The sequence below is a fragment of the Aedes albopictus genome, chromosome 3 (assembly GCF_035046485.1).
Source record: "Aedes albopictus strain Foshan chromosome 3, AalbF5, whole genome shotgun sequence".
Classification (NCBI taxonomy): domain Eukaryota; kingdom Metazoa; phylum Arthropoda; class Insecta; order Diptera; family Culicidae; genus Aedes; species Aedes albopictus.
The window spans coordinates 200,936,072-201,052,189 of NC_085138.1; the positions used below are offsets into that span (position 1 = coordinate 200,936,072).

At 41.7% G+C, this 116,118-nt stretch overlaps 3 protein-coding genes across 4 annotated transcripts; 1 reads left to right on the top strand and 2 right to left on the bottom strand.

Moving 5' to 3' along the window:
- Window positions 1–56,499: 56,499 nt before the first annotated feature.
- On the top strand, window positions 56,500–77,520 carry LOC115261492 (ATP-binding cassette sub-family F member 2-like). Of its 2 annotated transcripts, none has more exons than XM_062858516.1 (4): window positions 56,500–56,648; window positions 57,011–57,159; window positions 74,442–76,021; window positions 76,707–77,520. In XM_062858516.1, exons 2-4 carry the CDS (start codon window positions 57,036–57,038, stop codon window positions 76,818–76,820), a joined length of 1,818 nt encoding a protein of 605 aa, XP_062714500.1. In that variant the 5' UTR covers window positions 56,500–56,648; window positions 57,011–57,035; the 3' UTR covers window positions 76,821–77,520. The 2 variants fall into 2 exon arrangements, with proteins under 2 accessions (XP_062714500.1, XP_062714499.1); XM_062858515.1 differs by having other exon boundaries at window positions 56,585–56,740.
- LOC134291150 (uncharacterized protein K02A2.6-like) lies at window positions 68,543–70,118 on the bottom strand. The gene has a single exon (XM_062858517.1). The coding sequence runs from the start codon at window positions 70,100–70,102 to the stop codon at window positions 68,783–68,785; it is 1,320 nt and encodes a 439-aa protein (XP_062714501.1). The 5' UTR covers window positions 70,103–70,118; the 3' UTR covers window positions 68,543–68,782.
- Window positions 77,521–83,972: 6,452 nt separating the features above from the next.
- LOC109406316 (protein ELYS homolog) lies at window positions 83,973–103,386 on the bottom strand. Its single transcript, XM_029863178.2, has 10 exons — window positions 103,116–103,386; window positions 102,932–103,052; window positions 102,567–102,865; window positions 96,459–97,268; window positions 94,890–95,417; window positions 91,068–91,536; window positions 90,860–90,971; window positions 87,035–89,070; window positions 84,263–86,460; window positions 83,973–84,198 (listed from the first exon to the last, which is right to left on the bottom strand). The coding sequence occupies exons 1-10, from the start codon at window positions 103,252–103,254 to the stop codon at window positions 84,149–84,151; spliced, it is 6,762 nt and encodes a 2,253-aa protein (XP_029719038.2). The 5' UTR covers window positions 103,255–103,386; the 3' UTR covers window positions 83,973–84,148.
- Between the last annotated feature and the right edge of the window lie 12,732 nt (window positions 103,387–116,118).

Sequence of the window (116,118 nt, forward strand, 5' to 3'; positions counted from 1 at the left end):
CGCTGGAAATCCGCTAGGATTCCGCTGGGAATCCGCTGGGATTCTGCTGGGATACCGCTGAGAATCCGCTGGGATTCCGCTGAGAATCCGCTGGGCATCCGCTGGGATTCCGCTGGGAATCCGCTGGGATTCTGCTGGGATACCGCTGAAAATCCGCTGGGATTCCGCTGAGAATCCGCTGGGCATCCGCTGGGATTCCGCTGGGAATCCGCTGAGAATCCGCTGGGAATCCACTGGGATTCCGCTGGGAATCCGCTGGGATTCCGCTAGGAATCCGCTGGGATTCCACTGGGAATCCGCTGGGAATCCGCTGGGAATCCGCTGGGATTCCGCTGGGATTCCGCTGGGAATCCGCTGGAAATCCGGTGGCATTCCGTTGGGAATCCGCTGGGAATCCGCTGGGATTCCGCTGGGAATCCGCTGGGAATCCGCTGGGAATCCGCTGGGAATCCGCTGGGATTCCGCTGGGAATCCGCTGGGATTCCGCTGGGAATCCGCTGGGATTCCGCTGGGAATCCGCTGGGATTCCGCTGGGAATCCGCTGGGAATCCGCTGGGAATCCGCTGGGAATCCGCTGGGAATCCGCTGGGAATCCGCTGGGATTCCGCTGGGAATCCGCTGGGAATCCGCTGGGATTCCGCTGGGAATCCGCTGGGATTCCGCTGGGAATCCGCTGGGATTCCGCTGGGAATCCGCTGGGATTCCGCTGGGAATCCGCTGGGATTCCGCTGGGAATCCGCTGGGATTCCGCTGGGAATCCGCTGGGATTCCGCTGGGAATCCGCTGGGATTCCGCTGGGAATCCGCTGGGAATCCGCTAGGATTCCGCTGGGAATCCGCTGGGATTCCGCTGGGAATCCGCTGGGATTCCGCTGGGATTCCGCTGGGAATCCTCTGGGATTCCGCTGGGATTCCGCTGGGATTGCGCTGGGAATCCGCTGGGAGTCCGCTGGGATTCCACTGGGAATCCGCTGGGATTCCGCTGTGAATCCGCTGGGATTCCGCTGGGAATCCGCTGGGATTCCGCTGGGAATCCGCTGGGATTCCGCTGGGAATCCGCTGGGAATCCGCTGGGATTCCGCTGGGAATCCGCTGGGATTCCGCTGGGAATCCGCTGGGATTCCGCTGGGAATCCGCTGGGATTCCGCTGGGAATCCGCTGGGAATCCGCTAGGATTTCGCTGGGAATCTGCTAGGATTCCAGTGGGAATCTGCTAGGATTCCAGTGGGAATCTGCTAGGATTCCAGTGGGAATCTGCTAGGATTCCAGTGGGAATCTGCTAGGATTCCAGTGGGAATCTGCTAGGATTCCAGTGGGAATCTGCTAGGATTCCAGTGGGAATCTGCTAGGATTCCAGTGGGAATCTGCTAGGATTCCAGTGGGAATCTGCTAGGATTCCAGTGGGAATCTGCTAGGATTCCAGTGGGAATCTGCTAGGATTCCAGTGGGAATCTGCTAGAATTCCAGTGGGAATCTGCTAGGATTCCAGAATTCCAGTGAGTAGGATTCCAATAGGAATCCGCTAGGGTTCCACTGGCAATCCACTAGTATTTCGCTGCGAATCTGCTAATGTGAATCTGAACGGTAAGATTTCGCTCTAAATCCGCTAGGAGTCCGCTGCAAATCCACTAGGCTTTCGCTGGGAATCCGCTGAGAACCTACTAGGATTCCGCTGGGAATCTGCTAGGATTCCGCTGGGAATCCGCTAGGATTCCGCTGAGAACCTGCTAGGATTCCAGTGGGAATCTGCTAAGATTCCAATGCGAATCCGCTAGGGTTCCACTGGGAATCCACTAGGAATCCGCTAGGATTCCGTTGGGAATTAATTTAACCCTTTCCTTTCCACGGCTTTGAACGATTATGCTATGCTTTGCTAAAAAGCGTTTCCGAAAAAAGAGCTTGAGCAAATGTCAATGTAAATTGGCTATTTTTTTTCCAAATCAATGAAACAAATTTTGGTTGTAAATCAATAGGTTTTTGATTGCTTATCAATAGTACCACTATTGAAACAAGTAGTTAGTAGTTGGATCAACCTTATGAGGTAACAACCATATTTTTAAATTTATTGCTTCATATTTATCTCGATGGTGTTCTAGAACAACCATGGCAAGTAGAGGGTTAAAACGTGGATTTCGTTGAGAATTTGCTGTAGTTTCTCCGGAATCCGGCAGTATTTCGCTGTGAATCTGATAAGATTACGATGCTTTATTGAAATAAAATAGCATGAAATGATCCTGGATGGAACGCTTCTGTACCAATATGAATCAGTTGAAGTGGTTTGATGTTACGGCAAGCTAAATCAGCTCTGAAACCGAATAGTTGGAAATCCCTGTCGATATAAAACATCGAAAGTTGAGTAGGACGAATGCGGGAACACGCATTGCCATCATTTCGCTGCTTTACTTTCAATCAGGCGCTGAGCTGATTCTAACGTGCTTGGAATAAAATGTTCTTTTTATTTGAATTAATCTATTTCGTTTTGTGAAAGTTTTCCTTCTCATTTTGAGTATAAAATGGACCATTTCAACCGGAATTCAGTTGAATAGTACGTTTATCTACAATTGTGCGATTGTTTGTGGGATTTTTCCTTTTGCATATGCCAGTCCCTGATGCGGCGATGTCGAAGCCGTGAGTTGAGTTTTCATTAGTTGCGACTTATCGCTTCGGGATAGTTTATGTGCACCGTCGATCCAATATTGGCGGGGTGCGTTGCATGCCCCATGAATATCAATCGTCCGGAGTCAGTTCAGGCGTTGCTGCAGTAGTGTAGCGTGGATTGCAACAGCGCAGGCAGGGAACTAATCGCGACGACAACAGACGGCGTGTGTAGGATTTAACTCTTGTTTTTATTGCCATCAGCAGCGCAGCAACGCTCACCAAAGCAGTGTCCTGGGCGTACGCTGCCGGGCGTAGGTTTCGGTTTCATTCACAAAGGTTCGGTCATCGCGAATGCATTGGCGTGGTGCTTTTTGCGTGGATGGACAAGTTTCAACATTCATTCACCGACCTAAAATACGCGTGGAAGGAACTGGTAATGTTTTAAACGACCAATGACAAACGCTGATTAGTAGTTCGGTGTTTCACAAAGATAGCATGCGCTGCATTGGAACGCGAAAAGTTGCATTATTCTGTGTTATACACTATTTAAGTGATCGCAATACTTAGTCCGTCTCAAGTAGACCAAAATCAGCACCAAAACTCATGTGTTAGGAGCCCAAAATAGCACAAGTTGTAATCTCAGGGAATTCTCAATGTTGGCCATAATCACTCACGTTTCGGTATGACATAATTTCTTTGTTGCTGTCGTGATTTAATTTTCAGCATTATGAATCATCATGCAAATGTTTCCGCGGAGCACATTGTTCAAAGTATTACCATAGCTACTTATGCATGGGCCTTCTAGGCATCACGTCCAGACAGCACAATCCTGCCGCCACCCGGTTTATGGCTGAACATTTGTCAGATTTCGTTTCTCGTCATTGCACTTCAGTTTTGGGTTTACACGTGCCATGCTCTTTGTGTATGCTTCCGGAATTCCACACACCGCGCAAGCTTACTATCTAGGCCTGTGTGACTTTTTTCCTGCTTTGGTTGGTAATTCAGATTGACATTGACATAAACCATATGCCACGTATTGCGTCACAGTTCACCTTTTTTTTCAAGAATGAATAAGAAGCATTTATTGGTCATTTGGAGTGAATATGGAGTGAAGAAAGATTGTTACGGCGATGCACCTGCTATAGTGAATAAAATGGATACTTCTTACATTGTTAGTCTGGGATCGAATCCCAGCCCCGACATTTTTTACGAAGAAACTTCGTCTTCATTAGTAAAAGCTTTAGTTAAGCCGACTAACACAAATATTCTACATAATGAGTGTAGCCTTGGACCATTACTATTCCTTTTGTATGTCAACGATCTACCAAAACTCAACTTATATGGTAAGCCTCAACTTTTTGCGGACGATACATCGTTATCATATAAGAGCGCAGATGCGAACACTATAATTCGTCAAATGCACGAAAACCTAATAAAGCTCCAAACTTTTTTCAATGAAAATTTATTGTCATTGAATTTGTCCAAAACCAAATATATAATACTCCACTCGCCTCGTCGCAGTGTTCCTCCACATTCGGACCTGATGGTACAATCAACTAAAATAGACAAGGTTGACAATTTCAAGCATTTAAGCCTAGATATCGACTCAAAGTTGACCTGGAGTAATCATGTTAACACACTGCAAAGAAACATAAGGTCCATGTGTGGCTTATTATGGAAGGTCGGCAAGTTCTTACCATCTAAAACATTGACAACAATGTATCATGCGTTTGTTCAATCAAAACTACAGTATTTAGTCTCTATCTGGGGAGCAGCAGCAAAGTCTCGTCTGAAACCGTTGCAAACTGTCCAAAGCCGGTGTCTGAGAGTAATCTACAAATTACCAAGGTTGCATCCAACAATTGAACTATATAAAAACAGTCCTTCGTCTGTACTACCAATACCAGCTTTGCGGGAACTTCAATGTCTGGTGCAGCTGCACAATAACATGTACAATCAAACCGCACATTATAATCGAAATTTGGATCGAACATCGTATGGATACTCGTTGCGAAATGCAGTAGTACTCGTTACCGCACGTACTAATACAGAAATGGCAAAGAGATCAGTCTCGAATTTCAGCAAGAACAATTTCAATTCTCTACCAGTTTCTCTGAAACTCGAACAAAATGCAAGGAAATTCAAGCTAGCGGTAAAAGCCCAGGTAAGAGTTAGAATGCGCCAATACATACTCTAAATAGGATTATCGGTCTGGTTCGTCGTCAACGACTGTTTCCAGAACTGAACATATCTTGTACCATCAGAAACTTCACCCTGCTACACTGCGCCACTCCACGCTTATTATCAGTGCACGAACTCCACGTCGGCCGCCAAATAGAGGGAAGCTAGAACGCACGTCTGTCGCTCAACTCGTCCGGTTCATCGACCGAATTCAAATTACGATTCCACAGGCTGGTCAGTCGGATTTATGCTACAGTTCTGCATTATCTTGTGAAGTCTGCAACTTCACCCTGCTACACTGTGCCGCTCCATGCTCTCTTGTTATTCGTGTACGGCAGGATGCCGAATAGAGGAAAGCTACAACGCACGTCTGCTGCTCAATGTTCCTCAGTTGATCGTCCGGTTCATCGGCCGAATACAAACTGCGATTCCACAGGCTGTTGATCGTCCGGTTCACCGACCGAATGCAAACTACGATTCCGCAGACTGGTCAGTCAGATGAAAGTTACTGTTCTGTCAGGTAACGAACTGGTATATGTCTGGCCGAAGCTTTCGATACTACGCGCCTAATCAAGTCAACAACTGGTTCCAGAACCGTACATATCTTGTGCCGTCTGCAACTTCACCCTGCTACACTGGGCCGCACCACCCTCCCTTGTTATCCGCGTACGGTGGCACGCCGAATAGTGGAAAGCTGCAACGCACGTCTGCCGCTCAACGTTCTTCAGTTGTTCGTCCGGTTCAACGGCCGAAAGCAAATTACGATTCCATAGGCTGCGTCCTTCAGTTGATCGTCCGGTTCATCGGCCGAAAGTAAGCTACTATTCCACTGGATAAGGAAAGCCACACGACTGAGCTTCCGTTTCAACGACTTTCTGGCTTATCAGCCATACAGCTCGTATGGCACGTCGATTGGAGCAAGCTGCTGTTTTGTTAGGTAACGAATAAGCACCTATATGTCAGGTCGAAGCTTTTGATACTGCGTGCCTAATGAAGTCGATGACTGTTTCCAGAATTGAATGCGTACCATCTGCTCCGCGCTGTATTCATGCTGCTTCCCCACATGTGAGATGCTCTTCTGGACTACGGCAGACAACTACTGATCATCTAGAGTCCATCATCCGGAGGAACCCTTAATTCCAATTGAATTGTTTGTTTATATTTATTTATATAGTTTGTTATTATTTAAATTTTGAATTTTGTAATTATTGTAAGTTAAGCATAAGTTAGAACACTTCCTTCAAAGAGAAACTTTCTCACTGGAAGTGTGCCATGAATTGAAAATGATATATGAAAAGAAGAGGAGGTTTTATGCCTTTTGGAGAAGAGATTCCGATAGAAAGAATTTCACTCCCTGGGGCTTTTCCCTGCTCCACAATAAAAACAATAAAAAAAATCTGTTTTGTACCTTTTAATTCCACCCTGTTTTGCTTAACCCTTGACAGATACGCGTATTTCGAATACTACTTGTAATCTTCCTCAGTGTTCCACTGAGAGTGGACGTTCCTTATACAGCGATATTAAAAATAGCAGTGAAAACTCATTTATAAAAATAATACTCCCACTACTTTTGAAGCCAAGGCTTTTCCAAGTTTTTTTCTTCTCTGAGCTTCTTCCAATGCTGTTTTAAGGATTTAACCTTAAATTCTTCCAGGAAATCTACCAAACATTCATCTAAAAATAGTGGCAAGAACTCTTCTATATTTTTTGCGAGGGTTCCTTAAAAATTTTGTTAGAAATTTATCCAAAAAGTCCTCCATAAATTACTACGAGAAATCTTCAAGGAATTCCTTCGAGAAGTTCTTCAATAATTTCTACGAGAATTCCTCAAAAAAATGCTCCTTCCTCCAAAATTTCTTCTGAAACAGCTTACAGATTTTTACATTTTGTTTGTGTTTAGTTAGAATTTGTGCAAGATTCTACTATCAATTTTGATGACATGTGAAAACATTTTATCATACTTTGTAAAGAAATTTGAAAAGCTATACTTATGATATCTACAACAAGAAACATCTAACGTAGTGATGCTAAAAGAGAATAGTTATATGTATGTATTCATCCCTGTTTCTGAGAAGTCCTATAAACGCCCATTTCAAATGCAAAAACCAGTTATAATAATATGTGTCAAGCCAACTGTTGTTCATGTTTTGCGGCTGCTGATAATACTTGACCTGCTAGCACAACACTTGCCTCTATTATGACGAGTTTTGTTATAAAATCTGGGTCAACCGGGTTTTCCTTTTCATAAAAGTGTAGTATACCTATAGGTACGTACTATAGTATACTTCTCGGTGTACGGGGGTGGCATGTGAGAAACCCGTCGTTCGTCTTTCCGCAATGAAGCTTGCCATTTACCGGTAGCCTTTGAAGCCTTTTTCGCTTGGCACCTCCTAATAGTCTCATATATATATAGGAAGGTACCTACTCTAAGGAAGTACGGTGGAACGGGAAGCCAGTACACAGCGCGGTTGCTTTCTGGTTTATATTCAACTCCCACGACGACACTCGGGACATGTCCTCTCTGTTGCAGCAATCGTGTAGGAATGGAGTACCGTCAGTGTTCCAATTCCGCTAAGTATATGTCCTAGTTTATACTGTTACTAGATAATTTCTTATTGCACTTGTAATTTAGATTGCTCCATAAATGGAGCATAATCTCAAAATGAATGTGACACAACGAAATTGGACCAACCGGCATCCGATTCCGCACGGTACAAAACTTGAGAAGGCGACAAGATGCAGCATGCGGAGCTTTGCACTGCGAGCCGGAAAAGGATTTACCGTAATAAAAACTTCCTATGTAGGTAGGAAGGAGTACCAACGGAGTACGTAATGGAACGATGAAGCTTTTGTATTTCTTTTTTTTTTCACGTCCCACCCTTGCTTTTGTGCTGAAGATAAGCACTTCTAGGGTAATTTGATTTATGGATAATGGTTTCTTGCGCTGCTGGTGGAGGTATATGGCTTATTACCAATGAAGATGGCTTATCGTGAAAGTAATATTTCAGTTGCTGCACCTATTCGTTGTGTGATTCTATTGTTTTCCCGAAGAATTTCCATATTTCATCATACTGTGTACTACCGTTAAGTTTCCGTTGAAAGGTATTTGTTCATCATCTACATGCAACTGTAAGTTTTAAAATGACACAATCGCCGATCTTCCGTGTTTAACCCATATCCGCCCAGCGTCCTATTTATAGGACAGATGCCCCGAACGCCCAGCGTCCTATAAATAGGACAGTCCTTTTGATGTGAATATCTCCAGAATTATGCAAAATTTTAGAATACTTTCTTCAGAGAAGATGTTCTCCACACCCATACCTTGCTCATAGTGGACAATATAGTATGTGACTGGTTCACTAGGTGGCGTAAACGATGCTGCAAAGAATGCATATTGTCACGATCTGTGCGCATCATTTCCAATGCGAAAAAAAAAGTTATTTTCCTGGAATCTTGACAATGGTTAATAATTTACAGTTCATTTCTTCGGCAGAGTTGTTAATCACACATTCCTCAGGATGTGGAGGTGGTAGCAAGGATATTTAAATTCAAGATGGCGGCTTTGGTTCCAAGATGGCGGTCAAAACTTCAGAATATATGCTTTTAACGACAATGCTGCTTCGGATACTATGCAATATGGGTATCTATCGATCGGGCTTCACAAGTAGAACTCAAAAATTAATATCCGACGCCATTTTGAAATCAAAGATGTTGGACCATATCCAATATGGCGGCCATGAAATGGCAGTTTGATCTATGATACCATGCAATATGGGTATCTATCGGTCGGGCTTGATGAGTAGAAGTCAAAAATCGATATTTTACGCCATTTTGAAATCCAAGATGGTGGACCATATCCAAGATGGCGGCCACGGAATGGTAGTTTGAGCTATGATACCATGCAATATGAGTATCGATCGATCGGGCATGATGAGTAGAAGTAAGAAATCGACATTTAACGCCATTTTTAAATCCAAGATGGCGGAACATATCCAAGATGGCGGCCACGGAATGGTAGTTTGATCTATAGTACCATGCAATATGAGTATCGATCGATCGGGTTTCATGAGTAGAAGTCAAAAATCGACATTTGACCCTATTTCGAAAACCAAGATGAGTATCTATCGATCGGGCTTCATGAGTAGAAGTCAAAATCGATATTTGACCCTATTTCGAAATCAAAGATGGCGGCCCATATCCAAGATGGCGGCCACAGAATGAGTGTTTGAGCTATAAAACCATGCAATATGGGTATCTATCGATCGGGCTTCATGAGTAGAACTCAAAAATGAATATCCGACGCCATTTTGATACCCAAGATGGCGGACCATACCCAAGTTAGTGGCCACGGAATGGTAGTTTGAGCTATAATACCATGTGTTCGCAACGGTACAAGACCCCTCGTTATCGGCTACCATTACCGATTCAACCGATCCAGAAATCGCCTGACATTCTCGGCGAGAAATGTCATGAACGATGATGAGGGAAAGTTGACACCGAACGTTCGATACGGGTTAAAAAGAAAGACGAACTCTTTGAGACAATTAAATATTCTAAATTTGTTATTCTAGAATTATTTATTCTAAAAGTTGTACATCTAGTATTTGTTCCTAAAATTATACGGACATAAACACAACTACACTTTGTTACGAGTAGACGGACAAATTAACGAAAAAGACAACAAATGTAAGTAACATTAAACTACGACATGCAACGTGAAACTTAATAAACTATTCTAGTAGCTTAAAGCCTACTCAAGCAAAAATACGAGTTTGCTATTAAGAGTCCGAATCGTGACCGTCTTCGTAACACCATGCAATATGCGTATCTAAAGGGTAGCTGGTAGGATAAAAGGTGGAGCAGACGTTCGGGTAGAGGGTCTGGGTGAATGATAGAGTAGAGGGAGTGGAGTAGAAGGTTAAGGTAGAGGATAGGGTAGAGGATAGGGAGAAGAGTAGAATAGAGAGTAGTTTTTAGGGTAGGAAAAATGTTAGGGTAGAGAGTAGGGTAGACGGTACGATTAAGCACAATATAGACTAGAGGGTACGGTAAAGGATATGGAAGTGATTATAGTAGAGGATAGTTTAGAGGGTAGGGCAGATGGTAGAGTTGAAGGTTATGATAGAGGGTTGGAATAGAGGGCAAAGAAGACAGTGAGGTAGAGGCTAGAGAATAGGGTGAAGAATTGCGATGAGATTAGATGAGCTGAGGTTCTTTTTTGAGATACCTTCAGGAATTCTTTCCAGGATTTCTTCAGGCATTCCTTTCGAGAATCTTCTCAGGTTTATTCCCGAGATTCCTTCAGATATTGCTTCCGAAATTGCTGTATGGATTGCTCCGGAGTTCTCTTCAGGGATTTTTGCAGGCGTTGTTTTGGAAAATCATGAAAGGATTTTGTTAGTTATTCTTTTCTGCATTCTTTCAGGGATTTGTGCTGGAATTCCTTCAAAGATTCCTTCCATGATTCCTGCTATTATTCCTTAAGGGACCCCTCCCGAAAAAAAAATGAAAACATATATGTTTCTTCCGAGATTGTTTTCAGGCAACCCTAGATCATAGAGGCATCTTCTATGGTTCTTGCAGGAATGTCTGCTCAGCTTCTGGCCGGCATTCCTGTCATGATCTCTCAAGGGAATACATCAGGTATTCTTTACGGGATTCCTTCAGGGATTTCTGCCATTCATTCGTGGATTTCACGTTATCTTTTCGATGTAACTTTGATAGTGCCCAAAATAACACCATGAAATTCACATATTGTTCACGAATAAACAATCATGGAGTAGTACAAACATAAGTGGAGAAGCCGCGTAGAGTATATCTGGTTTAAATTTTATATCAAAACATAGAATGATGATGAACCTGGGCGTGTTGGTAGAATACCTGTAAATACGAGACACCGAAGACGACCATATAGTTGAGGTCGAAATACGTATCTGTCAAAGGAGACACATTAAATGGAACATTACTTAACACGATTTTCTTTTTTAAATATAAAAAACTTCTGAAAAGTTTACGTATGGTGAGTACGGAAAGAGTGTTTGTGGGGTGCTGAAGGAAAAACTCAATTACTTTATTAGAAATAATTATCTGTGTAAAATCTAACTTCTAAAGTATTTTAACGTTTGCTTATGCCACACATAGTGAGCTCTCTTTATTAGATTTGTTAAAAAAAATGAGAAATGATGAACACTGCAGTCGAAACTACATGAAGTTACAAGAACCATGCATTGCATACTTTTAGGCGTTTATCGGGTTATATTTTTGCCCCAATTTATAAGTCATTTTTCTATTCTTTTTGAGTGGTTATCATCTCTCTCACTTGTATAGAGCTGCATTTTATGTATATGGATCAGAATATAACGATAGCGTGGAAGTTGTGCTGAAGTAGAACTCAAGAAAATTATCAGATATTGAGGATCTACAATGAAGAATTTTTTTGGAACTACACCATAGACTTCCATTTTTTTCATCAAATCATGCTTATTTTATTGGAACTTGACCTTTGATAACAAATTTATTTGAAGATTTAAATTGTGAGACACCTTGGGCGTTAACGGGTAGCCAGTTTCCCAGGAAAGCCGTCTTCGTCCATGGTTCTCCATAGCTCTGTGCGGTCGATACTGTCGTATGTTGCTTTGAAGTCGATAAACAGGTGATGCGTTGGGATTTGGTATTCACGGCATTTCTGGAGGATTTGCCGTGCGGTGAAGGTCTGGTCCGTTGTCGACCGGCCGTTGACAAAGCTGGCTTGATAATTTCCCACGAACTCATTCGTTTTAGGTGACAGACGACGGAAGATGATCTGGGATAGCACTTTTTAGGCAGCATTCAGAATAGTAGGTAATCGCTCTTAAGTTCTCACATTCCAAATGGTCGAATGTGAATGGGGCAGATTACACCTCCAATAGCTGCCCATAGAACCTTAGGTATAAATGTCAATTTCTTAATTGTGTATGTGTTAGATCAGGGGTTCCCAACCTTTATCAGGTGGCGCCCCCTTTAAGAATTGCCAAAACATCTGGGGCCCAATAAATTAAATGAACGAAACCGATTTTTTTGGGCACAGTGACGTTGCCAGAAATCTTCTGTGGAAGGGAGCTTCGACTATCAAGGTTCCTTTTTTTTGTTTGACACTCACATTTCGTAAACATTGATGTCATGAATATTAAATTTGAATCGTAGCTGAAAAATAGCGGCGCCGCCGAAATTCTGAAGGGGTTTTACACTGAAAATTTGTTCTTCAAATTGTAGCTTTTGGGGGTGGCGGTATACAAAATTTACAATTGGTAAAATTTGCACAAAATAGAATAAAAATTTAACAATTTGTTTTGTGGCAACATTGCGCCCAAACCCCCCCCCCCCTTCGCGGACCCCCGGTTGGGAACCCCTGTGTTAGATGTTCATGTAATTCCATCCGAAGGAGATGTGGATTGTCAAAAAGAAGCAAAACCATGTGCGACTGTGGAATCGCCTACTGACGACGGAGAAAGTCAAGTGACTCCGTAGCTTGATGGAATAGAAACGCCCTTCTAGCTAATTGGGAGTTGTGAGTTCGAGTCGCACCGGAGTATGTGGATTTTTTTCATAATTCAAATCTCAATTTGTTCATCGAGTACATGTTTCTATTGTGCACATGGATGCCAAAGTTGCACTCGTCTGCATGCAATAGTTGTTTTGAGCACTTGTGCGGCTTCAGAGTGAACTTGTAGTTGATTGGCTGCGGATCTCGTTGCGGAAATGTTGCGGGAGACGATTACCCACGGAAGTGCGTTTGGAAAATATGCTGCAAGTGATATTTTGGTTTGTTTTGCTGTGAGGTGCCGGTAATTGACGCAGGTGCCCAAGTAATTCGATACCCTAAAGCTTTAACCTTCCGTAACTCGCGCGGTTGGCCACTACCGTCAGCACCAATGTTGATTACAAAATGCGAGATTTTTTCAAGGTGTACAAAACACAACAGCGCGATCGCTGGTAGGTTAAGGTGACTTGATGCATCACACAGAATTAAAAAGTATCATCACACTCACCACGAGTGAGCACATGGGATGATACATTTTCATACAAATTTGCGCTTTGGTGACTGAGTTTTATCACTTTGAAATTCCGAGCGAGATTTCAATAATGCTGATGACGGGCTACGCATCCTCAAGGGTATGTTGTACAACACAAGTTAACCCGTTAACGCCCAAGGTGTCTCACAATTTAAATCTTCAAATAAATTTGTTATCAAAGGTCAAGTTCCAATAAAATAAGCATGATTTGATGAAAAAAATGGAAGTCTATGGTGTAGTTCCAAAAAAATTCTTCATTGTAGATCCTCAATATCTGATAATTTTCTTGAGTTCTACTTCAGCACAACTTCCACGCTATCGTTATATTCTGATCCATATACATAAAATGCAGCTCTATACAAGTGAGAGAGATGATAACCACTCAAAAAGAATAGAAAAATGACTTATAAATTGGGGCAAAAATATAACCCGATAAACGCCTAAAAGTATGCAATGCATGGTTCTTGTAACTTCATGTAGTTTCGACTGCAGTGTTCATCATTTCTCATTTTTTTTAACAAATCTAATAAAGAGAGCTCACTATGTGTGGCATAAGCAAACGTTAAAATACTTTAGAAGTTAGATTTTACACAGATAATTATTTCTAATAAAGTAATTGAGTTTTTCCTTCAGCACCCCACAAACACTCTTTCCGTACTCACCATACGTAAACTTTTCAGAAGTTTTTTATATTTAAAAAAGAAAATCGTGTTAAGTAATGTTCCATTTAATGTGTCTCCTTTGACAGATACGTATTTCGACCTCAACTATATGGTCGTCTTCGGTGTCTCGTATTTACAGGTATTCTACCAACACGCCCAGGTTCATCATCATTCTATGTTTTGATATAAAATTTAAACCAGATATACTCTACGCGGCTTCTCCACTTATGTTTGTACTACTCCATGATTGTTTATTCGTGAACAATATGTGAATTTCATGGTGTTATTTTGGGCACTATCAAAGTTACATCGAAAAGATAACGTGAAATCCACGAATGAATGGCAGAAATCCCTGAAGGAATCCCGTAAAGAATACCTGATGTATTCCCTTGAGAGATCATGACAGGAATGCCGGCCAGAAGCTGAGCAGACATTCCTGCAAGAACCATAGAAGATGCCTCTATGATCTAGGGTTGCCTGAAAACAATCTCGGAAGAAACATATATGTTTTCTTTTTTTTTCGGGAGGGGTCCCTTAAGGAATAATAGCAGGAATCATGGAAGGAATCTTTGAAGGAATTCCAGCACAAATCCCTGAAAGAATGCAGAAAAGAATAACTAACAAAATCCTTTCATGATTTTCCAAAACAACGCCTGCAAAAATCCCTGAAGAGAACTCCGGAGCAATCCATACAGCAATTTCGGAAGCAATATCTGAAGGAATCTCGGGAATAAACCTGAGAAGATTCTCGAAAGGAATGCCTGAAGAAATCCTGGAAAGAATTCCTGAAGGTATCTCAAAAAAGAACCTCAGCTCATCTAATCTCATCGCAATTCTTCACCCTATTCTCTAGCCTCTACCTCACTGTCTTCTTTGCCCTCTATTCCAACCCTCTATCATAACCTTCAACTCTACCATCTGCCCTACCCTCTAAACTATCCTCTACTATAATCACTTCCATATTCTTTACCGTACCCTCTAGTCTATATTGTGCTTAATCGTACCGTCTACCCTACTCTCTACCCTAACATTTTTCCTACCCTAAAAACTACTCTCTATTCTACTCTTCTCCCTATCCTCTACCCTATCCTCTACCTTAACCTTCTACTCCACTCCCTCTACTCTATCATTCACCCAGACCCTCTACCCGAACGTCTGCTCCACCTTTTATCCTACCAGCTACCCTTTAGATACGCATATTGCATGGTGTTACGAAGACGGTCACGATTCGGACTCTTAATAGCAAACTCGTATTTTTGCTTGAGTAGGCTTTAAGCTACAAGAATAGTTTATTAAGTTTCACGTTGCATGTCGTAGTTTAATGTTACTTACATTTGTTGTCTTTTTCGTTAATTTGTCCGTCTACTCGTAACAAAGTGTAGTTGTGTTTATGTCCGTATAATTTTAGGAATAAATACTAGATGTACAACTTTTAGAATAAATAATTCTAGAATAACAAATTTAGAATATTTAATTGTCTCAAAGAGTTCGTCTTTCTTTTTAACCCGTATCGAACGTTCGGTGTCAACTTTCCCTCATCATCGTTCATGACATTTCTCGCCGAGAATGTCAGGCGATTTCTGGATCGGTTGAATCGGTAATGGTAGCCGATAACGAGGGGTCTTGTACCGTTGCGAACACATGGTATTATAGCTCAAACTACCATTCCGTGGCCACTAACTTGGGTATGGTCCGCCATCTTGGGTATCAAAATGGCGTCGGATATTCATTTTTGAGTTCTACTCATGAAGCCCGATCGATAGATACCCATATTGCATGGTTTTATAGCTCAAACACTCATTCTGTGGCCGCCATCTTGGATATGGGCCGCCATCTTTGATTTCGAAATAGGGTCAAATATCGATTTTGACTTCTACTCATGAAGCCCGATCGATAGATACTCATCTTGGTTTTCGAAATAGGGTCAAATGTCGATTTTTGACTTCTACTCATGAAACCCGATCGATCGATACTCATATTGCATGGTACTATAGATCAAACTACCATTCCGTGGCCGCCATCTTGGATATGTTCCGCCATCTTGGATTTAAAAATGGCGTTAAATGTCGATTTCTTACTTCTACTCATCATGCCCGATCGATCGATACTCATATTGCATGGTATCATAGCTCAAACTACCATTCCGTGGCCGCCATCTTGGATATGGTCCACCATCTTGGATTTCAAAATGGCGTAAAATATCGATTTTTGACTTCTACTCATCAAGCCCGACCGATAGATACCCATATTGCATGGTATCATAGATCAAACTGCCATTTCATGGCCGCCATATTGGATATGGTCCAACATCTTTGATTTCAAAATGGCGTCGGATATTAATTTTTGAGTTCTACTTGTGAAGCCCGATCGATAGATACCCATATTGCATAGTATCCGAAGCAGCATTGTCGTTAAAAGCATATATTCTGAAGTTTTGACCGCCATCTTGGAACCAAAGCCGCCATCTTGAATTTAAATATCCTTGCTACCACCTCCACATCCTGAGGAATGTGTGATTAACAACTCTGCCGAAGAAATGAACTGTAAATTATTAACCATTGTCAAGATTCCAGGAAAATAACTTTTTTTTTCGCATTGGAAATGATGCGCACAGATCGTGACAATATGCATTCTTTGCAGCATCGTTTACGCCACCTAGTGAACCAGTCACATACTATATTGTCCACTATGAGCAAGGTATGGGTGTGGAGAACATCTTCTCTGAAGAAAGTATTCTAAAATTTTGCATAATTCTGGAGATATTCACATCAAAAGGACTGTCCTATTTATAGGACGCTGGGCGTTCGGGGCATCTGTCCTATAAATAGGACGCTGGGCGGATATGGGTTAAAGAACGATGGATGGTGTCCGAAACTATATAAGGGTTTCGGGTGAACTATCCAGTTCATTCGAATCTCGCCGGGGACTGCGACAAGGTGACGGACTCTCATACTTACTCTTTAGCATCGCTCTGGCTACGATAGACGTGAATACCTTCGAGGTGGCGTAGGAATTCTTCTACCCCGGATCCTTACTGACGGCTGACAACAATGTGAGCCGTGAAATTGGAAGGCGCATCATCAGTGGAAGTCGGTCTACTACGGGCTCCAGAAGAAGCTGCGGCCTAAAAAGATTCACCCACTCACCAAATGCACCATGTACAAAACGCTAATAAAACCGGTGGTCATCTACGGACACGAGACATAGACCTGCAAGCACTCGCAGTTTTCATGCGACGCGTACTAAGGACGAAGTTCGGCGGTGTGCAGGAGAACGCTGTGTGGCGCAGAAGGATGAATCACGAGCTCGCTGTACTTTACGGCGAAACGTTAATAATACCGCTGGTCCTCTTCGGTCTCGAAGTTTCCGACCGACGCGTACTAAGGACGATCTTTGGCAGTGTACAAGATAACACTGTATGTAGTGGCGAATGATGAAGCACGAACTCGATGTACCGTACGGCGGACACAGCATCCATAATGTGGCCAAAGCCGGAAGACTACGGTGGACCGGGCATGTATCAAGAATGTTGGACACCAACCCTGCAAAAATGGTGTTCGCGACAGATCCGGTTGGTACAAAAAGGCGAGAAGCGCAGGGGACAAAGATGGGTGGGTCAAATAGAAAGTGATCTAGCAAGCATCCGGTGTGATTAAAAGCGTGATAGAGGATTGAAAGCGACAGCCGCAAACCGATAAGTTTTGTGGCGTAATATAGTTGACTGTGTAGGGTATTGGTTCCCTTATTAAGCATGTGGCTCCCGTTTTCATCCCACGAAAAACAAAGGATTGAAGCGCTGTTTGTTTTGTTTCTTATTTTTGTATTTTTTGTTAGAAGTGAGCACCCATGAAAACAAAAAGAACGGAGTCAATCGGTGCCGTAATCGCTTGTTTTCGAATAGGATGAAAATGGGAGCATGAGATTACTGATGGCACACATACCCTATTATCACAGAGTTGTGTTTGATATACTTTCAAATGAATGTGTGTCGTTATGTATGTATGTATGTACAGGCCAATGTTTTCTAGCACATACTTTATATTTTCTAATGTTTTACTCTATATTTGATTGCCTTTGGAAAACACTAAGTTGATGAACACGCACATGTAAAATCACAATCCAACCTAAATCTAGTCCAGGATATCCATAAAAATACTTTTCCCATGCCTACAGTTTTCTACAAACACATCAAGATTGTTTTCCTCAGTAAGTACCTGAAAATAAAAGAAACAAAAAGAATTATGAAGTAAATCCTGGGTAAGTTCAAAACAGGGTTCGTTAGGAAATGTTACAAGAAGAATTCATTCAGCTGTTAATAAGTAAATTTCATTATAAGCTTTAGCTGGATATACATTTGTATACGTTTTCAAAAAATGTGCATAAAAAATCTGCAGATAAATTTAATATATAAAACTTTCGATATCTATGTCAATTTTAAGTAAAAACACCCCATGGTGCTTCTCAAAAATTTTTGAAATTTAAGAAGAAATCCTAGGTAAATTAGGGATTTTTTTTATAAAAAAAAGGCATAAATTTGCTCATGGTGATTGCTGAATTAATTGAACTGTATGTGTAGAGAGGAAAGAGAAAATTAGCAGAAACATTCAAAGTAGAAGGAAAGGGGTGAGCCAAGGATTGAACCCCTGACATTTGAAACGGTAGCCTCTAGACCACCAAACCCGTCATTATTATGCGTAAGCATCAACTGTGTCACGACAAAGTACATGGTAGCAGATGAAGACAGAAGAAGTCTTAGTCGCGTCTTGTTGGTGGTCTTTTTGACGGATTCTGGAATTCGTCTGCTGATCAGTTCACTTAGATTAACCATATCAATAATAAGGGCTCCGTGGCCGTGCGGTTAGCGGCGTCAGTCGTCTAGGCGTTTCGTAAGCCTCGGAGTGCGGGCTCGATTCCCGCTCCAGTCGGGGAAAACTTTTCGTCAAACGGAAACTTCTCCATTGGGCCACTGGGTGTTATGTGTGTTGTCCGTTGTCTCGTGTAGGTATGTGTAATGTTCAGTCTGTGCAGCCTCTGGCTGAAGACGGTGTAGTGTCTTTTTTTATAATTCCAGTTGATATGTATTTCCAAGAATTCATAGTTGCAAAATAGAAACAAAAAAGTCGCTAGCTTGTTTCCTCCCAGCCAATATTTATGGTTTCATAACGCAAATACTTAATTCCTGTTTCCGCCTAACACTGCATCCCGAGAAAACTAAAGTCATTTCACTTTCTATCGTGCATGTATCGGTCGCTGTTTCTATTATTGGTGAAAGAGATCAAATTGGCGATCAAACTTTTTCCCCCATACTCACTGCTGTGTGCCCGTGTTGTAGCGTACGTCTTACACATGTCTGTCGCGGGGCAGTCAAATCGCGATCGTCGTCTTCCTACTCTCGTCGCCAACGACTCTCTGACTAGGCGTTGTTGTTGTTGGTGTTGTGTTGTTAAAATTCGAAAGACGCGCGCGCTGGGATCGACGACGGAGACAGCGTGCCTGGCAAGAAGGTGCTCCTCAAGAGCTGCGCGCTCTGCATGTAAAAGGTATTAATCCGTGTCATGCTTATGCTGCCCACACGTTTTCTTGGCGTTTTCTTTCTGCGGTACGTACCACGTATGGGAGAGCAGGGCTAAATGCCCTGACCATGGCCCTGACGGAAGGTTCCATTCAGCTTAGAAATGTATAAGGGTTTGAGAGCCAGTGATGGACCCTCTAAACCATCGAAGTTTACTTCTGCGGCATTTTAGCAATGTTACCTCAATGGAATGTCCTAAAGAGGAATTTTATAACAATTTTCATGTACCCTGTATATGTTGGGACCGTCAAACATACAACATGAATATTTTTTTCCAGTTAAATACGCATATGAAAATATGCATCGTCGTTGCCTAATAGACCCCATCGAGGATCGCAGACGAAGAGTCTAACTCGTTTGTGACCTTAGATGGATTGGAGCAGGGTTATACCCTTTCAAATGTACTGCTCCATATTGCATTCGAAATATAGCGCTGAATATAGAGACTACAATGATAGGCTTGACGACAAATTCGATGATTACGAAGTACATAATTGCGGATAGAGACAGAGGCAGGCAAATTACTCTAATGTGAGAGGGACGAAATTACTCCAATGTGAGTTCATTCTATTCAACTTCGAGGTAAAATTAATTTTAGAGATAAGGTGGTGCTTTTTATACCGATCCCCCTCTACGAGACGAACATAAACTAAAACGCATTTGAATTTATATTCGTACGATCAGTTTTAGTATTCTCTTGTACAGCTCTTCGCTGCGGCAGCAGCGTTGTGAGCTTTACTTTTTTTGAGTGACACTGGGATAAAAAAGCCATCAAATCTTCAAATGTCGTCCGGAACAACTACTGCTTTCAAATGGGCAGCCAGTTTAGACCGCCGACGGTCTGCTGGGTATGTCTGCTTGGGTGACAATTTATGCCCGGTTTACATGTTTATACAGCATAATCGCCTCGACGAGATCATTTGGAAAGCCATTGGATAATTTCTTCCCGTGTTGAAGTGGCGGAGACCGAGTCGCGTGGACTTCTTTATTGTGACCGTAAAACGCTTTATTCCGCAGGTTATGCACGTTACACCGAGACGAAACGCATCTTGGTTTGCTGAGGAGATGATCCACTTGGCGCTTTAACTGTTCACTCAATCCGCCGGGCGGCTAGAGGGGCGAAGAGTATGGTCTCATCGCGGTGTTCGTCGATAGACTGTGTGAGTGGAATTGCAGAGAGACAAACGACTCGCCATAAATAAGCCTGCCAAAGTGCGTTTTTCTCCGTCTGGGTGATTTTTGTTTTGTTTACATAAACTATGAGAAACACAAACTTTCGTTGCGGACGCCCAAAATGGAAAGATTTTGCTAATCGACCCATTACTTCGAATTGGACGAAAATGTTTTTCAATGTAATTTAAATGATGCTCCATAACGACATGATGATCTTCATCTTCGAACTGCAATCTATAAGCACCTCACATAGCTTCGGCGGTAAACCACACACGACGACACGGTTCAGAAAAGACCTCGCTGACGATGACTGCGTTCCAAATATCTGTATGGACGAATATTTCGTTTGATTGGAAATGGGACACATTCATCTTGGAAGCAGAACTTGACGCTGTCTCAAACTATGTAGGCTCATTTTTAACTATAGATCAGGCTAAACATGTTTAAAGGTCCTATCTGCAGAAGAGAGGCTCTCTTTGGTTTCCCTCTCTTTCGTTAATATCTCAGCTGTTTATTTGCATAATGATTAAGGACGCGTTGGTCCTCTGCACATAGAATCCATGATTCGTGCCCATAGATGACTACCGGTCTAATCAGCGTTTTGTAGATAGTTAGCTTTGTATGTCGGCGAACTTTGTTTGATCCTAGATTTTTTCTGAGTCCAAAGTAAGTTCGATTTCTTGCCACAATGCGTCCCTGAGTTTTTCTACTGGTGTCGTTGTCGGCGGTCACCAGTACACGAATTCTTCAACCGCCTCGATTTCATCACCGTCGATAGAAATTCGGGGTGTCGTATACGGTAATTCCTCCCTAGAGCTCTTTGCCATCATGTAATTTGTCTTTGACACATCAATGACTAATCCGATTCGCCTGGCATAATTCTTTACTTGGATGTACGTTTCCGCCATCGTCTCGAATTTGCGATCATATCATCAGCAAACCAAGCAGCTGAACGGACTACGTGAAAATCGTTCTACACGTGTTTATCCTCGCTTCATCACCTTGCCGTAACCATTTGCGAGATTCGAAGGGACTCGAGAGTGTCCCTGATACTCGAACTACGCACATCACTGGATCCATCGTCGCCTTGATCAATCGTATCAGTTTATCCGGGAATCCGTATTCATGCATAATCTGCCATAGCTGGTCTGGATCGGTTGTATCATACGCCGATTTAAAATCGATGAACAAGTGATGTGCGGGCACGTTGTATTTGCGGCATTTCTGCAATACCTGGCGGATGGTGAACATCTGGTCCGTTGTAGCGCGTTCACCCATGAATGCAGCCTGATATTGCTTTATGCTCGTGCTGATATATCCAACAAATGGAAACGCAAACAAGTGGTCCAAAGCGAAATCACCGGAAGTTTGAAATATGTATCACATAAAAAATATTAAATTGTTTTCAATATTTTTTATTAGGAAATAATCCCTGTCAATGCTTGGGATAGAAATAACATAAAACAATAATTTTATTGAATTGATAAGCCTTTCAGCTTGATAAGAAGAAATGTTGTTTCTTTCTCAGTCTCCCGAGACGTCGCGTGCGTGGCGCTTATTCCAAATAACTGCTGTCATTGAACATTGAACAACCCCATAAAATATTTATAACGACATTATCAACGTTTGTAAATTATAACGAACTCAAAGAAGAATATGCTATTATGTCAATCTTGGTGCCACGCTTGGCTGACATTTGGCTATCAAGTTACTGGAAGCTTTTAACGTTGGTACGTTAGTTGACTCTCCAAAATTGGTCAAAATTCAACTTGTTTAGCTCAATGCACTAGTTTTTTGAATATGTCTGAAATAGATGAATTGCGGCAAAATTCTACGGATTGCATTGATTTTAAGAGACCTTTCTGTCCACCTACGTCACAAGTTGACGTGTATGTCTGAAATCCATACTCAAACTTTTTTCGTAATCAACGAGCATCAGATAAGAGATTCTTGGAATTCATTGACATTTCATAATTGTTTTAATCTCCTACAAAGATGGAGCTTCGTGGTGACGCGGGTAATACGTCGTACTATAATAGGGTATTTTTCTTACAGATCCGGACCGCCGTACTTGTTTTCCTGTGCCTTCAGCTTGATGAAATTGACATGGCACGACAACTGCTTCAGAAATATATTGTAACTGATATCACTTCTATCTGGATGCCCTGCCCACACCATATCTTTCTTACATCGGACGAACACGTAAAAAAGCAGAATGTCGCCCGCTACTATTTGTGGCTCTTTCATCTTTTCCAATTTCGTCCGCTCATACCCTTTATATCCGTCTACAAGTACGTTTCATTTCCTTCTCAAAAACCAATCAGCCCTGACGGGGTGATTCATATGCCGATAAACAAATGGCGTCGGACCGACCGACCCACTTCAATCCCAGTGCCGGTCGCTTCTTCAACAACATCCGGGAGTCAAGTGAAGTTGAAGTTTGTGAGATTTCTATCAACGGGGTGAAGAAAACTTTCCCGACGGTGTTCAACGATGTCCCTGAAGCTTTATTGAAATAGTGTGGCCCTAACTCCAAGAGCCAACGAAGGAGGCAAAAGCACATCCTCGACCCACTAAACCGTTCGCATTGCCGACAAACCCTACGGCTCTCCGGGACCACCTAGAAGATCCGAAGTGGTGCTTCGGAGAGGTGTTAGTGCACATCACACCACCCTTTAGAAGTTTAGAAGGACACCACGGTAAGATGCTGACACATTGCTGACTCCCTTTATCCTCGGAAGGCAGGCAGGGTCGGCACCACGCCTGCTTCCAACTGCACGCACAGCTAGTAACTATAACTGATACCGTGTGCACAGAGATTTGACCTTCCCACTAGTAAGGCCCTGTTAGCCAGCTTACAGAAGAACGTGTCCACATGGGACCTTGCCAGAGACCCGCTTCCATCCACGGGCTTGGATCCAACATAATAAACCAACACCAACACCACGGCAGCTACGATACCGGGATATTCTCCGCGCAGTCATTTGTTCGAAAGAAGAGTCGCGTTTAACCGCAGGACTCCGGTATGACTTGCGTAGCAGACTTACGGACCCTGATTTTTTTTTAATGCGACTCCTCCTCGAGTCCTTGCGCCACCTTTTCCGAGGTTCCAAGACAATATGGACAATAGCCGAATAAACAGCGTTCCAGACAAAACATCTATAAATAATCTCTGGACAAGATCACATGGAGCACCCGCATGACCGATACGGTGTAGATACTGTCTGAAGAAACTTTGGCCCGAGCAGACCTGTATCAGGTGGAATTGTCCTTCCCCATGACGGCTATTAACCCAACTATCTACCCTCGAAATAAACCTGCGAGTCCACCTTTCTTTGGTGGAGTTGTACCGTGCGCACTGCCATTAGACCATAGCGTGTGTGTGTGCTGATATTGCCTAGCCGTTTGACTCTACGTCGCGATTGATATTCCTGTTTATCGAGTGCAAAACCGCTAGAAAAAAATATTCAAAGCATTGCTAAAGACAATTCATGTGGTTTTTCTTCTAAACCAAGGGAGAATAGCTAACATGTACTACATACTGTCAACTACCCGGAAGTAAGGCCCTTTCAGCCAAGACACAGAAGGACGTGCCGCCATGGAGCCTCCACCTGCCCCGACCTTGCCGAGGACCCCTTTCCAACCGCGGGCTCGGATCCAACCCAGTAGACCGACTTCCTTCAGTAGGTCAGATCTGGTTGCCCGTATGCATCAGTTCTTGATGCCTGCAAAACAGTTGACCCTGCCCGCCTGAGGACAAAAGTAGTGGTGTGGACCACTCGGGAAACTGGCTAAGCGCCAGCATGCAATCGTGATGAACTCTCTAATGCGTCAGCGTCAAGTCATCGATGTTCGTTGCTGCAGGCTACGTAGCTAACATTGTGCGTGCGATGTGCACTAGCCCCTCTATGAAGCAATGCTTTCTTGGTGGTTCCGCAGAGACGAAGGTTTGGCTACCATAGGAATGTGTTTAGTGGGTCGAGGAGAGAGTATACTATATAGACTATACACGGTGTCAAAATTTCGATTATTATCGAACATTCATGTACCTCGGATTTTTCTTCGAAAATGATTAGTATTTGGGCTATATATTCATAATCGGAAAACTAGAAAATATTTCATCGGCGAAATTTTTCCCATACATTTTGTATGGGACGTTTTTTGGGTTAAAATAGTAATTATTAACTTTTAGTATGGAAAATAGCCAGAAACTGAGATGACTCAAATTTTCCCCGATAAAATATTTTCAAATTTTGCATTTATACATTATAGCCGAAATTCTAACATTCTATGAAGAAAAATCCGAGGTACATGAAAGTTCGATAATAATCGAAATTTTGACACCGTGCTATAGTCCTGGCTTTTACTTTTGTTGTAGAATACGGCTTTAACCCCACACTACCCTGACCTTCCTGTTCGGGTGTCTGTTGAGCAGATTTTACCCTTATGGTATAGAAGAAAAAATAAAAAAGACCAACGCTACCAGGATGTTCCCTCCGCGGCCACTTAATCACTGTAAGGGTCGATTTCGACCGCAGGGCACCACATAAATAGTGGAAAATTTAAACAGCGTCGCATGCAATTATTTAAAGTTTTTAGACAATGAAGGCACATGGTCATGAGCATATATTTAACATCTGTTATTTTCTAACACTTTATTGTACAAGTACAGCTGATCCATGCGTGTATGAATAGGGTCGGAAAGTAGGTAATCATAGAATTTCATTCGTTCTCAATATGGCTTTGCGTGGTTCAAACACCCTCGGCAGACTAAATTTATTGCTTCATTTGGACCTGACGCAATAACACTCCAGCCGATAATTTACCCTACACAGCCGACGACCGGACCCAGATCGACCTTCGTTCATTTCGTGTTGCTTCCAAGTCCGCTCGTAGTAGGCTTATGCCCGTTGTCGACTGCTGGTGAGTGAGTGCCGCTGAATGGCGGGCTACTGTGATCCAAAGACGCTATATAATTAATTTCTATTGACCATTCAGATTGTCTCGTCCGTCCAAGACCCACTGCCACTGTACTGAAGGTACCTAATGCCGCGCCACCGCCGGCCAGGAACGAGCAGATTGATTTAGCACACCCAACCAAGACGCAGCGCTGCGCGGAACAATTAAAATTGCATGAGTGGGGTTAATTAAAATACAAAGGCAGGCAGGCAGAAGTAAGACGGCGCATGGCGATGGCGTCCCATAAGTGGCTGCTGGCGCTTCATTCTATCACTGCCTACTCCACCGTACCTCCACGCCGACCCGGGGCTCGATATTTACGACTTGTTGATATTTTATGGACGTATGTACTGAATATGGTATCATACATCCGAGCGTCCGAGCCGGCGACCGGTCATCGAATACGGGCGCACTCAATCGATTCGCGAGCCAACTGCATCGAGTGGATATTCAATAGTACAGTTTCCGAGAAATACTTTCTAGAGGAGAATTTATTGAGTGTCTAAGTACACATTACTATTTTGCTTTGAAACAAGTAGCGCCATCAACATACTTTTCAACGCGCGATTATCTTCAAGTGTTTATACTCAAGCATATTTCATCAGATGATCCGATCAATCTGATTACGGTTGGGCCAACAATGGAAACTTAATGGTAATGGAAAGCGAAATAATGGCTTTTATTGGAAACAACGCGATTGAATGATAATTTATCGCATTTCACAAGTTTCATTCCCAGAAGTTGAATCAAGGCGATATCATATGAAAGGATTGTGGATTGGAGATTTCGAGCGACACGTGCTGAGGACAATCTTTGGCAGTTTGCAGGAGAACTATGAGTATCCTGAACGCTACCAAAATCAGAAGGATATGGTGGGCAGGGTATGTTTCAAGATGCCCACGCAATTTTGTACCGCCTTTTCGAGAGCGGACTAGTGCCGACGGGTTGTTGCTTTGGCTGCTCGTGTTTTCGCTCGCTCTATCGCGGCATTCGCATTCCTTTGTGTTCTTCCGCTCCTCTATTTTCCCCCAGGTATCATCTGTTATCCACTACTTTCTCTGAGTACGTAGCTGTATTCTAGCAATTATTCTAGCAATAAAGTCGTTCTTAACGCTTCATTGATCTCTACAGTAGATCCCCTCCCTCTAACGGAGCATCAGCAGTACAGTTCTCCAGCTTTTTTACAAAGGATTGTTCACCTCGCCGTCTTCTAGTTGACGTGCGTTTAAGGAGAAACATAAGAGAATACAAATATGGCTGCCACAATGGCCGACTTGGACCCCTACTCTCGTTTTCAAGAGCACCAATCTTAAAAATTCGTAAACAAATGCGCTTGATTTGGAAAAAACTGTTTTTTTTTTTTTTGCAAATGAGCAAAGGCAGATTAAATAAGTGCGGCTTCGTTCGTCAGATTTGTGGATTTGTATGCAGTTTGCATGCAAAATTGCAATGGGATTTCTTGATGTTTTACTTTAACCGATATGCCTGATTTCCTATTCCTGTCGATGGAGATCCAAGCAATGCCCAGCCGATAAGAAGATAAATATTCGGACGCAGTGTTGACGCTACGTTTGTTCCCCAAATCAAGAAGGCTCCGCCTCCATTTTCGACCGCTGTAGATGTGGTCGATTTGATGTTCATTTTGGCAGCACTTCATGAGCGCAGCGTGGACGTTTACGAACTGAGCAGGCGACGAACTTCACGGTGACGAAGAGCGTGTTCGCCTCGTAGTTAAGAGTATTAACAGAGTTTGACCCGATGGCAATTTGTGCTCTGAAAGTTTGCTATCTTGCACTATCGAATTGATGCTGGGTCATTAGGCCGAAGGTCATTAGGCCGAAGGTCATTAGGCCGAAGGCCATTAGGCCGAAGGTCATTAGGCCGAATGGTCATTAGGCCGAATGGCCATTAGGCCGAATGGTCATTAGGCCGAATGGTCATCAGGACGAATTGAAAGTTAGCCGTTGTTTTTACCTTTTCCAACAATTTTTGCCAAAAACTAGTTTAACAAAGAAACTAGAAAGAACAGCCTATGTTTCAAAGAAGGAAATATTTATGAATTGAATATCAGCAGTTTCAGCGCCAAAAACTATTTTAGCAATGATATTAGAAAGAACTGCCTATATTTAAAAGAAGGAAAAATTCATGGGTAAAATATCAGTAGATTCAGCATCAATAAAATATCTTCGTGCCTGTCACACGATACACACATGCAAAATGGTCATTTGCAGAGGAAGCTCTCAGTTAATAACTGTGGAAGTGTTCATAGAACACTAAGCTGAGAAGCAGGCTTTGTCTCAGTGGGGACGTAACGACAAGAAGAAGGCCCAATGACCATTCGGCCTAATGATCATTCGGCCTAATGATCATTCGGCCTAATGACCTTCGGCCGAATGGCCTTCGGCCTAATGGCCTTCGGCCGAATGGCCTGACACCATATAATAAAAGGGGGTTTGTCATATCGTGCGAATAAAGTTCCTACTGGAGCTAGTCTCTCTCTTCTTGGCGTAACGTCCCCATTGGGACAAAGCCGGCTGCTCAGCTTAGTGTTCAATGAGCACTTCTACAGTTATTAACTGAGAGCTTCCTCTACCAATGACCATTTTGCATGCGTATATCGTGTGGCAGGCACGAAGATACTCTATGCCCAAGGAAGTCAAGGAAATTTCCTTTACGAAAAGATCCTGGACCGACCGGGAATCGAACCCGTCACCCTCAGCATGGTCATGCTGAATACCCGTGCGTTTACCGCCTCGGCTATATGGGCCCTGGAGCTAGTACTGGAGTTAGTTACCGGATCTTCCATAAGGTTTCTCATACCTCAACCAGTACCACGTGGAGGTAGAGATACACTCCCGATCAAAAGTTTGGAGTCACCCCCTCAAAAACATGTCATTTTTTTAGGCCCTTATCTCCGCCAAATTGCGTCCGATTTCAAAACCCCAGGTTTCATTCAAAAGATAATAAGTCAAAGAAACTTTGAACATGATTTAAAAGAAACTTTTTTCAAAAAAAAATTGTATGTAAACTCAACACAAGATTACCAAATTTTCTAAAAAATGAATATAAACTTACGGCAGTGTCGCTGGAAATTGGGTCGACCAAATTTTAAGATGAGAGTGGTAATATGACCCATTTTCTATTAGCTTTCAACTGCTTTTTAAAGAACTTAGCTAAAAAATCTAGAAAAAAAGTTATTAAGGAAATTAACTCTTCATGTCATCGACCAAAAGTTTGGGGTCACCCCTCAATATGATGTTTCAGCCAAAAGTTTGGGGTCACTTTCGTAAAACATGGAAAAGTGATTTGGTGATATCTTCGTTATCTATAGTTCAATTTCAATTCTTTTTGTCTCATTTCAAAGATAATTACCTAAATTTACGTTTGATGTCTTTAACTTAACGTATTTAACGTTTTTGATGTATAAAAATGTTATGTAAAGTTAACACATTTCACCAGACTTCAAAAAATGAGGCAACTTTACGTTAAGTTTTAGTATGTAAATTTCAACAAATATGTTTGGTTCAATGTCTATGCAGTAAGTATCATCCATTTTGTTTCAAATAAGCCAAGAAGAATTAAAATTGAATGAAAGATGACAAAGATATCAACAAATCACTTTTCCATGTTTTACGTTAGTGACCCCAAATTTTTGGCCGATACATCATTTTGAGGGGTGACCCCAAACTTTTGGTCGATGACATGAAGAGTTAATCTACTTAATAACTTTTTTTCTAGATTTTTTAGCAAAGTTCTGTAAAAAGCAGTTGAAAGCTAATAGAAAACGGGTCATATTACCGATCTCATCTTTAAATTTGGTCGACCCGATTTCCAGCGACAGTGCCGTAAGTTTATATTCATTTTTTGGAAAATTTGGCAACTTTGGGTTGAGTTTACATACAAATTTTTTTTTGAAAAAGTTACTTTTAAATCATGTTCAAAGTTTCTTTGACTTATTATTTTTTGAATGAGACCTAGGGTTTTGAAATCGGACGCAAATTGACGAAGATATGGGCCAAAAAATGACATGTTTTTGAGGGGGTGACCCCAAACTTTTGATCGGGAGTGTATGTAGTAGTAGTTGCTTGGTATGCAACTAAATAGCTCAATGGTGTCAAGTTTTTCCTTCAGGTACATATTTGCTCAATTTCTCATGTATTTACTTGCTGTTACAGGTTTTGGCGACCAGAAGCAATTTTTAGATCACTATTTAAGAATCATCTGATCAAACATAACGAACAAAATAAATAATTTTCTCCACTAAGATCGTTAAACTACATCAATTCAGTTGACAGCTAAATAAAGAGTACCAAGATTCCACCGTTTGCATTTGCTTCCGAATAAATTACGAGAACGTATAGTTCCCATATTGCATGCAGTAGTATAGGAAACGAAATCGACAGGAAGAAAGAACTGAACCCGAGCGGATGCCCGAGCTACAAACATGGTAATGAAAAATATGCAGCAGTAGAAGAGAAAACTATGTGTCACCAAGTATGTTCGACCGGGAGGAAGACCCATCCCGGCCCGGCCCGGCCTGTTGTTGGGGAACATTCGGAAAGAAGCAAGTCGTGACAGAATTTCGATTCCATACTACACTTTGTACGGTTGGGCGACAGCAATCACTTCGGCGGCGGTTGGGTCCCAGACGAAAAGGTTAAGTATTTACTGGTTGGCTGGCGGAGTTTTCTTTACTCCCATTTATATATTTGCCACACATTCTGGCTTTGTGTGGTGAGTGGGGTACTTTGGCACCATCAGAGTCGTTGACAACCAACCGCACAGAGGGCGGCATTCGAAACGCTCTCCAACAACAGCAGCGCAGCGTGTCTTGTTTACTAAGCACACATCTGCTGAAAACGTGCAATTTCTTCGTTTCCATATGTGAAATGCAAATTTTTCCAATGTGTGCACTACTTCAACAACGATGTGGACATCCCAGCCAAGCAGCGTAACTTAATGGGACTATTTTCCTTTCCATTGTGTGTACATGTCGTCGCACGAGCGTATACCTACTGTATATTGATAAAGCCTCTTAGAAAATTGATCTTTTCCTGTTTTACTAGATCTGCGGGACAACGATGCACCGCATTGATGAGACGAGGCAAATAGCAAAGAAGCAGCCGGGCAACGATCGAAAAGGTCAATATCAGGCGGATGATGTGTTTCCTATCGTTTCATGATGATTAGGCTCAGTGCACCAGTTATGGCAATAGTACCTCAAATTCGCCATAGTTGATTTTCAACCTTTAACCATACAAATCAACAAGAAAAAAATCGTGAACAACAGATCACGATCACAAAAGATGATTGCAATCATTCAAACTTCACAATTTGCTCAAATTATGGTAGAAATAAATCATTTTCCTTAACTTTTCGGCCTCCTTGCACCCTATTTCGCCATAGTGTACCAGTTATGGCAACTCCCATAATGAATGCATGTAAATAGTGCGAAGTGGAACCCAAATTAACAAATGTGTCCATAACTGGTACAGGGTTCCTATCATTGGCACACGCCGTAATAAATACTAAAAGTAGTTTTGGGTCCGTCTCTATATTTTTCCTGTAAAGTATGAAAACTAATCAATCATTTGACTTATTGTTTACATTCGTCGGTCTTCTTTTTATTTTTGTAGAAATAGTTTTTCTTAGGTAGTGCGATAACTGGTACAGGCACCCTATTTGTGGTCTTTACGTTTATAAAACTAGTGTAGGAAAGGGATATGATACGTACAGCAGAGGGCACTCAGGCCTTCGTCTTACCGGCAAGTAAGTAATAGGGTAGCGAACCACTTGGGCAGCGGCCGGTATTTTGGGCACTCTTTGCTATAACTCAGTCAATTCCAAACCAATTGACTTGAAATTTACGTATCTCATCGCGTTACAAAAATTGTGTCAATTCGTTCAAATTTGACTGAGTTATAGCAGAAAAGGTCCCAAAATAGGACCCCTACCGAGATGGTTCCACTTCCCTATAAAAAAGTTTTCGATCATTTTTTACAAATTTCAACGGCCTTCCATACAGGTGTATGTTGAATTCAAGGTGGTAATGAATCAATCTTCACTGTTAATTGAAACTGCATGAGTCTTGCTCACGCTAGGATAGTGGCTGCCTACATACAAACATACTCAAAGCGTGAAGTCAAACACTTGGGAGTGATGTTGGACGATCGACAGAACTTCAACAGTCATGTCGACTATGTCTGCAAAAAAGCCACGGCGGAGATCTAAGCATTGTCCCGGATCATACCCAAACAAGTCTGCGATCAGCAGCAGCAAGAGGAGGTTACTATGGAGCGTATCATCGTCCATCGTCAGATACGCAGCCCCGGTGTGGTCGAACGCATTGAGGACTGGAAGAAATCGCGTCCAACTGAACCGTACGTTCAGGCTGATGGCGATGCGCGTGTCAAGTGCGTATCGAACCATTTCGTCAGACGCCGTGTGTGTGATAGCCGTAATAATCCCTATATGTCTTCTACCGGCCGAAGATAGCAAATGCTACAGGGACTGAGGCACAGGAGAAGCTCGGAAGAGAGCGCGCCAGCACATTATCCAAGTAACAGCAGCAGTGGGATAACGCTGCGAATGGCAAGTGGAACAATCGTCTATTTCCCAACTTGTCGACGTGGATCACCAGAGCACACGGGGAGGTAAACTTTCACATGCACACTCAGTTGAGCTCGGCTAATTTTCATTCTTTTGCCGAGATCCGCACAGCCGAGCGCTCGGCAATCGCAATTTAACTGAGATATCAGCAAAAACTCAAGTTTATTCATAGCAGCACCCATGGGTGCCGCTATTATCAAACATTAAACGTCAAGCGTTTTACCGAGATTTCAGCAAATGAACTTTAACCGAGATCCGCACAGCCGATCTCGCCATTCTGTTTTAAGTGTGTGACTCAGTTTTTGACTGGTCGTCGAACGTATGTGCAGCGACGAAGAAAAGGGGAACACTGTAACCAGGACTGTAGCTCAGATCATGTCAGCAACGATCGGTTCGGGAGATATTTCTTCGCCTGGGAACTCTCTGACGGAGTACACACTTAAAACAGAATGCCGAGATCGGCTGTGCGGATCTCGGTTAAAGTTCATTTGCTGAAATCTCGGTTAAACGCTTGACGTTTAATGTTTGATGATAGCGGCACCCATGGATGCTGCTATAAATAAACTTGACTTTTTGCTGATATCTCAGTTAAATTGCGATTGCCGAGCGCTCGGCTGTGCGGATCTCGGCAAAAGAATGAAAATTAGCCGAGCTCAACTGAGTGTGTAGGTTAGACCCACCGCCGGGGGCTAGTCGAGTAGAACGCGTCGTAGCACCGGTCTGGGTCGTCGGAGCGCCAGCGAAACCGACGCCAGGGTCCACCGGAATCATTGGATCGGCTTCGGCACCCCACTGGTTTAAGGATTAGGTGCGCGCACTTTTATTATTATTTATTTTAAATAAAAATTTAGAAATAGGGAAAAGCCCACTTGAGCGATTTAATGGTGCGCACACTAGAAGAGCGAAATGTCTTGTTGAAAGCAATCAGTTGTGGCAACAGGAGCCAAAGGGCTCAGCACTGCATGTTGGTCGCTAATTGGCGAAACTAGAATAACAAATTATATTGTCTATCCGGTTGGAATCAAGACAGACAATCAATCAAAAATTGGCCTTTTTCTGGGGCCACAAGTGTCGCAACTGTTTCGCATCTAGTGCGCTGTGTTGCTGACAACAACGGGAAGGATGCGCACAACTTTTGACATGATTCAAAAACGTCGCGAGTTGGGTCGCGTCGCGAGTTGGGTCGCGTCGCGACTTGATTGTGCGACGTACGGTTTGGTGACGGTCCGAAAATACTAACTAGAGCCGAAGGGCTCAGAATGCTGCATGTCGCTCGCTAGATAGCGAACATAGAATAACAAATTACTTACAGGAGCCAAAGGGCTCAGCATAAGCATGTAGGAAACTAACAAATTACGAAGGGAGCCAAAGGGCTCGTAGAATAACAAATTGTTGGAGCCGAAGGGCTTAGATTAACAAATTGGTACGGTGCACAAGGCACATAACGCCTCCCCTCCGGAGAAATACTGCATGGTGGTTCCGGAGGGGAGTTTAAGGTGTATGTGAGCTAGGAGAGTGTTTCAAGTGGGTAGGGCGCACATGTGAATCCCAACTGTCAAAATCGGAACATTATTTAAAATCATTTTTTTTATTCATGAAAAAATGTTCTGAGCTCGTCAGAGACAGTAGCAGCGAGGAAGAGAGGGGGTCCAGCGCTGTGTTACAGTGATCCAGTGCTTTGGCATAATGGATTTCATGTACATTTTACAGTAGAACTTTATAACTTTTCATAACATTCCTACTGAACACTGCCTTCTTCCAACTTATAGCAATGGTGGTCTACCAGTTGACCTAGCAGAAGCGGAACTGGTTAGCGCAGCTTAAATCACAACTTCTAGCTTTGAATGAAAATGAATCAACATCTGATTGACAAGTATAGATACTCACACTGCCCGAATTGGCTACGTTTCCGCTGTCGTTCCACTTTAATTTCCAGAACTAATTCTCTAAAAAAAATTCTGGAAAAATTTTTGAAGAAATTTTTGGGGGAATTCCTGGAGAAATTAACCGATAAATTACGGGACCTAACCCTCCATGAATTCCTGAAGGAATCCCGTAAGTGGATACATCACTAGAGGAGTTCCTGTAGAAGTTATTGGATAAAGTTCTATCCGTAAGAGTTTCTGGAGGAATTCCAGCAGGGGTTCTTGTAGGAATCCCTGGGGGTATCATAGGAAGAATGCATGAACAATTTTTAGGGAAATATGTAAAAGGGTTCTTATAGAAATTTCCAGAAAAAATCTTGGAGCTCCAGTAGAAGTTCCTGGACTATCAAAGAATATATGTATGGAAAAATCCCAGTAGGATTTCTTGAAAGAATCACTAGAAAATTCCTGGATAAATCCACACAACAATTATAGGAGGAATAATTGGAGAAGTCCTTGGAAAAACCCCTTGATACGTTTCTGTAGGAGTTCATGTAGATTTTTTTTTTTGAAAAAGTCCTGCAGGAATACCAGCAAGAATTTTTAGAGGAATCCTGCTAGTTCCTGAATGAATCTCTAGAAAACCTTCTGGAGGAATCACTGAAGAAATGCCTGGAAAATCTTAAAGAGAAAGAATTCATTTTAGAACTTCCGGTGGAATTTTTGGAGAAACAGCAGCAAAAATACTCACAAGAAATGAAGCAAAATATTGTGAAGCAATCGCAACAAGAATTTCTGGAGAATTCCCACCTCGAATTCCTTAAGGGTTTCTAAATGCATGAATCCCTAGAAGAATTCTGACAGCAATTTTTGGAGCAATTCAAGCAGGAAATCTACAACATAAATCTCAGAATAAATTTCTGGAGCAATCCTAACAAGTAAACCTGGAGGAATCCAGAGATGCCGGAAAGAAGAAGTGAATTGGTAGACTTGCAATCACAACAACAGGCAGTGTTAATTGTTTGTTCTGTTCTAGAGGAAATTAGGAAGAACAGCCTTCAAGCCCATATAGCCCATGTGGTTAGCGCACGTGCAATCTGCAAAACCATGCTGAGGCTGGCGGGTTCGATTCCCGGTTGGTCCAAAAACGTTAACTAACCGACATTTCCTTAACTACCTACCTTGTGTATAAAATATCTTCATATCTTCATAACTACCACACGATATACGTATGCAAAATAGACATTGGCTGTGGGGGATCTCAGTTAATATTTGTGTATGTCATCATAAAAGCTGAGAGCAGGCTATGTCCCAGTTGGAACGCTACGTCAAGAAGAGAGAAAGCGAGAATCTTTCAGCAGTTTAAAACGATATTGGTTTAAAACATTGGCTGGGGTTGGGTGCTAAAGTGGCATAAATGTGTTAGTTTACAGAAAAATTTTGGCCGTTTTCAAAAGTTACACGAGCTTTGTTCATTACGTAATTTTATATGACGCCTAAAAACATCAACTGAATTAGGCTGATACAAATTATATTTTGACTTTTTGTCTCCCCCCCCCCTTCAAAAAATTTTGGCTGGATTTTGCATTTTGAGGGGGCAGATAAAAAAATATTTATCAAAATTTCGGGGTTTGGTGAAAATTCTTTAATAAATCCGACGTGTTTTAAATATTTTTCAGATTAAATGCTTTATTATTTTTATCCCCCCCCTCGACCAGCCAAAGAGTGGTGGGACAAAAAGTGAAATAAATATTTGTAACGGCCTTAATGTTGATTATAAAATTGAAATGCTGAGTGAAATAGTTATTTATGCAACAAGTTGCAAAATGATGATTTTTTCAGCACGAGTCGTACATTTATCCAACGAGGCTTGCCGAGTTGGATAAATACGACAAGTGCTGAAAAAATCGAGTTTTGCAACGCGTTGCATACAACATTTTTTGCAATTATGAAAAATACCCTTAGGTACGATCATTTCTAACTGCTCAGACAGAGGTGTCAGCTAAAACCACGCGCGAGCACCCATGCGCATTGCGCACAAGTCAATTTTTTCAATCAGGTAGGCTATGTTTATAAGTGTCACAACTACTCGGAGTCGCGTCGTCAACGAGCGTTTTTTGTGCTGCTGCTTCTAACTCTACGTCTGTTTGGCTGATCAAATCAGAACTGGAATCGCTTCTATTCAGGTTCGATCTGCCGAACAGACACAGGAGCAGCCGTCGAACAGACAAATGTATACGGAAGAACATTAGTGCTTCAGGAAACTTGTGAAAAGTGTACCATTGCAAAGGTGCCGAAAAGTAGTACTTTTCGGCACTCTTAAAAGTGCTGAAAAATACTACTTTTCGGCACTCTTGAGCTAGTCAAGAAAAGTAGGCCATTTCTGCACAGTTTCGGCAATTGAAAAGTGCAATCTTATGGCACGTAATTGCAAAAAACACTTTTTCTACTTCAAAAAAGGCTGACAAAATTGGGTCCCCACTGTATCCCATTAGCCTGGTACACGGTTTATATGGGAAAATACAAAAAATTGAAAATCTCTAACTCCTGTATACTTTTTGAGTTCCACGTCGGTCCCATATCAACTGTGCAAAATTTCAGATCGATCGGAAAAACTATATTTTAGCGCCCGTCATTCTTAGTTTTTCATACGATTTACTATGGGGAAATTTTACTTCTGCAAAGAAAAATCGCTAGGAGTCACCCCTAGATTCCTAAAAATAAGTCAATGAATGATTTCTATAGAAAACTTCACAAGGAATCGGACCTCCGAAGACCGCAAACCGATGCGACGTTCGTGAAAAACGTTATTGAGCCTCCCCCGATCGATACAATGTCGAGATTTTATTATTTATTGTTATTCCTTACATGTTAAACAGCGTTGGCATGCCATTCAGTTTTCAGTCAATAACTTTTTCTACATGCCTTAGATCGCTTTGCGGTCTTCAAAGGGTTGGTTCTTCGTAAAATTTCCAACAGAAATCATTCATCGATTTATTTTTAGGGGTTAAGGGGCAGCCTGTGGCGATTTTACTTTGAAAAAGTGATTTTCCCCATAGTAAATCGTATGAAAACTTAAAATGGCTGGCGCAACAATATAGTTTCTCCGATCGAGCTGAAATTTTGCACAGTTGATATGGGACCAAAATGGAACTCAAAAAGTGTACAGGAGTAAAAAGTCTTTTTGTGTCGCACGCTAGTATCCCATCAATTGATTTTTGTTGTTGTTATTGTTATTGTTGTCAAAAATATCCAAACATGATTTGAATGATAAAAGCATGAATTGACTGAAAATAATGTTTCCGAATACATTAACATTTTCTTATATTTTTTTCGGAAATTTTCCCATGTCTAGCCGTTAATTCAGCGTCTCAACTATAAGTCGAAATAAGTTGATTCTTGATAAATTGGCGAGCACATTCCATAGTGCTTCTCTTCTTTTTTTTTTATTCCTGTTCGGGTTTGTCACTGCGACCAGTTTATAGATCTATTGTGACATTACCCGTATCCTTAGTGTAGTGCATGTCGCATTACTCAATTGCCATTGAGGGGCAATAAAGTATCGATTTTGATACAGTTTTTGTTTTGTTTTCTTAGAAAATAAAACAAGAGTACTGATATTGGCCATGCATCGGAAATCTAGCATCACCCTTGTTTTACTGCTAAATTCTCCCCAGTAGGAAGTTTAGGACCCGGGTTTTAACATTAGCAGCAATATCATTCCAATAATGGAACATGTGTTCAGTAATAAGGATTCTAGTATGTTCCTTGCGTACTAGCACTTTCCAGCCTTCGAAGAGTTAGTACATACATGGATCCCTAACCCAATTTGATTTCCTTTGCATTGAGTTTAGCCTCAGATGGTGAGGTTTTTAACTATATATGCAAAGTAAAGTTGGTAAACTCAGTTTTATTCAAAAACTGGAAGTCATTAAAACACCAGTAGTAAGGACTAAATACTATAATTCCTTGAATTAAGAGAATACATATTCCAAAATTAAAAAATAGGACGACACTAGATTTCGGTTTGGTAGATCTATCACCGTAAAACAACCCAAAAAGGCGATCTACCCACGCTACGGGCTCCGTTAAAGATCGAGCATCTTTTAAACCCCCTCAACCATTCATCCCTCAGCACGGGTCGCCTGACACCTTGGATTGGGGTTACCTGTTTGGTGGACTTTTACCCCCGGAACAGGTGGTCCGCAGTGCTATTCTAAACCGGCAGCTACACGGGCAGTGCTTCTTAGTTCTTATATTCAATTATAGGGGAACTTATGTATTTTCGGCAGTTTTCAACCTAGCGAATTTAGTCTTGCCGATTGAAAAATTGCACACTGCCGTCTACTTGGACCCCATAAAAAAGTTATCGATTCAATTTCTCGTCGCACCAAAAAGCAATTACTCTAATGTACTATCAAGCATCCCACGAAACGAGTCAGTTACAAATATAAGTAGATAAGGCTCGATAAAATACTGTTTCATTTCCCAAAATTTATAGTCAAGATCTTGGTCAAGATTAATTGTCAATCAATTTTCTAAGCATGGCAAGAGGGTGCAAAATTCTAGGCCAATTTTCGAAGAGTGCAAACGTTAGTGCAAACTGAAGCATCATTCTTTAGTTTGAACCAAAGGTCTAAACACAGACAAACAGACGTAACACTCTTCAGAAGAGCTTGGCACATGCATTTAATAAAAATCAACAGTGTCTACTCTACTCCTACAGCCACGGTTTCTAGAATTTAGGGGAGAAGCTCACATTTGTGTGTCATACTTTACAATTATACGCTCATGAGTAGAACAGAATCACTGCTTATGGTTAATTATTAAAACAAAATAAAACATTTACCTTGCAAACTTGCCGCTGCTTTCCACTGCAATGTGAACTCGTCTTTGACTGATAAAGCTCCCGCCCCACAACGAGAATGTTGTTATTCGGCCTTATCAAAAATAGTATAAACCATTCCAGCACAACACACTTCACGTTGCCACCTTTCCACGGTCACAGTTGCACATTCGTGGAAGATTATGATCTCATATCAATCGACTAATTAGCCCCCGTTGTTGGCTTCGCGCTATACACTTTATGGCTAACTATACTACACGTATACTTAATTCACTAACTTGGCCATACGCACACAGGATTTTGAATATTCAAATGAACAGCATGGGAACGCAGAAGAACACCATTAACCCCAATTGGGCGTATACACTTCACTTCTGCTTCTTCTGCAGCAAAGCGAACGCCTATTCCAACAACGATTTTCAACCACCGCACCGCTTGATGTGTCACCTCTTATCACGCGGGGAAATTATCAATTTTGCTTAGGATCACCTTCTGTTTTGCTTCTTCGCGGGGTAACAGAAAACAACACTCACAACATGTTACAGCGGATGCTCAATTGCTTACGATAACCGTTCCATGCATTAATAATCGATAATCGAGATTAAAGTTTACGTGAATACGATGAGAGCGAAGAAAAACTTATCTCAACAACTACCGAGCTATGCAGACGAGCGGACACACGCTACCGACGACGACCTAACTATACGACCTAACATCTACGGTGGAGAAGACAGACTGAACCCAGAAACATGCTCGATGCTCCCCAATGGTCCACCGCAGCGTGGCCCAGTCCCATCCAAACAACAACAACACTGCCTGCGATGTTAGCTCGCTCCACTCACTCGTTTCACTGGAAGAGTAAGAGCAAATATCATCCAGAGCATTCTTCTCTCTGCTGGTGCTCAATCGGAGAAAATGTTCCTAAACAACATTATTCTACAGAAAATGCAGCGAAGAATCCACTTGCTGGAGAGAATGACAATTGAAAAATGATTGCTTATACATATCTTGATAATGTTAAAATTTTATCATGTCATGTAGTGTCATCTCACCATGAAAAGCGTTCCATTAATACAAATGGGTTCAGAACCCATACAAGAATAATTTGTAAAAAAGGATGAAAAATGAATGTCAAAGTGTCCACCACCACGCATAGATGGATATCCTACCCGACTAACAAAAACTTCTTCCTGAGACCAGCGTGGGTGCAGAGATATAGTCGTTCCGTGTAGCAACGGGTTTTTTTCTGAAATAACATTCCTTTCTATCCTTTCTATCATAAGAATAAGTGATGACTATAAGCACGTGACCGTTCTCGTTCTTGTCTGGTTCTTGTTGCTCTGTTTTCTGTTTTCTGTTTTCTGTTTTCTGTTTTCTGTTTTCTGTTTTCTGTTTTCTGTTTTCTGTTTTCTGTTTTCTGTTTTCTGTTTTCTGTTTTCTGTTTTCTGTTTTCTGTTTTCTGTTTTCTGTTTTCTGTTTTCTGTTTTCTGTTTTCTGTTTTCTGTTTTCTGTTTTCTGTTTTCTGTTTTCTGTTTTCTGTTTTCTGTTTTCTGTTTTCTGTTTTCTGTTTTCTGTTTTCTGTTTTCTGTTTTCTGTTTTCTGTTTTCTGTTTTCTGTTTTCTGTTTTCTGTTTTCTGTTTTCTGTTTTCTGTTTTCTGTTTTCTGTTTTCTGTTTTCTGTTTTCTGTTTTCTGTTTTCTGTTTTCTGTTTTCTGTTTTCTGTTTTCTGTTTTCTGTTTTCTGTTTTCTGTTTTCTGTTTTCTGTTTTCTGTTTTCTGTTTTCTGTTTTCTGTTTTCTGTTTTCTGTTTTCTGTTTTCTGTTTTCTGTTTTCTGTTTTCTGTTTTCTGTTTTCTGTTTTCTGTTTTCTGTTTTCTGTTTTCTGTTTTCTGTTTTCTGTTTTCTGTTTTCTGTTTTCTGTTTTCTGTTTTCTGTTTTCTGTTTTCTGTTTTCTGTTTTCTGTTTTCTGTTTTCTGTTTTCTGTTTTCTGTTTTCTGTTTTCTGTTTTCTGTTTTCTGTTTTCTGTTTTCTGTTTTCTGTTTTCTGTTTTCTGTTTTCTGTTTTCTGTTTTCTGTTTTCTGTTTTCTGTTTTCTGTTTTCTGTTTTCTGTTTTCTGTTTTCTGTTTTCTGTTTTCTGTTTTCTGTTTTCTGTTTTCTGTTTTCTGTTTTCTGTTTTCTGTTTTCTGTTTTCTGTTTTCTGTTTTCTGTTTTCTGTTTTCTGTTTTCTGTTTTCTGTTTTCTGTTTTCTGTTTTCTGTTTTCTGTTTTCTGTTTTCTGTTTTCTGTTTTCTGTTTTCTGTTTTCTGTTTTCTGTTTTCTGTTTTCTGTTTTCTGTTTTCTGTTTTCTGTTTTCTGTTTTCTGTTTTCTGTTTTCTGTTTTCTGTTTTCTGTTTTCTGTTTTCTGTTTTCTGTTTTCTGTTTTCTGTTTTCTGTTTTCTGTTTTCTGTTTTCTGTTTTCTGTTTTCTGTTTTCTGTTTTCTGTTTTCTGTTTTCTGTTTTCTGTTTTCTGTTTTCTGTTTTCTGTTTTCTGTTTTCTGTTTTCTGTTTTCTGTTTTCTGTTTTCTGTTTTCTGTTTTCTGTTTTCTGTTTTCTGTTTTCTGTTTTCTGTTTTCTGTTTTCTGTTTTCTGTTTTCTGTTTTCTGTTTTCTGTTTTCTGTTTTCTGTTTTCTGTTTTCTGTTTTCTGTTTTCTGTTTTCTGTTTTCTGTTTTCTGTTTTCTGTTTTCTGTTTTCTTTTTTCTGTTTTCTGTTTTCTGTTTTCTGTTTTCTGTTTTCTGTTTTCTGTTTTCTGTTTTCTGTTTTCTGTTTTCTGTTTTCTGTTTTCTGTTTTCTGTTTTCTGTTTTCTGTTTTCTGTTTTCTATTTTTTTTAGTTTTCTGTTTTCTGTTTTCTGTTTTCTGTTTTCTGTTTTCTGTTTTCTGTTTTCTGTTTTCTGTTTTCTGTTTTCTGTTTTCTGTTTTCTGTTTTCTGTTTTCTGTTTTCTGTTTTCTGTTTTCTGTTTTCTGTTTTCTGTTTTCTGTTTTCTGTTTTCTGTTTTCTGTTTTCTGTTTTCTGTTTTCTGTTTTCTGTTTTCTGTTTTCTGTTTTCTGTTTTCTGTTTTCTGTTTTCTGTTTTCTGTTTTCTGTTTTCTGTTTTCTGTTTTCTGTTTTCTGTTTTCTGTTTTCTGTTTTCTGTTTTCTGTTTTCTGTTTTCTGTTTTCTGTTTTCTGTTTTCTGTTTTCTGTTTTCTGTTTTCTGTTTTCTGTTTTCTGTTTTCTGTTTTCTGTTTTCCGTTTTCTGTTTTCTGTTTTCTGTTTTCTGTTTTCTGTTTTCTGTTTTTTTTTTAGTTTTCTGTTTTCTGTTTTCTGTTTTCTGTTTTCTGTTTTCTGTTTTCTGTTTTCTGTTTTCTGTTTTCTGTTTTCTGTTTTCTGTTTTCTGTTTTCTGTTTTCTGTTTTCTGTTTTCTGTTTTCTGTTTTCTGTTTTCTGTTTTCTGTTTTCTGTTTTCTGTTTTCTGTTTTCTGTTTTCTGTTTTCTGTTTTCTGTTTTCTGTTTTCTGTTTTCTGTTTTCTGTTTTCTGTTTTCTGTTTTCTGTTTTCTGTTTTCTGTTTTCTGTTTTCTGTTTTCTGTTTTCTGTTTTCTGTTTTCTGTTTTCTGTTTTCTGTTTTCTGTTTTCTGTTTTCTGTTTTCTGTTTTCTGTTTTCTGTTTTCTGTTTGCTGTTTGCTGTTTGCTGTTTGCTGTTTGCTGTTTGCTGTTTGCTGTTTGCTGTTTGCTGTTTGCTGTTTGCTGTTTTCTGTTTGCTGTTTGCTGTTTGCTGTTTGCTGTTTGCTGTTTGCTGTTTGCTGTTTGTTTTCTGTTTTCTGATTTCTGTTTTCTGTTTTCTGTTTTCTGTTTTCTGTTTTCTGTTTTCTGTTTTTTTTCTGTTTTCAGTTTGCTGTTAGCTGTTTGCTGTTTTCTGTTTTCTGTTTTCAGTAACGATGATTCGCGTGTCCTTTTGTATTGTGTAACTTCATTTCGCCAGGAAGCTTTGCCAAAAGTTCCTGCACCAAAGTAGGATTTCTAAGGTGGGCTGTTTGATCCATCGCAATTAAATGGTCGACCAAATTTTGGATTGCCAATCCGTAACCTATTATCGTTTCTATAGTCGCTCCATTTCAGGTGTACGTATGTCGCGTACTATCTTAATCAGCGAATCGATAATACAACATTTTTAGAGTGTCCATATTACCTTTGGAACTAAGCTAGGCAGCAGTAAGCGACTTCGCACATATTCCAAAGCCTGTCCTTTCAAACACCTCTGTAATCGTATCAGGTTTTCCGAGTTACTATAGCCGCAAACCATGGTAGTGTTCATTGGCGGAGCCAGCTTTTTCTTTTTTCTTACTCACTCTCCTAAACATACAAGAGAAAAAGCAAGATGAAAGAGGAGGCAAGCTGCCCTCTCCGAGGCACTTCGAGTGTACGTTCTAGCTCAGTGGTCACCAAACTACGGCCCGCGGGCCGCATGCGGCCCTCGACCAGGTTTTGGGCGGCCCGCGAACTGATTTTGAAATGTATTAGAAAGTGGCGCACTCATAAATTCCATAATGAAAATGAAATGATGAAAGTAGAATGAATTTTGACTAATTTTGCCAATATCAAGGAGAGTTTTTCAAAAGAAGTAGGATTTTTTGAAAGTTTTACACACTGTAAAAGGCTACTTTTTCGAATTTTGTTTCGAAAATATTCGAAACTGTTGTTAAAAACGATGTGTTTCGCTTTAATAATGAGTTTAGGCTAATGTTCACAGATTCTCTACCATGGATTTTGGACTTGTGGTAGAACTCGTTATAAGTAATTTGTTTAATTTCACAAAAATAAAATTAAAAAAAGTTTCCGTTTTGTTTCTATCGGCTAAAACATTTTTTGTATAATTGTATATACTACTTCATATTCAGCACTTCTACCAGGAAACTATTCCAAATTCTATTCAATATTTTTTGCCTACAATTTCTTTTAGAGCAAGAGCTGCCCAAACTTTCGGAATTTCGCTTAAAACTGCAGGCATTAGACAAGATACCGTGATTTCGGGTGAAATTGATCAGCGTGAGGATCATTTTTATTTGTTAAAAATATTGCTTTTAACATTAAAACAATTTGTAATAAATGTTCATCATCTGGCTCAAGAGGTATTGAATGATGAGTTTACATGTTTTACAGCCAAATAGATACATATTTCTGTATAAAATTCCATTTTTTTTCCGAAATTGCATGTTGGGCGATCTTCAAAGCAGGCTTTCCAAATGTACAGCCTTCTCGCAACAGCCCGCGCAAGACTGAATCGACACTCTCTTATGTGTGCAGACCATCTCTCGCTACCGTGTGCAACACCATCAGTGAGAAATGTACCGCCAACAGCACGCACACGCATGAGCGAAAGATGTATTGAAACAGCCGCTGCTTCGGCTGCTTGCCTGACAGTTGCATACTCGAGTCGTATCGAGCCGAGTGGGAAACGTCGTGAGTATTGTTGGCCGCATGGCGATGACAATCTTCGGCTATCCAAGCTGGCTGTCGCGTAAAGGGTGTCATAGGGCACTGCATTGTTATGATTTTGTATGGGATTTTGAAGTTTCTTGGCCTTGTTGTTTACAAAATTTCTGTAAGAGTGAAAGAGAAGAAGAGAATTTCATGCAGTGCCCTATAGGCTGTCACGGGAGCACATGGCTTTACGCTAAAAGTTATTCACAAAATATGTGCTCAATAAATATTTTTTTACAAACATGATATGCCTTTCACAAGATGCCCCAGGGGCGGAAAGAAGTTTGTGCCAGCGTTTTTCAAAATTGTAATTTGGCTAAAATAGACCACTGATGCAAGATTTAAACCATGTGCGATTGTGGAATCGAGTTCAGTTCTAGGCCTACTGACGACGGAGATAGTCGAGTTACTCCGTAGCTTGAAGGAATAGAAGCGCCAGTCTGGCGAATTGGGAGTCGTGAGTTCGAGTCTCACCGGAGTACGTGGACTTCTTTTCATAATTTCAAATCTCAATTTGTTCATCGAGCACATGTTCTGTTGTGCACATGGATGTCAAAGCATTTTCAACAGTGTAAGTACATCCATGGTTTTTATCAGTCACCGATGATGAAAATTCTACTGCAAATTATTTTACTACAAAAATATTATTTGAAATAGAAATTAAAAATTTTACTTTCGGGGTGAAATTGATCAGTCAGTGAAATGTTGTCGTAAGTGCTGAAAGTATTTTTTCACCTGCATTAACCACTCCAGAATGCGAAAAGCTATGTCAAACTTTTACAAGTTTACTATTTTTTTAACCCTCGAGCGATCGCGCTGTTGTATTTTGTACAACACGTTGAAAAAATCTCGCTTTTTGTACTCAGTATTAGCGTGGTGCTGACGGTGGTGGCCAACCGCGCGAGTTACTGAAGGTTAATTATTCAAGTTTGAAGTTTGATAAATCTCAAGAAAACGCCTGAAAGTATGCAATTTCCAAACTAAATATGTTATAAATAACTTCCAGAAAAGTACAATTTTTTGCATACATTTCAATATTTATAGAACTTTTGAAGACGAAATCGGGTTTAGCGAATACTTTAGCAGCTAAAAACATTCATTCGAATATTCATTACATTCACGATACAGCTACGGTAACAAAAGTTTGAAAGTGTCTTTGAAGCAGGCTTCCCAAAAGTACCGCATCATGATAGCATTTTGATGGCTGTCACACTCTTATTCCCATGACAGACTTGGTAATGCATGGTTCATGACAGCCCACAGAATAAAACTCATGCGACGTACAACATCACTGTCGGGAACTGCTCACATCGTCTGCGCTCGCTGTGCGTTCGTTCGCCGATGACAACCTCGGCTCTCACCCAAACCGTCTCTCGTTGGCTGTACACGAAGTGACGAAAATCGCTGCGCTCGGCCCGAGCATTACTTTCTGTTGAACGTGTCGAGTATCGTGGTATATCCCACGCTCAAAATTTTCGACGCATTTAATGTATTATATATTTTTTCAAATAGAGAATATGTACTTGTAAGTCTTGTTCTAGTAGAGTATTTTGGATAGCATTATGTTTTATTGGCATGTGAAATGCACTGCCATGTTTTCAATATAAAAGAGAGTTTAATCTCACATCAGTGCTTGGTTTAAATCTTTTTTTCACAATCCAAACCTCCTTCGGATGGGATTAGATGAACATCTAACACATACACTGTTGTGCACAAGTATGTCAAAGCGGGAGAGGAAGTTATTTTTAATGAATTAAATGCTTTGACTGTTTTCCTACTCTCCGCATCGACCAATGTGGCGCTAGCTTCTATGCGCGAAAAATCGCTAAAAGTAAATCGCAAAATTATTGTATGACGAATAGCATCTAAAGGCGTATTTCTCAAAGTGGAACACAATATTCGAAAAAATATTTGGTAGCGGTTGTCCACAATGATGACCGGTTTGTTGCCTACCAAATATTTTTTCGGTAAAAGCTTTTCATTTCGAGAAATTCGAGTTTAGATGCTTTTCGCCATACAAAATAAAATCATTTTACTTCTGCTGACCGACAATGAACGCACTCCCTGCGGGTAATCTTGTCGAGAGCTTCGAGCACTGCCTTCCAATCACTTATTGGTATGGCATGGATGTACTTCCCAAGTAACAATCTCAATTCTATTTGGTTCTAATTGTTTTTATGATAGTTTTATCGGAACATTGCATATTCTAGTTGATCTTATCGGAGTTTCAGCTGAGCACAACTGTTCTTCGTCAATATGTGGTTTTAAAAACACCTCCAAGAATACTTGAGGCTTAGTTCATAAAACCATAAACACAACAAGAACTGTTGAACTTATTTTATGTTTTATAAGGTTCTTGTACAGGGGATGGCCAAAATGTTTGGGATAGGCAACTTTTTTACTCCCACAAAAAAAAATCAACATGCTATAACTTTTCGTAGCGTGCATCAAAAAATCTCAAATTTTGAATGTTTATCAACCTGTTATATGTGCATCACTGGTACAAATTTGTGCTCGATTGATTAAACTTTCGCAAAGTTAGAACCGTTCGGGTGAAACACTATTTTTTAGACAACTCATTTTTGAGCTGTCATATCTCGGAAACCAGTGAACCGAATTGAATGAAATTTTGAACGTACACTTACAATATACAGATGCTTCACAAACTATTGAAACATACATAGTAGAGTGGGTCAACGTTGTATGGAGAAACTTTAAATTTGACCGCATCAACCCGGAACAAAGCTTTTTTGACTCCTTTTTGCGTCCAAAACAACTGTGCAAAATTTGGGAGCGATTGGTTGCGTCCCCGTATTCCGCATTGTGATTGAAATTTGTATGGAAATTAGTATGGGAAAACGTACTTTTTTGCATTTTACTCATAAGTTGAATTTTTTCGTCTAAAACTATCTAACTAATGACGCTAAAGTATAGCCTAGGATATACCGAAAAACTTTGCCGAAGACCGCAAAGTGATCCGACGCTTGTGAAAAAAGTTATTCGCTTGGTAACTTAGGCCAAAAACTGAGATTTTATTATTGATGTTATTCCTTTACATGTTAAATGATAAGCACCACCAGGCAATCTGTGCGTTATAACTTTTTTCACAAGTGTCGGATCACTTTGCGGTCTTCGGCAAAGTTTTTCGGCATATCCTAGGCTATGCTTCAACGTCATTAGTTAGATAGTTTTAGACGAAAAAATTCAATTTATGGGAAAAATGCAAAAAAGCACGTTTTCCCATACTAAATTCCATACAAACTTCAATCGCAAAGCGGAATACGGGGACACAACCAATCGCTCCCAAATTCTGCACAGTTGTTTTGGACGCTAAAAGGAATCGAAAAAGCATTGTTCCAAAAAATCGACTCTGTTGACCCAGTCTAATACATAGTTTTTGAACGTTGAAAAAAGTTTTCATGGATTGACACTTTTTATATTTTTCTCGAAAAAAGGTAATTTTTTTACGTCAATGTCAATAAATTTTAGTGTTGATGACCAAAGATTTTCCACTTCTGTTCTCAAGTTATCTCTAATCAGATATATTAGAGCCTATTTAGATTGAAGAAAGAACACATTTAGCAATTTTTGTATGGTATTGCTGACTGCACCCCAAATTGGACTATCACACTATTTTTGGTACCGTAATCCGGGGTAACATTGATCAGAATTTTCGATCTTTCTTGAATAATTCTCTTGTTAAAGTGAAAGTTACATGTTTTATATTTTTAAAATAAGTACTGGCTCACTGATTATGTGTTCAGCTACTCGAAAAAGTATTGTAAAACCTTTAAATATGTTTAAATAAGCTTTTTAATCTAATTTCTGATTTTGTTGATTTGGGGTAACATTGATCACCTAAGTTAACAATGTTCGTTTGTGTTGAACATACCCTTACTTACTAAATTCGGGGTCGCTGTTTTCGAATAAGTTGTCCAAATTCTTACAAGTTATATACTTTTTGAGTTATTTTAGGATTAAAATCCTTCAAACCGCGAATAACGCCTAAAGGTAGGCAATGGTTTGAGGAATTGATAGCCTACTTTCAATAAATCGTATATTTTATTGAAAAAGAGCATTTTCATAAAAGTTTCGTTCATTAAATCTAACTCTAGGATGTCACATTGAAGTAATACAGTGATTTCGAATCTCATATTGTATCTAGTATTCATGCCATGCATGAATGTGCATGAATGCATCTCATTGCCCTACGAAACACAACTATTGAAAAATCGATTTATTTCAATGTTCATGAAATTCATTTTTTAAGAATTGCATGTCTTTTAATAGCTAAATGATAGCAGATTACGATATACTATTCGATAGAAGAAACAGATTCAATGTAAAATGCTTGTTTGAACATTTCATGAGGTCGGTCAAGCCGATCAATATTACCCCGCTGATCAATGATACCCCGTTTTACGGTACGCCTAAAAAGTGTGATAAAAGTGCACAATTGCCTCGGATCGCATCGACGTCTTCGATGCACTTATTCCTTGATTTACAAGGAATAAGTGCACCGAAGACACCAACTCGATCCGACGTGGTCCTGCGCTGCAATCACACTTTGAAGATGTGTGCACACTATTGTGTCACTATTTGGGGTGCAGTCAGCAATATTGTAAATTTGACTTATTTTCCTCTATATGGGTAAAAATTTCAACCAGGTATAACTTAATTCGTCGTGAGAAAATATTACATTTTATAACGTTTTATTAAGTATCAATATATTGTTCATAAACGTTAAAAAATTCATTCAATTCGGTTCACTGGTTTCCGAGATATGACAGCTCAAAAATGAATTTTCTAAAAAATAGTGTTTTACCCGAACGATTCTAACTTCGCGAAAAATTATTCAATCGATCCCAATTTTGTACCAATCATGCACATATTACAGGTTGATAAACAGTCAAAATTTGAGATTTTTTTATGCACTATGAAAAGTTACAGCATGTTGAATTTTTTTGTGGGAGAAAAAAAGTTGCCTATCCCAAACATTTTGGCCACCCCCTGTAGTTATCTTCAATCATCCGTTCTTGATCAAGAGCAACTGTTCTAGCATGAGAACTGTTTGGTACATGAAAAAAAAAACAAGAAAAAAAACTCAAGCATTAGATTTTGATTCTAATCGTTCCATTATTGCTGCCAATCAAGAACACCTACCCGGAAACCCAACCGCGACGCGGTGCAGTGCCAAGTTCCTCCGGTTGCAGCATTCGAAATGAGGTGGGTCGATTCTTGTGCAATCGGGGTTCCAATCATCAATTTTCAGAATCAACTTGGAAGTGCTGACCGGATCAATGAGGCACTGCACCGCATCAAGGTTATCGAAAAAGGTGTGCCTGGTGCCAATTTTGAGTTGATGGAATCGATGTTTTTGTTGGGTTGTTCCCGCTTGCTTCCATGTGAAAAAAAAAAACCTAATTTTAAGTTTTTTCAACTCAACCGAAATTTTGACTCGGTTGTATTCACTCAAATTTGAGTACTGTGCTAGAAACTCAGTTTTGGCTTGACGCACGGAACTGCAAAAGTTGGGTTGTTTCTCTCTTCACTCTCTGACAACAATAGAAAGAGCGCATGAAAAAGGAGATGAAAAAGAACCTAATTTTGAGTTTTTCAGTTTCTCCGTGTAGTATTCCTAAGTTATGCTTTAGCTCTGGCATGAGTTGAAAGAAATTTAAGACGATCTTATGGTGGTGTTGATTAAAACCATCGATGATGGACCGATCACCCGCCTAGATTTCAATGGAAGCCATGTTGAGAAAACTCATGAGCAATGTTCACATGACCAGGAATAATATTTTTAAATATTTTATTAGTGCGTTATAATGGAAGCGCGTTGCAATTTTTGGAAGTATCTCGCAACATATATACGATGAATTTTGCTTGGCACTTGACATCCTTGTTACACCACGGAAATATTTCCAATTTGTGTAATAAATTAATCCCGATTACAATAATGTATAATTTTCATTGTGTTTTTAACTTCAATTTAATTCACCAAACTTTTCTGTCGACATAAAAGCTGCATCAGCAACAATACTGACAAATTTATTATCGTTTTATCGTGCACTTGGAGAATTCTACAAGGAGAGAGCAATTCGCCTTCAGGATAACTTGGGAAGTACAACAAGTTTTAAGAGAAATTTAAAAACAACTCTCCAAGAACATCTTAGGATGGGCCTCTTTGGCCTTATGGCGGGTTTATGGTTGAGTTGATGTTGTTTTGCAGAGCAATTTGGTTTATGCATGGTTTTAATGCACAGGTGTTGAAGAATACTTCAAAAGCATCACAAAACTAATTTTGTTACTTGGGTTGTTTTAATGCATAATATATAGAATGTAACCATATCGATAATGAAGAGGTTCGGTCTTTCCGGAACTCAGAAAAGGACACGCGAGTAACGAACAAGAACAAATTGGTTTATTGAAAAGCTACAGATACACGTCTACACTTCAGCAGGGCTTGTTTAGGTATGATCAATACGTTGCTAACGATCGCTTACGCGCTTGATCAAAGGCATCTTCGATTACAGATGAGTATACAAAAAATATTCTCCAAAAACTATGAAAAGTGATCAATTTCACCCGAAATCACGGTACTAAAGTTTGTTTGAGTTTGTTTGACGTTTGTTAGTTTACACATTTTCCGCCAATCCAGTTCCAACCCAGGTTCAAAGAGAAAAACGGCATTAGTTTTCATTGAAAAAGTATGTTCAAAATGGGAATGAATGAAATGCTTTGCTGCATCGACCAATGTGGCGCTAGGTTCTATGCACGAAAAATCGCTAAACGTAAATCGCAAAAATATTGTATGGCGAATAGCATCAATAGAGGTAATAAACTATAGAGGAAGAATGTCGCTGGCGTTGCTGCTGAAACATCTCTTGCTGGCGGAGATAGGCCGGGCTATAAGTGTCAAAGCGAAAAAGTATGCAGTTTGACAGATAGATACCCGACATGTTTGCGAGCGAGAACAAAGGGAACAGCAGCGACATTCGTCCTCTATAGTTTATTAACTCTATTATAGCATCTAAAGGCGTATTTCTCGAAGTGGAATACATTATTCGAAAAAATATTTGGTAGCGGTTTTGCACAATGATGACCGGTTTGGTGCCTAGTACCAAATATTTTGTTTCCAGTTCAAAACCGAATGTGTGACATTTTTTCTTTTACTTCCGCTGCTTTTGCCTTGAACACTATGTCGGAAGTGGGGCGCTGTATAGAGTACCAGGTGTACACAGCGCCCCACTTCCGACATTGTGTTTAACGCAAGGCAAAAGCAGCGGAAGTAAAAGAAAAAATGTCGCTAATTCGGTTTTGAACTGGAAACATAATATTTTTTGGGTAAAAGCTTTTCATTTCGAGAAATTCGAGTTTAGATGCTTTTGCCATATACAAAATAATAGTAGTTTACGCAACAAGGTGCAGAATGACGATTTTTACAGCACGAGTCGTACATTTATCCAACGAGGCTTGCCGAGTTGGATAATTACGACGAGTGCTGGAAAAATCGAGTTCTGCACCGAGTTGCGTACAACGTTTTTTGCAATTTCATAAATTACCCTTGAGGATAGTTTTCAACAAAATTTTTTCATCAAACTGCACACTGATGTTCATAGCCAATGTTTAAAAAAATCTGATCATATTAGGTTATACTGTGCAGTTGTCACATTTTTTTCAAAACTGCGTCCAGAAAGCATCAAGAAGTTGACCAAAACTGAAAACAGTGCTGTAATGGTTCATTACGCAACACAAATCAGTGCTGTAATGAATCATTACAGCACTGTTAATTTGGTGTGGGAAAGTAGGCCTTTTCCTGTCAGATTTGCGTGAGGTAAAACAGCCTATTACGATGAGAAATTGCAAAAAATCATTTTTACAGCACTGTTTTCAGTTTTAGTCAACTTCTTGATACTTTCTTGACGCAGTTTTGAATAATTGTGACAACTGCACTGTATAACCTGCAATGATCAGACTTCCTTAAACATGGCTATCATAGGCGAAACTACTGGGGGTGCCGGGGGTGCCAGGCACCCCCTAGAATTTTAATGCATTGCTGTGAGATATGGGGCCATGAATGATGAATGGATGAACTAATGAATATTTGTTTGTAGTGCACCCCCTGGCAAAAATCCGTAGTTTCGCCAATGATGGCTATGAACATCAGTGTGCAGTTTGATGGAAAAGTTTTCTTAAAAACTATCATTAAGCGGTTATTTTTGAAATTGCAAAAAACGTTGTACGTAACTCGGTGCAGAACTCGATTTTTACAGCACTCGTCGTAATTATCCAACTCGGCAAGCCTCGTTGGATAAATGTACGACTCGTGCTGTAAAAATCTTCATTCTGCACCTTGTTGCGTAAACTACTATTACTCCTGCTGACACACATTGAACGCACTCCTTGGGGGCCGTCCATATACCACGTGGACAATTTGGAGGGAGAGGGGGTTCAAGAAAAGTCCACGCTTGTCCACGGAGAGGGGGGTGGGGGTTCGTCAAATGTCCACGTGGACAACATTGACATGAGAATTAAGAAACAAAGATTTACAAACGAAACAAATTATGTCACCTTATTGATGAGATTTTCTTCAATAACAGTTCTTTAAATTTTTTTTTATTATACATTGTTTTTTAGTTGGACTCCAAGGAAAAAAATCATGGTATTGACTCATCGACTAATTTGTTTTAAATTATGACAACTTCTTATTACTTACTTTTTACATCAAGGAATAATCTGGAGATTTAAAATGGAGTGTATACCATGCAAATGTTGGTGTTTCAGTCAGAAAATTTTCATTGAAGTTCTGTGTGGATTTGTCGAAGTTACATATCAAATGTTTACAAAACTTCGAAGTTTCAAAATACATGTGAAGATTTGCAGGTTTACCTCAAACACGTTTTTGGAGCTCCCTTTAAAGTGTAAGATGTTTCCATAGGATATTGAGGTCTAAATCTCAGTAATATAATTTAGTTTCGATTATATACCGCATTTAGTTCACTACTGGACTGCGAACTGCGACATTATAAGTGCGAAAACATAAATAAAAGTGCGCGATTGCATCAAATCAGGTTGATGTCTTCGGCGCACTATTTCTTCAATCTATGGAGAACAAGTGCTCTGAAGACACCGAGTTGATTTGATGCAATCGCGCACTTTTATTAGCGTTTTCGCACTCGTGAAAACTAGTGCGATAGTCCAGTGGTGAACTAAATGCGCTATACTTTATGTATTTTTGAAAAGTTTTTGTAAGATACTGGGAAATATGATCTTATCTCAACAACAATTTAAGAAATTTTTTTTTTCTTAACAAAACAAAACATTTTAAAATCACCGTCTTCAACCAGAGATTGCACATACTGAGCAATCTCTAACATTAGGCGATGGACATCACACGAAACACCCAATGATCCAGTAGGGAATTTTCCGTTTGACGAAAATTTTTCGCCGACTGGAGCGGGAATCGAACCCACACTCCAACAAACTTAAAGCACAATTAAAAACAATGTTGAAAACTTGTAGCTACCTATTTTGTGCCTCTTTAAGAAATACTTTAAAATGAAGTCACTCAAAAAGTTTTCTTACTGTATTTTTTTTTAACTTGTTTGTATTTTATGTAAAGCTATAGAATATTTGTTATTCATAAAGTTATTAGGGAAGTGGAACCATCTCGGTAGGAGTCCTATTTTGGGCACTTTTCTGCTATAACTCAGCCAATTTTGAACCAAATGACACAATTTTTGGAACGTGGTGAGATACGGATATTATCTAGCCGTGTACAAAATTTCAAGTCAATTGGTTTGGAATTGACTGTGTTTTAGCGAAGAGTGCCCAAAATGCCGACCACTGTCCAAGTGGCTCGCTACCCTAATTGTATTTAAGGCAATGTTTACGAAGAAAAAAGAAAACATTATTAAAAAAAAACTTTTTAAATTAACTTTTCCGTTTATTTTAGAAATATTAAAAAAAACATTTTTTTTCGGATGTCCACGTGGACATTGGGGGAGGGGGGTAGGGGTTTATGAAAAGTCCACGCTTGTCCACGGGGAGGGGGGAGGGGGTCAAAAACCATGAATTTTCTGTCCACGTGTTATATGGACGGCCCCTTGCGGGTAATCTATTAGTAGCGTGACGTTACAACGTTGTAACGTCACGCCACTATTTTCTATTTTAGGCAAGCTTTTCCAGTGAGAAATAAATGTTCAACAGATCATGTTTACTGGAAATTTTATATACAAGGAATCCGAATATGCAAAAATATTTGAGGTATGCATTAATGAATTCGACAATGATTTTTCATAAGGGCCTAACTGACTTGATCGATTTCTCTTCATCGACTCTCTCTTTCGCTAATAACTTGATGAAAACAAACAAAATCATTATTCTTTTTGTTTCTATAGCAACATATAGTCGTCTTCTTCGCATTTCAATCAAAAAATCTTTGGAAAACTCAATACACATTCTGTGATAACACAAAGAGAGGATCGATGAAGAGAACTCGAAAATGTCAGTTAGGCCCAAATGAAAAATCAGTGTCAAATTATAGTAAAAAATCTGGCCAAAAAGTGGTCAAAACGTTGTATTGTTCGTGCAGCTGAAAATCGGAATTTTTGACACGCGAAACTCGATGTTTCTTCTAAACCGTGTGTCGGACGTACGTCGGACACAGTGCGCTGGATAGAGGGCCAGGTCCGCTGTCCAGCGCACTACGTCCGACGTTAGGTTTAACGTATGGATTTTGAGAAAATAATTCGATTGTCGGGTGTGGGGAAACTTCGGGTTTCAACCGCGACGACAATAACGTCACGCACGGTCAGAAAATTCACACAAAATTGAGCTAAACTGGAACAGCTCAAAAAATGAGTAATTTTTTTTCCAGCCATAGCGCTGGCCCAAGTGCGAAAATCTCATCAGTTTAAGCCGTATAATATTCTTGCCGATGTGAAGAATATTATACGGCATTAAATTAAAATTAAATAAAAATCAAAACAAAATTGAATTAAAATAAATTAAAATTTAATTAAAATTTTAATTAGAATTTAATTAAATTTAATTAACATTTAATTAAAATTCAATTAAAATTTAAATAAAATGAGATTAAAATTGAATTCAAATTAAATTAAAATTTTATTAAAATTAAATTAAAATTAAATAAAAATTGAATTTAAATTAAAATTAAATAAAAATCAAAACAAAATTGAAATAAAATTTAATTAAATTTAATTAAAATTTTAATTGAAATTTAATTAAAATTTAATTAACATTTAATTAAAATTTGATTAAAATTTAATTAAAATTTAATTAAAATTAGATTAAAATTGAATTCAAATTAAATTAAAATTTTATTCAAATTTTATTAGTATTTTATTAAAGTTTCATTAAAATTTTATTAAAATTTTATTTAAATTTTATTACAATTTTATTATAATTTTATTAAAGTTTTATTAAAATTAAAAAAATGAAAATTTTATTAAAATTTAATTGAAATTTAATTAAAATTTTATTTAAATTTTCTTTAAATTTTATTAGATTTATTAAAATTTTATTAAAAATTTGTTAAAATTTCAATAAAATTTAATAAAAATTTTATTAAAATTTGATTAAAATTTATTTAAAATTAAATAAAAATTAAATGAAAAATAAATCAAATTAAAATTACAGTCGAACCTCCATGAGTCGATGTTCCTTGACTCGATATCGACTCATGGAGGTAATTTTTTTCATACTGAAAAATAATTTCTGGGTTACTATGATGGTCCCCCTAAAAAGCCTCCCAAAGGATTTTTGTTCCACTACTCGATATTTCCTTGAGTCGATGGTCCCTTAAATATCGACTCATGGAGGTTTTACTGTAAAATGACTCACCGACACGATGAGGCCAAACTTAACGGAATCGGACACTGTTTTGCAGATGACTGGTTCCGGCAACGGTACGACGAGAACGAACCGGACTTATTGGCCAGTAGCAGCGGCGAGGAACTGACGGGTTGGACGACGGAACAACTGAAATGGTTCTTACCAGGTTGTTACGGTTTTAACTAATTGAAACGCGCAATTTTTATCATTTTCCCGACCGACGAACGCTGCCGCAATCAACAAAGTTATTTTTTTAACTGCCGCTCAGGCAACTGTCAACAATGCGCGAAAGAATCGAACACTGAGCATAATTTCGGGGTTATGATTTATGCTCTCCAGAAATTTTCGATGAGCAACATATCTAACAAATGCCTAACAGTGTCGAACGCCTAACTTCCTCCGTGCTGGGTATGGCTGGAAAAAAATTTACTCATTTTTTGAGCTGTTCCAGTTTAGCTCAATTTTGTGTGAATTTTCTGACCGTGATAGCTCAGTTTTGTGTGAATCTTACTCATTTTAGAGTAACATTTTCTTAGCGTGCGGTAGAATGTGTCAACATCGTCTTTAGAGAAAAACGCCTAAATTGAGGCAATTTGTTTTTAAAGTCCAACTTAAGAATCCACCTCCGCCCATTCCGTGTTGAAACGAACCAAGCGTCACCCGTGACGGTCCCGCCTGCAAGACGACCCTCCCATCTGTCACCTGCGGAACATGCGGACTCTCTGACGCGCTCCTTGCTCCAAAAGTCTTTTCATCTTGTCAAGCAAAAAGAGAAAATTTGCAGGTTCGTGGAAATTTCATTAAATTGCAATTTTTTGTTGTTTTCTGGCGTCAAAAACGACGAAATTTTATCCTGCGCCTAGATTCCGTCGAAAGGTAACGAAAGAAAGTGATTTCAAATCGATCAGCGCCCGGAAAATGCATTGAAGTGCGATGGAAAATTACCTGCGAAATTTCATTGTTCGATGCGCTCCCTACCCTTACATGCACGCGATGCATCTTCCTTCAGTGCGCTTTCCAAAGGGGGAGAAAAAAAAAGAAGAGTCAAATGCGGAAATAGAACAGCTGGCTTTCGATCAGCATCAGTCAGAACAGTGGTGTTGCAATTGCAATAAAAATAATTCCGCGCTTTTGTTGTCATTGCAGTGTTTTAGCAACAAAATCAACAACGATGGCACCCGACAAGAAGCAGAAAGGCCGCAACAAGAAGATTACGCTGGTGCAGAGCGCCAAGAAGGATGAAAAGCCAGCGAATGGCACTGCCAATGGGTCGTCTGTTGAAATGACCGAAGAAGGTAAGTGGCTAACTGTTTAGTTATCCATTGCAAAGAAAAATGAAACCAGTGATGTTTGGTGGCCTATCGCCACATAATCATGTAACCGAGTGAGTCATCGAGGGCGACCTTGAATAATTTACCTGGAGGATGAATTAGCTTCTCTGTAACTAGAAAGTACCCAGATCTTTTCCAGGAAACAGATTTTTAATGCTCAATAAAGGGGTTTATGGGATACAAAAACGTTGATAAGTATCCTTGACCGAACAGAATATATGGCGCTGTCCATAAACTACGTAGACCCATTTTTGACCATCTCAAAACCCTTTCATAGAAATTGTCTACCTTTTAAGCGTTTGAAGTGAGACATTCTGTAATTTACTGAACTTATTTTATTATTTACCTATAAAATAAACCAGTCGAAAGAACTTTGAAATCTTTTTAGATTCAGCACCATCAAATTTAGTTTATTCAATATTTTTCCAGTCTTAGAATATTATGTTATTGGTTGATCAACTTCACCCCGATTCAAAGCTTCCGAATTTTGATATTTGAACATTGTTAAGAAAATGTTGCAGTTTCACATAAGAATTTCGTTCACGGAACTTGATGCAGGTCCCTTCAGTACATGTTTAAAAAAAATATTTCTTTGGAATCATATGCATTACAATTTATTGAAAAAATAGATGAAAAATGATTTACTTATACTTCGGTAATGTTTTACCGAAAACTCAACGGTTAAGTTTGTTTTACAGTAAAATTTCAGTAAAGTTTGCAACTTTTACCGAACTTTGTTAGAGTTTGACAGATAAACGATAAGATTTTACCGAAATTTGGTATTTTTTTACAGAATTTCGTTACCCGTTACCAAACGCTCAGCAGTTGAGATTTCGGTAAAAATTACTGAAGGATACTCAAGTGACCATACTGCTGGGTTGTGGGGGTTGCGTATGTGGGGTGCATATATTGACAAGCATATGGATCGTTAGGGCTCAGTAGGAGCGGGGAATGGATCTACGATTGCTGAATTGCGATTATACCTACTGGCATAGTCGTGGTTTAACAGTGGTGGCGCCGATTTTGGCTTGTGTTCGGCCTAGGTGGTTTGTTTAGGCGGTGCGGGTAGGTCTGTATGTACTTCGTACGTGCAGTGCATACGGCTTCAGCATTGTGGTTACTTGGGTAGTGTAGGATAATTGGGTTTGGGACTGAGGAGGTCGTCATTGATTCTGCCGACACCATTGAGTGCTCATCACCAGGGTGCTAGGACGCCATCTTTAAGAATCCAACATGTTGTATGTAAACATTTGTGTATCCACAAAGGATTCCATTGTGGATACACGATAGATCTTGGCTCCTGTCAGATGCATTAGGTAGGATTAGGGCTGCCACATACGTGGTGCTCATTGTTGGCGGTTGTGTTGGTGACGATTTCTTCAGCTTTATAATCTCATTTATGCCACGCACAAACTTTGGGAAGAGGGACTGCTTTGTAATGCAAGAGAGGGATTTAAACTCTGCGTTACGGGTTGGGTGAGGTCATGCAGATAGAAGCAACCCAGGTGACCGTGCGGCTCGGGTCGTGATGGATGCATGAGTGCAGTGTGTGTGTGGGGTGCGCTCCCTGTGGGTGCAGTTGAGTCGGGGTTGTAGTGGAAAGAGACCCTTCTCTACCCTAGATCGGTTTCGGTTGTACGGGCGGGGTAGTGTTTGTCTCATTTGTGACGTGTTGTGCGTGATTTGCGGCCCGAGCTGCGTGGTTACTTGGGAAGTATTGTGCTCTGCAATCTAGATTTTGGTTTTAAGGTGAAGCTATGGCTGGGCTGTGCCTCGGATTTGTTGGGCGCAGGTCGAGAGAGCTGGTGGCGGTTTTTTTTTTTTTTTTCCTTCTAAACCATAGGGGGATAATCTGCTCAACAGACACCCTAACAGAAGGTTAGGGTAGTGTAGGTCTGACAGGCCGTCTTCTACAACAAAAGTAAAATCCAGGACTACTCTCTCCTCGTACCCACTAAACCATTCCTATGGTCGCCAAACCCTACGTCTCTCCGGAACCACCAAGAAGGTATTGCTTCAGAGAGGGGCTAGTGCACATCGCACCCACAAGGTTAGCTGCGTAGCCTGCAGCAACGAACATCGATGACTCGCTTTGGAGAGTCCATCACGGTAGCATGCTGGCGCTTAGCCAGTTTCCCGAGTGGTCCTCGCCACTCCCTTTGTCCTCGGAAGGCGGGCAGGGTCAACCCCGCCCGCGCCCTACTGCTGAGCGGACATCAAGAACTGATGCCCACGTGCAACCCGATCTGACCTGCCCGCAAAGGAAGGGTATCACTACCCTTCAGGCCCTATCAGATGCACCCGTAGGTTGCAGACAGCAGGATCTCACCTACCCCGACCCTTGCCGGGGACCCCTTTCCAACCGCGGGCTCGGATCCAACCCAGTAGACCGACGCCACGACAGCACCGCTACCGGGACTTCCTCTCCGCGGCCACTTAATCGTTGTAAGGGTCGATCTCGACCGCAGGGCACCGGTATGACCTACGAAGCCGACTCCGAACCCCTGGACCACCTCTTGTACTGCATCTGGACTAGCCATTCTCCGAGTCCACGCGCCACCTCCTCTGTAGCTCCCAGACGATGTGGGTAATAGCCGTTGAAACGGCGTTCCAGCCAAACTCATCCCTACACATCCTCTGGACCAAGTTGTCCGGAGTTGTGTCCTCCCCGCATGTGGCAAGCATGCGGTCACGCATTGTGCGAAAACGCGGGCACACGAACAAAACGTGTTCCGCCGTTTCCTCTAAACCATTGCACACTGGGCATTCTGGAGAATCCGCATGCCCGAAACGGTGTAGATACTGTCGGAAGCAACCATGACCTGTAAGGACCTGCGTCAGGTGGAATGAAACTTCCCCATGGCGCCTATTAATCCAACTATCTACCCTCGGTATCAACCTATAGGTCCACCTTCCTTTGGTGGAACTGTCCCACGCGCGCTGCCATTTGACCATAGAGGCCATCCTGACAGTCCTGCGTATGCCTCTTGTGCCGCGCATTTCGAAGCACTCCATGTCCTCACTGATAAGAATGCTGATAGGCACCATACCAGTAATGACGCAGAGAGCGTCGTGTGACACGGTACGGTACGCGCTCGCAACCCTCAGGCACATAAGCCTGTAAGTACTTTCCAGCTTCCGTCGGTAGCATTTAGTACTTAGCGCGGTGCCCCACGCCGGGCCGCCATACCTAAGTATGGATGTAGCAACACTAGCCAGAAGCTTGCGCTTACTGGCGTACACCGCAGAGCTATTGGACATCATCCGGGACAGTGCCGCAATAGCTGTGGAGGCTCTTTTACAGGCATAATCGACGTGGCTACCGAAGGTAAGCTTATCGTCGATCATCACGCCCAAGTGTTTGACGGAGCGCTTTGACAGGATAGTACAGTCTCCTACACTGATCTCCGTCTGCTGCTCCGACTTCAGGTTGTTAACAACCGTCACCTCTGTCTTGTGGTGAGCCAGCTCCAGTTTCCTGGACCGCATCCACGCCTCCACAACTTTGATCGAGTGGTTGGTAGTCAACTTTACCTCCTCGATCGTTTCACCGTAGACTTCGAGCGTAATGTCGTCGGCAAATCCGACAATCACCACTCCCACTGGATACTCTAACCTCAACACCTCGTCGTACATGACATTCCATAACACCGGACCCAGGATGGAACCTTGCGGGACTCCTGAGGTTATGTGAAAGCACTTCCGACCCACCTCCGTGTCGTAGACTAGTACACGATTCTGAAAGTAACTTCCGAGAATCTTGTACAGGTACTCCGGTATCCCCAGACGCAAGAGCGCATCGGCAATAGCAGACCAGCTGGCGCTATTAAACGCATTCCTTACATCCAGAGTCACTACCGCGCAAAAGCGAATTCCCCTCCTCTTAGGCTCGAGTGCTTTCTCGGCAGTTTTTGTAACCGACAAGATAGCGTCTACGGTGGACCTCCCCTTCCGGAAGCCGTACTGGTTACTCGAAAGGCCATTTTCGCCCTCGGTGAACCGCAACATTCTATTGAGGATGATCTTTTCGAGCACCTTCCCCGCCGTGTCAATCAAGCATATTGGTCTATATGCCGACGGGTCTCCGGGTGGTTTCCCCGCCTTTGGAAATAGTACCAGGCTCTGCCTCTTCCAAGCTTCTGGGAAAACTCCCTCGTCCAGGCATTTCTGCATAGCAGACCTGAACATCTCGGGAGCCTCTGCAATAGCTACTTTTAAGGCCAGGTTCGGAACTCCGTCCGGACCTGGGGCCTTACCTACGCTAAGGGACTTAGCTATCCCCGCAAGTTCCACATCGGTGACCCTCTCCTCATCGCCAGCCCCAGTCCCCGGCTGTCCTACGAAAGGAGGCCAAGGACTAGGATCATGACGCGGAAAAAGTCCTCCAATGATCCCCTCCAACATCTCTGGAGATTGCTCTGTAGGAGCCATCACACCTCTCGTCTTGGCCATAACGATCCTGTAGGCGTCACCCCACGGGTTCGTATTGGCACTCTGACAGAGACCCTCAAAGCAGGCCTTTTTGCTTGCTCTTATCTCGGTCTTAAGCGCGGCTTTTGCAGCGGCGAACACCACCCGCCGTTCGTTTCGCTCTTCCTCTGATCGTGCTCGCTGCATCCGCCGCCTAGCCCGTAGGCAGGCGCGGCGCAGGTCCGCAATCGCGTCGGTCCACCAGTAAGCCGGTGGCCTCCCATTTCTAGGGTGGACTCGCCTAGGCATGGTCGCATCACACGCACGTGAGAGCACCGCTACCAGCTCGTCGCCGTCTAAACCGATTAAGTTTCGCTCACGGCGGAGCGCCTCCCTAAATACCCCTTCGTCGAAGTATGATGTCTTCCACCTGCGAGGGCTTGGCCTTGACCTAGCCGCCTCTTCTTCTATCCGCTGTCTGCTGTTATTGTAGTCGATACTGTAGCGAACCGCCAGGTGGTCGCTGTGAGTGTAGCCATCATCTACTCTCCAGTTCGAACTACTTGTTAGGCCAGGACTACAAAAGGTCACGTCAATAATTGACTCCGCTCCGTTTCGACTAAAGGTACTCTTGGTACCGACATTAGCCAAGTCGACATCTAAGATGGCCAGTGTTTCTAGCAGGATCTGACCCCGCTGGTTCGTGAACCGGCTTCCCCATTCCACGGCCCAGGCATTAAAGTCGCCCGCTATTACCACCGGCCTTCGCCCTGTTAGCACGGTCGTTAAGCGGTCCAGCATTTGCGTGAACTGCTCGATCGGCCACCGCGGAGGCGCATAACAGCTACAGAAGAAGACCCCGTTTACTTTGGCGACCACGAAGCCCTCATAGGTAGTAGACACCAACTCCTGAACGGGGTATTTACCCGTCGTCCATATCGCCGCCATTTTTCTGGTCTCATCCGCGACCCAGTTGCCGTTGCCGGCGGGTACTCGGTATGGGTCCGATATGATGGCGATATCCGTCTCCCACTCAGAAACTGCCTGACAAAGCAGTTGCTGAGCCGCATCACAGTGGTTCAGGTTCAGCTGCGTTACCTGCACTGTGATTTGTTGTTCACTGCGGCTTTCTTGAAGGCCGGGCACCTTGGACCACCCATCGGATGTCTGTTGTTCGAGGATTTCCCGGTACAGATCATGCAGATGGGCGGACTCGTGCAGCTTTGGGCCTTATGACCTTCAGCGCCGCATCGCCTGCACAGTTTGCGCCTGTCGGGGCCTTTGCAGTCCCACGACTTGTGTCCTGGTTCCAGACACCTGAAGCAAACCTCTGGTGGCTCGTGGAATGTCAGGTGACATACACACCAACCCACCTTTATGCTCCCTACTTTAACGGACTTTTTGACGTCCGCCACAGGTAGCTGAACCAAAGCTATCTGTGTCCCTGCTGGCCCTTTCCGTAGCTTAACGGCTGCGGCGGCCACCTGCACATCGCACTGTTGCCGCAGTGCCGTGACGAGCTCTTCCACTTCGGTGATCTCATCGATGTCCTTGACCTTCAGAGTCGCCTCATGTGTCAGAGCCCTCACCTGCACACCCTCACCAAGGACCTCTTCTGCCAGCCTCTTATAGGCGGCGCCCTTGTGCTCCTTCTGGCGCTTCAGCTCCAGGATCATCTCGCCCGTACGAGTACGTCTAATACTGCGTACGTCGGCTCCAAGACCCTCAAGCTTGGCGTCGCTTCGCATCATCTTCAAGACGTCCGAGTACTTGGACTGTTCCGTCTTGATGACGATAGCGTCGCCTTTCTCGCGCTTGGCACCTGCCCTCCTACGCCTTGGCTTGGTGTCCTGCGCTACTACCTGCGGATTCGCCTTCTTCTTCCTCTTCCGCTCTACCTTCGTCCAAGGGGGGTCCACCCCTTGGATCGCCCTACTCTGTGGCTGTTGAGGGCCCACTAGCGGTCGCAACCCCTTGTTCCCATCGTTCCGGGACGGGCCAGCCTTTTCAGGCCCACCCTTCCCAGCTTTCCGGGAACCCTGGCTGGGGTCCGACCTTCCGGCATTATTACCGACTTTCGGGGTAATGATTCGCCTGGCCTTGCGGGCACCGCCAGACAGCTCCTCGCCTGACGGTTGCCTCGCCCGCTTCTGCGATTGCTTGCCCCGTTTGTCGCGAGCAGTCGCTTCCGCCTTATTCGGACTTCCTGCGAAGGAGAAGGCCTCCGTTTGGGTAAACTTCGGCACCTTCTCATTTGCAGGCTCCGCTGCTGCAGCAGTCAGCAACGCGAGTGCCGCGTGCTCCTGCTTGGCATCGTCGATCGACGCCCTAAGTCGAAGCAAGGCCGTTTTCAGGTCCTTGCTTATATTCGACTTAGTGGACGCAAAGTCGATGATTTTGCCAAGCTGCTGCTCAGCCACCTCTATTGCGGACCGTCCTTTGGATCCTCGGTTGACGGCCCTCAACAACCACGCTCCGTCCATAACCTCCACCGGCTGGCTTGCCGGGAAGTGGACTGGAGCACCCACGCTTGAGCTGCGTACGCAACTCCCAGCGCCTATCTCCTCACTTCTCCTTGTCGGAGATCTCATCAACCCGCTTCTTGCGAAGGGGTTGATCCCACCACTACTACCTGCTACACTTGATTTCTGTATTGGTTTGTTACTCATATTTTATTCCCACGAGTCGCACGAGAAAGAATGTCCACCACGCCAGAGCTCTGCATTAACGCGGTAAGGGACAGCTTACTGTGGGGGGTGCCCAGGTGCCCCACAGGCTCCGTTAAAGATCGAGCATCTTTTTCACCTCCTCGATCACTCATTCCTCGGCACGGGTCGCTTGACACCTTGGTGGTGGCGGTTTGTGCTGGAGGGTTTGCTCGATTGGTTATTCACTGGTGGTGGCCAGTCGATCGACTGTTCACGCAGCCTGTCATTTGGTTCTTGGGGTTTGTGCTCTTGAGGTTCGGGGCGTTGCTTCATTGTATCTTCACTTTAATACTAATAATCCTTGTTTGATTAACTGACTATTATTCCAGGCGCTTAACTCATTCTATTTCATAGATTGCCAGATTTGAGGGTAATGGTTCAATAGGGTGTTAGCAATCAGAGTGGATTAGAACGAGTTGGCGCCTACAATACACTAACACCAGGGTGGCCACCCAGTCGGGAAAACCGGGAAAAGCTCGGGAATTCGAAACCACCGGGAAAAAGTCGGGAAAACCTCGGGAATTGTTGCTAGTCACCGGGAATTTCCAAAATTCTAAATTTTGTACAGTCTTCAGAATCATAAGTACGGGAATTTGTGGGAAATGCAGTTAACAACTGTTGAACTTATAATAACATAGTGGGTGAACTGGCATAAAAACCATTCTTGGAAATTAATATCTTATCGTCGATTCATGACAAGTAAAGTTAATCATAGTGATGTTACCTAACATCACAATTTGAACAATTTTAAGGATAGTCTAAGGAACATTCTGGTGGAAATACTGGTTGAGACACATACAAAAATTTATAGATTCATATGACACTTGTGCATTTCAGGATGTACATGTTCCAGAAAACATCATGCGTCCTATAAAAGTTTTATAAAACAAAACAAAAATTATAACTTCTTTCTAAAAAAAATATGCTTGTACAATCTCTAGGAGAATACTTGATATAGCCTTTGTCCTTTGAGCGAAAAGTCATTGAGAAAATTTGGATAGGATGCTGATAAAATTTTGAATGAATGAATGAATTGCAAGAAGAAATTCAAATGAAAATTATGAAAACCTAGATGAGTAATTCTGGTGAAAACATTCTTACAATTTAAAAATAGTTAGTGAAAAACATTTGAAAGAATATTTATGAGTGTGTTTTTGGAGGCAACGTCAAAATGCCGCTTTTTCATTTGGTTCGGCCGCGAGCGCGTCGTCGTCGTCGCCTATTTCACAGTGCTCGTCTTCGTACAGGGCAGTTTAGTGTGTTTTTGGAGGTAACGTCGAAATGCCGCTTTGAGTTTTTGGAGGCAAAGTGTACAGGCCGCGTTTTCATTCGGATCGTCCGTCGTCGTCGTCTATTTGACTGACTTTGTATTTGACGTACCCGTGTGTAGTTGTAGCGGTTCAGTGTGATTTCGGAGAAGAGGCCAATTAGTGGAAAATGCTGTAGCACATACGCACTGGACACTTCGAAGGATGTTAATTGGTGAGCTCTTTCCATTTTATCATAACAATAATAATAATAATAATAATTAATGCTAAAGGATTTATACAATTCTGCTCAGGTTTTTGTGTATTTATCTAACAAATATTGAAAAGTTCGTCACGTCATGTGTCGGCGCTAGTTCCAAATGCACATTTAGTTGATAATAAATGATTTCCTTTCATTTTTTGCATGAACACAACAATTTGAATGGTTCTTCATCTTCGGTGTCGACATTTGTTATATTTTAGTCCAAATGAATAAATGTTTTGACTCAAATAAAGGTTGCATGAATTTCTGGAAAAAGAGAGGGTCGGTAAAAGATAGACGGCGAACCATGCGGTAAGATCTTTCTGATTTATTTATCACGTGTTATTTTGTTAATACTTGTGAATTGATCGCGTTCAGCATTGTCTCGCGCGGAAACGCAAACTACAGATGCGTCGGTGTTTAGCATTGTGTTCTCCTTAGTTGCGAATTAACAACTTATGTAGGGTGAGTTTTGAGGCACAAAAGATCGCGTTCGTCGTCCAAGGTTTAGAAGGGTATTTCTTCGCGAGCGCATTATTAATCGCGAATCAAAACATTACACTCGTTTACCCCGACAAAATCCTCAACACATCTCCATTTCCCCTGTCCAAACTCCTAGTGATTTCTCGTAGTAACGCAGAGAATTCCTCGGTTATTGGCCTAAGCGAGAATCACGTCATCACTTCCTTCCCTATCCTCAATTGACCTGCATTCGGACGCGGCCGGCGCTGGTATTGCTTATTGAAAAGTATTGGGATTCCAGCATTTACACAATGAAGAGAAAGCTAATCCCAAGCATCATCTGTTGGTTCTTTGTGTAAATGCAGTTGTCCTTGCAATAACAGAGGAGCAACCGCGGGCGGTCAATCATGCTCATGCTCATGCTCATGCTCATGCTCATGCTCATGCTCAACATTTGAAAGAATATTTAAAGGGATTTTTAATATCTGATGGAATTCCTCAAAGCACGCCTAGTGTAGTTCATAAAAGTATTTCTAATATTTTGTTTGAAAGATTTCTGTTGTTTTTCATGAAGTGCTTTGATGTACTCATCTGTTGAACTGAATGTTCGGAGAAAGCCGGAGTAAGTTATCGGAAAAATCCCTTTTTGGCGAAGCTTTAGCATAAGTGCCTGCTAAAACTCTTGGTTCAGCAAATTCTCCAGAATTTGAAATATTCGTAGTTTCTAGTTAAACTACCAATTGAAATTCTCGCGGGAGTTTCAGTGAGTATTCAAAAGCATCTGGAGCAATATAGTTGTATGATTTATGGAAATAAAAAATCCCAAATAATGAATCTGCCTCTAAATTTTGGGGGAAATAATTTCTCAAAAACAAATCTTTCAGGAATTCCTAGAGAAATTCTTGACATATCTGAAAATGTGATCAAAAATTAAATCTCTGAGAACTTCATATTGCAATCGCTGAGGAAATAACTGAAAGCTAGACGTTTATCGGACAAAATCTAAGATTTCTTTGATCTCTCAAATTTCTCCTAGAATTAACCATTTCAGCCTAAGTAACCTGCCTGACTTTCTGTAGTAGCCATTTATGCTACCTTAAAGTTCGCCACTGGTTTTTTATCAAATTATCTTAAAAATGACCATCACAAGTACTACACGGAAGATTTCCCTAAAAATCGTTTCCAAAATTCTTTCACGATAAATCTTTCCAGATATTCCGCCAGAAGTCCATCCAGAATATTTTTTTTTCTGGGCATTCTGTTATTCCCTATTAGTTTCCCAAACGAACTTACTAAGATTTTTTTTTGGACTATTACTAAGAAATCCACTTATTAGATTCGTAAATCCTATAATCATAGTGTATTCTCTGAGAATTGCGACACCCCCCCCCCCCCCCCCCCCAGGGTTATCCTTTTTATTTTTATTTGCTTAAACAACTGCATAATTTGTACTAGTTGGTCATCTTAAAATTTAAATTTAAGAATCTTTAATGAAGATGTCGTAGCTTCAATGCCCATCATTGGATACGAGACAATCAACACATGACTTAGCTAAATATTAAGTAAATCAGTTGTAAACTTATTTTCAAGTTCATATGAATACTATGTAAAACCCAAGGATTTGAAAATATTCAATATTAATTCTCTTAAATTTTTCTTAGTAAGTTACGTTTAATTTTCACTGTAAATCATTCTATTTTAGAATCGGGAAAAATTTCAAAAAGCTATCGGGAAACCCGGGAAAAACTCAGGAATTTTATTTGCCGCTCAGAGTGGCCACCCTGTAACACTAACACACATACACCAATACTTACACGCACACATGCACCTACAACTAGCTGTAAAAGACCAGTGGGCGGGACAATGGTGCCTACCCAACAGTTGTAGGTGGGGTGTTTGGCTTAGCCACATGACTTGGTCCGGCAAGCCCATAAACATCAATTGGTAGACGTATTGCCTAGTGAAAAGACAACGCAGATGGGCGAAAGCCAGGGGATGCGTTGATAATAACAGAATAGCAGAAGTAGGTATGGCAATGACTGATTCTTACCTAGTAGGGGTACTACAAGACCACGTGGACAATTCGATTAAAGGGATATTTTTCTGGGGTGACTGACGAGTTGGAGAGGGTAGAAGTTTCCGTTTGTTATAATTGACAAAAGAAACAATCGAGCGCTTTTTCTTTCTTTTGCACCGCGGAACTCCCCGATGGTCGTTCTATTAACTCGTCCCTACATCAGGGAATTAAAACGCGCACATCACAATTAAAATAACTAATTTATTGCGACACGCTAAAAGGTACAAAACGAACTATGTGGGACGTAAACAAACTGATACAAACTATGTACAAACAATACTACGACAACCACATTAAAAGTATTCATTGATGCGCATCTCCAGCATCACACAGTGACAGCTATGCTGCCGAGTGCGAGCCCAGCGGCGTGCGCAGTACCGGTTGGTACGGCGCGATAGGGTTGTCCTCAACATCTCCCCTCTTAATAGAGGTGGTAGGGGTCGAACCTGACTGGCGGTCTTCGAGTCCGTGAAGAACGCCTAGGGAGATCTACCACCGGTTCAACTTCGACAGCGGATTCGAATTCGGTAGATGTTGACGTTGTACCTGACGATGATATGGACGGAGTCGCCGGGGCCTCGTGCCGTGGCGTAGACGACGCACGGGCCGGCGGAGAACCTAGCAGGGTAGGCTCTGGACTGGAGACTGGTCCCAACGTAGGTGACGATGCAGAGGCGCTCGGGACAAGCGACGGTGTCGGCGTGCCTGATAGTCGACTTGGGAGATTCCAGGCACCCAACAGGATGTCGAGCGGCAACGAATGCTGGCTGGAGGCGGCCTGCCTGACGGGTTGCTTCGGTGTCGTGCCAGCAGCTTGGCGACTCCGGAGCTGATTGATATGGGAGCGCAGCATTCGGTGATCTTCAACCCACACGTTGTACATAACGTCTCCGATTTTCTCGACGACTGTGCCGGGAACCCATTTCCAACCGTTTCGGCCGTAGAGCTTGGCGTAGACGGTGTCGTTCCGGCAGAACGATCTCGGTTTCTTGTCGTCGGACGGTTGCACTGGTGTACGTACCGGTGGAGGACGCAGAAGCTCGAGACACGTACGGATTTTGCGCCCGAACATGACCTCGGATGGCGACTTCTGGTCAGGTAGCGCCCGGTTGGGCGTGCTTCGGTACGTCAGCAAGAAGATGTCCAGTGCTTGCTGTATCGATCCTCTCCCCTCTCGAATCTTCTTCACGGCCCGCTTGAAGGTGTCCACGAATCGCTCCGCTTGGCCATTCGACTGTGGATGGAACGGGGCCGTCGTGAGGTGCTCGATGCCGTTGGAGGCGCAGAAATCGGCGAACTCGGCGCTCGTGAACTGGGTACCGTTGTCGCTGACTAGTGTTACGGGCATACCCAGCCGAGCAAACAACCCACGGAGAATGGTAATCGTCACCGCTGAGGTGATTCGGGTCGTTTGGATGATCTCTGGCCACTTGGAGAAGGCGTCGACGGCGATCAAATAGTACTCGCCTTCGATCGGGCCGGCGTAGTCGACGTGGACGCGCTGCCAGGGAGCGGTCGGCTTGGGCCACGGCACCGGTGGAGAGTGAGGAGGCGATCTGGCTACGGACGCACACTGTTGGCATGCCTTGACGAAGTTGACGATGTCGGCATCCAAGCTGGGCCAGTACACGTAGCTTCGGGCGAGGGCTTTCATACGCTGCATGCCGGGATGACCACGATGAAGCTGTTCGAGGCATCGCTTGCGGAGCAGCGACGGGATGACGAGCCGTTCGGCAAACATGATGCACCCATCTACCACCGAGAGTTTGGATTCGGGCCAACCGTGTTGGATGTGGTGGTAGACTTTCCGGAGCAGCGGGTCTGCTTGGGTGCTTTGCGCGACGGCTCTGAAATTGAGAGGCAACACTTTAACTGTATTAGTTACAACTGACCTGAGATCCTCTTCCAGGTTGAGGCTCGCGATGACGTAGTCCTCTTCGGGTTTGACGTGCTGGTTGATCAACCGGGAAAGCAGGTCCGCATTGCCGAACTTGTGGGTGGGCACGTACTCAATCTCGAAATCGTAGAGAAGCAGATGAAGGGCGAAACGTTGCAACCGGTTTGCCGTGTAGACCGGTATTCCCTTCTTGGAGCCGAAGATCCGGAGCAGAGGTTGGTGGTCGGTTTGCAGCCGGAAGTGCCGTCCGAAGAGCATCTTATGAAACTTCGTTACGGCGAAAATAATGGCCAAACCCTCGCGGTCCGGCTGGCTGTAGCCCTGCTCTGCCTTCGTGAGTGCCCTTGACGCGTGCTGCACGACCTTGATGGTGCCGTCGGGGAACTTGTGGCTGATGGTCGCCCCAAGCCCAACGGATGACGCGTCGGCAGAAACGATGATCTCCCGCTTCGGATCGTAGTGAGTGAGCAGCAGATCCGAGGAGAGAATCTTCTTGAAGTGCTCGAACGCTTTCTGGCACTCCGGGGTCCACTGGAACTTCGCTTCAGCCTTCAGCAGATTGTCGAGCGGGTAGCGAAGCTTTCGCATGTTGGGGACGAACTTGCCATAATAGTTGATGGCCCCCAGGAAGGACCGCACTCCGGATACATCGGTAGGCGGCGGTAGCTTGGTAATCGCCTCGATTTTGGCCGGATCCGGACGTAGCCCGCGACTGTCGACAACATGACCCACGTACTGCACTTGCTGCTTACGGAACGTGCACTTTTCGGGTCGGATGGTGAAGCCGAAATCCTGGATTCGCTTCAGGGCAGCCCGCAAATTGCGATCGTGCTCCTCTTCAGTCCGACCTCCGATGATGACATCGTCAAGATATCCGGAAGTGCACTCCAGACCGGCTAGCATGGTATCGGTGATCTGCTGGAATGCCCCAGGTGCGACTTTCACACCCGGCGGGAGGCGGTTGTAGGAATAGAGGCCACGATGCGTATTTATGGTGAGCAACTTACGGCACTGCTCGTCAACTTCCACCTGCAAGAAGGCGTCGGACAAATCGATCTGGCTGAAGTACTTACAGTTAGCCAGCTTGGCGAAGATGTCGTCGGACAGTGGAAGTGGGTACTGATTTGGTTGGAGAGCAGCATTCAACCCCGTGGAATAGTCTCCGCAAATTCGGATGGTGCCATTGGCTTTGCGGACGACGACGATCGGAGCTGCCCACTCCGAATATTCGACCGGAGTGATGATATTCAGCTTCTCCAGCCGGTCGAGCTCTTGGTCCACGGCGTCGTACATCGCGTACGCAACCGGACGCTTCGGGCAGAATACGGGTCGAACACCTTCTTTCAGCTCCAACTTCACTTTCGTTTTGCTGCACAAGCCGAGCTGCTCGCTGAAAACGTTGGGGAAAGACGACTTGAGTGCAGCGGTCGTCGTAGGAGAACCCGACACGTGGCAACAGAAACTGTCCATGGGCACGGACCAGAGATTAAAGACGTCCACCAGATCCGCACCGAGTAGATGGAGTTTGTTCTCGGTGACACGGATCAACGCACGCTGTGTGCTTTCGCCGATGGTGACGTCGCACTCGAATTCCCCATCGAGTGACAAGATGTTGCCGGACGCTGTCTTCGCTTTCACCGTTGAGGCCGATAGTGCAGGGCTGCCAAGCTTCTTCCAACTTTCCCTGCTGATTACGGTGATATCCGAGGCGGTGTCGAGTTGCAGCCGGATGTCCGTTCCGGATAGGCCAACGGAGACAAATCTGCGCCGTTGCTGCACGCTGCACACGTCGACAACCACCACCTTGGTCGAGACTCCTTTCTTCTTATTCTTGCTTCCGGGTCTTCGGTACTTTGCACTTTCACAATAGCCTTCACGGTGTCCAACTTGGCCACAGTCGGAACACTTATGCTTCCTGTAGCTGCAATCCCGGGCGTAGTGTAATGCACCGCAGAGCCAACACGCGTAGCTTGGTCTCTGGACGGCGTCACTGGAAAAACGTCTTGGAGACTCCCGGTCATGCTTACCGAACCGCTTCCCACCAAACTTCCTCACCGTTTGTACTTCGCTGTACGGGGCCTGAGATTCAATCATCGCGCTGTCGTGCTTCAGATTGAATAAGCGCTGGCACTCTTCGGAGAGCTGCTCCAACGTGACGTCGTTGTTGTCCTCGATTTTCGTGAGGAGACGAGTGCGAATCTCGACGTCGTTCTCCGATTTCAGGCCACACACGTACACTAAGCACTTGAACTGCTCCTCGGTGAGTTTCCCCAGTTCAAACTCCACGCAAGCCTTGTTCACCCTGCACGCGAACGCCACATGATCCTCAGTGGGGTTCTTCGCGATCTGCAGGCATCGGTATCTACGGCTGATAACCGACTCTTTCGCTCCAAACAGGCTCTTGAGCTTGACAACTGTCTGTGCGAAACTAAACTCCTTTGGAAGTTTCGGGAGAATATAGCTCACGTACCGTTCATGCTCCGATAAACCCAATTTTCGCATAAGCAGGCGAACTTTTGCCTCGTCGTCCAACCTTGCAGCATCCTTCTCGAAAAGGTCGTCGTATCGAGAGTACCAGGCCGCGAAAGTAGCGTTGCTTTCGGCCTCATACCGGAATTCCTTGATATTGCTGGCCAAGGAGTCAAGGATCTGTTCCGGGTTCGGTGGTACTTGTACATTAATCGACGACGAAATGCTGCGAAAAAGCTGCTTTCTGTCGTCGTCGGACTGCTGCTGCAGCTTAATCACCTGAGCCATGATTTGTTGGTGTTGCATCTGGCTCTGGGTTATCGATTGCTGCATGATATGCATAAGTTGCATGAAAACATCGGTACTAACCTGTGGCGCTTGCGTTTGATGGGGTGGGAAGGTTGGGAACTGCTGCTGCTGCTGAGCCGAAGAAACTGGAATGAACGGCTGCTGCTGCTGGTGTGTCGTCATAACGGGCACAAAAATCTGCTGCTGCTGCTGCTGCTGCGGGTGGACCGTCGTCGTCGTCGACGTCGCGGGGATAATCGGCTGATTTAATTGCCGTTGATTATACACTCCCGCGGGGTCAACACCATTTTGCCCGTCACGATCACTACCACCGTCGGCCATCGCACTCCACTTTCGCTTCTTCCGCGCGGGTGACGAAATGTTGGGTGAGTTTTTGTCGACGGAAAAACTACCCTCACTCGCGAATACTCGTCGCCACTTTTGCACCGCGGAACTCCCCGATGGTCGTTCTATTAACTCGTCCCTACATCAGGGAATTAAAACGCGCACATCACAATTAAAATAACTAATTTATTGCGACACGCTAAAAGGTACAAAACGAACTATGTGGGACGTAAACAAACTGATACAAACTATGTACAAACAATACTACGACAACCACATTAAAAGTATTCATTGATGCGCATCTCCAGCATCACACAGTGACAGCTATGCTGCCGAGTGCGAGCCCAGCGGCGTGCGCAGTACCGGTTGGTACGGCGCGATAGGGTTGTCCTCAACACTTTCTATGACTTGCTTGGCATTTTGTGGATTTTTGTTTTTTTTTTATTGGTTTTGGAAAGTATGCGATTCACTGCCTTAAAATTATTTTGCATCTGAATAGCATTGATATTGTCAAGTCTGTACCAACACCCTAATCCCACACCAGAATATCCTTTCCCTATCCCATGGCGTTTGTGTGGTCATCAAAGACTATTCAGTCATCAGCCCTCCTTATCATCGGCTTTGGACTGACTTGCGCTCTCATTACCCCACCAAATGCCGCAAAATGAAAATGATATTGAACTAGGATTCCAATACGTTTGTCCTTAACAAATAATAAAACAATAATTTTGATAAGTGTAAAAGGGATTGGGTTCACCATATGTGAATTAAATCAATGCAAGCCTAACTTTACCAAACACCGTATGTAACATATGTAAACAAAAAAGAGATTTTCATATGAGACGCTGAATTTTGTTAAGAACTACTTGTATCACTTACCTTTGGGGATGATTTGTGAAAAGTTACCCGGATTTTTCACGTTTCTGAATAGCTCAATATATGATTTGCTATGAGAACAGCGAACATCGCCTTCAATTTTCTCCGCTCGTGGATTTTGTTAGATACGGTATTGGATAAAGTTAGGCTTGCATGGTCTTTCTTCATATAACTAATGTACGCTTTGTTTGAAATCTATTTACAGAGGCACTTTGTGCTAAACTCGATGAGGAGGCAAGAATCAACGCAGAGGCGAGATCCTGCACCGGTTCCTTGGCCGTGCATCCGCGGTCACGTGACATAAAGATTGCCAACTTTTCGATCACTTTCTTCGGTTGTGAAATGTTGCAAGACACGATGCTTGAGTTGAACTGTGGCCGTCGCTACGGTCTTCTCGGATCCAACGGATGCGGCAAATCTTCTCTTTTGGCAGTGCTTGGTAACCGCGAAGTCCCCATTCCGGATCACATCGATATTTTCCACTTGACCCGTGAAATTCCGGCCAGCTCCAAGAGCGCCCTCCAGTGCGTCATGGAAGTCGACGAGGAACGCATCAAGCTGGAAAAAATGGCCGACGAACTGGTCGAGCAGGATGACGATGAGTCCCAGGAACGGCTGATGGATATCTATGACCGCTTGGACGAAATGTCCGCCGATCAGGCAGAAGCAAAGGCTTCCCGCATTCTCCACGGTCTTGGCTTTGACAAAGAGATGCAACAGAAAGCGGCCAAAGACTTTTCCGGAGGATGGCGCATGAGAATTGCCCTGGCCAGGGCTCTTTTCGTGAAGCCCCATCTGCTCCTGCTGGACGAACCGACCAATCATTTGGATTTGGATGCTTGCGTCTGGTTGGAGGAGGAACTCAAGACCTACAAACGAATTCTGGTGATTATTTCCCACTCGCAAGATTTCCTTAACGGAGTCTGTACCAACATTGTTCACATGACCCAGAAACGACTCAAATACTACACGGGTAACTACGAGCAGTTCGTCAAGACTCGTCTGGAATTGTTGGAAAACCAAATGAAGCAGTACAACTGGGAACAGGACCAGATCGCCCATATGAAGAACTACATCGCTCGGTTTGGTCACGGTTCGGCCAAATTGGCCCGTCAGGCACAGTCCAAGGAAAAGACCCTAGCGAAAATGATGGCTCAAGGTTTGACGGAAAAGGCGACCGACGAAAAGCAGCTCAACTTCTGCTTCCCGTCCTGTGGAACCATTCCTCCGCCGGTTATTATGGTGCAAAACGTCAGCTTCCGATATAACGAGAAAACGCCTTACATCTACAAAAACCTTGAATTTGGTATCGACTTGGACACCAGGTTAGCCCTTGTTGGCCCCAATGGAGCGGGCAAGAGTACCCTGTTGAAACTCCTGTACGGAGACCTAGTGCCTACAGCGGGAATGATTCGCAAGAATTCTCATCTACGCATTGCCCGATATCATCAACACCTGCACGAGCTGCTTGACATGGACATGAGTCCCCTGGACTACATGTTGAAATCCTTCCCAGAAGTGGTCGAAAGGGAAGAAATGCGGAAAATTATCGGTCGCTACGGGTTGACCGGACGGCAACAGGTTTGCCCCATCCGGCAGCTATCCGACGGCCAACGGTGCCGAGTAGTGTTTGCCTATCTGGCCTGGAAGAAACCGCACCTGCTGCTACTGGATGAACCTACCAATCACTTGGATATGGAAACGATCGACGCGCTGGCTGAGGCCATCAACGATTTCGAAGGTGGCCTGGTGCTAGTTAGTCATGATTTCCGACTTATCAACCAGGTAGGTGCTACGTTCTAGGGTGTTGAGCAAGATTTCAAATGTTGAGTAAAATGGACAAAAAATGCGCTGTAGTAGGGTTTTGATTACGTCTGAATTGCATATTTATTTGCTTTGGAGTTGATCATCAGCTGATTTGAATTTCTGGAATGGATGGTGTGGCTTCGTGGTCGTGCGGCTAGTGTCACCAAGCATTTAGTCGCATCGTGCTAGGAGCGCGGGTTCGATTCCCGCCGCAGCTGTCAGGAAAAGTTTTCGGCTGTGCCACTGGGCGTTGCATGCTAGTCCGTTGTCTAGTGTCGTGCTTCCTTCAAAGAGCGTATAGCTCACTGGAAGTACTAAACGTGTCCGTGTCTTTTAAAGCCTTAGTTGCCCTCAGTCTTGGAATTGTCGTGGGTTCTCCCACTTTCTGGCCTGCGTTCCCACTGGAACTTAGCCTGCATTTCTCCAAATTAATGTTCTTTGAGCTCTTCAACATTTATTACCATTTAGTACACCTATGCACCGACCGTAACGGCAATCAAGCCGTCTAAATAGCGATCAAAAGCCTAATCCACTAGGCTAATGGCTATATTTTCCTTGTCAATCAGCTGTTCATCGTAGTACTGCTTCCACCTTTCCAGACCGGCTATATGGGTCACATTGAATATACCAAATAGTACTGATCACGTTTTCCATTTTTTTCCAGGTTGCTAACGAAATTTGGATTTGCGAACATGGAACCGTCACCAAATGGAAGGGTAACATTTTGGACTACAAGGAACATCTGAAGAAAAACATAGCTAAAGAGGCAGCTAAGTAAGAAGGCACACTGCGAGGGCGTCAAGTGATCAAAACCAATATTAGTAACCGAATAATAAATAATACAATTAAACTGCATAACAATATTCTAACTTATAAAGCTATAGACAAACAAATCTGCGTCTGCAAAGCACTCACTAAAAGTATTTAGCCAAAAACCCTGAAAAATAGTGATAATCAAACAATTAAATTGATCCACCCAAATTCCAACTCGAACAATGCCTATTACTTACTAAAAACACCTCCTCTTCTTAGCTCAAATGATTAGCGTAGGTAAAACGTAAAGACGTGCTCTAGGATCTGTAAAAAAGAACTTGTTGAAGGTATCTTATCAGTATATAATTGAATCAATATCTTAGAAAAAATACTTGGACAACATTTAACATAGAACTCTGTCTTATTTATTTGACTCAAAACACGTAGACTGATATTGGCTGACAAAAAGTATCGGTAAACGTATTCGCGTAATTCCCATTGGTAAGAAGAAGATGAAGCAGTAGCCAGTAGGTAGACGAGAGAGAACGAGAAACGGCACGGTCAGTGTGGCACCGTATTTTACGACGAGCAAATTTTTTCCTGCATAGACAAACAATTAATCGTGTTGTTTTGTTTTGCGCATTTTTGTTTTATTCCAAATCTAGAACGGGAAACTATCAATAAATTGAAGTATGCATGCATAGCCTCACAACATCTAGGCAAAACTATTTGGAGATTTTATTTATCCGAAATCCTGAGGTCTATTACCTATCGTGAGATCGCATTTGGAATGACGAATCAGTCGTATGACAATCATCCTAAAATCGAATGGCAATCTTCTCATTCGAGTAAGAGTCAACGAACATTTTTACGTATTGTATGTGGTAATTCCCTGTAATTCCGAACAAGAACGCAATGTATACTTTTTTTTAGAAACAATTTATTCGGGTAGGCTGTACGCGCAAGTGGCTGCGTTTTTCTTTTTTACTTCGCGTTGTTTTGAATATATGGCCGCCCGACTTGAGAAACGGCAGGTGGGGCTAGGCCTTTCGCAAATTTAGCCTCGGAAATGCCTGCAAATGATCTTTTGTTTAACATATTTCTCTTACCTGACAATGTAGCGTAGTTGTTTTGAACGATTTTACTGCACCTTGTCCAGCGCCAATTCCCGGTACCAGTGCCGAACTTCCATCAAAATCAAATGAGAAATCACTTCGGCACCCATCTTTGTGCTAACGAAGTGCACTCGTCTGCGTGTACGCAGGCTTGTCCGCATTGAGCGCATGAAAATTCTGCTCTTTGGATTTACACCAGCAAGCACATCATAAATTAAAAATCTTTTCACTTTATCAGATAGAAGAACCAAGAACAACCAAAGAACCAGGATATTTCAACATCCTTCTATCTGATCAAATGAAAAGCTTTTTAATTCACGATGTGCTTGATGGTGTAAATCCAAAGAGCAGAATTTTCATGCATAGTGCGGACAAGCCTGCGTGTACGGAAGTGTGTTTGGGAAATATGTGGCAAGTGATATTTTGATTGGTTTTGCTATGAGGTGCCGGGAATGGGCGCGGATTCCCAAGTCGTTTGAAACCCTATATACCGTCAGTGTACCAGTAGCCACTCATGATCAGTGAAGAGAATTGTCAGACAAAAGAGACACAAAACAAGCAACAAAAAAGTTGCGACGATTACTCTTTATCCCTACTGGTAACAGATGACATGATCTCGAATTTTTTTGTTGCAGACAAAACGGAAGCTGAATTTGTTGCGTACTTTTCAACTCGTGAATAATCAATTATTACCAACCCAAAGTCGAAACTGTTCGATGATAGAGCTTCACCAGAATTACAGTGTTTACCGACTCGAAGTTACCGTTCGTAAATCGCAATGCAAGGCTTAAAAATCTCTAAACTCGTGGTGTACGATGTTAATCCCATTATTTTCAAGTTGGGACAAACTTATGTCGCATGGGTTGGTTTGTCGCAACAAATACAGGTTGCGACATTGTCATTATTGTTGCGCGATGGTTGAATTTTGATTCACTGCTCATGACCCTGTGTACGAGTGTGGAGAGGGGGTCTTCCAACCCGTTCTCGCAGGCAAGTACAGGCAACATCCTTTCCTTCCGGTAACTCGCACCCCTTTTGGCAGTTCTTCTTGCACTGGTTTTGGACCCAGCACATCAGCGTGTCCCGAGATCATTTCAAACGACCGCATCATACCACCATCATCAAGCCAGCCATCTTCTGCAGTGGTTTCAACCCCGGGATGCACGCCTGCAAGCCTTATGGGAGCCCCTAATCCCCTCGTCACAGTCGAGCCCTTCCTGCCAGCGACCCGCAGCCATCCCGGTCCTGTGTACGAGTGTGAAGAGGGGGTCTTCCAAGCTCCGTTTACAGGCGAGTACACTTGTAATCCCAGCAACTGTCTCTCTGTGTCCGTTGTCCCATATTCCAGAATTTCAAACACGCCATCGAATACCACGGTTACCGATCCGGTGTTTAATGATACCTTGCTGATTTATTATCAGAACGCTGGAGAAATGAACTGCGACGTTACCAAATACTACCTAGCAACATCCGACGGCTGCTACGATGTTGTAGTACTAACCGAACCATGGCTTGATCCTCGAACCACATCCAGTTCTGTTTTCGGTCCCGATTACGAAGTATTTCGCTGCGACCGGAGCCCCAGAAACAGCCGCAAACTAACAAGTGGTGGTGTCCTCATAGCTGTGAAGAAGACACGCAGGGTCACCAATATCCAAAACGACCTATGGGGAAGTGCTCTATCTTCCTTTGCGGAATCTACTTCCCGCCAGATCGTATACGTGATGAATCATTGATCGATACGCATACCCTGTCTATTATGTCAGTTGTCGAAACTGCCTCAGCTACGGATGAAATCATCGTCATTGGGGACTTCAACCTACCTGGAATTTCATGACGGTCGTCTTGCAATGGGTTTCTTTATCCCGACGTCGAACACTCCTCTATACACAACGGTGCTTCCAAACTCCTCGATCGTTACAGGACCGCTACGCTAAGACAGATTAATCAAATCACTAATGAAAACAATCGCTGTTTGGATTTGTGTTTCGTTAGCGCTCAACACGAAGCTCTAGTTATTATCGAGGCTCCGTCACCTTTGGTCAAGAGTAGTGTGCGGTAGTTCGGCAGCAGCAAAGTTTCGCGCGCTCGCTTTGCTAGATTTTTGCGATTTTTTTTCCTCTTCCCTCTGCGGGGCTCCGACGACGGGACGCCAAGCAGTCAGTAGGTAGTGTGCGGTAGTTCGGCAGCAGCAAAGTTTCGCGCGCTCGCTTTGCTAGACTTTTGCGAGAGTGAGTTTTTGGAGGCAAAGTGTACAGGCCGCGTTTTCATTCGGTCGTCGTCGTCGTCTATTTGACTGCTCATCTTCGTACGGGGCGATTTATGATACGATAAATGCAACAAACAACATTTTTTGCGATTTTAGTCAACAGACATTGAAATGTTCGTCACGTCAAGTGTCGGCCCAAGTTCCAAAGCCACGTTGGTTCAAATCACTTTATTTTCTCTTTCGTTAATTTTCGCACTTCGAAAACTATCTGAATGGTTCGTCATCTGCGATGTCGGCATGTGTTTTGTTTTAGTCCAAATGAAAATAAGTGGTTTGATATTATTAGGGTTGCATGAATCACTCCACTTACCAAAGTGAACTCATATCATGCGCCCTTTCCCCTCCCCACTAACAAAAAGTCCTTCCCATGACAGACGTGGAGACGCAGAGGTGATCTCGGTCTTTAGTAAGCAACGCACGTCATAATAACATTCCTTTCCTTCCTCGATGACCGTAAGGACGTGGCCGGCGCCGTTATTGACCTAATAAAGTTTGGAATTCTCGAAGATGCACATTGAGGACGGTAAGCTACTCCCAAGCTCCGTCTGATGGTTCCTTGTGCAACTTCGATTGTTCTGGTCAATCACGGAGTAGCAACTACGAATAGTACGGTCATCTATGCTCATGCTCATGCTCAGGCTCCGTCACCTTTGGTCAAGGATGTCAATCACCACAAAGCGTAAGTTATCACAATATCACACTCCATGATCACCAGATTAGCTTGGCGCAATGGATCAGTTCGGTTTTTTACGATTTTCGTAAAGCCGACCATCAGAGCATTACCGGAATACCTGGCAGCTATTGACTGGAATGATGTTCTCGATGAACGTGACGTGGACATTGCAGCGCGGACTCTCTCGCACATTCTGGGACATATCGTCGATAGGCATGTGCCTAAAAAGATTCGCGCCAACAATAGCCATCCATGGATAACTCGAGATCTGCGCAGGATGAAGACAACGAAACGAGCAGCACTTAAGCGTTATTCGAAATACCGGACCTTCTCTCTCCGCGAGCACTATACCAGATTGAACTCGGCGTACAAGATCGCTAGTCGTCTGTGTTTCAATCGATATCAGCGCAAAATTCAGCAAAATCTGAACTCCAAACCGCAGGAGTTTTTGAGGTTCGTGAATGAGAAGAGGAAAGAATCTGGTCTTCCTACGACGATGACTTTGGGTGGAAAAGGTGGCATCCACACCAGACACTATTTGCCAGCTTTTTGCAGAAAAATTCTCCAGCATTTTCTGCAATGAAACTCTTCCGGCAGCATGTGTTGCTGAGGCAGCAAATAATGTTACTTTGGTGAGGACACTTGGGCCAACTTTGTTGTCGATGCGACAATGATTTGCGATGCGGCTGCGCGGTTAAAGACATCCACGAAACCCAGGCCGGATAGAATTCCTTCTGATTTTCTGAAAAAGCACATTGAAAGTTTGCTGATTATATGCGCTCCGTCTGCTTCCATGGCGTGATCCGCTCCGGTTACCAAGCTACAGCAATCGATGTCAGTTGATTCGACTCGAAACTCTCCAATCGCGCAGGGATATGGCAAAGGCTATGCTTATTACCGACACTTTGCATGGAAGAGTCGATTGCCCTGCCATTCTGGAAGCGGTTGACTTGAACGTTCGTCCTAGAGCCCTTCGAAGCAACGCGATGCTTAGATTGCCTTTCCGACGAACCAATTACGGTCAACACACGTCGCTGATTGGATTGGAACGTGCGTTCAATAGAGTTGGCCACCTTTTCGACTTCCACTTGTCCCGCCAAACGATGCGCCAAATATTCCGCAGATATTTTACGAACAATAACGAACTGTGATTTTATATGTTTTTTGTTACGGTATTTGACTTTTTCGCATTTTTGTTCCTGTTTTGTCCTGTATTTCAAATGCAGTTTTGTTTTTAGTTTTTATAGTTATGTAGGGTATCGCGCCACTTGGGCGGTGGCTTCTATATTCGTCTGTTTTCCACTATAACTCAGTCAATTTAGAACCAATTGACTTGAAATGTTGTACACGGGTAGATACTATACCTATCTCACCACATTCTAAAAGTTGTGTCAATTGGTTCAAATTTGACTGAGTTATAGTGGAAAACAGACGAATATAGAAGCCACCGCCCAAGTGGCGCGATTCCCTATTAGTTATAAGAGGCCATCATTGGGGCATAAGATGTCTGTAATGATGTTAATAATAAATAAATAAAATGACCCAATAGCCGCTCACTGTTGAAAAAATCAAGTTTACACACATAAATACACTCTTTTTAATGCGGATATTATTGGACAATATAAATTAAATGAGAGCAAAACCATTGCATGCAATGTTTACTGTACAATATAATTTTTAAAATCAAAACAATGAAATTTTTTGGGCGGCTATTGGACCCAAAAAAGCTGTAGTTAATTTCGTGTATTCCAAGGGGCTGTCCTTTAATTACGTAAGGGTTTATGAGGGGAGGGGGGGTTTGAGAAATCTTACGCGCCATACAAAAAAGTTTGGGTTCTCATACAAAAAATCTATCAAGGGGGGGACGGGGTGTTGGAAAATCGCGAAAATTCCCATACGTAATTAATGGACAGCCCCCAATAACCGCTCACGCTAAAAAATATGTGAAAACCGTTAAATCTGCCAATTTTTGTAAACAGTGTATTCAATCACTATACTCCATTGCACGGTGACGTCATCAAGAAATCGATCTCTTTCTCTCCTACTGGAAATTAGAAAAAAGACAGGACCAACACCCGTCAAATTTGACAGGTACTGGTCCTGTTGTTTTCGAACTCTCTGAAAGAACGAAAGAGATAGAGTTTTGCCGTAAGGTGGTCTATTATATACTAGCACTGAACAGGGAAAACTAATTACAAAAACATAGAGTTACAAAAATAATGCCGGAAAAGTCTACTTAAAAGATGACATAAATTAGTTCGTAAGCGAAATTAGGACCACTTTGGTCTTACACCAAATGTAATAAAATCATATTTTTATGAATAATTCTACATTAGTCTTAATTTGTATCTAAGTACAATCAGATTGAACTAACATAGAATGCAAAAAATATTACGAATTGGCTTAACAGTCATTAAATAATTGATGTTTTTTCTGCGACTCTGGCCTTAGATGAGCGGAATCTGGTACACTGACGGTAGTTTTGGTGCCTAAACGTTAACCAAACGTATTTCTTCAACTAACAATATAGGCCTGAGAGGACGTAGATTCGACGTAGACTCGAGGTTCTTGGCGTATGTTAAGGCGACCACCGTGTTTCAGCAGCTCGAGATTGTTTCCGATACCGTGAATTGTTGATGGTCGAGAGTTTTAGACGCCGTTTAATAATTACCAGTTTATTGCACGATAAGTCCTGACATCGATAATGCCGGAGAAGTGCTATCCATCAATCAGGATGTTGTCGATTTGAGATTCCGTCTGCTAATGGTGATCTCCACATGTAATGATAAGGGAGGCTGTGCTGGAAGAAAGTGCTACAAATAGTAATACTCTTGGAGATGGCGTAATCAGTGAGGCGTAGGCCGTTTTCATTTGTCAGCTAATGAGCACTGAACTTTCCTATCGTCGGTCTGAATTTCTATTGCTGGTCTACCTGAACGTTTAGGTCTCCTATGAGTATCTTGACTTCGTGGCTTGGGCAGCGATTGTACTCATGTTCGAGTGGCACGTATTTGTCTATTAAATTGTGAACTTATCAAGCTTCCCTCCTTACGAAATTTACTCCAGGTGTAGAGCAAGACTTTTCAATATGGAATTTCTTCAAAAAAAAAAAACATCGCATTTATTTAGTATTATGTATATTGAAACGCATATAATCTAGGACAGATACACAATGAATACCACAAAAATAACGTATTAATTTTAACAAACCATCTAATTATGTACGGAACTATGCATCGGATAGTATGTTGACATACCACTGACAGCAGTCAATCGGCCTATTACCGCTACTCCTCTTAAACCTTTTTAGGTTTTCCCCGTCGTCGGCCTTTCATGGCGGGTTCATCTGAAAATACAGTATGCACTGATAACCCCAGCTCAATATTCTTAAAACAGATCCAGCAACTTACCGTCCTCCTCAGCAATCGTTTCCAGTTTGGATTTCTTGGCTGGACTTTCCGCGATATCGGTATCAACGCTGTCCGCATCGCTATTGTCCCGCTTCGAGGCCGCCGAAGATCTCGTGGAACGTCCACTGGCACTGGTTGTTGGTTTTGCCTTGCCTCGCCCACTAGCCGTTGACTTTCCACCCTTCGACTGTTGACTGGCTTTGGAACGCGTGGACCTTTTCGATACCGTACTAGCGTTGGACACGACGGATTCCGGCTCACTGTCTGCTTCATCGTACGACACGGAATGAGTCGCGTCTTCTGATGAGGCGTTCAGTTTACGAACCATGTCTAGAGATTTTTCGATGATGGCCGACTGGTGGCGCGTGAGTCGACGATTCGTCGAATACTCTGCAAACGATTCTTCCTCGACCTTTCCGGAGGAAGATTTCGAAGCTTTCGGAGATGGCATGTCCGTCGATTCTTCGGATATTGTAGGTTGAAGGGGAAGTTTGCGTGCCGCTGTCGAACGTCGAGTATTCCTGCGACTACCGGTGCTAACGTTTGAAACTTCCGACTTGCTATCGTCAACGATACTGTCGTTCGCTTCTTCGGGCGATAAGTGCTTGGACTCCGTTGACGTTTCCGTTGTGCGACGAGTTCGGCGAGCCGGGGTGCTGGTTAGTAGCTCCCTGGCTAGAGACGACGCCCTTGTAGACCGCCTGGGCGTGAGCGTCGTCAACTCCGGAGTAGCAACGTTTGTCATCGAAGAATGTTTCCTAGATTTGCTCAAAGGAGTTTCGGGAGATTTTCCTTCGGGAGCGAGTGATGATGCCCTAGTAGTACGCTTCGTCGGCGTATCTTCCAGGTGTTCTGCGGCAGACATTCGTCGCGTCTTGATTGTACTCCGAGGAGTTGACACATCTACGCTCCCTGTGGACGCTTTTCTGGCCCTTTTGGCTGGAGTGCTCACTTCCTTGCTCGGAGATGTTGCCGTTTCCTTAGGAACGGTATCTTGGATTGCTTCACTATCTTCTTTCGACTCTACGTTTTGTACATCATGCGTTGCTTCTGCATTGGGTGCTTCCAAAGGTTGTTCTTGCTCACCCAGCCCTGTCGAAGACTTTGGCGCTATTATCCTGGAGCTGGGGCCCTCCAGTGGATCTTCAACATCTGCATTTTCTGCACGTTGCTGCGGTGAACTATTCGTTCGTTCCTCTACAGATATCGATTCATCGACATCTGCTGTATCCGATTCAGATACCTCCTCATCAGGCTGTAGACGTTCAACGGACTGCCCGGTGGATAAATTCAAGGCAGCCGAGTCATCACTTTCGTCACTTTTACTGTTCTTCCTGTTAGCTTCGTGGGCAACATCCGGCTTTACGGAGAGATTCATAGCAGGAACTTCGACCTCATGGGCATTTTTCGGCGGTCCAAGGAACTTATCTTCGTTTGCGTGCTTAAACGATTCTTCCCTGCTAGGAGAGACTATTTTGTTGTCAGAAACAACCGCCGGTTGATCTTGCCGTTCATTGCCAGCAGGAACGGACAAGTCTCGTGCTCTACTTGTTGATGGCTCCGGAGTTTGTTCGCGAACTTCGGCTTGCTCTACAGCTTCTTGCTGAACTGACAAATCCTCCGCTTGATGGCCTTTGTTGCTGTTACTTCCGTCGTCATCCTCACTGTTCGCCACAGAAACTTCTCCTTGTGATTGTTGCTCACGTACCCTGGATTCGCTATCAGTATGTGAAGTCGATGAGGTGGTGGTCGAAACTTGTACATCGCTAGATTCTTCATTCTTCGCCTTGTCTTCAACGTTTCCTTGGTCCATCAAAAACTCCGGAACGATGTCTGAATAAAAGTCGGACAACTGTCTATTTTCAGCCGGTTCCTCAGTACTAGGACCAGCCGGTTCAGTTGCTCCAACAGTACGCTCACCTCCAACAGCCTGTTTTTCCTCATCATCGCCCTTATCATCCGACGTCGATGACGATGATGATTCATCGTCACTCTCACTTCCGCTGCTAATGTTTCCCGCACTTTCCGAACCACTTGAAATGTTGATAACTTCTTCAACAGCTGAGCTGTCCTCTGATGCCTCACTGTTGTCGACGTCATCTTCGTGGATTTCCTCTACGTCGGATTCCATCTCAATGTCTTCTTCAGCTGACGCTTCCTCCACGACGAGATCTAGTTCCTCTTCCTCTCCATGCGATCTGCAAAGTTAAGAATGTTGTCATTTATTTGATAAATTTAAGCTGTGATGGAGGGAGGGTATAAACACTGGACGATATAACAATTAGGCCGTTACAAATATGTATTTATTTCATTTCTTGTCCCACCACTTTTTGGCTGGTCGAGGGGGAATAAAAATAATAAAGGATGTAATCTGGAAAATATTGAAAACTCATCGGGTTTGTTAAGGATTTTTTTACCAAAGCCCGATATTTTGATAAATATTTTTTATCTGCCCTCTCAAAATGCAAAATCTAGACAAAACAAATTGAAGGGGGGAGGAGACAAAAAGTCAAAATCAAATTTGTGTCAGCCTTATTAGTGATCTGAAGATTGAAACTAGGTGGCGATCTAAAATAAATTTTACACCTAATTATTTTTTTTTCAATTGGTCGGTTTTTTGCTATAGTTCAGTCAATTGTGAACTAATTTACTTGAAAATTAGTTCACAGATAGAAACGGCCCATAGTATCAGTGTATAAAAATCATTTGAAAATGTTGAAAATTAAGCAAAAGCCCGACCCATGCAAAAAACAGGGAAAGGTTCATACTCACTCATCATTGTAATCATCCGAAACATCCTGTTCGGGGAGCACCTCCTGCACGTCGTCTTCCTCCTCATCCTCATCCAAAACAACTACCGCTTGCTCACTACCGGGCTCTGGAACCCTCTCTGGTGCTGAAGCTTCTTCAGATGGTACATCCTGTGCTGCTTCCGAAGCACACTTTTCAACGAATTGCTCCCCGCTGACAGATTCCGCCAGCACCGGTTCATCACGAGGCTCCTCAACTGATTCTCCTTCCGATTCCGGTAAAGACACTTCTACCCGAACCTCCAATTTTTCCTCCACCTGAATCTCCAGTTCCGATTCAGTGTCTTCCATAATTTCTCCAACCGCCATTTCAGCCACAAGAGCTCTACGAGCATTCGCCTCCAGCACCATACGTTCCAAGGATTTACCGGCATGAGACCCATGGTGCAGCATCACTGTTGGTAACGGTGGAGTTTCCGGATCATCCGGACCCATCTCTGCCGACTCCATGGATTCGTCCATGTCCTGGCTGTCGGGCTGTTTGCTGGAAGAGTCATCGTCGGGGTCTTCGATGATGATGGCAATGTTATTCTCGACGGGAGTTATGGACCGCGATCGACTGTGAATCGAGCGACGTCGTTTCGGTCCGGCGGATAAGCTGTTCTTAATATCCATACAGGTTTCGTCATCTAAAGTAGCTACCGAAACTTCCGGTGAAAAGAATTCGTCATTCGATACCATAGACTCGTTTAGAAGTTGCGAGGATGCGGCAAAACTTGGTTCGAGGTTTTCCACCTGTGGTGACTCCGGGAGGTCAAACCTTAGGATCTTCTCTTCGGCGTCGCTGATGCGGTGGATTGTCGGTGGTGTTCCGGTAGGTGTAGGGGAGACACTTTTTCGATTGAAGAAACTCTGAACCGATGCGGTGGATTTAAGAATTCCGTGCGGTGTGTAGGAACTTACACTTTCCGGCGAGGGCGGATTGTAGGAAGACATCTTCTTAACAACGGGAGTCGTTAGTTGTGCTGAAGGCGAACGGCTAAACGATTTGCTTGATGATCTTTCCGAATTGTGACTGCTAAATTTGAACCACGGCTTCATGGGCCGGAACTCCGTGAGAACACTCTTAGGTGCTACAAAAGACATGTTGTACGGATTCTCCGTTTCAACTTTTCTGCGTTTTGAGGGTTTCTCGTAATCAAGGAAAACTGCTGGAACCACTTTTTCTTTCGCTTCGTGCATATTGTCCTCGTCCAGTTTTCGTTTGGAAACTTTCGAAACGAGCTTAATCGGGTAACACACTTTGCTACTTTTAGTTTGGGCATGAAACTGAAACATGCCCAAACCGGGTTTTTCCAGAAACGGTTGCGGATGGTCCAGAGGAGCTGCTGCTTCCTTGATTGCTAGGATTGATTTGTGGTAGATCCGATTCCTAAAATCAGCTCGACTTTGTATTAAGCGAGAACTGAGCGGTTCAGCAAATGGTGCCTTCGTTGGTCGCAGATCTTTCTGCTCCGCATACGCCAAGTAGGACAAGTGTTGAGTCGTTGGTTCTAGGGCAGCGTGGTACAGGGTTAATGCTTCCTTCGGCGCTTCCAGATTGTACTCCGTAGTGCGTTTTCTGCCTAACCTATCGACCATGTGTACAGCTTCAACAAAGTCCAACTTTTGCAACAGGTGAATAAAATGCACATTGTCGGCCATCGGTTGATGAGTGGAAGTCAAGTACTCCCTCAATATACGAGTCTCCTCCTCGGACATGGCCAGATCGAGTAGTACCTCGTATTTTGACGATCGCAGAGTACCTTCGAAAAAGCACTTCAGTAGCTTTTTATCGTGCTTCGAACGCTGCAACTTAAATGCTTCCGAAATGAGATTGTTCTCGAGCAGAGTTCTCAGCTCAAGGAATGGATTGATTGGCATACCGGGAACCCGCAAAGCACGAAGTGCCAAATGCGGCGCATCGTACCGCAGCAGTGCAGAGATAAGAAATTCCCGCTGCCAGTGAGGAAATTGCTCGCTTTGAGACATTGGAGACAACAGCTCTTCGATAGCTCCCTGAAACGAATGTGAGTAATTAATATGGATGCAATTAGCAATATGCAATTAACTAAGTAGGTATTAGGGTTCTTAACTCGAAATCAACGGGGGAAATCAACGAAAAAATGTTTAGTTGCAAATCAATAGGGTTTGCTTGTTTATCAATAGTTTCACTATTGAAATAAGTAGTTGCAGTTAGGTTTATCTTATTTCTATTTCGCAGAACCGTTACCTGTTCTGTGGCTAAGTTGGTTAAAGCGCCGGTCTAGCGAATACGGAGTCGTGGGTTTGAATCCCACCAGAACGCGATTTATTCACAATTTCATCTCTCAACTATACCAAAGACCGCATGGAAATCGGACGTATAATTAATTAGATAACGATGTTTATTATAATCTATAATTTGCGAATCTGCTACCACAATTTCAGAACATGCAACAATGCTGCATATGGCTTCAAAAACAAAGTACCGTCAGTGTACCAGTAGCCGCTCATGACCCAATAGCCGCTCACTGTTGCAAAAATCAAGTTTTCACGCATAAATACCCCCTTTTCGTCGTTGATATTCTTGGACAATATAAATTAAATGAGAGCAAAGCCATTTTATGTAATATTTACCAAATAACATACATTTTAATAACAAAACAGTAGAATTTTTTGAGCGGCTATTGGACCAAAAAAAGCTGTAGGAAATTTCATGTGTTCCAATAACCGCTCACGCTAAAAAATACGTGAAAATTGTAAAAACTGTCGATTTTAGTACACAGTGTATTCAATCACTATTATACACTCCCGCTGCACAGGAAAAATAGTTATAAAAACAAAAGAGTTGCAAAAATAATTAACTTTTCCGCAAAAGTCTATTTAAAAGATGGCATACATTTGTCCGTGAGTGGAATTAGGACCACTTTGGTCTCACACAAATTGTAATAAAATCATACTTTTATGAAAAGTTCTACATAAGTCTTGTTGTGTATCTGATTGTACTTAGATTAAACTAACTTAAAATGCAAAAACATTACTAATTGGCTTACCAGTCATTTAACAGATGATGTTTTTCTGCAAAACTGACCTTAGATGAGCGGAATCTGGTACCCTGATGGTAATCAAAACTATTATCTTCATCCGCAACAAAGCAGCCAACAGCTGAAATTTTCATTTACGTTACGGCCTATACAAAAATTTTAAGGTTTTCATACAAAAAAGCGTTACGGAGACGGGAGGGGGGTCTAAAATTGTCGATTTTAGCGTTACGTAATAAATGGATGCTGCCTAAAGAGATTGAATTGTATCCATTGTCCGATCACTGACACTGGGCAGAGAATTTATCAACTCTTCCCACTGAAGAGGAGCCTTCAGGAGCAACTGCTGCGGATAGTTCACTCGGCGATGTAATAGACATCTGGTAGTGGCAGATTCCGTCCTGAAGGATCAACAGATTATATTTAATAGCTAACAGTGTCGATACACCGATGGTTTTCTATCGATATCTGGTATCGGTATGGGATTTTTTATAACAGTGTCCCGACACTGTCAGTGATGAACTGTTTGACAAGAGGTATTAATAAAATGTAGTTCGATCACATTTGATTTGAATCAGTGATAGAACCAGGCGTGTTTTAAGCATTGAATATTATTGCGAATATTAAGTGAATATTTAAAGCCGACGAATCAGTGAATATAAGCTCAAATGTTAAAAGGAGATTGAGAATGTGGTCATGATTCGAATAAACGATTTCGAATAAAAGCAATGTCAAAGAAAAAGTTACATAGGTATTATGCGAATTACTTCAAAAAGTATACTTACGTCGATGTGTCCATGGTCCAGAAACCAAAATGCTTGAGTGCGTTTTATCAGTGCAGAACTCAACTTGAACACGGCAGGGAATTTAATCAAATTCTGAACGATCCCACTGTACCTACGAAAACAAACGATTGAGAAAATAGGTTAACTTAGAAGTCGAAGTGTAAAAAAGATTTCATAAAAATGTTTTACAAGTCCACGAATGTTTTACCTTCCTTCTCCTAAAACGGCTGTCATGTCCATAAAGGTGTAGCACAGTAAAACATACTTCACCTCCGCACTAACGTTCGGCACCAGTAATGCTCTGAGCAAATTTTGCATCGAATTCGGAGGATACACTCCGGTTGAATTATTCTCGATCCACATTTTCCTCAGCGCCTCGTTCGGAAATTCTCGCTCAATGAAATTATCGATGAACAAATATTTGCAGCTGAGGTCCTCCACGCTCGTGGGATCTTTGCTATCCGCCTGCTGCTTATCGTGAAGCATGGTTCTCTGCGAAGCGTAGTACGACCGAATCGCCTGATACGGAAACGGTACCAGGAGGAACTCGTCCGACAGGTTTACACCATCGATATTTCCCTCAGGCAGAAGTCCAACATTTAGCAGCCACTGGACAACTTCCTGATAGTCGGCTGCGAGTTGAATTGAGTTTCCTTGGGCTTTGAGAGCTTTGAAAACTGCAAGAAGAAATGTGCTTGAGTCTGATGTTAAGGTGAATATATAACGAAGCACGCCTCGATTGTTCGAGAGCACAAATCTGAAGAACCGAATGTCGGTTTGAACTGAATAGTTGATCGATTGGTTACCCGCTGGTGGTGACCAATCGATCAACTTTTCAGCGCAAACTGACATTCGGTTCTTTAGATTTGTGCTCTTAAAAATTCGAGTTGTGGCTTCGTCATATATTCACCTTAAGATAGGTGGACCAAGAGGAGCACCCTCAGCTTGGATGATATCGGATTAACCCTTTCCCGCCCATGGTGTCTGTAGAGCACCATAACTTTCAACCCTTGTATCTCTGAAACTAATGAAGTTTTTTGAATGTTTTTAATTGTAAATTATGATTTCACATGTTGTTCTCTATCTAAAGGCATTACACTAAGTATGCGCATACAAATTCAATGTTTTTGTCAAAAAATGTTTTCACGAAAAGCTATTTTTTCGACAAAAAAATAATGACAAACTTTGACGTCTTAATTAATGGCATAGTTATCCTCATGGGTTGAAATAAAAATAGTTCCCTAACAGATTTACTATTTATTTGTGTAGTCTTACGTTGAAAAGAACTGAAATGTGTATTTAAACCCTTAATTTGATACAATATGAATGGTGCATATATGCACCACTGGGCACATGGCGTGCAAAAAAATAAGCAATTGTCCAATGTAATCATTGTTTGCATCCCATTCTAGAATTCTGGTGTCATAAAAGTTCAAAGTTTTTGAGAACAACTTGTCTCGAATTGTAATGAATTTGTATAAAACTGGTTCCGAAAGTGATTTTCTCAGTGACAAGCAGGGCGCGGAAGCTGAAACATGCCGCATTTCGTCGTTCCCGCGTTTTCGTATTTTTCTTTGTGTTTTTTGTTCGCACTTTGTGTAAACGATCGACGATGGCTCGGTGGCAAGAGACCACATTGCCCGCATCGTGGTGCTCGTGTTCGTCGTTATTCCGAGTTCGGAAATGCTAGTATCCAAGAGATTGTTTTTCAGTGCGTCGGTTATTCTCGCTTATGTATTTTTTACGGATTCTTCGATGGACGATCGGAGAATCAGCGAGTGGTGTGAACGAGTGCACATTTAATATGGTTGGACCGTTAACATGCTTAGACCAAAGCCAAACATAGAAAACCAGCTGGTCAGGATTACCCGGTGAGTTCGTTCCTTATTATTACTTTTTATATTTGAACATGACATATATGGGGATTTCGGAGGGGTAGCCTAAGGAAGTTAAATGAACTGGTTTCCGGGCAAATGTTCGTGGGGTGGCCAGACTTTGTCACGAGATAACAATTATCATGTTGTTTTCCGAAGGTCTCCAGTGAATTTAGCTTACCCTGCTACAACAAACCATCAGGTAGATCATTCCGTTCCGGTATGACTCTGCAGCCATAGGTAATCCTTGCGCTGATGGTGGGTACACAATCATCATCATCATCATCAACTGGTTCCGAAAGTGATTTTCTTGGATTGTCAAATGAAGCATCCTGTGCTTTGACCATTTTTAACGAGAAAAATCATGAAAAAAAGTTCTTCAAATGCCTGGTGGTGCTCCAAAGCACCACCTCATATTTGAGTTGTAATAGCCTTAAACGATAATTTTGGCATAGAAAATAAGATTTTGTTCTACCATTTTGAGCAAAAATAATAAAAACTATTTTTAAACACTAAAAGAAGTCATGGGCGGGATAGGGTTAAATATGAATGAGCTGACACATTAGAGACTTCTGGGATAAAGTGAGATCGACAAAAATTGGGTTTGATATGTTTTATGGCAGATATCTGCTAATCACAGCTAAAGTTAGACTGTGAAAGTCAATCCATAAGCATTGAATTGCGAAGAAACAAAAGTTGACGGACTACACTGCCCCCACTCGCATAACTGTCCCATTTGACTTTTCATCACTTTTGAGTTAACGTTATGAATAGTCATCATTTTCGATGTACTTCCAAAAACAATAATAAAAATTATGAATTTTTATGTCAATATGTGAAAAAATACCAAGTCATGAGCGACCCATATCAAAAGTACCCGCATAACAGTCCCATCATGGATTTTTGTGTCACGTAACACAAAACTGAACAACTTTGTAGTGATTGTAATATTTTTTACAGTTATATATTCATGTGCAAAGCAATCTGTGAAAGTTTCGAGATGATCGAAATATTCTTCAAATTTTGGCGATTTTTTAAAGTTTTATATGGAAACAAGTTTTCAAACATCAAATGCTGTTTTCTCAATTCCTACTTTTTGCAAATGGGACTGTTATGCGAGTGGGGGCAGTACAATTGCCACGAAACCAAAAAGCAGTTAATACATCATTATATCTACAATCCACCTGCTTACTGCTGTATCATAGCGGTTCGACTGCTAAACTGTCCTTAATTAGCAACAGCACAGCTCTTTTAAATATGGCAGCTGTTGCGTAGCATTTTAAATGCACGATTTTTAAAAAAGATACTACGCCGTCTTTAGTCAGAGGCTGCACAGACTGAACATTACTAACACGAGACAACGGACAACACACATAACACCCAGTGGCCTAATGAAGAATTTTCCGTTTGACGAGTAAATCGTCATACTCGCACCAACACACTTTTATACGAAGGCGACGGTGCCGTCGGTGACGCTTGATGTTAGTATGGGAAAATAGCAGAGTTCCAGGTCTTCTTGATGAAGTAGTCTTCGAAACAATACTGTACAGCACATCTCAACTTGCCTAAATTATCTCATTTGAAGAGAAGAGTAAGAAAAGGAGGAAGGGAGGGATATCAAAAAAGCAGCGGGAGAGGAAGTGTGGAATTGGCGATTAAAAATAGAGGTTATGTCGTGAAATAAGGATTTTCAAAAGGGAATCATCAATTCCTTATCAGGTTAATTTAACATTTCTAAATTCTACTGCCCGGTTTTTATAAAAATAAGGTTATTTGAAACGACTCAATCACTAAAATACTGATTTTACAAAACATAACCTCTCAGAGGGCCAATTTGATCAGTCATATATTGGGACAAGTATTGCATTTAAACAACACTTAAGGCGCATATACGGCTGATTTTCATTTCATGTCATATGCTGTAAAAGCGCATTTTAACTGCTTATCGGTTACTTGGGGACTGAATCTATGCATTTTCTTATGTCGTTTTTAGAATCTAGGATGGAACTGGCGATCAATTTTATAGGCCAATTAGGTGTCGTGACAATAGATTTTTTTAAAAATTAGGAATGATTTTAGTGAAGGATAAGGATGTAACGAAAGAAAATGCTTGGGGTGCTAAAACTTACTTAATCAAGCTCAAGCGAATGTCTTACCTTTTTCCGGGATGTATTGCTTACACTGAGTGAATATCACATCGTAAAGCTTGGAAAGTTGTCGCAACTGGCGTGAACAGTGCAGCAGTGTCTTCTGCGTGCCACAGTCGATTCTTCGTCCAGACAGATCGAACAACGGGACACACATGTTGTTGCTGAGTTCCTTGAGTGCCTTGGCTCGACTCCAGATCCAATCGGTGAGAGTAGAGAGCGCTACGCCTTCCTCTGGTGTCTGTCCCAGATGGCTGCCGTCGGCCCAACTGAGGGCGCATTCCTGCAGCAGTGAGTAGCAGTTGTACTCCAATGCCACCGAAAGCAGATATTCTCGCTGCACGTCCAAAGGTGCCTCCGTGCTGTAGTTGAAGTCGGGGAACTGTGGCATTAGGGCTGCCCGTAACATGACGGTGTATATTTTGCCGGGGTCCATTATGCACGCCGAACCACTTCTTTCGAAGTATTCGATTATTTTGTTTTGCAAGCCGGTCCAGTGATATCGGGCACAATTATCATTTGTTAGGGTGATCATGTCTGAAAAACAAGAGTAAAATATTGATCTAACTATACCTATAGAAATAATTATGAGCTGACGTTTGCTTTTAGCATTGCAGGATGTTCTCTAACAAAATAACACAAAATTTGAAGAATATTCTTAATAATATGCTTGAGCTTCGGCCTAACCTGTTTAGTATAATGCTGTTTGAAATACTGTCGTTTGACATAATGGTCATTTGGCATAATCTTATTTGGCATAATAACCATGGTTATGCCACATAAGTAGCATTTATACACATTTACGTGTGCAATTTTTCTCATAACCATTTGTTATTTTAGCGAACGCCGCTCGATAACTTGATTGAGCTTCCATCACCGGAGCCGATTTGCAAACATAAACTCAAATTTTCGTCTATTTTTGTCAGACAACTGTCTTTAACCGAGCTTTGGTCCAGTTATCGAGCATCCAGTCAAAAATCAGTCCAGTTAAAGAGCAGTCAGTTATCGAGCGGATGCAGTATTTGATATAATTTATAAGAAAACAAAACAATATCTCTTTTCTTCTTCAACTGTACAGTTGAAAATCGAATTTTTTTTTTCTAATAAACCGTGTGTTGGACGTATGTCGGGCATAGTGCGATGGATAGAGGACCAGGTCCGCTGTCCAGCGTACTATGTCCGACATTAGGTTTCACGAATGTACATATTTGGAGAAAAGTCGATTGTCGGGTGTAGGGATACTTCGAATTTCAACCGCGACGACAATGTTTGTCTTCCTTGATAGGGGAACTTACGTATTTTCGGCAGTACTGTTGTCTCCGTCATGGGGTTTTTTTGAAACTTGTAGGTCTCAGAGTTGGCCTCAAATCCTTCCCAACCAAGCTGAGTTATATCCCCAAATTTCAGGAAATTCGGCTCACAAAAACCTCTCATGATGTGATGAAGAGAACAAACCTGCCGATAATACCCTTCGTCACCCTAATTCCAAGTGTTCATTCTGCAGGCAAACCATTTTTGCGCAAGGGCACGAATTTCGCGTTTAGAATATAATATTGAAGAAATAATCTATTTACTTACCAAAACTCAATGAATTTGGATAGAAATGCTCCTCCGGACGCTGGATGGAATTAAACGGGACAAGTGAATCCGCTACTAAACACACATTAACAGAAAAATCCTTCACACTAAACACAACCGTATGATTCAAATCTTGGCGCCAGTTGCACGTATGTGGCATTTCCGCCTTGTACCACTGGTTCAGATCAAACACCACAATGTTGGTGGCCTTATCGGAGCCAATCCAACTCAGTACGCTCAGAGTTAGGACCTCTTCCTCCTGGCTCACGGTTTTCATAATAGATTGCACACTGAGAGGGAAACTTCCCTGGTCATTACTTGGTATGGTCAACCGTGGACCGCACGAGATGAATCCCTCGTAGACGTGACCGTGTGGTTCCACAAATTTCTCCTCGTACATCAACGTATGCAAGACGGCAAATGAACCATCTTCACCGGCGTGGAATGCCCAGATATAGACGCAAGCCTTCGGATCATTGGTGGGTTCAATCATGTTCATACTGATCACCGGAGAATCTTCCACCGGAGGATGGGCGACATGGATTACCCGTAGTTCCAGCAGGTCGTATATAACCATCCGGCCGTCCGCATAACCAACAGCCACCGCCATCAGTGCGGGAAGGTCAAGAAGACTGGTTACGGGACTGTATGCTTCCTCTTCCAGTGAATCCAACTGCAGACCGAAATAAACGTCTCTGGTTCTGATCAGCGCATGGCTGGCAGTAATCTGTTCTGCATCTGTGCTGGAAAACTCTATGTGGCATTGATTTCTATCCAATTTGTTCATCACCAAACGTCGACCGAAAATGGCTGGAAAAAGAGAAATCGATTTAAAATCAGGTACCTAAAACAATTTTTCCATTACAAGCTTAGATCACGAGACGAACCAGCCAAAGGCTGATTGAAAGTCTCGTTAATAAAGACAATAATAATATTTTTCCCCAAATTTTTATTATTGTGACCTCACTTAATTCCTTACTACCTTTTTTGATTACTAATTCCGTTCACACCATACAAAACCAAGGGCATGGACGCAATTAGGAACCGAAAAAAAATGATGTGATATCAGATCACGGTATAACAATATTCAGCATACTGGTAGTTCACTGTCAATTTTCTGCTCAAAAGCTCATAGATGAACACAGTTACAGCATGTCAAAGTTGTCCCTTTTGTTATGGAAATCGTCATTGCTGTTTTATGAACATAAATGTATTTGTGAACTTTTTTCGAAAAAGATCCGAATGAACTCCATGAGTTATGATTTATTGTAGTTTAATTCTTTAAAAAATATCAATGTGTCAAATGAAATGTTTCAATCATGACCCCATGGATAGCGTTTGAATGTGTAAAAGCGCTGCTGATGTAACTTTCCTATAAGGCAATTCTCTCATCTCATGTTTGTCTGCAAAAGCTTGTCAAGCTTAGAAAATTAAAGTTAATAAACAAAATGTTCGAATTCCCATAGAATGAGATCCTTCAATCGTACTACAACACCATAGGAAATATTATAACATTAGCTGATTACAGTACAAATGCGATAGATCTTCCTTTCCGCAACCTGGGGACTAGACTGGCTCCTCTAGAATCGTGCCTTTGGATGAGAAGAACAATCTGTGAAATATTCAGCTCAATGAAGCAGACCTTCAGAGACTGGAGGTCATCCAATTTCCCATATACAGGGTGTTAGGTTCCTGAGTGCAAACTTTTTAAAGGGTGATAGAGGGCCATAAATGGTGAAAAAAATGGTTCTACGCATATGGTCAAATCTCAACCGTTACGTAGTTATTGAACTCCCCATGTTTATGGTTCTTACTGCCTTAACTGGCTATAACTTTAAAATAGTCAAACTTATCGCAGTTTTTTTACCCTTATTCGAAAGATTATTGAATTTCCTATGAAATGACATCTTTGAACCGATTGGTTTAGTTAAATAGCTATGTTTTCTAGAGCGAATAGCTCAAAAGTAGTGTGTTTTAATTTGTTTTTGTCAATTATCTTTGAAAAATGCGTAGTAATTCAAAATTCTTTCTTCGTTAAAGTTGTGGCCCCTGTTCCACTCTACAATTCGTTCGTTGACATTAATCTTCTATCTCTTACCGTTTTCTTGCCATTTTGATTTAAACGTCGCATTTCAGATCATAAATTTGCAATCGTCATGGTAAGCACTTTTTTGCGCACTGTGCCGCACATTTAAATCAAAATTGCAAGAAAACGGTAAGAGATAGAAGTTTGGCGTCAAAGAACGAATTGTAGAGTGCAACAGGGCCCATAACTTTTCCAAAGAAAGAATTTTAATTTATTACGCACGTTGTAAAGATAATTGGCATAAACAAATTAAAACACACTATTTTTAGCTGTTTTGCTCTAGAAAACTTAGTTATTTAACTAAACCAATCGATTCAAAGATGCCATTTGATAGAAAATTCAATAATCTTTCGAATAAGGGTAAAAAAACTGCGATAAGTTTGACCATTTTAAAGCTATAACCAGTTAAGGCAATACGAGTCAAAAACATGGGGAGTTCAATAACTACGTAACGGTTGAGATTTGGCCATGTGCGTAGAACAATTTTTTCACCATTTATGGTCCTCTATCACCCTTTAAAAAGTTTGCACTCATGAACCTAACACCCTGTATTAAGTAGGACTGAACATCCCATACAAACCTTCAACTCATTTGCGCCAGCTCAGTTTTCAACCGATTGAGCTGAATCTTTCACAGATTGTTCTTCTCATCCAAAGGCAAGATTCTAGAGGTTGCCCCGTGAATTTTAAAAACTTTTTTCACGCGTCATACAAATGTGGGCCGGTCTACTGGGGACGCGCCTTGTTGGATTACAAACCTTCGATGGCATTCCCACACATTAACCCACATTCCCATCCCATCCCATCGACTGGGCGTATTACCCTCCCTCAGTTTGTAGGATTCTCACCAACTTGGAATTATATTTTCCCGGCACATAAATGACTTCGGCAAAGGTCCGATTTACTATGCAGTAGGGGTAGGCGGGGCAATATGGACACCCTAAGGTTTTTGCCAACATTACCTGGCAAGATGTCAAAAAAGTTTAGTTTTTTGATACATGTATGCTTTTAAAGTCTATTTAGCATCTATTGCATAAGAATACTCACGAAGAAAAATGATTTATCCACTTCAAAAAATGTTTTGAAAAATGTTAGTTTTTCATGACCGCAAAGACGGCTAATAACAAGACAGACAGCTCCCACCCTATCGCAGGCGACAAGGTTGAAACGCCCTCAACGATTCACAGGAACATTAAACATGATTGTGTGCGTGTACATGCAAATACGTACACGGAAGCTGTAGCATCTCACGCACACTTATTAGTAATGTTGTTCCCGGGAGTCGTTCGCGGCGCTAGTGTGCTTGAAGTTCTCAGAGTATATGGAGCAAGAGGGTAGATGTCTGTCTTGTTATTAGCCGTCTTCGATGACCGTCTTCAAGCATACTGGGCAGAATGGACACCCCCATGGGGCAATATGGACACCATGAGACTTTTACGAATTTCGTACATTATTTACACCTATAAAGTCATTTCATTACAAAACAACTATTATGGATGAATAATACGCCGAAGTAGTTCATTTTTGTTCAGTTAATTTAAATTCAGGCTGTTTTGGATAAAGCTTCGTTTTTGTCGGCATGTACAGCAGTGCCTAGAACAACTATTTTCCACTTCTGTCGTTTTTTGACCAATTTGTTTCACCCTATACCTGCTATAGTGAACATTTAACCGAAAATATACTAAAATCGAAGAATTTGGTTGGTTTGTGATTTAGGTTATATTTTTCCTTTGCCGCTTCTTTCAAAAAGGTGAGTGTCCATTTTGCCCCAGCAGCAGAAGATATTTCCAAACTTGATTTTTGATATTATAAAGAAGAAAATATAAACATGTTAAACATGTAGATACAGCAAAACTACTTGCATGTGTTCTAGAAATATCAGGTTTTAATCGACCTGCAATAAATTAATCACTAAATCTTATTTCAGATGCTGTGAATATTATAATTTCCATGCACAAAAAACGGAGGACGCAACTTTTTCGTGTAAAATCAGGTAGAATTTTAATTTCGAATGTTTATTTCTTGAAACTACGTTTTAGACAAATGGACTATATTCTCCATTCATTAAAAGTTCAAAAAAGTTCGCATATTTCAAAATATTGAGGGTGTCCATTCTGCCCCGGGTGTCCATAATGCCCCGCCTACCCCTAGCATGATCAGTATAATTATATCAGATGAACTGTTTGCCATATATTATACATTCAGCTATGTATTTCAATCATTACTGCAAAGCACATCGGTAACGTGCCTAAAATCAAAGCTTCCTGGAAGATATGATCCAAGTCCGAGGTAAATGTTTCAATCTATATTATGTAGAAAAAATGCAGAATTCATAGTAATACTTGATTTTTGCATTAAAAGTGCCACTGGCCAAAATAGAAGCACTGACTGCGTCAGTTTTGGCCATATTCTCAACTTTGATGTATATATATTATTAATAACCAATCACATGTATTTCTTATGGGAGTGGCCAAATTAGAAGCACCCTGGCCAAAATAGACATTATGGGAGCTGATTTTTTAAGGAAAATTACTATTTTGTTCCATTTTTTAATCCAATTCTACACGCAGAAAAATGTCGCATATTTGAAACAAATGCATTACCACTTTAATTCAAATTCAATACTGTTTTTTAAATCAAAGCAAATTAATATTTGATTCTAATACTAAGTGACTTTGATTCTAAAATAAAAGTATTAGAAACAAAGTCCTTGTGCCTTTGATTTAAAAAAATAACTACTTTGAAATAAATATAGCATTTTGCACAAGTTTTTCCCTTGCCATTTTGTTTATGTTGTCATAAAGTGAAAAAATAAAATACTCGCCGGACGAAATTGTTGAAGAAGCGGTCGATGTTTGAATACTAAAAACATTAAATCAATTTAAAACGTTTGGTTTCTCCAATGCCACAGTGGGTGCCTTCATTATTGGTAAGTACAGTAAAGTGAAACTTATGGTTCATGTCTAAAATTCATATATTTTTTTTTCTAGATAACGGCTACACAGCTAGCCTTGCTCAAGTGCAAGGAACTGGAGCAACTCATTTTGTAGCGGTTTTTAGGGGATAAGAAGAAAGTGCATGTTGTCATAATGGAGACAAGTCCTGGTAAGCATCTACTATTCATAAAATTATGTTTACTACGGAAACCCTTTTTAATTGACAGAATCTTCCTCCGCTATCCAGAAAACCATCCACCAAATCTGAAACTACGGCGCCTCCCCATCCACCGGCTGTCGCAGAAGTAACAAGAGGTAGCTGTACACCATGCTACAAACATCAGCAAAAGGCAGGTCTATCACCGAAAAATTAAAAAAAAAACTATTATTAAGATTATGCAATTAGGTAAATATAGTAAATATTGTTCCCCAAAAGTCTTATCCATTTTTATTGGATTACCTGCTTTGATTGAATGCGATCTCATAAATAACGGGAGCATTTTGATCACATGCTCTCAGTATTTGTTAGATCGCAATCAATCAAAGCAGGTAATCCATTCCAAATATATTTTTATGATCGTTTTGAAATATATTACTATCAAATAATATTATTTTTAAAACAAAAAAATCTGTATTTGATTCAAAAATATGTGCTTTTTGATTCAAAAATAAATATTTTTGAAATAAAGTAGTTATATATTTGTTTCAATGAAATTGAATATTTGAATCAAATATTTTTCACTTTGAATTTACATTCAGCCTTATGACAGCTAGACTTTAAAACAACAAAATAAATACTTTGAAACTAATACTCGTTGTTGTTGATTCAATAAAAATTGCACTTAGGCCGTGGATCAATGATATTTTATTTTTGTTTCAAAGTCGTTTATTTTAGAATTTAACATATATTTTTCTGCGTGTATAGTTTCCAGCTTTCATAGCTTTTATCATAATTAGGATCCAGCAGTAAAAAAAAAAGTTTTGCTGGTTTAGATCGCAACAGGCTGAAAATGCACTACGGCCAAAACTGATGCTTCTACCCTATTTAAATAATAATTAAACTTTTTCATCACCCTTTGATACTTACGATTCTCATCAAATTTTAGACAAGCGTCTACTAGCAACACCTTCCCGCTCGCGGTGCCAACTGCCAGACATCCGCTAAACTCGGCCAACCGACCCCTATTGTATGAGAGCCTGCTTACCGGCCGTAAACAAGAAACTTTCTCGTTTATATCGATTCGGCCCAAAAGTCGCGATCCTTGTACGGTCAAAACCACCACGATACCGGTATCGTTATCCAGCTGAATTGCCACCGCCACCACGCAGCAGTTGGTCTCTTCCAGTGGCATTTCCTCGGCGCTGCATATTATACAATTTCTGGTTCTGGTTTTAGAAAAGACGAAGAGTATTAGTTAGCGCGGAACGAGAAGCTTGTAAAAGGATACTTACTTGGAATCTTGCTCGAAATTGTGGGACATCAGCTTCGAACCGCTTTGAGTACTGAACACAGAAAACATTGATCCTCTAGCGATCCAGCCAAGAGATCCATCCTTCAGGAAACCTCCAATACCTATAATAAATTTTTCTCCGGTTATGATTCACTGATCCCCAAAAGTTATCGTCAAAATATTACTTCCTTGAGGGGCAGCCGCTGCTTCTTCTAGCGAACTATCACTGCTGCTGCTGCTGCCGCTGCGTCGTTCCGGCAGCTCCTGATGTCGAATTTCCACAACATTTTTCAACTTGAGGTGTATTTCGTTTGACCACATCATGCATTCAGCCCGCTTAATGCACGAAACGCTCCCTTTTTGTAGATTTTTTCACGAAAAATTCAAACAATCACTATTTTCGACTGAAGTTCTGAAAACGAGAAGTAAACAAACGCGGAGACGAGAGTGCCGGTGCGCGCGCAAAGTATCTAAATACCAAGGTAAGAGATTCCCGCTAATATTCACGGATTAGTGAGAAAAGGAAAAAAGCAAAAAATAGTTATGAAGTTTGCGCTGATTTGTATGGGCACATCACTATTTAGCAAACTTTCTTAAGAAATTAAGCACTCCCATCTTAGAAGCTATTATTTAATTGCATCTGACTGGATTAAATGTGACCTCCATGCAATAAAACAGAAAATATCGCCATTTGAAAATCGGTAACAATTTTTTTTAAATTGATTCTAAACATATTTTTTCAGCATTTAGAAACATCCAAACTAACAAAACTTCAAAAACTTTGCTGAAATAATGACATTTTAGTGTAAAAACACCAACTTTTCATAACTAACGCAGATGTGTTGGTGAGTCTCATTTTTGACATTTACGGGAATCTCTTACCTTGGTACATATTTATATACTTTGGTGCGCGCGGCCATCAAACGAAAAGACGATGAATGAGAAAATGTCAAAGGCAGTGCTGGCAGATGGCCAGGCCAGACAAATTTCTCGTTAAGAAAAGCAGGGGTGTACACCCGGATAAAAACCAACCATAGGGTGTATGGTGAAAACCATTACCAATTCCTGAACCATACAGTGTATCAGCTACAATATCGTGTATTGTAATGGAATGGTTCGAAAAGCTTTGCAAATTGCAGCTACTATACATTTACATCCTATCTTTATGCAACAATATATCATACTGTTTTTCTTACGTTTGAACCGTTCACTTTTCTGAAATATTATTTTCCGTGCATTTTTAATTATTAATTGGGTTCTTTAGGGGTATCAGGATTATTTCATAATCGGATTCTCCGCCCAAAAATTAGTCGAAATCCAAAATTTCATAATTTTTGGAGTCCGGGAACTATTTTTAAAATTCATTTAAAGTTTGTATGGGGAAATTTTTTTGTTCGGGTCGAACTGTCACTTTATCGATTGAACTGTCATTCTATCCACGAAAATTAAAACTGTTTTGTTGATTTAACCATCATAACAAAGGTATTGGAATCCAATAAAAAACACGTTATACTCAGAAAAACGAGCTCTTTCGATTAGGCTATAGAAAATAGCAATATTTTATTCACTAAACAACCCAATTCAGTTTTAGATTTTTTCCTTGGATTTTTTCGCGTTCCAATACCGTCGTTTATGAATTCCGATTCCATTGAATTAAAACAGTGAAAAGTGCTAATTGAAGATTTTGATTGGGAAAAGAAAAGTTGTGGACTACTAAAGCATGCATTTGATGCACTAGTTTTCATTGCACTGGGTAGGGAGTTGCAAATTGTGTGCTTTTCGCAGTTCCGCTTGTGCACTGAAATAAGTTTTGTTGTCGAAACTACCGATTCCATAGTAAAATTACTAACCGTACCTATGATTCTCAACCGACAACAAAATCTGTTAAGGTAACTGAAATATGCTTGAAATTACAATGCATTGTAGTAAATTCAACTAAAAGCATAGTCGTCTCAACAACAAAACATTGTTAATTTTTCCAGGACACGCATTTTACAACATAGTATGGTTAAAAATACAATGCTCATTTGTTAAATTAAGACTATTTTTGATAATGTTAACTGCAGTGCTAGTTAAGTTGACAGTGTTTTAGTGGAATTAACTGGAAATTGTTGTCGGTTGAGAATCATAGGTACTGTTAGTAATTTTACTATGGAATCGGTAGTTCCCACAACAAAATTTATTTCAGTGTGGCGTAGCAGCCGGCAATACAATGATTTTAATCTTAATTTGAACCATCGTAATCATAATTTGAACCAATTTTAATCTTAATTTGAACTACTGGCGGCAGCAGCTCGAGCATCTCCCACAACAGCCAATTTCGTGCTGAACAATAGAAAAACACATGGATCTGCTAATTCCCATAACTATTTTTCATTAGGCAGTGGAATTTCAACTAAGAATGTTTTAAACTCTTCAGGAACTTAACTAAATTTGAAATTTTTCATCCCCCAAGAGTAAACAAAACAACCACTAGCGCAGTCTGTTGGCCAACACTGGAAGCTCGCCCCCGTTTACTAGTTCAAATTTAGGGGTTCATTCAAATATTACGTAACGCAAAATTTGCCAATTTTAGACCCCCTCCCTCCCCCACGTAACAACTTTTGTATGGACAATTTTGAAATTTTGTATGAAGCGTAACGCAGCACTGGACCCCCTCCCTCCCCCCTTAGCGTTACGTAATATTTGAACAAACCCTAGATTACAAATGGTTCAACTTAAGATAACATTCTCCAAGTAAGAATCACTTAAATTTGATAATTTTATGACAAATTATGCGGAATATTATTCGGTTTGTCGATTCTACGATAAATAAGCTTTCATTTGACGTGTTCACATATGCGTGTGATACAATGCATGAGTTGTACGAGTGCACCGAAAATGTGCTTTCTCTGGGGGGAAATGGGTGAAATCACAGTGATTTTTCAATTGCCTGTTTTCCATGACAAAAACGCTTTTTTTAATGCTTTTAAAGTCCATGATATCAGGTTATATTACGGAAAGCTGTTTAACATCTTTTTCGGAACAATATTTGCCTAAAAAGTACGTCGTTTTAATGAATTTCGAAATGGTTCAAATTAAGATTACAATTCGACTAGTTTAAAGTTTGATTTCTTACCCTATTTGTTGCCGAACTTGCTGGGTACATGAGTGATACTGCTGTCAACTTCCCCGAACGATGGTTGGAGAAGAAGAAGAAAGAAGAAAACTAAAAAGGACAGTTAAGCGGTATCGACCGCAGCAAGTGAATTCTATCGGAAAAACGTAGTTTTAAGCAAAAATACTGACTCAATTGATTAACTGGTAGTTTCGGCGAGGTGAATTGATTAATTTGAAATGTTTGATTAGATAGCTAATTTTCTTTGTTAAATTGCATAGATCCACTGAGATTCACTAAATTCACTGAGTGAACGCAGGAAACTTAACCTCAATCTTTATCATACAAAGGTCACTGAAAATGTAAGAAAACAAAAACAATCTGTGAACTCTCTCTCTTTTAATAAAATTTCTGCTTTGTAGCTGTCCTACTTAATAGATTGCTCTATTAAGTCGCACCGAAGGGGGATTCCGGTGGGAATTCCTGAAGCAGTCCTATACGGACGGCGTGGTGAAACATTCCTGAGTTGGATAGGGGACTCACCCACTCCAACACGACCCACAATCTGTTGAGGAAAAGGGTAATCCATACCTTCGGACGGAAACTTAGGGAAATTCCAGGTTTTGGAAGGGAACCTGGTCGATTGGGAAGCGAAGGTGTTCCGGGTTCGCATAATGATCCCGATGAACAAATCATGCCAGGCAGGCAATGTCAGACAGCTGAGAGTCCATCGTGTTACTCCGGTCGGTGATACTACTCCACGAGGGCCAAATGAAGGTTACGACGGTCCGACTGCAGATCAGCACTAAGCAGCATCATCAGGGCCTCACCTGACACCATACATGAGTTACCCGTAATTACGGTTGTAGTAGAGCATAGATAGGACCGAATAGACGATAGGAGTCTCCTCATAAAACTCGTCAATCGCAATTCATTTTTTTCCCTTCTTACGAAGCCTCGGCGGAAAAAGCCGACTCTGAGCGGGCTGGTGGTCCCGGCTGAGCGGCTGGTGGTAAATCCTGATTACGGTTCCTCGGTGTCAACTCAGGCCAAACATTTCAATAGGTCCTATCTGCATTTGAGAGGCTCTCTTTGTTCACTTTCTCTTTCAATTATTGCGATGTAATGGTACACTTTTCAACTATTTTTACAGTACAAATCAAAAGACGATTGTTTTGACCAGCGCTCAATGCAAGGAGACAATCATAATACAAATAAACAGCTGAGATATTAACGAAAGAGAGGGAAACCAAAGAGAGCCTCTCTTCTGCAGATAGGACCTTTAGGCATATTTGGCCTGAACTGGCTCTGCAGCTAAAGGTGGCGGACAACGATCATAAACCTAAAAAAAAATAAATCATAACAAATGTTTCCACTAGTTGAAAATTTTTGACAACTCAGGAGCGATGAACTGAAATTTTCGGCTACTGTGTTGCTGCATGCAGCCCTCATCAAGCGTAAAAAGCTGGATTCTTTCTGTATTTGCATTTAGGGGAATTTTCTCCCCTTCTCTCATGTGAACTTGCCTTTGACGTAGAACCATCTTTAACATATGGACTGGACACTGAAACGACTTCTAATATAGGTTCGTCTGCGGGTTCGATTTTTATCCTAACTTATTATTTATTACGTGGGTTTCGGCTTCTCAGTTATGAATTTTGCGTCGACTACTTGGTTATCTTCGCCTTATTATTTATATTTATATTTGAATCGAAATTGACAGTTTTCTCATGAGTTGTTATGTATTTCAAACTTTAGTCAAACTTGAGCCTCAATATTGCAATAACGGTTAAGCACGCTGAAATGATACTTATGTACCTCGTCACCCACTTCATGCAACTACATTAGTGGTCTAATAACACTTAGCGCGCTCGGCATAGTTCCATCATGCCGCTCAAAGTGTTGCCACAAATAATGCTTAGTTTGCGAAACCCGATTATCTGGCTGGTGGGGCATGGGAGCCTAAGCTTCAACTGTTGATGCAATCAGAGACTACTCAGACTTAGACGTGGGCGATTCAATATATGAAGGGTTATCCAAAACGCTCTGGAGAATTCCCAAAGCGCATTCTCATAATGTTAGTAAGCCTAAGATGCCATTAACAGGAGGAAAATGACAAGATAATATAACATTATATGGTTTATGCAATGTAAAACAATACACTGCGGCCACTTTCTATAGCCGCACCCACGATTTCGCACTTCTAGCGATTTTTACGATTCAATCGATATGTGGAACGATGTGTATCAACTAGTGTTTGTAAAATATATGATTTACATGAATAAGTATTGTAAACTATTTGTTTGTTAAGCGAAAAACACGTTATTTCCATAATTTGGGCGACCATTTTCTATAGCCGCACTACGGGTTCTTCTTCGGTAATCTGATTTTTTATAAGAAATCATTTGATCAAACTGTCTCAAATGACAAAATTAAGCAAATTGGAAATAAAACTAACGAAAAGCAATGAAAAAATCAACCAATTAGTTTTCTTAGTACAAAAAACTAGTTAACTTTCACTATTTTTACTTAAAAGTTCTCTTTAAATCACATAAACAATATTTTAAGTTGACAAATATATTGTATTGCTTCCTATCGGCAATATTTATTTGAAACATGATTTCTTGGATGATTTCTATAAGATTTAAGGCTGTAATACCAATTTAACAGCCACTTTTCTGGAACTTTAGAAATAAATTTAGTAATATTCGCTTTATTTGGATGAATACGCAATATTTATGATATTACTAGCTGTCCCGGCAAACTTTGTCTTGCCCGGTTGTGGTGGTTTGACAACTGTTGAGGTCATTGCAGCACCGCACTCTAGATTGGTTTTACCTTCGATCGTGTTGATTTCCATCCCAGCTAATGAAAATCAGTACTTTATCAATTTTCTCACTTCTCTAGTTGATTTTAGTAACTTTTTGTATATATAAACACAGCCACCACGAATACGAATCGAACCGTGCAAGAGTCATGCTGATTGGTTCACCCGTTCTTGAGTTTTGTTGCCTCAAAGGAACTTCTAACTCATTTTTATATATGATATTATATCACTGAAAATTCAACTAAACAGTTGCTAATGATCCCCATGAATACAGATTTAAATAATCTTAATGGATGCAAGAGCTTAATTTTGCGCCAGCACTTCACTAAATTTAGCCCAATTTTACAATTTATGATATAAAATCAACCAGAACTACAGGAAGACTACAATCATAACCTCTTTCTTTTCTTTTGCCCCAAAATGAACAGGAACATCTATATTTGAAATCTTTTGATAGAAACACATAATTTTTACTTTACCAAATATCGTCAAATTGATGGAAAGTTGGATAAAAGCTGTTATTACAAATCGTCTTCATAATTTAAAATATTCATCTTATGTTTAAATGGTAGCGAAGACAATGCTGACCTTCCAAGTTGAGTTTGATGAATTCCCGAAGTATCTTCATTGTATATTGATGTTGTATACGATGTCTTTTCCAAGTTTCATCAGGATTGATACACAAAAACTTATGAATTTTACATTTAAAAGCTTAAAAAATCGATTTTTTTTTTACAATTTAATTATATTAATAAGGGTTATACGCAAAAAATTGAAACCGGAAGTATAATGCAATGATTGTTTTGAGTCAACAGCATTTACACTTGAGATTTAATTCGATTTTTTTTAGTTTTTTGGGATATCTTTAATAACTTATCCATAAAACACCAGTTTACCAAGTCTGTGCCCTATTTCTCGTATTAAAAGACCTTGTTACTTAAGTATTATGTTAAACTTCTTTGGTTTGGTCTTGATAAGCTTTATTTGGTCGTTTAAAGCAGTAATAATGAGCATACTTTATGATAAAGCTGCTGATCTAAGGAAAACCCGAAGTGCGGCTATAGAAAATGGTCGCCCAAATTGTCGAAAAATTGTATTTTTGATATGGAAAATATACACATGAAGAAAGTTATGCTTGCAAACATCATATTTTTCAATAACTATCAGATGCATATCGGATGCATATTGTTTTCAATATCGATTGTATCTTTGATATTGCTAGACATGTGAAACTGAGGGTGCGGCTATAGAAAGTGGTCGCAGTGTACAACATAACAAAAGATAACCATTCCAAAACCATTTAATTAAATGTATAACCAGTAGTGAAATTACAATTGGGTTTATAGATTAAGAAAAATATATCGATTTTTCGATTTTATACGAAAAAGCACCTTTTTCTAAGCCACTATGATTTTTTTCAGATTTTTAGAACCTTTTTTTGGTACCTAAAATCAATTTCAAAGAAAATTTTTTGAAATCACCTTTTGACAGCTGGGTAACTGTTTGACAGCTCCGTCCAGTACAAACTGCGACAAGGAGTGATTCGACAAATCGCTCCCATACAAACTTCAAATTGATTTTTAAATAGGTTCCCGGGCTCCGAAATTCATGAAAATTTGGATTTCGGCTCAGTTTGACATGCAGATTCAGAATATCGAATTATCTCAACACCGTTAAAGAAGCCAATTAAAAACAATATATTTACGGTACATTTTATTGTTTGAAACCATACGTGTACCATACAATGTACGGTATATTAAAATCCACGTATCAGTTTTTAGAACAATTCATTAACAATATAATGTATGGCTTTGCAAAAATATATCTAGATTGAGTTTGAATAAGGGCGAAAGTAACATGAGAGAGTTCTCTTCATCGACTTTCTCTTCTTCAAATTAAAGTGACAAGATGCAAGTATAGTTGCACTTTTTGGTCATAAATCGCTAGGTTGCGATGCAATCTAGCGTCTAAGTGTAAACAAGTTCGATTGAATTTGCATCTTGTCACTTTAATTCGCAGAAGAGAGAGTCGATGAAGAGAACTCTCTCATGTTACTTTCGCCCTTATTTAAACTCAATCTAGATATATATGGAGAAAAATATTTTTTTATGTTGTTACGATACTTAGCAACCCGTATAGTATATTGTAAAAATCTTATTTACAATTTACTGTATGGTGTCTACATTACATTTTATTGTTTTTATATTTTTATTTTTTACAGTGGTGTCTATTGTAAAAATATGGTTTAAAATAGTACTGTTACAATACAACGTTCGGTTTTTCTACTGTATTTTTTATTCGGGCAGTACTCAGAAATAAAAGTACGAAACGACAACAGTGTTGATATTGATATTAACACTCACGGGCTTGGGCGCACCTCCTGTCAAATTTTTATTCATGAAATGAGCGTTCAGCTGATCCGAAACGTCTCGTAAAATGGCTCATTGTGGATTTACCGGCTATTGTATTCTACCGGTTAGGACTGTTTGCAGATCAGAAGGAATTTCTCGGCCTATATAGATGCATGGGAATGTGGAGCGGACCTGGTGTGATGGTTAGAACACTTGACTATCACTCCGAGGACATGGGATCGAATCCCACTCCCGACAAACTCGCAAAATGTGAGTACTTCCTTCGGAAGGGAAGTAAAGCGTGGGTCCCGAGATGAACTAGCCTAGGACTAAAAATCTCGTTAATACAGTTAAAAAAAATGCATGGGAAATTCCTTGCCTGAATTGCCCAAGAAACCGTTTTTCTTCGATCGCAGTACGCAGTTGCGAAGAAATGACAATTCAAATGGCAGTCACTATACAAAGTTTCAGCCTGTGCCCTGTAGCATAATCAGGCTAATAATATTAGCTACAAGTTATTGCGGATTTTTAGAAAATTTTCCACTCTGCGGTAGCCGCCGAGTTCTACCGCAGCTGTCAAAGTCCTACCGCAGCCATGAAAATCATCGTATCATTGAAAAGTTTGGCCAAATCAAAGTATGCTTGTAAAGTGAAATGTTCTGAAAAGCAACAACAAACAATGACCATCGACGTCGTATCCAAGGCTTGGTCCAAAGTATCCTTGGACTTATTGATGATACCTTGGTGAAAATTATCAGTCTGACAGCTGCGGTAGCTTTTCAATCTTCCGTAAAATGGAAAATTTTCTCTAAATTTGCAATACAAGTTACAAGTACAAGTATTACAAGTGCTAATAATTTGTGTTGCATAAAGGCTCAATTTTCCACTAATATTATTAGCACTTGTAATATTAGTGACCATGAAAATACAAGTTGTTTTGGTTCATTTACCTGTCAAAATTCATCCGACAGTTTACTATTAATTTGAAATGGCAGTTGATGTTTGTTTATATTCTGCATTTTCCGCGTAACATCCGGAAATAACTTCATTTGTTTCGAAGTTTTGCATTCTTTATACGATAGGTGAAGAAAACATGTCCTGTTTGGATAATTTTCGGCCGCTCTGGCGAAATATTTTTTTACATAGTATGGCACTGCAAGTAGCTAGATTTTTAGTAAAATGTCCCAAAGATTTAATAGTACTGGTTGAAAGACAATGTATAAAGATTTAGCAACATGTATTATGCTTCTTGTTAAACTCCTAAGTGATCTGGGATGCAAAAATTGAGCTTTTACCTACTTTTATATGTCGCAACTCGATTCGAGTTAGTGTATGTATATTGTAGCTCTTGATTAGCTTAATGATGCGCAATACAAGCAATTGATTCAAATTTATTTCGCATCTGCAACTTTACCCGTGCTTATGCAGTGACCATAATATATAACTTTACCAAGAACTTCCAATCAAAGATGGGTATTGTAGAAACTTTGGAGAACTTTACAGCAGAAATTATATTTTGGATACAAAGTGTACATCAACGCAATTTTCTCTTCACTCTCTCTCTTCTTGGCGTAACGTCCTCATTGGGACAAAGCCTGCTTCTCAGCTTAGTGTCCTATGAGCACTTCCACAGTTATTAACTGAGAGCTTCCTCTGCCAATGACCATTTTGCATGCGTATATCGTGTAGCAGGCACGAAGATACTCTATGCCCAAGGAAGTCAAGGAAATTTCCTTTACGAAAATATCCTGGACCGACCGGGAATCGAACCCGTCACCCTCAGCATGGTCATGCTGAATACCCGTGCGTTTACCGCCTCGGCTATATGGCCCCATATTCTCTTCAATGAGTTTCGAATACATACTGCCAAATTGAATCGCCGAAAACTGGAATTAAGGTTGACATGTTAGATAAATAATATCTTTTGAGTTCATCAAAATGGTAAATCGATATATTTAAAACTAAATATGACTTCTGCAATACTTTAAATCTAACTTGTAAATTATTTTACAAGACCTTTGAGACTTGTAATCAAAAGTACAAGTCATAGATAATATTTTATACTTGTAGTTTGTTTATGCAACATACACTTGTAAATTCTACTAATAATATTAGTCCAACCGACTTGTAGTATTGAACTTGTAACTTGTACTTGTAGTATTTTTATGCAACAGAAAATTATAAATTACAAGCTACAAGACTAATATTATTAGTAAAATTTTCATTATGCTACAGGCCCCAGGAATCGGTCAAGAAATTTCTTGAGCGATTCCTTTTAAACACGAAACTGCGCTTTACTTAAGTAGCCGTTACAAAGTAATCGTTTTCATATAAATATCATTTTGATTGTCAAAAAATGAATGTCACTGAGTAGCTAGTGGCAACGAGGAATAGACGAGTGCACCGATGAACTGAATTCATCGCGGTCCGAGAATTTTGACACTAGAGCGGGGCCGCTTCCAATCAGAAGTGAACAATATCCAACCATTTTTGTTTTTACCATGCCACATTTTATGTCGAATTCGTTTATTCCCGACGGTACACTGCACCGGTGTAGCAATTGACACCGGAAAAACGAACGGTTTCGGCACAAACGAAGATAAATTCGTCTGTGATGGTAAATACCGAAATTTTAAGGTGGTTTGTACCGCACTCTTACGTCTGTATAAATTCGTCTGTGGTACTACTTACCGGTCAGGCTAAGGCCGGGGTGGCCTCTGCTGTACATAGTAGCCGCCTCCATTCCACTCGGTCCATGGCTGTATGTCTCCAGTTCCGCACTCTGCGTAGGGTCCGCAGATCGTCCTCCACTTGGTCGACCCACCTAGCTCGCTGCGCTCCACGTCTTCTTGTACCGGTCGGATGACTCTCGAGAACCATTTTAGTCGGGTTGCTATCCGACATCCTGATGACGTGACCCGCCCACCGTAGCCTCCCGATTTTCGCGGTATGGACGATGGTTGGTTCTCTCAGCAGCTGATGCAGCTCGTGGTTCATTCGCCTTCTCCAAGTCCCGTCTTCCATCTGCACTCCGCCGTAGATGGTGCGCAACACCTTCCGTTCGAAAACTCCAAGGGCGCGTTGGTCCTCTGCACGTAGGGTCCATGTTTCGTGCCCATAGAGGACCACCGGTCTAATCAGCGTTTTGTAGATGGTTAACTTCGTGTTACGGCGAACTTTATTCGATCGTAGAGTTCTGCGGAGTCCAAAGTAGGCACGATTTCCTGCCACAATGCGCCTCTGGATTTCTCTGCTGGTGTCGTTGTCGTCGGTCACCAGTGAGCCCAAGTACACGAATTCTTCAACCGCCTCGATTTCATCACCGTCGATATGAATTCGGGGTGGCGGGCGCGGTAATTCCTCCCTGGAGCCCTTTGCCATCATGTACTTTGTCTTCGACACATTAATGACTAATCCGATTCGCCTGGCTTCACTCTTTAGTCGGATGTACGTTTCCGCCATCGTCTCAAATTTACGAGCAATAATATCAATATCATCGGCGAAACCAAGCAGCTGAACGGACTTCGTGAAAATCGTCCCACTCGTGTTTATCCCCGCTCTTCTTATTACACCCTCCAAAGCAATGTTGAACAGCAAGCACGAAAGACCATCACCTTGCCGCAACCCTCTGCGAGATTCGAAGGGACTCGAGAGTGTCCCTGATACTCGAACTACGCACATCACTCGATCCATCGTCGCCTTGATCAACCGTATCAGTTTATCCGGGAATCCGTATTCGTGCATAATCTGCCATAGCTGTTCTCGATCGATTGTATCATACGCCGATTTGAAATCGATGAACAAGTGATGTGTGGGTACGTTGTATTCGCGGCATTTCTGCAACACCTGGCGGATGGCGAACATCTGGTCCATTGTAGCGCGTTCACCCATGCATCCAGCCTGATATTGCCCCACGAACTCTCTTGCAATCGGTGATAGACGGCGGCATAAAATTTGGGAGAGTACCTTGTAGGCAGCGCTCAGTAGTGTGATCGCGCGATAGTTCCCGCAATCCAACTTGTCGCCCTTTTTGTAGATGGGACACACGATACCTTCCATCCATTCCTCCGGTAATACTTCCTCCTCCCAAATCTTGGTAATGACCCAGTGTAGTGCTCTCACCAGTGCTTCTCCACCGTATTTTAGAAGCTCGCTTGGTAGTTGATCTGCTCCAGCGGCTTTGTTGTTTTTCAACCGGCCAACCTCCTCCTCAATCTCTTGAAGGTCAGGGGCCGGAAGTCTTTCGTCCTGTGCACATACTCCTAGATCTGTTACCACGCCACCTTCGGTACTTGCAACGTCGCCATTGAGGTGCTCATCGTAATGCTGCCACCACCTCTCGACCACCTCACGCTCGCTCGTGAGAATATTCCCGTGATTATCTCGGCACATGTCGGCTTGTGGCACAAAGCCTCTGCGCGAGCGGTTCAGCTTCTCGTAGAACTTTCGTGTGTCCTTAGCGCGGTACAGCTCTTCCATCGCTTCGCGATCTCGTTCTTCCTGCTGGCGCTTCTTCATCCGGAAGACTGAGTTCTGCCTGTTCCGCGCCTGTTTGTAACGTGCCTCATTCGCTCTCGTACGGTGTTGCAGCATTCTCGCCCATGCTGCATTCTTTTCGTTTTTCAACTGTTCACATTCGCCGTCGTACCAGTCGTTTCTGTGATTCGGAGTCGCGAAGCCTAGTGCTGTAGCCGAGGTACTACCTATGGCGGATCGGATGTCCCTCCAGCCATCTTCAAGTGTAGCTGCGCCAAGCTGCTCTTCCGTAGGTAGGGCCACTGCTAACTGCTGCGCGTAGTCTTGAGCCACTTCTCCGTTACGAAGTTGCTCGATGTTGAGCCGCGGCGTTCGACTTCGACGCGTGGTGATAACTGTCGAAAGTTTTGAGCGCATGCATACAGCGACTAAGTAGT

Bases quoted from the DNA above. Each gene is read 5' to 3' on its own strand.
- LOC115261492 (XM_062858516.1), top strand. From the start codon at position 57,036: ATGGCACCCGACAAGAAGCAGAAAGGCCGCAACAAGAAGATTACGCTG. The intron at 57,160-74,441 runs GTAAGTGGCTAA...ATCTATTTACAG, and splicing joins TGTTGAAATGACCGAAGAAG to AGGCACTTTGTGCTAAACTC. The intron at 76,022-76,706 runs GTAGGTGCTACG...ATTTTTTTCCAG, and splicing joins ATTTCCGACTTATCAACCAG to GTTGCTAACGAAATTTGGAT.
- LOC109406316 (XM_029863178.2), bottom strand. From the start codon at position 103,254: ATGATGTGGTCAAACGAAATACACCTCAAGTTGAAAAATGTTGTGGAA. The intron at 103,053-103,115 runs GTAATATTTTGA...AATTTATTATAG, and splicing joins AGCGGCTGCCCCTCAAGGAA to GTATTGGAGGTTTCCTGAAG. The intron at 95,418-96,458 runs GTAAGTAAATAG...CTTGTTTTTCAG, and splicing joins TCCAAATTCATTGAGTTTTG to ACATGATCACCCTAACAAAT.
- LOC134291150 (XM_062858517.1), bottom strand. From the start codon at position 70,102: ATGTTTGCCGAACGGCTCGTCATCCCGTCGCTGCTCCGCAAGCGATGC.